The following is a 124,938-nucleotide window of genomic DNA, read 5'->3' as shown; positions in this document are numbered from 1 at the left end:
ACTGCAGCAGCATCTTAACATTGAACTGACAGATTGTTGAGAGCGATGGATTTAATCATTCAATCATACTAGCTGAGGCAGCAAGTTCACAAGTTCTCACTTATGAGAAAAAAATGGCAGCCCGAAGTACGATATATTTTTCAAAGTAAATATTTAGTAGATTTAGGTACGCGACAGCTGACATCTTGGGTTTAGTTCCCCTTTAAACGGGTGAGAAAAAAAAAAAGATTCTTGTACCACTTTGCTACATTAGGGACGCTAACAAGTTTCCTAGAGGTCTTCACTGTGGTACTGAGAACCATAGCTAGTTTGCTTACTATGGTTCTGGTCCGAGTCCCCCTACAGCAAAGCAAGCAGGGTGTCATCACCCTCTTCTCTCATGAGAATGTAAACAGGACGGTTTGCGATACCGACTGACGAGTGAAACAGCACTAAAGCTAAACAGAAGACACGTTTGGTAAGACAAATCGACATATTAGATCGGGTCAAGGTCAGACAGGTTTCGTGCCACGACCAAACTGGGCCGAGACCATCGACAGGTTCCACACCAGAGTCTATTTGAATGAAGCATGCTGAGGTGTTGCAAGGTACTTGAAAGGCGCAGCACAGAAAACTTAAGCTGTTGAAGGCACAAGCAACTTGGGGAACGGACCCGCCGTCTCTGGTCTACACATCCTGAATATTTTCATTGCAGCCCGCGGGATACTAAGTAGAACCAGAACACAATTGCAATGTCCGGATCGATCAGATTGTCAGTTTGTAAATGACGAGTTGCTTCCGTTCTGAGAAAACCACAGACTTCAATTGCGACGGACTAAAGGGTCCCAAGAGTGCGCCCCAAAAAGTTTCAACAATGAAAAAAGGAACAGGGTCACTCCAGAGGCGCAGCAGAGATGCACAAGTTGTTTAAGGCACAAGCTACTTGCACAATCTTGTCAAAGGTAGAAAGGTTGGAGGTGCGCTCCGCAACCGCGGCGAATGGCTTCTCCACAGGGCCAGTGAGCATGGCGTACCTCCTCCTCACTATGGACACCACCTTCTCCACGTGAGCTTGCACACCTACTGCGTCAAGCGGCGAGACCTTCGCTCCCTGACTCTGGTCGTCTTGAAAGCGAGCGGCGATACCAAAGCGAGCCCCGCGAGCGGCCACAGCATCGCCGATGTCCAGATCCCGACTGGCCAAAACCACGTCGCCCGGGAGCAGCTTGCAGAGAAATCCCGAACTCTCCGCCAAGGTCCGAGGACTGAAGTTTCCCAGGACTCCCTTGGAAACAAAGGTGACCACGCCTTGCGGTGCCACACCGATCAAATAGTTCAAGACGTCGCCGCCCGCCACCGCCGCCGCGCCTTGCTCGTTGCCCCGGGCAACCGGGCCCTCGCAAGGCACTGTGAAGCAGTCCACGATGACGGCGCAGTCCGGGCAGGAGGAGCGCAGGGCCACGGGCAGGTTCTTGCGCAGCTCGGATCGAGAGGGCCAGAAGACGGCGGTGGGCACCAGGGTGGAAGACATGATGTTGACCACGTGATGCACAGTCCGGACCACCGAGCCCACTTTGACCCCGAAGCGATAGGCCAAGTCCCGGTTGCGCAGGTCTAGGCGGAGACGCATGAGCGTGAGCAAAAGCTGCTGGAATTTGGACAGCTTGGCGTTCCTGATAGCATCCATGTGCGGTGCCAGCAGTAGCATGACCGTCTCCAGCACAAAGAAGTTTGGCAGGCCCGTGTAGAATTTGACCTTTTCCGCGTCGTTCCGGAGGGAGTTCTCCGACAGGGACATCTTCTCCACAGACTCGCGCAGCACTCGATTCTCCCGCCTGAGTGCTTTGAGCACGTCGTCAAAGTTCACAGACGTCTGTGCAAGCATGTTGTCATTGTCGTCACTCAGAGACTCGTCGTCGTCATCATCCGTGAAAGACGACACGCTGCCCTCGACTTTGGCCTCGATTGAACCAGGCTCATCTGCTCCGGACCCGCCCTGGCGCTGCAGGAAGAGCAGAGCATTGGCCGCCTCCACACGGGCTTCCTGCTTGTCTGGGACTTCGGGTGGACCGGGCTCCTTCATCTCAGGGGGAATGGGCGAGAACACGGAAGGAACATAGTCCGGCGAACGAGGGTTCTTGACTTGTTTACCTACATGTGGTGAGAACAGATACAGGAAAAACTTGGATAATGTTTTATTAGATAAAACATGGTTGTGACGTGAGCCCAAAGAAAAGTGAGAAAAGATTTGATAGCCAAAAAACAACTTTTACTATTTAAGTAGAGAGAAGAAAATAGTTCTAGTACTGTAATAATGGAAATTGTACTATCTCAAATTTTCTCCCAAATATTATTATCGTATTTGCCTGTTTGGTTGATCATGCAAGGGGCAATGAGCACCCGAAAAGTGAGGTACACGTGCTAATCACAATTTCTAAGTGCTGACATGTGTAAGATTCGTTTTTGTATAGAAAAGCACTTCTACACATCATTGGGACAGTTGACCAAAGTAAAAGAACACAGTTTAGAAGAGGTCAAACATAGCAAAAAAGGTGTAAATATACAGCCTATAAAAATAAAAAATAATAAAAAAAACACTGGCAGTTAAAATGAAAGTAATACCGGATATGAAGTGAGTGCTGCACAAGCGGCTGCCGTCGTTGGGCGCCCAGCCCTGGCGGTTGACGGCCGCGATCCACCGCTGCTTCCTCTCGGGGTCCCGCGGGAAGCGATAGAAGGACAGGCCGGTGCCCGGCGTCCTGCGGTTCCTACAGCCTGCCACCACACACGTGTGAACCATAGCCAGGCCACCAGAGAAGAGCGTAGGGCTCGGCTACCGTAGTCTAGCCGAGCCTAACGCGCTAGCTTCTGCTGGTACTGTTTTGACTCCCAAAATGGTGGCCGACCAGCGGGAGCCAGGAGGGGGAGGAGCGACGTTACTCCTTACGCCGTGACGTCAGCCGACGTAACAACTTTTGATAACCACCATGAGGGCAAACGAAATGACAAAAAAAAAATGCTGTACCCTGACCTTTTTATATTTTCAGCAAATAAATGCTCTAAATGGCAATATTTGTATCAGATAATAAAATAAAACGATCATAAATAAGGTGCACCTAATGTACTTTCAATTCCCTTCCCCATCTTTCATCATCCAGACTTGGCATGGATCGATATCAAATTCTGTAAACTGGGTTTGCAAATGAGTATAATCATATAAACATAGTTGTAAAAGGCATCCATCCATTTTTAACAGAAGAGATTCAACAGCAGTATCCAAAAAAAAAAAAAAAATCACAGCACAGTTGAGTATGTGATTATTTTGTTATTTTTATTGTTGCATCAGTATGCAGTGTTGAACCCAGGTTAACCCGGACAAATTCAACCCATTCCTACCCAAAGAATCACTTTTAACTCCATTTATCTGCAAGGACAATTTGTGGTAGATTCTTTTGCAACTTCCCCTACAGAAATCAGCCATTTTCACATCACCCAAAATAGTAAATGACCTAACTGTACCTGCTGTCACCAAATTCTCGGTCACGCCATTGTGGGAGTGATGTCAGCATGATGCTATTCCTCCAACGCTGATGTTTCAAGTCATAGGGCCTTGGTTCACTGGACGGGAACCTATTTTCGGAGTCATGTCGACTGAACTGCGGTCATCTAAGGTTACATGAGGCAAATCATAAAGGTGGACGTCACGTCATCGAAGGATAGATGTCTGGAGTCATAAAGTTGTACAGTTGAGTTGCGATGGGGCTGGATGTTTGGCAGACCAAAACCGGCCGTCGGGGTCGCCGTCAGCAAATTTATTTGCACATGTTTCTGTTTTACTCAACGAGTATACGAAACTTTGAGAAAAGATCTTGAGTGAAAGGAGGGCAATGGATCCGAATTCCAATCCGTTTTTTTCCGACGCCACCGACTTTACCAACATGCTCCTCTCCGGGTTCCTGGACGGGCTGAACTTTAGTGACGAGGAGCCAGAGAATGGAGAAAGGTCTCCCATGGCAAGGGAGACCTTACAAACGGATCTGATGTCCGGGGCCTCGAGGACCGGGAGCTGCTCCGACGCGGTCAGTCCCAGCACGATGTGCTCGGACGACGACGTCGGTGCTACCATCGGGGCCAACTGGAGCTCGGCCAGTCAAGAACTGTCCCAGGAGGACGACGGCGGTATTGTACTGGAACGACTGGAGTCAAACTATTCCAGATCATCGGAGGGCCAAAAACTATCCAGCCGCCGGGAGTCCTCTCGGAAGCCCTCGATGGAAAATGACGTCGGTTCTCCAATGTCCTCCCCCAACCCGATTCACTTAAATGCAGACATCCAGGAGGCGATAAGAAAAGCCTCCATTACCATCTACCAGGGATTAGTCCGTCACGTAGACGGCTTCGGTGATTCAAAAGACGGTAACATTGTTTTGTGCGTCGATCCCACCGGAAAGCCATCGCAGAACGAGTCGAGTGTCAAAGTTTCCGAGGACACATCCGAGGGCGCTGGGACACCACTCCTTATGTCCCCTCGAGGAAATCTAGAGCTTGCGGCGCTAGAAAATGAACAAGATACGGTATCCAAATCCTTAGATGGCTCTCCACGGAGGTCTGGAGGCACGCCAAAAGAATTGAGCTCCTCTCCTTGTCAGGATGCGTCTTTTTTAGACAAAGACATAAACCCAGAACTCGAGTCTGCTTCCGATTTGTGCACGAGTTTAAGCCCTGCGCTCGAGTCTGGTTTTGCCCTCCAGGAACCCGGATTGGATTTTGATTGCACCCAAGAGCCATCAGAACAGGACAGGTTTTCCCCCACCTCACCCTGTCTGGACGCGGAGTCAAACTTGAGTCTGTCACTGCTGAAGGAACAGAATGCGGAAGAGGAAGCAGACGCTTGCGAGGCGTTCTATCTTCAAGACGAGGAGGACTCGGGTTACAAACCATGTGGAGATTTAGATGCGGTGCAAGACAACCAATTCGATTCCTCCAGCTCATCGGAAGCAGAGCAGCAGGACAAAGATGAGACGATCTTAGCTGACCAGACCACGGACCTTGCGGAAGATAAAGACAGGCTATCCAAATCCCCCGGACAGGAGCGGTTGGAAGACATTGAACAGAAGGTAACTACACCCAAATCTTTAAGTCCAACAGAGCAGCACAGAGATGGCACACCAGTCTTGATGGTCACTAGTGAGGGGTTAGACTGTGAAGGAGTTAACAGCGAGAGTGACATCAGAGTGGCCAAGTCCTTGAGCCCACCGTCATCAGGACCGCAAGAAGCCGCTATGTCACCTGCACCGATTTCCCCTTGTAGGGACGACTCGACCGAAGATCAAAACGGCGCTGATGGATCCTTATCCCCAGACCAAACGCTCGAAGCGCCCGAGAGCATTCCCGACCGCCAAGCGTCCGCCACAATGGACGAGGACCTCCTCGATCAGGATTGTGCGGAAGACGATCTCGTGACAGAAGGCGGCGGCGGCACACCGTCAAAATTACAGAGCTCGTCATCCCAAGAGGAACTAAGCAGAGAATCGTCCTTGAGTTCATTCGAGGAAATGGTTCTGCACAAAGATTCGGGGGATGAGACCCAGCAAAAAAAAGCCCCGCTGATCCTGGAGGAGTACTTCAACGCTGCCATGAAGAAATTCTCCAACACGCTACTGGATGCTTTGATTACTCATCTTGACAGCTACAAAGACACCAAAATGGGCCTGCCTTTGCCAGTCAACATGAAAAGTGAGAACGCAAATTTTGCTTGGGGCCAGGAAGAGGATGAGACAGACGACGCAAAGCAAGATGGGGAGCAGCCTTCAATGTCAGCATTTATGGGATAGGACGGTGCCTGCGAGACGCTTCAGACCGGCGTGGAAGCAACCAATAGCAGTGGATTTTAAAATCCGCCCAATTCTGCTCTAATGACCAAAATAAAAAAAACGGCCGACAGGACGGGCCAGATGACATTTACCAGTTTGCCTCCATTTGGGGGAAATCCGGATCAATGTTCTCGCTTCCATACCCACCATTATTCCCAATGAGGGCTCGTGATGTTTGCAATATTTTGAATTAAACAAAAGCTTCATGAGGGTTCTTGTATTCACGTAGCTTCTGTCGAGGGACCAGCTGTTTTGTCACGCATGTTTTTTAATGAATGAACGAATCCAGTTGGAATTGTTTCAAATTCCAAATAAAAATGAATAAGGACTAACAATGTCAATTTCAAAATCTGAACCAATAGTGGCAAGTGGAACACAATCTACAAATCCAAATGCTCACGCTGATCTTGTGGATGAAAAAGTGTGTGTGTATTAAGTGTCACTTGCGGCCAAAGCAGGACTCAGCTGCATAGGTTGAGCGTGTAGATGGCGTTGTTCCGCGCTCCTTCCACGTGCTGGAGCCTCCTCAGCTCACTCAAGCACAGCATGTAGACGGGTGCCTTGATGCCCATTTTCGTGATCCTCTTCAGCTCCTCCATCCTAAACTCCCGCGTGTCCTCCCCTGCAAGCGGAAATGTCACATTTAAGGCCTGGAATTAATTATTTTTCAAGGCTCACAAAGGGCAACATGACGATTCAAATTGCTTTTTTTCTTCTTCACCTTTTGTCATACTCTTTTTCAAGATGGCTAACATCCAATTTCGTAATCATTTTCAGTAAACACGGAATTTAAACTGACCTGGACACTGGACCAAGTACTCATTGATGTGATGGACCGCCTGGTTGAGGTCGTTCAATGTAATCTGCTTCAAAAACGCCGGCAAGCTTCGAAACTCTTGCTCAGACACGGCATTCACACATCTGTGAAAACGCAAGGGCGCACTGCTCATCAAACTTTATTCCCTGAGAAAAACCTAGAAGATGTCCGTCACAAAATGCATCGTCACCTTAAAAATGAAACAAATGAATAAACCTGTCTAAAGAAGAAAACGTTGGCATGCTCTTAACGACAGCCGCTTTGAAACTTGACAGTTACCTGCGATTGCGTTGTGGCTTTCTCAGCGGCTTCTGAGACTCCAGCACGAGCTACGAAAACAAAAGGGTACACTTGAAAAGACGAGACGCGCCGACAGTCAGAGCGACGCGCTGCTCAGACAATGGGGTACTTTGCAGATGTCCTGCGTGACGGAGCTCAGATGGGGAAACTCGGGTGTGCTAATCTCATAGCTGTCCCTTGTAACTCGAGGGGGGCTGAGGTGGAAGTCCTCTGTGACTCCGTCCAAGTCCGCGCACTCCTGTAGAAGGAAAGACCCAAATGATTCTAAACTATTTGACAAAAGGCACAAGCAGTCCTAACAAATGACTTGGCCCATATTTCTCATCTCCATCCTTTTGCCTTGAAGCACCTGCATGCCCGGGATCTGCAATTCGGGCACGTCGTATTCCCACGCCTTTCGGTCCAGGACGGAAGCGCTGCGAGGCGTCTCAAGAAACGGTATGGAGTCCGTGGCGACCGTGGGCTCGAGCTGCAAGACAAACGGATCTGGAACCAACGGCACCGGTGTGACGGCGTCGCCATCAATTTGCGCTACCTTTTTGCTGCTGAGTAGACGTTTGAAAGCGGGAGTTTTGAAGACCGGCACTTCGGGGGTGTCGGGCAGATGGCCGGCGCCGCTCGGAGATTGGGCGTCAAACACAAATCGCGGAGGTGACGCTGAAGAACAGCCGTTTGTTTTGGGGATCTTGAACTCCAGCGTGGAGAACGCAGGTGGCTCAGGAATCTTCAAACTTTCTACTAGTGACAGACAGACAAGCCGAATTAGTATTTTAAAATAGTCTATAAATGTTTTGGCCAAAGTAAGAGCAGCGAGGCTAGTGGTCACTGTGACGGACTTTGCTAACTCTTGCTTACCTTCTTGCAAACTTTCACACACAGTGGGGACTGGCGGTTTTACGAGGTCCTGCGCCGGGCTGCAGAGGAACACGTAAAAAAAAATAAATGTATATAAATATATTTTTTGAAAGGGTTAGCGATTGTAGAGACACATGTCCTGTCCATGTTAAGCTTTTTTTATTGTACCTTATGTCATCGCTCATCTTCTTGAAGAGATCCATGGTGATTTCGGAGAAGCCAAAGTCTTTCATTTGCGGCATGGGCAGCTCATCATCATCCATGCGCAGCATGCACGTGGGCGTGGGTGGAGGCAGCGCGGAAACATCCAGGCAGGGGAGGCTCAGCTCAGGCATGGTGGGCGACTCGGCGTTCTTGGAAAAGGTCCGGCGGAGATCCAGCTTGCACAGGCCGAAGTCGGACAACTTGGGAGTGCGCATGGGGCCGTCGTGGCTGGGAGGCGCCGCTGCCTGAGGCGACATTAGCGGCCCGCTGCATTCCTCTGCCACCACATCATCTTCGCCATCATCTTTTTCAGGCTCGTTCTCACCCGACTCTTTGTCCCCCAATGGTAGAGGTGAACAACAATTAAAGAAAGTCTGGTTTAATATGTGTTAAGGATGATTTCTTTTTTTTGTGTGTGTGGATTCCATAGCACGCTGTGCACAGTGGTTGAAAGAAAAAAAAAAAAAGCTACATTTTTGAAAGTGTGGATTGTGAGAATATGCACACAAAATAATTACAGATAATGAAACCTAAAGAAACAAAATAATGTAATATAATTCTATTTGAATACTAATATAATATTGTCATATAAAAATCTGTCACTATTACTTACCGTTAGGCACGCGAGCATCCGTGGGAGCCTGGTAGCCGTAATTTTCAAAGTGTTCCGTGAGCGCACACACGTCGTGGGCAATGTTGCTCTGCACGGCCCTGCAGGCGTGGATGAAGGTGTCCACGTTTGTCTTGCGCGCATTGTGCTTTCTCAGCTCATCCTGCAGCTGACCCTGCAACCCACAAAAACTTTGTACTCCTTTGTGCCATGTAAAAAAAGAGTCAAGAAAGGTCACCTCTTTCAATTATAAATGATCCTTTTTAAACACAACCAATGCAATTTAATTCACCGCACTGCTTGATGCGTCACCTGTTGCTATGGAAACTTTGTTTAGTTTTTTTTTTTTTTTAGTTTTTTTTATTCAACAATGGTAAAAATAACTCGCTGGAAATGAAGTGCTAATATATTTTTAAAGAAGAATGTCAGGTAAAAAACCAAAACTATGACTAAAAAGCCGTCATTTGTGGAGTACTTTTGTTTGTTATGCTCGTCACCTTGATGCCCAACACCTCACAGTTGAAGTCGTGATAGGCTCTCATGGCTTTCGCTGCCGCTTCTAGAAATATCAAAAAATAAAATAAAAGAGCATTTATGCTGTTGACTTCATTGTGTTACGTATAAAGTTGTATCATGAATGTTGCTGTCAAACTGACTAACCGCTGTCCGGGCTGTCGTGACGATTTTCGAAAGTTTTCTGGAGACGGGCCGTCTCCGTTTCCAGCGTTCGGCACACCTTCTTCAACTTGGCGAAAAACTCCGACTCGGAGTCCATTTTCAAAGCGCTAACAATCACATAAAGGCGAGACAAACGACTCCAACCGCTCAGTTATGGCGGTGGTAAAGTGGATGTTGTTTCGCTTTTGGCGCCGTTGCCTCCAACCCGGACGTTTGATTTCTTCTTCGCTTCTTGAAATGTTTTTGTTTTGCGATAGCGCTCTCTAGCGACAGATTCCTACATTTACGAACGCTCAACGTAGTGTCTAAAAATATATGCTAAAAATGCTATAATGAATAATAATAACAATTTTAGTGGAATTGATTTAAAATGCTACCTACTTCAAAAATCCATAAGTAATTTCTCCAAAGGTTTTGACATTCTAGAAAATAAACGCCTTTGTGTCTTGAAATCCTATTCCTTTTTTATTGAAATATTACAGATTTCCTTTTAGCAGAAATATACTTTTTGTTTCTCAAACTCAAAAACGTATAACATATTCATATAGTAATCAGAAAAGTAAATTAAGTTGTATTTATAGTATTTATATTGTATGGACGATGAGAATTATATATGCAAAGCAATTAATCAGTACAATATTGTAGCTGTATAGAAATTGGAGCGGCCAAAAAGTCCTTTTCCAATTTAAAAGATTTATTACAAAGGTAAAAAGACAAATGTGTAGAAATCATCACCAAATGTAGGTATTGATTTCTTGGGGTTGCCTTAGTGCCCTGAATAATTAATAAGTATACATTTTATTCAATCAAAATGATGTGTGACAATAATATTAATACAACCCACATTACTCTACATTTCTTAAGAGTCCATGCCACGTGTTATTAGGCAATTCATTGGATAACTACACTACAGCACCTTGAAATGCGGACAGTGTCCAGACTGTTTTTGTACTTACTTTTATTTATTTAATTACTTTCACCAAAAATAGCTTGTGCCATCTGTGCAGATTTCACAGACAGCAATATTCACATAGGAACAATTGAGATCATTTGATGCTCTTTATTGATTATGATTAAAAGGAGGGATGCCTCCAAAACAGGGGTGAGCAAAATCCGTCCGGCCCGCTGTCTTCTTTAATAAGACCGCTCAAAAAAATGCGGACGTTTGTAAACCAATGTACCAATCTATTTTACATTCTAACTTTTATTGTCCAAATAAACACTTTTACTTTTGCATCAATAAATGATGTGCAAATTCTGTATAGCATGAGAATGATAAAATATATAAATATTTATAGAATTCAAGATTCATCTATGAATGAGCTGTCCCATCTGCTGGTTTAAAAAAAAATAAAAAATAAAAATGCAGCCCTTGAGCACAAAGGTTTGCCCACCCCAAGTCTGAAATGTCTATTTCCTCATGCAAATCCCGCATCCAGCTCCACCAGCTTGTCCAAATCCTTGCGTAGGTCCGGGTAGGCCTGCAGCACCTCCTGAAAGTCGTCCCAGGACAGACTGAAACACTGGCAGTCGGTCAGCGCCTTCACCGTGGCCAGATGTTTGCCTCTGGTCAGCACGCAAGCCTCTGCTCAACACGCACACATGTAAGAGGCAGAGTCGCGGTGGATGAACAAAGACTTACAGGCAGGCAGAACTGACAATTAATTCCAAGTTAGAGGAATTAAAAAACAGACCCCTCCCCCCTCCTAACGTGGAAAGCCCGCTAAGCTATGAGATGGCCTTAAAGGCTGAGAATTAAATAAATCCCCCTAACTGGAGAGGTTGCAGTGTTTACTTTGTGTTTAAAAGATGCTCACATCATAGCCGCTGTATATTGGATGGATGGATGGATGGATGGATGGATGGATGGATGGATGGATGGATGGATGGATGGATGGATGGATGGATGGATGGATGGATGGATGGATGGCATTGGGGAGGATAATCCATGAAAACCCGCTGTTCACTTTCTTAAATCATAGTTGTGTTTGAGGATTATTACAGAATTTGACTGGAAACAATTTGAAGAGGGGGGCAGATGCTGACGGAAAGATTTGTTTCACACGACATGACACACAAATTCACCCCTTGCAGAAAAAAAAACATTATCTAACAATCTGGATGATTGTGCGCTAAAGCAGGAGGGATCTTTTTTTTTTTTATTTGTTCTTCTGTTGACGCATGTGTTATTTTAGCTTAGCTGTTTTTGCATCTTTCTTGTATCTGTTGTCTCTGTTCCTGCACATGTCGCTGTGTAAGATCCAATCGTACCTCCAAAGAAATCCCCGTCGCAGAGCTCCCTGTGAAAGTCGTCGTTCTCCTCCAGCACCTGACCGTGGTCTATGAAAAACATGCGGTCTCCCGGCGCGTTCTCCCGGATGATGACGTCGCCCTCCTGGAACACCTCGTAGTCCAGCCTGTGCACCATGCTAATGAGCACATTCTCGTCTTTGTTCCGGAACAACGGCATGTTCCTGAGCAGGCGGCTGCACATCACTGTCAGGATTTGCTAAGGCAAAGGGAAAATCAGCAGATGTTCCGCCGATCACGTAATCATGGGTCGGTACCGGCTTTTTGGCTGTTACCTCCCTCAAGGCAGACGACACGGTGTACATGACCTCCTTCTCGTCAAACCATTTCCCTCCGTAGCGTGCCTGGTAGTAGTTGGTGATGCGCAATTGCAGCTCTGGCGGGAGTTTCATGAAGGTCATGTAGTGCTCCAAGCGGCTCATCTGGGACCACAGATCCAGACTTTTTGTTTCTATATCCACATCTGCATCTTTAACGTGGTGTACCTTGCTCTTGTACTCCTTGGCGGCGGGGTCGGTGTTGGCGATCATGGCCGTGGCGTTGGCCACCAGCACCGTGTACATCAGGCACCCGGACACCATGCTCACCATCACGATCCACATCTCCACGTAATCTACAACACCAACAACAAGTTCCTGCAAATACCGAAAACCTTTGGAGGACCACTGAGTGTTATTTCGGTGAGCTTTACATGCACGCACTGGTGGGAGCGTCCATGGATCCGTAAGACAGCGCGATCATCTGCGAGAGAGCTCGGAAGACCCCCCAAGAGTACTTCACGATGACTGTGGCATTCTAGAACACACGGTTTGAAAACCTGAGGTTTGACAAATGCTTCAGGTGTACTGCGCGAGATGGAACGTACCATCAGGTTCTCCTTACGGACCCAGCAGTCGGTGGGGAACTCCTCCAGCATGGGCACAAAGTACTGGATGCAACCGTTCCAGTGGCACAGCAAGAAGATCATCATGAACAGGGAGAGGATGCGGAAGAACAGGCGCACCACCTCTAAGTTTGCGTTGGAAACCTGAAGAACAGGTCAGGAACGTTAACCAAGAACCTTTGGAGGACTATTTTGAATTCTATTCCTCACAAAGTCAACTCACTTTCTCCACCTCGTTGAAGAAGCGCACCAGCCTGGACACCCGTGCCAGTCGTATGAGGCTGAGGATACGTACAAACATGAGGATCCTCATCATCCTGGTGGTCTTGGAGGGGTTGTCGTCACTGTGGTAATGTAAATCCTAAAGGCAATGGCACACTCTTATCTTCTGGCGTCTTCATGATTAGAATGGTGCTTCCGATTACCGCAAAGAGGAGGATGTAGCCGATGGGAAAGGCGGCGATGACGTCGGGGATGAACCACGTCCTCAGGTAGCACACTCGGATCCGCTTGATGTCTAGGATGGCTTCCTAAGGATTGGAGGACGGAGAAAGTTGTGCATTGAAGCTTCGCGATATTTTTGCGTCATCTTTGGCATCAGCCAATAATTCAATCGTTAATATTTAATCGTGCTTTGGATAAATGGATAGATTCATATTAGCACCGATGAGCTTTGTTTTCATTTGCTTCCTAACCCAGAGGTTGAGAATGGCTTCTGTGGAGCATCTGTAATCCTGATGTTTGTCCCGGCCTTTTCATCTGTCACCTGACTCAGTAACACAGATTAACAAGCCTGGTCACTGAGATCATCAGCCTCAGTGACGTGAAAGCCGCTAATCCGGGTTTTCACCTTTTGTCACATCCGGCCGGCCAATCGCCGGAGTCCCATCTGCACTCTGTCGCGTTCTCACGAGTCACTCGCATGCTTGCGCGAGAACTCCATTGTATGACCTTCTCAACGACGGAGGCCCATCTGCACTCTCCAACCCAAGCTAATGGATCTCGTTTAACTTGAATGAGACACATTCTAAAGATGATCCACCTCTCCGTTCTCGCTGATGATGCCCATGCGGAAGTTGAGCGCCACGTCGATGAGGAAGAGCGTGTCCGAGAAGACGTTAAAGCCTTCCCAGGCTAGCCCGCTGCTGCCGTCCAGGAAGGCGATCTCCATGGGGATGCCGATCAAGTTGAGGAAGGTGATGGCCATCATGCCCATGATGTAGTAGCTCCTGTGGGAAGCGGAGCATCATCAAACTTGACTAGCCAAGTCTGTGTTAACTCATTCAATGCCATTGACGGTTATAGACGTTTCACTGGGTTGGCAGTGAATGAGTTAAACACACACACACACTGTGCGTGTCTCTGTTACAAGGCTCAGATGACTGTGTGTGATCACCTTACTTGATTAAAAGAGATTGTGCGGCGGAATCATGTTCGTCCGATGCTTTCTTCCCGGAACGGGTGTCCTACAGTGTTCCTGAAGCCCCCCCCCCCCCCTCGCACCAGGCTATTATTAACACCTCACATTTATTAATAGCTGAAATTCTCTGCCTGCTCAGTCAGCACATTTTTGCTACAAATGGGAATTGCGGCAGGTGAAAAAGAGCCGGCCCATGTTGACTTCTTTTTCCCACTTGGGGGGCAAAATGTTGATAATGGAGGTGCAATGTTTGAATCTTTGAAGGTACGGCTAACTTCTTTTCACAACAGCGTAATAGAGATGCAAATGTAAACAAAGGTGTACCTCATGAGGCTGAAGGGATGGATGACGAAGACGCCGCTCTGCAGCTGGCGGATGCACTCCTTCTCCACGGCCACCTCGCTTCCGTACATGTAGAGAGATTGGCGGTTCTGCTGAGGCAAGAGCAGCGCCCGCCACCCGCAGGGCGCCCTCTCGCATCCCGCCGCCGCCGCCGTTCCCCGAGCCCTCAGTCTCTGCATGGCCGCCGTGGCACAAAACGCTCGCCTCATCGGACCATCTCGACCCGACTCCAGCTATTCTTCCAGAACTTCTTGTTTGAGTTGATTTTATTCTTCTGCTTCTTGTTGTTCTTCAAGTTCTTGTCTTGCTCCTCTTGAAGTTTGTCTCGTCGTTGTTCTTTTTCTTCCAATTCTATATATTTGACTTCTTGTCGGTATTCTCTTCTTCCACTTCTTAATGTTCCTCTTGTTCTTATTCCTTGTTGTTCCTCTACTTTATATTCTTATCCCCTTTCTTGTTCTAGTTCTTTGTATTGTATTTGTATTCCAGTTGTTTCGAGGCAATGTCTATGTTTTAAAAAGTGTTTTTTTTAAAATATGCCCCTAATCTTCTTTGTATTCTTCCCGTTCTTCTTTTTCCCTGCCTGCTCTTTTCCGATGAAGAGCTCAACCTGAATGAAGCGGCGTGGAGGCAGGATGATAACCACCCTCATCCCTCCCTCTCGGCCTCTCTCATCCATCCCTCTTCCTCATCTCTCGCTCTCTCTCTATTTCTGCTCCTCCCCTCCGATTCTTCTTCCTTTTCTCTCTGCACTCATCAACTATTCAAGATGTGACTTTCGTCCTCTATGAATCATGCCAAGAGGTTTAAGTCCAGTTGTCACTCATCCTCGAGCGTCCGGTCTGCATGTGATGGATGGATGGATGGATGGATGGATGGATGGATGGATGGATGGATGGATGGATGGATGGATGGATGGATGGATGGATGGATGGATGGATGGATGGGCTGTGTGTGTTCTCACTTTTCTATGTTTGTGCGACTACAAGCCATATCGTATTAAAATGTTGTCTCTGGTTTTGTTTGTACAAGTCTGTATTTTGGGCGTGAACGTTGCTTGTGAAGCAGCGAGTTCAATCTGGGACATTACGTTCCCTCCATCTATTCGACGTAGGATGTCATGAAATCCTTTTTCGTTACCTGAGCACTCTCTCTCAGTGTGGCTTCTTTACACTTGATCAACAACACGTGAGCACGTGTGCACGGATACACACTGGGAGTTATTTCACATTTGTTTTTGCTTGGACGGATTTAATGCAGCTGTGGAGAAGGGAGGATTATCTTTGGGGTCATGTCAGTTCCAAAAGGTAAATGAATGCTGCGCTTCAAACCAGGCTGAAGAGTTGAGAGCGAGCATTTCAGACCAGAGTAAGCAATCGTGAAAGAGTCTTTTTATGTCCTGTCAAATGTTCACGGCTTTTAGAGTGAGCCACATTTACAGATTTCAGTCCTTCAGTCCTTCAGTCCAAGTTTGGCTTCATTTCGTCAAGCTTTATCGTCACGGGAGGCAATTTGTTGGCTGTAAATGCTAATCAGCACGCTTGGAGAGACATGAGAGCAGCTGCTGATTGGGTACAATGTGTCGGAAAAAAGGCAACATGAGGACTTACTTTGCAATGTCTGCAGTAGAGCTGCTAGAAAAAAAAGGGGAATATTTGCAAATAATATGCTTTGCTTACTTTTTTGTTTATACAGGCCACAGCTGCCGGGGATAATGACTCAGGGCTTGTGTTTGCTTACGTCTGAATTTTCTTCTTTCGCTGACGCAGACACGCACACGCAGACACACACAAATGCATTTTTCATATTTCAATACTCCAGAGTCTGGCCCCTGCTCTATATTTTTCATCCAGCAGCAGCAGCAGCAGCAGCGGCAGCAAACAATTTGAAGGCACAGACATGCACAGCTAAAGGATAGTCACATCTTGCATTGTCTGCTTTGCTTCACAGGGAGTCCTTTTAATTGGATACTTGGTCAGGTCACTGTAAGGTCTTGTTTTTCACGCGCTAGGGGCGAAAAATATATATTTTTTTACCTATTACAATTTTTTATTTAAGTTTTTGGGGCGGGGGTCATCTAGAAATTTCCCCGATAAATCAAGAATAAAAATGTATCACAAACACTTAATTTAACCAAAATAAAAAAAAACTAATTGTTATTAAATTATTTAAATTTATTATTTTATTGTTAAATTATTCAAATTGCTTTTTAAATGATTTTTTTTATATTCATGTAAATATAGGTCATTTTATTAATCAATCAATGCATCGTATTATGTATGTCTTAGGAAAAACTACATATCCCAGAAGGCTTTGCTTCCGGCTGATGTGGTCACGTGACAACGAGCCGGTTCCTTCCTGGTCTTCCGTGAAGGTGACAGCGCTAAGCAAACTGCGCACCGCGAAGTAACGTCAGAGACCCGAAAAGTGAGTCTTACATTTTCCGCTGGTGCATTTTCGTCCACATTTCGCTCGCACGACCTCATTTGTGAGCGCAGATGCCAAAATAGAGCGCTTATCGAGCTGTTGAGCTTGTGACGTCACGACATTGACTGCGCTAGCAGATGCGCGGTTAGCCCCCTCACGTGCGTTATGCAATGTAGGGCAAAAGAGATTTGTTTTCGACCATTAAACCTTTTTTCGACGTCTATTGACATGTAAACTGACCTCCCGCATGTTAATGTTTGCATACGATCAATGGGCTTTTTGATTTGTAACGACTCTTGTATTGAATTCAACGTGTATTATTGTGAATCGAGGAACCTTAATTTTCACCATTTATGACCATATCAAATCTGTCTAATGCATCAAATGTGGACCCGACTGTCTGTTGCTGCACTGTCTCAGGCACCACAAGTTTCACTTTGACTAAGAAACTTTTGGATATGGATGAGTTGTGTGATCCAGACCTGAGTAAGAGATCATGACAGAATCTTTCATGTTCCGTCGTAGGTTTGAGATGTCGACCGTGTCTGCCGCCGCCGCGGACCCCGCCGCCATCACCGAGGGCGGCGAGAAGAAGAAGCCGCTCAAGCCGTGCTGCGCTTGCCCTGAAACCAAGAAAGTCAGAGACGCGTGGTAAAAATGTTGCATTATCAAAGTAGTAAATCTTAAAATACTGATATTATTGTACTTATCTTCTCCACAGCATCATTGAAAAGGGCGAAGAGAACTGCACGGAACTCATCGAGGCCCACAAAGACTGCATGAGGCAACTGGGATTCAAGATTTAAACCTTTTGTTCTGGGTGCCTGCGTGTGTGTGTATGTGTGTGGTAAGTAAAGTCCAAATGACACCTCAAGGTGATCCACCTCTTTCTTCCACTTTGAGCAAGACAAAAGGGCTTTCAAATGCCAATTCTGATGAAAGGCCGAATTGTGTACATGCTCAGTGTACAGCATGGATATTTAAATGGTGAAAATGGTGTCAGTGATAGGTGGGGTGTCAAGTGGACCGGGTGAAATGCTAATTTTAGCTTGTTGCACTCGACTGTACAACCTTGCAGCCACCTAAACATGACCTGTCTTTTTTCACTCTTTAGATGCGTGCGACCTTTCCATCCGTTCCTCCCTCATCAAAATGAACGCCGACAGTTTTTGGAAAAACAAAACCTTTTATTTATTTTTTTTCTTATTTGTGATGATCACTGCAGTTGAAATTTAAATAAAAGTTCTATGCAATCTCTATGCTCCTGAATGTTTTTTACTTTTAAGAGTGGCTGGTGAATTATTAATGGTGTGCAGCCTTCCTAACCTTCTTCCCCCTTCCCTGAATGGTTGGTGTCCCTGGTATGCACTCAGGAGTTTATAAATAGCTTCATGTCAATACTTGACATATCTGCATACTTCTTTGTAGTGGACCGTACATCATTTTGTCCTTTACAGAGCTAATGCAAGTATTAACCAAGTTGTAAATGTAAAAGATTATCGAACAAACAGAATTGAATGTACTGCTTCATTCTAAAGTTCCTCGGGGCTCAATATTATTTCATAGCTTTGATTTTAATTTGATTTTTCTGGAAGTTTTAAAAATTGCAAATTTCAAACTGTTGCAATTGCGAAAATAAAAATTGGAGTTTTTTTTTTCTATTTAGAATGTATGTTTGCATTGGAATAATTCTATCAGCTGGAGATTGGAAAAAATATTTCCAAATAAATAACCAACGTTAATAGAACAACCCAATCGATCATATTTCAACACTTCTAATTCTTTTTTTAATCCATTGACAACAATGGATGACATCATGATTTCACAAGCCTTGGCAGAGGTCTCCTCTCCCAACTGCTCTTGCTTTTTGTCAATTGAGATGGGGAGTTAAGTACGGCAGGGAGCAGCAGTGGATATTTTTAAGTGAAATCAGACCCGCCGTGTCATCCATCTTGTTTTGACGCGCGTCCTAATCCGCTCGGCCCTGTTCGAGACAGAACTGACACAGGAACACAAAACCCTTTTGGGCCCGTCAGAACCTCTGGAGAGTTGACAGTGGCGCAGAGTCCTTCCCACTTCCTGCCTGCTTCTTTCTGGCTGATATGTTAAGTAGCGGGCCTGCTTTCTGTCGGCCACTGGCGTCCTCCTTGGGTTTCAATTCCAAACATGGTGATCCTTGTGGGGACTCCATATCGACGACGACACCCCACTCCCACTCCTCCTCCTCCTCCTCCCGGCTTAACCGCCTCCCTCCAGCTGTTGTCTCCACAGTGCAGGCCGGCGATTGAACTGAAAGCGTGGCCACCCGAGATGGAAAAGTGGTCGCATAATGAGATTGTTGTAGAGCCGTGAGAAGACCCTGAAGAACTTTCCGAGGGAATCCGTTTGGATTGTTGACTTTCCCGTCCTTTCCTGACATGAGTGTGGAGAACGCCAGCCTCCTAGATGTCCTGTTTGCCGCCCCGGTTTGCGATGGCTGGAGCAACAACACCGAGGGTGCCCTCTACCATCTGGGCAACACCGTCCTGTTCCTGGGCTACATGGGTTGCAGCGGGGCCTACGGGTGCCTCTTCATCTTCGGCCTCCTGGCCCCTTCCTTCCTGTGCCTGACTGTGTGGGGCTGGTTGACGATATGCGGCCCCGACGCGGTCACCTGGAACCTTTTGTTGCTTCTGGCCTGCCTGTTCCAGATCTGCCACCTGCTGTACCGCCTGCACCAGGAAGGCCTGCCCAACGAGGAGCTGGCCACCCTCTACCGGGTCATCTACGTCCCGTTGGGGGTGCCCATCCAGGTCTTCAAGGAGATCGCAGGCGCCTTTGAGAACAAGGTGCTGGAAATGAAGGCGGGCCAGACGTACGCGGTGGAGGGCAAGACGGCCATCGAGAGGCTCTCCTTTCTGCTGTCTGGCAGGTGGGTGTCTTGAGTGCTTGCTCTGGTTCAACTTTGTTAGCTGTAGTGGTCCCCCAGAGCAGGTTTAGTTACCAAGCAGGGCCACTGGTGATCTGCAGTTCTAGGACTTAACAAGGCAGATGGATCTTGTTGTTTTTGCGACTTTTAGAGAGCGGAAACACTTCTGCTTGATTTGTTTTGACAGTTAGCTCCCACTCGTGCCGTTTTAAAAGCCTACTCGCTGTTAGCACCATGCTAACAGCTCACCGCAGTTCTTTTCAAGGCCCCCCCAGAAATGATGACACCAAGTACCTCACTGGTGTCTGCGACGTAATCGGGTCGGCCATCTTTCACACTGGCTGCAACCCTGAACAGGATAAGCAGTACCGGAGATGATTTATGACCAAAGGCGGTCATTTTCTATTCCTTTGATCAAGTTCAAGGCCTTGGGTAATGCGTCCCTCTTGTGCGTTGGAAACAAAGTCCGTACGGAGATCATAAGGGAGGCAGACGAGTGAATGCATAACGGCGGGGGTCAGCTCATTCCAAAAAGCGCTAATCTGCTGTTACAGTGTGTACTTGGATGCTTTCCCCAGCAGATGTTGGAAGCAACGTGCGTTTCCTCGTGCTCGCCGCGGGGATATTTTGCTTCTGCTTCCTGTTCAGCCCCATTTGCTGCAGAGCATTGGGGTCAAGTCCCAAGCAACAAAATCAAAGCTCCATGTTTTACACAGAAAAGTAGTTTGCAGAGTATTTGTTCAATTGTTTACAGACTCAAATTCTGCCGAGGTCGTCTCAGGTAAAAGTGACCACACGGAAGATCAGATGCCGCAACATTCAGCCGTAGAGGAGAAAAGAGAATCTTTAATGCGATCCCGTTTGAGTCGGTGGATTATCTTAAAGCCGTCTATCCTCCCCCCCGACCGAGGAACGTCCTGATGACTTTATCCATCGTCTCTGGCACACGAACAAACGGAGCTTGACGCAGCAAATATTCGCGGCGCAGGACAGACAGTATTTCTCGGTTCCCCGCGGAGTTCATTACGCAAATGTTGGGAAAAGTCACCTCAATTTAATCGGTGACCTTCAGCGCTCTAATCTCCCTTTCCTTTTTTAACCTTGTCACGCCTGACGTCAGGATTAACGTATCTCTGGAGGGTCAGTTCCTGCACTACATCCACCCACACCAGTTCCTCGACTCACCCGAGTGGGAGTCCCTGAGGCCCAACGAGGACGGAAAGTTCCAGGTAGCGTCACGCCGCATGGCCTACAACCGCATCTTTACTTAGCTACTTTCAAAGTCATTAGCTAAGTCATTAGCTAAGTAACCAGACCAGCCCGAAATTCCGCTTTTCTAAAGGCGTTTGTTCAAATCCAGGTTACTCTGACGGCAGAGGAGGACTGCCGCTACGTGTCTTGGCGCCGCCGCCGCCTGTTGTCCCTCATGTCCAAGGAACGTTACGTGTGCCGCCTGTTCGCCGTCATGCTCGGCTACGACATTGCCGAGAAGCTGTACAACCTCAACAACAAGCTGTACATCAAGAGCGGCGTCCTGCTGGACATCCGCCTTCCCAGCCTCTACCACGTCCTGGCCCCCTCGTCGCAGAGCAGCGAGGGCGAGCCCCCCGAGCGGGCCGACCGCCACCCCCGCCGGGAGTCGGATCCCGACCGGGGACGCCGGGCCGACAACCCCGTCGGGCGGTCGTGGCCGTCCGACCCGGAGCTGCCCTCTGGTGAGGACTCCACCAGCCTAGTCCTGGAGGACTTTGCCGACTTGGCGGGCTCCTTAACCGACTATGGCAGTGAGAGGGATTATTTGAGGTAGAGGGGGTCGCGAGGGGTTCCGGAGCTAACACACTGGCTCACCCGCTTAAGATACATGTAAGTACTGCACTTGGGTGGCGTGGCAGACGGCAAATACGTGTGCATGGATGCCACCTTTCACAATAACACGATATTAACAATCAGTTTTTTTTTTTTGCAAATAAGTTTTCAGAACATGATATATTTCGGAAATATTTATATAGGATTCTATTTTTGTGTCAGAAAAAACGACGACGACTCCCCCCAATCCATTATTAACTAATGAATCCATCAATAAACAAGTTTGTGCTAATAGATAAATGTGACGTGATTCTTACCTGTTTTAATTTGCAAATTGGTTCCAGTCTAATTCCATTTGTGTCCACAGGGGCCGGAGGAGCAGCTCGCTTCCAGAGGAGCCGAGCGCCTCTTGCTCCCACCGACACTCCCAAACTCTGACCACAGCATTTTTTTCTTTTGACCTTTCACTATTTGGACCACAGTTATTTGTTTTTGTTTTGAGTCACACATCACTTGTGCTCATTTAATGTTATTTTGCTGAAAAACACAAACGAAATTGCGTGCTTCCTCTGTACTGTACATAAAATGCATTACCGTAGACAACCATGAGCATTTTCTGTTGTTGTTCTTAATGTTGAACATCCGCCATTCTAATGTGAAATTGCCCAATTGCAGTTGATTTATTACCACAGGGGGCCAACATTTCTCCATAAAGCTTCTGTGCAGAGTGCAGTGAAAATGTTTTGGGACTGTCTACTTTCTGGAATGATTCATGTACAGGCTATTTTTAAGCCTATTTTACTTGTGTGTAAAATGACAACAATAAACACACTTGCTAACTTGGCCTCCTTCACTGTGTCTGTTTGCCTTTGGTTTAGTTCCTCCTCTCATAACAATTGACGGATCACCGTTCATTGATTTGAGTCATGGCTAGAATTTAGAAATGACAAAAATTTTAAAAAATCCTCATTTGATCTCTAAAGTTGGTGTCGGAGCTAGCTGCACACCTGCACAAAGTCATGTGACCATGGAGCTCCTCGTCGGATGTTGATGTTGTTCACGCACAATGGATCCTCGCGCCTGATGACAAAACAGGAAAAAAAAACCATTTGTTTTTAAATTCGGCCTAGCAACAAGTGACACTCCAGTAAATTTTAAATCGATTAAAAAATGACATTCCGGCTGGCAAAATATTTCTTCTCCACAAACAATTCTGAATTCTGCCCAGCAACAAATGATTTTAATTGTTGCCTTGGAACACTTTGAAAAACATGATCTGAACAATTCAACCAGTTTTGCACCATCTCTTGCTAGCTGAAATAAAAGCTTTGGAAAACATCTCCACCTTGTGGCCTGGAATGCACATTACAGTAAAACCTAAATGGCTGCAGGGCTTACCATCGACTCAACAAAACGAAAGAATCGTGTTTATAAAGCATTTCTTTCTATACGTACCTGGGCGCGGCAATCTGAGACAAACAGATGGACTTGAGATGGATGTCGTTCTGGCGGTAGAAACGAGCGCCCGTGTTCTTCAGGGTGATGGAGTGGATCTCACACAGCGCCGCCGGGTGAGCCAACATCATCCGGTACATCGTCGCGTCTGTTTGACTAAAACGCAAACACATTCATTCATCACTGCGGACAGTTATTACCTCCCCCAAGGATGTCACCATTGCAGATGACCAATAGGGAAGCAAGTGATGACTGTCAGGCTAAGAAAAACACGCCATGGACCTTGATTCAGATATTTTATGAGGTGATGGCAGTTCCAGTCTAGTTCAAGGTTTGTAAATGGTGGAAATGCCGGCACACCACACATTATAGGTATCAGAAAAACGTGATTTTTGTCTTGAATGAAATCAATAGACAGGGTTCGGCGGCGGTACCCACAGCCGGAGTCGTCGTGGTGTATCCAGTTCTCCGGTGGTCAGCGTCACTTCCACTTCTGCGCTTTTAGCGAGAGCAGACGCTTCCAACACCAGAAGGATGTGATGAGCTGCAGCGCATGCATGACAGATGACATTGAGATCAGTCACTCCAAATTGGAGGAGGCCTGCTAAAAAAAGTCCTATTTTCCACATTGCTCTTTGTTTTTGGGTTAGCTTTACTGACTTTGGAATGTTCTTGTTGGAAAGCACGAGATTGACTTCTCATTTGCGTGTGCAGGGTCATTCAAACGCAGCAAAGGAGCTCATTAGCTTGCTTCTGCTGACTAACGACGTTCCCCCACCCGCTGGCTTTGTCTTTGATGTTTGTGCCGTAATTAGGAGACCGTTCGTACGTTGGCTCTACTTTTCTACCCACGTGAGGACGCTCATCAGGAAGCTCCGCTCAACATTCGCAATGTACACAAAAGTGATGCATTCTCACCGCAGAAAGGCGGCAGAGACGTGGTGAGCAGGAACAGTTTCTGCTCGCTGGGGAGGGGAGATGAGGTGATGCCGCACTTTTCGGACAAACCTGAAGGACGCACAAAAAGATGAAATTGGTGCCAAATATTGACATTAAAAGATTCAAGATTCCATCACTGACCGATGGTGGGGCACGTTCCCTGGAAGGCGTTGCAGTGGAGGCATCGACCCTGCAGGAAGTTTTGGTAGCTGTCACAGGGGATGCCGCTGAGCCGGCACGAAGCATTCAGAGAGCTCATGTACACGTGCAGCGCCCTCATGTGGTCACAAATCACATAGCCGTACACTGGAAGGAAGCCCAAAACTGACAAATCCACACGGAAAGTAGGAGGATTCAAAAAGGTGCTATTGAGAGTGCCAAAAAATGGCGTGGTTTACTTCATGAGGATGCAAACGTTAGAAAGGCGAGCCAAAAATTTGTACGGTCCAGTTCGATGCCAAAAAGCAGTCTTGGCGCTTCAGATCGAATTTTTTTTTTTGGACCTTTCACAAGATTTGATGATTTGATTTACGTATTGTCCATATTTAGTATAGGGTGGAACTCACCAGTGGCAAAGCGGGATCGTGCGCATCCCGTCTGGTCGTTTCCACCATTCAGGAAAAAGTCCACGTGGCCGACCGGGATGGAGATGCCAAAGTCTGATAGGTCAAAACAAAAAAACAACACACCGTACAAGAAAATGAAGGCTTAAGATTCTTTTTTTATGTATTCTGGTGCAAATATGACCTTACAGTCTGAGTCGGTGTGTATGGCGTCCACAAACTGCGCGTCGGATGGGTCCAGACGGTCAAAGGTGTCGGCGCCCTTAAACATGGGACCGGCAGGGTCCAAAGCTGGAGAGAAACAACAGCAAATGTTCCGGATCGCGATCCAAATCAAATGAATACCCGTCGAGGCTTTACCCGTGATTCGTCCGATCCTGCCATTAAAGAGCGTTCCCACAAATCCGGCCACGTGTGCACCTAAACTGACGCCGACGAAGTGGAACGACTCCAGCTTGCATCCGACCTTCTGTTTAGGATAGTCAGCAATTAGGGAAAAAAATAAAATGCTATGCGAAGCTGATCATACATCACAAGAAAAGAATCGTGATGTGGAGTTGTTGGCAACCTGCAGCCGATTGATGAGGACGGAAATCTGCAGGGCCACCTCCTTGTAGTTGTCCACCGCCAGGTTGTAGGCGAACGAGGCGGCGCGCACCCAGTCCACCATCAGCACGTTGACATCCTCCACGGCAAGCAGCGACTCGGCCAGATCCAGAACCCACGAGGGTTTGCTGCCCAGTGTTCTGCGCATACGACATAGACGCTGTGATTTTTGGTCTGCGTGGAAGTGCGGCTTCTCACCTGTATCCGTGCACGACGACTTTAGTGGGCCGCGTGGTGTTAAAGGCGCTTCCTGGCATCTGGCGGAAGGTGCTCGCACAGCCCAGGCGCTCTCTGGTCATAAGCAGGAAGCGAACCCGCGCCTGCGCTCGCTGCTGCCTCTGCTGGCGGTACTGCTGCCATGTGGTGTTGCTCACGTCGGCGCACTCGTCCGCCCGGGCCTCCGATCCTCCATGATGATGCCAGGTCGTTTGGCATTATTGCAGTGAAACAACAACTTGAATACATATCGGAAAGGCTTCCCACCTAGGAAGGGATTCCTCCTATGTCCAATAATATATGGTTTACTAGTTGACTATACTTATTTGAGGGATTATGCTTATGTACTCATTTATTTTCCTTTTAATACCTTACCCTTACTGTTAATATTGACGTAAGTCGTACATGATTGAAATAAAGGTACATCACCTACCTTGGACCGTTTGGACCAGCAGAAGACCCAAGAACAGCAGGACGCTTTTGGCCGGGGGGCACATTTCCGGGAGTTAACGGGAGCTTAGCGGTGCTCAGTGAAGTCAGTGTCCGACCCAGGGTGATCGGCTTTCGGCTTAGCGTCACGCAACAGCCGCCCACGGGCACCCATGAACTACGAAACGTCCCATAAAGAACTACACTAACACGTCAAGTTTCGCGTTTTACCACAATATGTGCGAATTTGAATGCATCATAACCCACGTCCGAGGGCAAGTGGGCACGAACGTGATTGGTTGTTAGCTTTCGGAGAAAGTAGCCCCGGATTGGTCGTTTAAGGATGCGTCACTTTGTAAACAAACAAGATGTCTACCCACGCGAGCGATAGCTTGGGTAAACTAAACGGACAGTGTAAAAACTTGATCAACTAAAGAAAATTAGGATGTAGCATTAGATCTTAGAATGAAATAATTTGACATTATTAATAATGTAGAAAGCTTCAGAGTTAGTCAATTTACTATAACTTAGTAATTTGTGTGATACTTCTGGCCTGGGTATAGTTACTATACATACTATGGGTTGCCCAAATTTGTGGAAAATGTATACTATTACCAGGGACTGCCCAGGTTGATTAGTGTAGGTTTATTGTTCTTCCTCAGGCTGCATGCAAATGAAAGTGTTTGAGATCTGATTGTTGCTGATGAATGGACTCTGGCTTGTGGGTGTGTGTGTGTGTGTGCGTGTTTGCCACAGTTTGTCAGATTGTTACAATGTAATCAGTTGTTTCTATGTTGTAAATGACTAAAGATAACGACAAGTTAAAATGAAAGTTAAGTCAAATGTTTTTGTGAATAAAATTCATCAATCTTTTTTTTACTCAATCAGCGGTATAGAAAATGGATGTTTTTTTTTATTAACTTTATGTTTGGGGGGTGTTTTTAAACTCATCTTACTCTTTATTTAAACTCATTCTACCAAGTGAGTTGTGTGACTTTTTTCCTGTTTAAACTTAGTGTACTAGCTAAGGATTTTCAATTGATCATACTTTTGGTAAGTTTTAAAACTCAGTTTAGGGAGTCGAGTATCATTTTCTGTGTTGTGTTCTTTTAATGTTTGAAGTCAATCTTTTTCCATTTGTAACATTCTTTCGTTGACGTTATCTAATGGCACTTGCTCGCTTTTATATTCGAAGTCAGACCGCCAAGGCAGTCATGTTGAAACTTTTTACTTGGTCCATACTTTCTCTCGTTGTTTGGGCAGCTGCTGTGCCAGCCAGCGAGTGGTGTTGCTGCGCGCCTGCTGCCAGGTGTACTTGGGCGCGTAGCCCAGCTCGCGTTTGGCCTTGTCGTAGGAGAAGCTGAAGGGCGTGTTGAGCATGGTCAGCAGCTGCCGGTTGACGGACGGCACCACCCGGCGGAAGGGCCGCAGCATCAGGCACGCCGTCTCCCACAGGAAGCAGAAAACGTAGAACAGGCGCAGAGGCACCATCATCTTGTCCTGGATGCTGAAGCCCAACGGCGACATGACCTCGTAGTTGAAGTCAGAGTAGCTTACGTGCGGCGTGTCGTCGGACACGAAGTAGAACTTGCCAGCCACGCGCGCCCGCCGCTCGGGGTCCTGGAGGCTGCGGGCGGCCTGCAGGTGGGCCGTCGCCACGTTGCCCACGTAGACCGGGTTGACCTTGGCCTCCGGCAGGGACGTCCGGTAGAGCACGTCGCCGTTGCGCACGCCGTCCGCCATGTGGCCGAGCAGGAAGCGGCACTCTTCGCCGAAGATGTACATGGGCCTCAGGGCGCAGGTGGCCAGCCGCCCTCCGTTGGGCAACGACTCGCCGTTGTAGCCCAGGGTCAGGTCCTCGGCCTCCTTCTTGGTCTTGCTGTATGTGGTTTTGAGGGAGCTGCGGTAGACCATGTCCTCGTGACCGTTCACCACCGGCTCCCCTTCCATGTTGGGGCCCATCACCTCCACCGTGCTGGTGTAGATGAAGGAGGCCACGTTCTCCTGAACGCAGGCCTCCAGCAGGTTCTGGGTCCCTGGAATGACAACCACAGCCAAGATTTGGAACGCCCCACATGTTGCCCAATTTGGATTCGGTTTTGGCTCCACTGTCGTTGGCTCTGATTGACCACACAGCCGCAATTCTGAATTGGGACAAAGTTTTTGGACTACTCGCCGATATCACTGTCTTAGTAAAATATTTCAGTAAGGAAAAAGGTCTGAGCCAAGTTGTAGCCCACAACATTAGCATTTGTGAGCGCACCTTTGACATTAATGCCATATATCTCGCTGGGCTCGATGGCCTCGATGACGTCGATGATTGCGGCGATGTGGAAGACCAGCGTGGCTCCCCGACAAGCTTTCCTCACAAATTCGGCATCTCTTATGTCGCCTTCAAATGCGCTCAGCTTGACGTCGCTTCCACTTTCTGAAAATCAGAAAATGAAGTTGTTTAGACCTCCGCCGAGGCAGAGTAGGCCTAATTCCTGCCCCAACCAAAGGCAACAGGATTTTTTTTTTCTTACCTTCCAGACTTTGCAGCAGCTCCTGTTTGACGTTGATGTCAAGGAGCCGTATCTCGGTGAGTTTTTTCTCCTGCTCCAAGAGCATCCTGATCAGCGTCTTGCCTAGAAAGCCACACGCTCCCGTCACCACGCACACGTCACCGTCCAGGGTCATCGCAGATCCTTCGCAGAAAGACAAAATAAGAGAAGGAGCAGCAGGACAGTGGTGAGACTGCTTTTTATAAGACCAACGACGTGGAGGATGGACAAGGAGAGGAGGGGCGGAGCTCAGTGTGGCAGACAGGGAGATTCCTGGAGATTTGTTTCTGGAGATGAAAACAAAAAATCAATTGATGACACTCAACTGTGCTACTTCTCTATTTTGAACCTATACTTTGAAACCCTCACTTTATCTTCAAACCCTCCGTGGAAACCATTCTCAGAACCCCCAAAATCTTTCTGGTAGTATTTTTTTATTACACTTTGCAGTCACTGGTCAACTTCTGCGGCATTAGCACAAAAAAAGAAGCCAAGGAAAAAGCCTTTTCTTCCCTTTATCTGGACAATAATTCAGAGAGCTGCGTCCTCTAAAATGCTTTCTGTCTCTTTTTTTTAAGTCAAAATAATAAAAGTAGTCCTTGGCCATGTCAGATGTCTGTACTCTTATCTTAAGCTGAAGGACGAACACTCATGGAATTTCTGTGTGTGTGTGTGACAGCTGTGGAAAAGACACCTAGCTCCATTAAAAAAAGTAAATATTTTAAAAATATAGTATCACGTCAAAAGCGTTGTATTTTATATAGAAAAATAGAAATCCCAAAATGAGCGGGGGCTGCCATTTTGTTTTGAAATGGCTATTTCTGGAGTCTTTCAAAGAAAAAGAGGTCCGAGAGATTTTGCCCGATTGTTAGCGAATTTCAGTTTTCGCCCGCGGGTAAGGGTCCTTCCTGGATGTGAGCTTCGTCCACCGAGCCCTCAGGCAGATGGACGGTCATGGTGCAGGCTCGAATGCCACCCAGAGGCTCCAAGATGTCGAAGACGCGGTCCCAGGCGTCGGTCTCGGGGTCGTAGCGTTGCACGATGTCCACCATGCAGCGGCTGTTCCACGAGTAGCCGCCCACCACGTAGATGAGGCCCTGGAGGACGGTGACGCCCACGTCGCTCTGGCCCCGCGGCATGGGCGCCACCACCGTCCAGCAGTTGTCGGCGGGGCTGTAGTACTCGCAGCCCAACACGTCGTCGTAGTCGGTGGTGCCCCGGAAGTGGTTGCCGCCCATGACGAAGAGCCTATCGCCCACCGTGCACATGCAGTGGAGGCCCCGCAGCTCCATCATGTCAGCCCGCCGAGTCCAGGCGTCCGTCGCTGGGTCGTAGCGCCACAGCTCCTTCTGGAAGGCGTCGTGGGTGATGCCGCCTGGGTGAGATCACAGGAGCTCAATACTCTACCTTATCAGCAATGACACTCAATTAAAATTAAGATTCCCCCCCCCCCCCCCTTGTTATCATTTTGGATGCTTTGTTTTGCTCATGCTGTTAGCAGTTTTACTTATGTACATTTCCCACGGTGCCATTTTAATTGCTTGTACTTAGCAACAACTTTGGCTATGTCACTGTTGAGCGCTATCACCAGACACCCGCTTCCTGTGGCGGGCCGAGGCCAGGTGCCTCCGGCGTGACAAGTTACCGCCGCAACAGGAAGCGCTTGGTGAGAAAAGGTCAACTCCAGTGCTCTTCTGCGACTTCTCAAAGGAGGAACTTACTTATGATCACGATGTTGGGCGTCTTTGTGACTACTGAATGGTGCAAAACCAATGCAAATACATTTTTATCATCCCAAAATATATATGTATTTTATTCTTTACTCCAACAAATACTGTGAATATGAAACGATTGTCGCCTTTTCAACCGTAAAGTAGGTCAATGTGATCCGTCACACAACAGGAGGGTTTCAAAGAGATTCCCTTCAGCTAAAAGCTTTTTTTATATGGGCTGGTTCTGCTTTGATTCAGCCGCCCAAACTCCCACCCTCAGCCTTGAATGTCCCGTTTGTTTATTTGCAGACAAGAAGGCCTTTTTTTCCGTGAGGACGAGTAGCCAAGGCCAGCGCAATGCAATGCCTGTGATCAACAGTCACTTGAGTGCAAGTTCCATTTCTTTCCACGGTGTATTAGGCATACAAAACTGAGAAAAATGAACGAACGCTTCATCAGAAAAAGCCATTTCAGCTCATGACGCTTAATAAATAGAATGCTGTTGTTGCGTAACATCCTACGTTACGCTAACTTAGCATGCCGGTTGATTTTAGGCTAATTCAACAGACTTCCATCTTAAATCTCCATTTGTCAGGGTTAGTTTGATCAAAATCTCCTTTCACCCAAATAACCTAATTAAATACGAAATGATTAGCCAATCTGTGTTTTGCGTTACAGCTTGTGTATAAAATAAAAAAAAAAAAAAAAAAAAAAAAGTTTGCTATGCGTGCAGATGCTTTGTTGTTGAACGCTCATCCGAGACCACATTTGTCTCATTTCCTGCGTAGTCTTGTCTACTACGCTTCATTTGAGCAGGGTAATGTTTCATCGGCGTTACATACCTGAGATGTACAACATGTCGCCATGGACCGTCCCGGCATGGCCGTAGTGAGACTCGGCCATGCTGCTCACAAAGGTCCACTCGTTTGTCTTCAGGTTGTAGCACTCCACCGAGTCTGAAATTTGAGAAGAACATTCTTTAGCGTCAACTAGCTGGTGGAAGTTAGCTGGCGTTAACAAACTTAATTTAAGGAAATCCTAGTAAGTCTTACTTCAATTTGGTCGCGTCAAGGATTAATTACTCGGATTCCCAGAACGCTTTGCGACTGACTACCCTGGAGCACAATGAAGTTCTCACCAATCTCCCCCGTCGCATTCCTGCCACCAATGGCGTAGAGTTTCCCCTTCAGCGCGCTGAGGTGGAAGAAGGTTCTCTTCTCGTTGAGCGACGCGATCTGAAGCCACACGTTGAAGCGCGGGTCGTAGCGGTAGGCGCTATCGATGGCCGTCTTCCCCTTGGTGTCGTAAGTACTCTGACCTGAGAAGACGAATGGACGGATGGCGTGAGATGGGGAAAAAGGCTCCCGTGTTTAATTGAAGAGGTATTTGGTCGCTCCCACCTCCGACGATGAAAAGGAAGCCGCCCAGAAGGGCCACGCCGTGCTGGTAGCAAGGCACCTCCATGGGCTTGAGGGCTCTCCAACGAGCCGCCTTGTCGTCGTACATTCGTAACTCCCGACTGACCACCAGCTGCTGCCGCATGACGCCGCCCAGCGCCACGATGTGGGTGGCGTCCGAGCGGATCTGCGTGCGCTCGCTCTGGAGGCCCGGCTGCATGAAAGGCATCATCTGGTAGTTGCTGGCCTCCAGCAGGAGGTTGACGCAGGACGGCTCGGAGCGCATCAGGGAGTCGCCGTCGTCGGCCCCGTCGCCGTCTTGGTGCGAGATCAGGATCAGCTCGGAGGGGCTCATCAGGGGGAAGCGGACGTGACGCATCAAGGCGTAGATGGACTGGCGGCGCGCGGCAAAGTCATGAGCCAACCAGCCCTTGGCGATGTGGTAGAGCTCCATTTCCGAGAAGCCGTTCAGCGAGTTGCTGGCCAGGGCTCTCGTGATGGTTTTCTCAGAGAGTTGCAGGTAGTGACCGCACTGCACCAGGGCTGAGAGGTTGTGGCTCACAAACTCAGCTACCAGAAAAAAAAAGTGTTTTTGTCCACGTTTGGCCTTCATAGCACCAAGCCAAACCCTTCGACCCTAACAACTCTTAACTTACCAATGTTCCTCTGGAGATCCTCCAGGTGCAAGCCTGATGCGATGCTCTCCACCTCCAAGCAATTATCAACCGTGATCTGGATCATTAGGGGAAGCACAGAGGAGCGGTTGATTCTCCAATCATCACCTCCCCAATTTGATTGGCCCCAAGCTCACCTCTCTGCTCAGAAGCTGGTTGCAGAAGGTCAGCACCGGCATGACCTGCAAGAAATTGGCAGCCTCTAGGGTGTCCTGGAGGTTCCCCATGTCCAGGTTGACGTTGGACGTGTAGATGAAGTCTAAAATGTTCTTCAATCCCAACTTGGTGACACCATGCAGCTTGATCTCGCGCATATCCATCTCGCGCATACCCCCTGAACGGGATACAAGACAACGTGAGGTCTTCATCCATCGTGGCCTCATTTAAGACAATTGCGCGACGTACGTACCCGTGAACATGGCCTTGAAGTAGTCGCTGGACGAGGCCATGATGACTCTGTGTGCGGGAAAAGTTTCTTCACTGTCTCCGGGAACCAGCAACACATCGCACAGAGTGTCACTTGAGCGGAAAACATTCAAACCCTGTCGAGAAAAAAAGAAACAGGCAATGATAGTCGTCCAGTCGAGGATCAAAACTGGAGTCTCGGCTCGTACCTGTAACACGGCTGAGCCGTGTTCAGCACTACTGAACACCTTGGAAAGCGGCCGAGGGGGCAGTTTGGGCTTGGTCGCTTTATCTGGCCGTTTGGGAGGCGTTTTCTGGACCGGGGCAAGAGGAACCGGAGCCGGAACTTGGGGCGGAACTGGCGCTGGAGGCGGGACAGGATCTAGTACAAGCAAACAGAGAACAAGGTCACTCAATGGAAATGTTTTCTTTATTGTTCTTCCGGGACCTCGGTGGTGAACGCTCACCGTGTTGGGCCGGATTCTCCCGTACCGGCGCGGGAGATCGGTCGTGTTGACCTGCCGCCCTGGAAAGACGCCTCCCGCTCAACCGGGAAAAGTGCCGACTCAGCCTCCCTGGTCCGCTGTCGTCTCCGACTCTGCCGTGGAAGACATGTTTTGATGTTCTAGTGCTCTACAAAATGCTTTTTCAAAATTATATTTCACCCTTACCGCATGTTGTTGCCGTCGTTACCGGACTGCTTCCTAAAAAGACGCAGGGAAGACCAAAGTCACTTTCAGAACCCATGCATGAAATGACATCAGGTCCTCCAGTTTTACTTTCATTGACCGATGAAAAAAAAAAAAGTCTCAAGGACTTGTGGCCGAAATTTAATTTTGGCTTTGAAGAAGCAATTTTGGTTGTGAATTCCTGTAAGCATCCTTGAGACAGCACTTTGAGAAAATGGAGTGTACATGGCAGTTGTGGTTTGAAGAGGTCGTTTCAGGCCCAATTCCACCAATGCTAAATTGGCCTCTTCAAATCAATTGCACCAGCAAATATTGGAATTTTAACAAGAGAGTTTATTTTGTTGCCTTTTTCCATTTTCAACATGTTGAGTGCAAAACCTCATCCTGTAAACTTGAGCAATCGCGCTTCCTCTTTCCTCATCGCGAGCAAGGAGGAAGCGTCACCAAACTCTTGATTTCATCACGTGAAAATTTGCTTTGGCTTACCTGGTCGAAATCCTTCTGAGGAGAGCCGAGCCTAGACCTCCTCCCTCCAGCCTGACGCTGTTGGGAAAAAGCGCTGCCAGCAACAAAATGTCAGCCACTCGGTAGCGAGCGTGGCACGTATCTCGTCAAAGAGCCTTTCGACAAAAACTCGATGAGACTCGAATCACTTCCTGTGTTACTTCTCTTTTGAGACCACGCTCTACGCTGTCGTCTAAACTTGCATTCCGCCGGCTGCCAATGAGACTGAAACAAAGTAACGACAAGTAAAAAAAAAAAAAGACCTTCTCCTCATTTAGTTTTTAATTTTCTCGATGGTTTCTCACTCTGGATGGACCACGACTAAGAAATGGAATGTCATCACTTTGTCATCATTTATTAAAACACAAAGAGCATGTTTTATGTGCAAAGCTTCAGTGTACACTTTGATTTTCCTCCCTTTTGTGTTGGAAACAGTAAAAACAAGTTTTGGCTTCGTTAAAAACGTCTCCCTGCCTTTGGCAGGTCGCTCACAGTCTGGAGAACTGAATGAGGTTCCGGTTGATTTCCGCCACATTGCGGCAACCTGCGATGACAAAATGGAGGCATTTCACAACGGAAGAAACACCTTCGCCGTGGTCATCGTCACGCCGACCGGTCGCACTCACCCGATAGCGCCATCGACAGGCGGAACTCGTCGTTCAGAATCTGCAGCACCTCCCTCACTCCTTCCTCCCCCTGAATAAATCAAATAAAAATCGGTCTTCAGCGGAAAGGAATTTGACAGCATTGACGGACGGACACACGCTGAGCGAGTGTACCTTGTACGCGAGGCCCCACACTGCCGGGCGTCCGATGAACACGCACTTGGCGCCCAAGGCCAGCGCTTTCAGCACATCGCTGCCCGTGCGGATGCCGCCGTCCAGGTAGATCTCGATGCGGCCCTGCACCGTGTCCACGATCTCAGATAGGGCGTCTATCTGTCGATGACAACAGAGACACTTGATGGCGCAATTTATGATGTCAAACCAGGTGAGTGAGATGAGACGAATGAATAATAATAGCAGACAATGATGAATGAGATCTACCGAGGCCGGGCCGCCATCCAGCTGTCTCCCGCCGTGGTTGGACACAATGATGCCCTGGACGCCGTGTTCCACCGCCAGCTCGGCATCCTCCTTGGTCAGGATGCCCTTGATGATGATTGGCAGCCGTGTGATGGACTGCAGCCAGTAGATGTCCTTCCAGCTAATAGACGGGTCCAAAGTGTTGGCCGGGATCCCGTACTCCTCTGGGCCTGCCGTCTCCTGATGGGTGTGGGTTCCGTTTTTAGTCCAACGTTTGTGAAATGGACTTTTTTGGGTGCTGTTGTTTGTTGTGGCGTGATGTGCATGCGCATTTATCCTTATTAGACGCAGTAATAGGCCTTAGCCTAGACTGGCTAATTGGTGCTAGCTTCAATGTTAGCATTTCTTGTGTTCCTTGCTAGCCTGTGCCAAAATAATTGCCAAATATTTTGTTGTTTGTTTGACTTCAATTACCAATGTGAGATTTTCTTTGTGTTGCTGAGAAAACATGGCCCAAACGTACATTTACCTGAAAGACACCGTCAAAGTTCTTGACCTTGAGATGCGGCGGCAGCTTGAACTGGTTACGGATGTCGTTGCGCCGCTTGCCCGTGTAGGGCACGTCGACGGTCAGCACCAGGGCCTTGAAGCCCAGCGCCTCCACTCGGTGCACGATCTGCTCCGACAGCTTGCGGTCGCGGTACACGTAGAGCTGGAACCAGCGGTAGCCGTTGGGCGCCGCCGCCACGATCTCCTCCACCGAGCAAGTGGAGTACGTGCTGGTGATGTAACACGTGTTTAGCGCCTCGGTGGCTGTGTAACGAGAGAGGGGGGGCAAAAAAACAATGTTTATTACTCTTCAGACTGGTACTAACCAAACTAGCTACTAGTAATCAACCCTCAAGTGTTTATGTATTGCCACCAAACTAGCAAAAAGCCTTCAAAACCCAGGCCACTTGACGAAGGAAGTAAATGCAATAAAATGCTGCCATCTAGCGGTGGGAATCGAAGGTCCATCGGGATAGTCTTATAATGCAAGGCCACAGTCGTGTTGGGCAACAACCCACCTCTTGCTGTGGCCATCTCACCCTCGTGCCACGCCAGACAATGGAAGGCGGTTGGGGCGATGCCCACCGGGAAGCTGATCTCCATACCCTGCACTGTAGTCTTGGTGTCACTCACAGACACGTCACGTAGGATGCGAGGTCTCAGGCGGATCCTGGACATCAAGGGAGAACGTGAAGAAGAAAGCCACCCGACAGGATGTAGCTCAAGGACTTGGTACCGCTTGTAGGCCAGCAGGTTGTCGTCTCGGGTGCAGCACTCGTCGGCTCCGGCGGCATAGTAGTCCCACGTGGCCTTGGACAGGTGCTCCTTGGCATATTCCTCAAAGTCTGTCAGGCATACCATGGCCATCTCGGCACACTGACCCCCCTCTCTGTGGGACATTAGCAACGACCCCCTCTCCGTGACATTGTACGATGAGAGACGATTTTAAAAAGTTGTTCACTCACCGGTTGCAAATGCTCATTCTCTCTTTCGGCACAACTTCAACCCGCCTGACAGGGTCATAACCTGTCAACAAGAGACCCAGAACTGAGCATCATCATTTTTTAACACATAGTACAAGTCTCATCACCTCTTTAAAAAAAAAAAAAAAAAAAAAAAAAAAAAAAAAACAGCAACAACAATATTATGAACAGAGTTATAGTTTGGGATTTGTCATTATAGTTGATATTTAGATTTTTTTTTCCCTAATTCAGCTAGTTTGAATTAATATTTAGAGTAGTTTTTTATTGGTTTTAAAGGAAAATTCTTTGTTTCAGTTTAGTTTTCATTCGATGTTTGCAAAATGGTGCATTTGGCAGAAGTAAGAAGCACAACACATTACCGTAACAAATAGTCGTGTCGACCGCGCGCAACTGCAGATGTTTTTGCTGTCTTCCACCGACAATGGCATTCCCGTTCTCTTCTTTGATTAATTTAAAAAAACTCCCAATGTATTTGTTCCTGTCAAACATACCTTACTTACTTAAACCCAGCTAATGTTTAGTAAATCCAGTCTTCCTGTGGCAGCACGCACATATGTGTGTGTGTGTATGTCTGTGTGAGAGAGAGCGAGAGGGCCGTAAAAAGTGTCAGTCAGGTGCTGAATGGCCGCTTGGTGACAGCACATTGTCCAGGTCAACTTCTAGAATACTTCAGTGTGTTACAAACAAGCTGCCTTCACTACTGTTGTTTCTTTTTCCTCTACACCGTATAATTGTCTTTCGATCCTAACAACATATCGTGTAAAAGTAAACCTGGCCGCTGTGAATGATGAAATTCCAAAATGAGAAAGTCTTACCTTAGCCTGCTGTGCTGTCGGGGGCCTTCGGCGCTTCCGCTCTCATGTGACCAGGTCGTGTCAGAGGGCAGACCCCCCTCGGTCCCCCACTTCATCACAGTGGGAAGCTCCTCCCCCCTACCCCTCCTCAGCTTTGCGTGGGCCTCCTTTTTGTGTCCTGGAAAACAATAAGAGCACATGCATTACTCTTGGAGTATGACTGGACTGCACTTTGGATGGACGAAAAAATACGATTCATCTCAAATGTGTGATTAATTTATCTTAAACGTTTCTTAGTTGATGGTTGGCAGGCCATGCGGTCAACGAATCAACCTTGACCTGAATGTTTGCGTGTGCAGTTTCCATGGTGCTCTGATGAGACATGAACAATGTCGGAATCTTTGGTTGTTGCTCTCTTCACCTTGTCCCGCTTCCTCTATACTTTTCCCAGTCAGACGTGCTGATTCAGTGCCGCTTATAATCACCCGACTGGCTTTTGGTTGACGTCATTTAATAACCTGTTGCCACAACGACCACTAGGCTGTCCCACAGGCAACCGTTCGCACGTTCTGACACAGCGACTTTGAAAAAAAGCACATGTAGTGGATGCCACAGCTAGTCCAGCTAACCTGCGCTTCAATTTTGAAACGAGTCATTTGATTTGTAAGCAGACTGACATCAAAAGCAGTAAGACTCACTTATGAGCTTAAAAAAATGCTATAAATAAGAACATTAAATTGCCCACCGAGAGTCACACGCACTTTGCAGGCATGACTATCAGCAGTCAGTCCTCAGACATTTTTAACGTGAGGTCTTTCCCGCTACATGTGTGGATGAGTAGATCGAGGGGGCGGATTTTGGCCTTGGGGACTCTGGGGGTTATGTATCTGACTGACTTTGCAGTCTCCGTTTTCTGTGACTCACCAGCCAGAAATCCACTCTGGTGGGTAGAACACATGCAGACATGACAAATAGTGGCTTTCCGCGGTTATGAAGTCATTGTAAAACAGCTGCCATTCCCTCGCAAGGTCAAATGAGGGGGGGGGGGGTGATTTGTTTGGCCAACTTCCTGCAGGGCTCCTTATCTGACTTGCAGTTTGATGCGTCGCGCTGATCTGTTCATCGCTACGCATTGATTTTGGAAAATGTGTTCGTTTTGCCTTTATGGCGAGGAAGTAAACCGGTGAAATCACAACAACACAAAAACAAGGGGGCTGTTCCTATAGCGAACCTTTATGCAACTTGTAACATGCTGCAGTCTAATACAATTACAGAAAAAAAAGTCGTGGTGGGTTATAGAAAATGTGTAAGGAACTGACATGCCCCCAAATGGTTTGTAATTGCCTCGAAAAGTCATAGGATGGCAGCAAAAGCAACATGTCCAAATAAAACTCCTCAATTCACTCCAACACATTTTAACAAAATGCCACTAGATGGCGCCAAAACATTACTGTTTTGAATGCTGAACCCATTTTTGTTTTAATATTACACTCGGCTGTTACTCCAAATATTAAAGAACTAACACAAAAGCAGGTAAAATCTTATCTTAAATGACATATTTACAAAAAAGTAAACACTAACAATATGGCTCAAAAAGCTAATTAAACCCAAGTAAATTTAAAATAAAAAATTCAAACCAAAATAAAAACTCAACGACAGATCCAAAACTATTCTCATTGTGGTTCACGCTTTGCGCCGACCTCAAAATGTCATATTGCCAGTAAATATTTGTTTGAAAAAAACAACTTAACCGCACGGAACTGACTGGCTAACCATGAAAGATCTACCGAAGAAAGTTCCGCGTGTGCTAATGACAGAGAGCTCGAGCGCTACTACTCATTTCCTTGCTTTGAATTAAAATCCTCCCTCAGCTGAAAATCGGGAGCATCCTCCCAATTTTGTATTTTTAGCGCTCCCGAGCAAAATGTATCATAATCACAGACATGGGACTGATTTGTCTTTAATTCCCTCTGAAGACATTTCTTCTAACACAGGAAGTGCTTTTTGAATAAAAGCCATTTTCTTTGGCTCTCCAAATAAGAACTCAAGTTAGTGTTACAGAACCCCCCCCCCCTAACACACACACCCGGTGGTGACCCACACTGGGATTGGAGTGTTTAAGGCAACACAGTCTTTGGTTTGTTATTGCTGGCCCGTGATTCATAAAAGCTTTCACGTCACAAATGAACCATGACTTGCTCAAGCTAAATCCCACATTGGGACTTCAAGTTGGACACCACTGACATGACTACAGATATTTGCTTTATTGCTAAAATGAAATTTGAGGGTCTAATATGAGTATGATATGAAATGAGAGTAGCGGCGTAGAAGGTGAGAGCAGAGGATAATGTGGCACAAGATAAGATGGATAAGTGTGTGTTTATGTGAGAGTGTGTGATACAGAGTGTCTGGCAAACTTCCTGTATGGTCAAAATGGGAAAGCCCAATCTTTTTTTTTTTTTTTTTTTACTTTGAGAATCTACAAACATTGCTTTATGACAATACGAGTTTGTAAAACCGGATTTAAAAAAAAATTGCAAGCACGAGTTGTTTTGCACCTTAAAAACAAACATTTGAGATGATACAGTGCATGATTATACGTTTATTGATTAGATTTTCTTTTTCTTTTAAATAATCTGCCAGCTTCTATCTGAAGATGGAATCCTGTGAGTCAATTATCCTCATTTGGTGCAATTACAGCAAATTTGCTGTTTCTTCTTCATGTAAACCAGTGCACATCTTTCACCACTACATAAACACACACACACGTTTATTCATCTTTTTCATTTTAACTTGGCAAACTGTAAATACTCCAACCAGAGCCGCAGTTATTAATTGGGGCGCATGAATCACTTTCAGCGGACATCATGTCTGGGCTGCGGATACGTTCCATTTTGTTTGTTTACACGAGAGATAGAGAGCGAGAGAGGGCAAAGGGGAGCCCGGAGGATGGGGGAGATTGAAAAAGCCAGATAAGGCAAGACAAATGAGTCCTGCTGCTACTTTTAGGCCCTATTGAGAAAGCCACGAGTTTCCTTTGCAAGCCCTCGAATTAAATTGACTGACCTATTAACTTGGTCATCTTCATTAGCAAAATGTAAAACAAGATGGCTCCCGCTGTCAGGTTCAGTTGATCCATTTTGCGCAATGTTTTTGCCATATGTTTGGTCCTCTCGTGGTTCCCACACCTACCTGGAAAAAAAACAAAGTGGATGTGACAAAATGGAGCAACCAGCAATGCACTCAACAGATGCTCATATTTGTGTTTCCACTCTCGAGTCAATTCGGTATAACGAGATGATCTCAGCGGCTCGTCCGGACATTTATTTGATTTTGTTGGAAGCCGGGACCGGCGTTTACAATTTCCAATCAGTTACACGCCAGCGTGTTGGAAACTTTCTGCATCGTCATGACGAGCCATATAATGCATATGCAACTGTTATTGAGAAAATAATATTTTGATTAGCGCGTTGGATGGCAAATGTGTGTGTGTGTGTGTGAGATAAACTGTAGCTGCTAGCAAGAGTGTGTTTGGAATAAGGCTCATTTTACAGCGGATACGTGTTGTTTCACAAAACAATTTGATAATGTTGGAGAGGCCGGGGGGCAGGCAGATAGCCCAGCCCGGCCCGGCCCGGCCCGGCCCGGCCCAGTGCTGCGGACGATATCCATCTATGGTGGGAAAAGCGGAGCAGTCGAACAGAACGGCTTGCAAAGTGGTGAATCACTCTTTTAATCACCAAGACTGGTAATTTGACACACAACTCCTGGATTATTTTTTTTTTTGCTGAGTCATGGCTTGTGTTTATCTTGGGCTGCTAAAGGGACCACCTTCTATTCATTTTAAGTACTTTTTTTTATTCTAATCAATTTTGTTAGAATTGCCAACATCTCTTCCTGTAGCGTGTCAAACTTTGATGAATTTTTTTCACTGACGCATTCATGTTTTTTCTGTCAAAATTTTAATCGGGTGGCTTTGCAATGAGCCGGCTGGTTGCTTTGAGTCTGCACTGAAAAAATAAAAAAAGATATTCGGAGGCAGGTCGCTGCACTGCATCAAAAGAACTGACCTGATTTATCAGTGTTGGGTCACTGGCCAGGTAGCTTCTAATCTTGTAACCTCCTCCCCCCCCAAATATATGAAAGACACACAGACCCTTTGTTGACCCACACACAGTGGCGTCATCGCTGTCACGGGGCAGGAAACGCAACCCCCGACAAAGACTTAAGCGCATTGGAATCCCGACCGCTCAGCCGTGTTCAAGGACAACCCATGACGAATTTCCCTCGTCTCCTCAACCTTTCGATGCACTTCCATTCTTTCATCGGACATTTTCTCTCCTCAGACACCTGCCACCGTGCATTCAATGATGCCGGATGAAACACAATCCTTTGCCTTTATTTCTCCCCTCCATCATATATTACGTAAACGGAACACACGGGCTCAAAATCGGGTCAGTGGAGGTACAGTCGGCCGGAAAAACCACGACATAAATGAGAACCAGTTGCTAACGTTCGCTACCGAAGTGACTCCATACAGCTGTTTGAATGTGTGTGTGTGTGTGTCGTTCTCCTGTTTCCACTCAAAAATGGAATGACTCATGCAGGTTCTGACGTAACCAACAGAGAGGTTCTTCTCCATCCACACTGTGCACCAAAGCAAAACTGCTTTTCCCCAGTTAAACTCATTTATTTTCAAAATGATTTCATGATGGAGGAACCTCCATTTTTGTAAGCCCAGATTTCCAAGGATTCAGCTTTTTATTTCTTTGCTCACGCATTGACGTCTAATAAAGAGGAAGACGACTAAGATGGAGTCGTGGTGCGTCTCTCGCTTACGCGCACGGAGCCCGCTTACACAATTTGAGAAGATTTTTCCGAGAAGCGTTTCCTTACACTCCCTGCAACGGTTTCCCTTTTCTTCTGACTGTTTAGCACTTTGTCTACTTGTTTGGGAAAAGTTGAACGTGTTGGCATGGGGACCTACTTTGGCGTTCATTCATACCAAAGCGGCTGTTTTGGGCATCTGCGATTGGATGAATGTCTTGTACGAAGATAGAAGCGCCGCCCTCTCCAACATGTTCCTATTTTGACGTTAAAAGGTGCCAACTGAATATCCTCCTAGCCTTTGCTCTGTCATTGTAAATCATGACTCGAGAGTTCCTTAGATGTGTAATGGGGTAACCATGGAAACCCCAATTTGAATCAAAACAAGCAAGCAAAAGATTTATACTCTTTTGCAGTGAAAGATTGGCGATATAAAGAATGTAATTGACTATTAAGATGCAATAAATCCAAATATTAGCCTCACATCTGAATGATGATTCTTCTAATCTTTTGGGAACAAATAGCTCTCTCAAGAAATACATTTTAAAAAATTTGCTCCAAGAGAAGGTCTGGCTCAGTCTTCTGTCTGGCCAGGGCCAGACAGAAGATAGCTCAGCTATTTCTGTGATGTTGTTCCCTTGGGCACACATACAAGTGCAAATGAGCACGATGAATACTTGCGAGTCAGACAGAGGACAACACATTGTCTAGTCCGTGCGTCTCTTTGTAAGCCCAAGACCACGTTTGCCTATTGAGCCGTCAACACGCATTTCTCAAGCTGCCAAAATGTGGCATCCTAAATCCCTTCATTTGCTACAATGAGCAGGAAAAAAACGATATTTCACACAGTCTGCGAACAGATTCGCTGAATTAGTAAATTCATGCACGTGACCGTAAAATGTAAACTCGGCTTAGCCTAACTGCAGCGTTGTTAAGAACGAAGCCAATTTGCAATTGTTGCTACAGATAGCAAGAAACAAACACGAGGTCCCGAAATGTAGCGGGCCAAATCTGGCCCAGGGGCCTCGAGTTTGACACCCGTGTTTAATCAGTATGATTGCAGTCGCCAACAGCAAAGCATATTGCCACAAAATCCAACGTCACAACCTCAAGTGCGCGATGTGACTGCAGGGCAGATGTGGCACAAACAACACATTCCATTGATCCATTCCCGCTATTGGACACAAGGTTCTGTTGGCGACAACATGGAAAGCCACCCCCCACATCTTCGGAACACCGCGGAGCTCAACATCCGAACAGATTCGTGACCTGTCATCAGGGCATAAACCAGAATGTGGCGGCGATGACATCATCGGTCGGTTTGTTTCTGGTCGTGTCAGGGTGAGCAATGGGAATTGGGAGCAAATGAGTAAAGTGCAGATGCATTTTTAAGTAACCAAATTGGAGTCATATTTTTTTTTTTTAAGGACCAGAGTGTACTCTCAAGAATCGAAAAGTTGTTTGCTTGGAGAACGCCGCTGCTTAGTCTACTGAAAGGCTTTTTCAATTAAACGCGGCTTACATCTGTGTATTATTCTTTGAAGCTCTAGATATGCACATATGGTTTCATTTGTTTGCTCTGCAAAAGGCCTCATATGGTTTTGGGTTCGGACATTTTTGTCATTGATAAAGGGGCAGTAACTTTGAAGGTAAAAGAAAATAGTTCAAAGAATAATACAGATGAGCATTTTCAAATGCGGACTATTAGACTTTTAAACGGACATAAACAGTGGCGGTTACCATGGCAATAACACCGTCAATTTATTGCTTAGTGAAAATTTGAGGAAAAGGAAAAAAGTAGACGAATGAGAAGACTGTGTCATCTTGAAACCAGGAACATAGGAGTCATTTGCTGTACTTCCGGTCAAAATATGTAACTTGGCAACATTACTTACGTGCACTCCCTCTCCGTTAACGCAAGACTGCAAAGTTGTATTTTGCAAGGCAGAAATGAACCCCCTGAGAAGACACAATAATACGTCAAGTTAGGGCAATTAAACAAGTAGTTCATGAATCTACATCACAGTGGGAAGAACACAGTGAGATTTACAGAGGCCCCGAGACAGCGAGTCCCGTTTTGGATGAATAAATGTTGCAAATGTCGAGAGATTTTTGCAGCTGTGACCTCTTTCGTCCCACGTCTAAACTTTCTCAGGGTGACTTTTTATGCGCGTTGTGTAATGGACGTATTTTGTGATTTCTCCACGTCAGCATAAAATGTAACCGGCTCTGCCCAAATTTCTCAAGATTTTCCATTCTCACTTCTTTTAAAAGGACAGAAATAATTCGACCTCTGACAATTCTATTATGGTTGCAACATAACTTGTCATTCATAAATGAGTGTAACCTTGTTAACTATTGTTTGCCAGGTCACTGTGAAAATATAGCAAATTACACGGAAATCTGTACGAGGGGACACACACACACACACACACACACACACACACACACACACACACACACACACACACACACACACACATATATGTGTGTATATATATACATATATGTGTGTATATATATATATATATATATTTTTTTTTTTTCTGTGACCAAACATTCAAAAATAAAAAACAAACAAGTTATGTTTTCCGGATTTTGTTGACGTAGTGAACTTCAACCGCAGTGCTTTTCGGAGGACAAAAGACATGAAAAATAGGGCAACACTTGTGGTATTCAATGTTGACATAGTCAGAAGCTCTTCCAAAGCATTTTTTTTCCCTGGCTGTGATTTCCACTATTGTTCTAGACAAGCCCATCCTGTGTGTTGCAAAACTACCTCGCTGGTTAAAAAAAAAAGCCCAGTTTAAACACAAAAATGTGTTTTCATCGCCATGTCAAGCCACAACGCTCAATTCCCAGAGAATTGCTTCAAACTGGGATTTCTAGCTGGATTACTCGGAATTACAAAAGTGCACTGGGTTGAAGGTTTTGCCCTCTCATGGGCAAATGATGACAAAGATTAAAAGTGTCTTGTCCAAGTCTTAAAATAGATTTCAGACGGACACAGGCATGTGCGATAATTGCAACGAACTTTCCATGAACATTTCATACATGTTAAAGTGAGCGCTTCAACGCTTCATAAATATTCACATATTTAAGTATAACTTCGGAATAGAGGTAGTTGTACTTTAACAACAGTCCACTTACCTGGATAAACAGGTAGAAAGCCGGAACAATTAAGTACGCCATTCGTGGACTCCATTGTCAGGTTGCGGTGAGTGACGTCACGCCAACCAATTCCCGCCTCATTACGGGTCACGACCCGGAACAATTCCATCAACGGTTTCTGCCAATTTTTCTTTAATCACAAAGAAAATATTCTTGACAATTTCCGCGTTGTATTAAATGTGAGTAGCAGTACAAATGAAGAAAAAAAAAGTTACCATTTTAGAAATTACTCCAATTTTGTTTATATAAATGTGACACTTCAGTGGTGTAACATGCACTCACATTCTTCATAACATAATTAATGTACTGTAATATTCATACAGTCCAAATGCAATGACTTTTAAAAAAGCTGCTGAGGAATTCAGTTATACGAACAAAAAATCAACAAATAAAATTGGCCCAAATGCAACAGTATTAATGACGACTTGGAACCTTGCATGAAATTCACTTAATTCATACCGCGAAGGCCAAACTGTCCAGCTAAAGCCAGCCTGTACAGTCTCGGACTTTGCCAGAACTTGGATCAGGAAGAATAATTGCTTTCCAGATACTCAAACATTGGGTTAATACTGGAGTCCTTCCAGACAGTGACACCATGTGAATTCCTGCAGATGACATAACCTAATTGTAAAACCCCAAAGCTAACAATCTGCACAGTATCAGTGTCCTTCAGTGAGGGATTTTTTTTGCTTATCATGTAACATTGTACTGTCTAAAGTTATATAAGTCCAAACCCATCCATGCATCCATTCAGAGGTGCTTTACTTTGGTCAGATTTGATTAAATAACATGCACATGCACCCATACATATGCTACTGTTTTTTTAATTGACTTTGAGTATTTCTAATTTCTACCTAGCAACAATTTTCCCGCTTAAATTGTCATGTGACCAGAAATAAATCAATTAAACCTAGCTAGCAAGGTTGCTAATCATCAGCAAAGTCTTCGCCGTTAAGTTTTCCTGACAAATACGTTTGTGCTGAATCTACAACTTGAGAATTGATGGTGGGAGAACATTTTCATTTATAAGAAGCTTTTCGGGTATTAATTTGTTGAACTCGAAGGTTAATTATCGCTCCGTTTAACTAACTTTTCCCCTCAGCCTGAAAGCAAAAACGAGTCTCCGTGATAGGCATTTTGCGTAAGTCACTATGGAAATGTTCCCCCCCATTGCGTGTGCGTGGGTTGTCGGTCTCTTGTTCGAACCTCCTCCCTCCTGCGTCCGGTTGCGACTCAGCCATGCCCAGTGAGATAAATCACTCCCACTCTCCGCTAACCTGCACACTGGGGCCGCGCACCGCAGAGGGGCAGACCGTGCTCGCCGAATTCTGCTGTACCGGGAGTCCACTTTCTTCTCCGTCTCTGGTGACTTTTCAGGACAACATTTGTAAAGCATGTCCGGTAGAAGCATACCCGCCAGGGTGCTGCTTGCATTGTGCATCGGGACCGCGGTGCACTGCATGCCCAAGGGGAACCACAAGAACCGAAGACAGGCGCAACAGCATCACGTCCCGTCGGTGTCCCAGGGTAAGTTTGGGCTTTTTTCCAGTCTGCTCACACATCAATTAAGTCATCCATGAAACGATTTCACAAGGAAGATGAACAACTGTGGTGTTAATGGGAGATGGAGATTGTGAACAAAGCCAACTGGAGCAAAAGTGGAAAAGCGATAGTGCAAAATGATTTGTTACTGGGCGTCCTTTTAAATTCAAGTTAACACATCTTGAGATACCTCCGCAGAATTTTATCTCACAATAAAATGACTTTTGTTATCCCAGTTACAAATGATTCATTACTGTCAGGGATCTTTTTGGGTAACAATCACAGACAGGATTGTCTTGTCTAGTTAAAAATGATTTTCACCTAATTAACGGTGTATTAGAAGTTTGTTTCCTCAGCACCAGGTATAGTGTTTAACATTGCGTATGGCTCGAGTGTATTTTCCACTCACATTGCGGACAGATGGACTTTTCCCTTTTTTTTTTTCTCCAACGTCCGCTTATTGCTTCCAGCTTGTAGCAGCATTGTTTTACCAGCTTTCTTCTCGTGCCCCTTCCAGATGGCTGCATAGAGAACGGTCATTTCTACAACATTAACGACCAGTGGGAGCGGCAGTACTTGGGCAGCACTCTGGTGTGCACTTGCAACGGAGTCGCCGGAATTAAGTGTGTAAGCAAGCCCGAAGGTGAGTTAGCATGTGTGTGCCTGCTGTGTTATTTTATCAGCAAGTCTTGTCTTTATTTATCTCGCTGTTTGAGACAAAACAAACACACCTTCTCCTCTTGTGTCCCCCCCCCCCCCCCCCTTCAGTTGAAGAAAGATGTCATGATAAGATCAACCAGCAGTACTACACTGTGGGAGAAACCTATGAGAGACCCAAGGATGGCATGATTTGGGATTGTACCTGCATCGGATCTGGCAGGGGCAAAATCAGCTGCACCATTGCCAGTGAGTTGGGAAACTTCCACAGGAAGTGCCGCCATTAATTATTCACGCCACCATGTTCCGGCTCAGCGGTTTTTAACAACTTGACCGATTTTTTTAATTATTGGAGACCTCACGCAGGATGAAAAAAAATCACGTGTTTTACTATCATTTTTTATAGTGCGCGGTGTAGTTACGCTGACGTGCAGCTGCTTCCACTTAGCCGTGCGGTTAAAAAATGGCACAAATGTCGAGTCTTTCTTTTTTTTGGTGCAAGTGACACACATCCCCCCCCCCCCTGTCTGACTAGATCGTTGTCATGAGGACGGCGCTTCATATAAAATCGGAGACACCTGGAGGAGACCTCACGAGACAGGAGGCTACATGCTGGAGTGCGTCTGTCTGGGGAACGGCAAAGGAGAATGGACCTGCAAGCCTGTTGGTGAGTCATACACACACACACACACAAACACACACTGGCTGACTAACATGGAGAATGATCCGTTTCTGATCACTCTGCCGTGTTCTGTCGTAAACAATAATATTGTTATTTTATGATGCCCACTAAGTGTGTGTATCATGCAGCTGAGCGTTGCTATGACAACACGGCGGGGACATCCTATGTTGTTGGGGAAACGTGGGAGAAGCCCTACCAGGGATGGATGGTTGTGGACTGCACCTGCCTGGGAGAAGGAAGTGGCCGCATAACATGCACCTCCAGAAGTAAGAGACGCTCGACTCGCACATAAAGAATGGCAACACTTCATTTTTCAGTATTAACTTTCGATGTGTTGCGTGTGACATTCCGAGAACTCTTTCCTAGTAAATGGGAACGTTCCCGTTTTGACTCTGTGCCATCAAACTGGTCTTTGTCTTTTGCCGTTTTGTTTCGCAAGAGTGTACACAGGCGCTTTTGTAGTGTCATGTTACATTTGCCACTTTCATTAGGAACAAGCTGCGAAGGCCCGAATGGGCGTCACACGAGCTGAAAAATGTCATTACTGCTGGTTCTTTTAGAGCTCGTCACATGTATCTAATCACATGCTGTCTTTCAAATGGCGAAAAACCTTTTTCCCTGGGCGTTGACACTCACCGGATTGAATATTTTGTAGATTTTTGTATAAATGACATCATTACATGAATGAAATATTTCAAAAATGACAAACAGGCCTCCATCCTGCGACCAATCTAAGGGAAAGCCAAGTTTAACAATGAACAACGATTATGATGAAATATTTGCATTTTTCTTTCTAGATCGTTGTAACGACCAAGAGACTCTGAGCTCGTACCGGATTGGCGACACGTGGACAAAGACGGACGCCAGGGGCAACCTTCTCCAATGTCTGTGCACCGGGAACGGCCGTGGCGAATGGAAGTGCGAGAGACATGCCTCACTTCACACGACTGGCTTGGGTGAGAACTGACGATATCCTTATGCTTTTCTTTTTTTTTTTGCGCCCCACTCCTGCTCACCGTGCCGAGAGAATAATGTTTAACAGAGACAGACGTGTCGAAGCAGCCAAGTGTTGACGTGAGAAAGATATGTAACTCACCATCATGACCTCATGAGGAACACAGACGTGAAAAAAAATTGAAGACAGGAGAGCAGCACTCAGCAGAGAAAAATGTGCTTCAAGATGTTGAAGGAAATGCTCTCTCCCCAAAATCTAAGTTAATAAAGGACAGTCACATGGTTTCTTGCCCCCTGACCTAATTCCCACGTTCTATTTCAGGCACCGGCTCTCGCGTGATCACGAATATCCAGCCGGCCGTCTACCAGCCCGCTCCCGAGCTTCCGCAAGAGGGACCCTGTCGCACTGACTCCGGACTCTCCTATTTTGTCGGTCAGCGCTGGCTGAGGAGTCAAGGAACCAAACAGATGATGTGTACCTGTTTGGCCAATGGCGTCAGCTGTGAACAGTGGGGTACGTTTTGCCGTCTCACTCTCCTTTATAAGCGGGAGTCCTTCCAAAGTGAAATCCAAAATGTTCACAAGGTCACTTCACGGGGTCTCAAACATTGTCACACGCTTGTGTTTTCATCCAGATGGCCCGGCTCCGGTGTACGGGGGCAACTCGGGAGGTCAGCCTTGTGTGTTCCCCTTTGTCTACAAGGGCAAGACCTACCACGCTTGCACCTCAGATGGACGCGCTGATGGCCAGCTGTGGTGTTCCATTTCGTCTGACTTTGAGACGGAGCAAAAGTATTCTTTCTGCACGGAAAAGAACGGTGAGCCAACATCTGCAGCGATTTGAAGCCACCGAGGAGCCGGAGACAAACGTTGCCGTCTCCCTTCCTAGTCATCGTGGCGACGAGGGGCGGCAATTCAAACGGCGCTCTGTGCCAATTCCCCTACCTGTACAACGGACGGAACTACACCGACTGCACGGCAGACGGACGCAGAGACGGCATGAAGTGGTGCGGCACCACGACAAACTATGACGGCGAGCAGCGCTTTGGATTCTGCCCCATGGCTGGTAAGCGGGAGTGTCGAGTGGATGAGAAACAAACGCAGCTGCTCGGGTTGGAATGGTTTCATCGCCGCAATCAAAGACGCGTTGAAATGCGCCTCCATCGTAAATCCAAATGCTTTGCGAAGTCTGCAAGCCAGATATCAGCGGATCTAATTCCAATCAGGCCCTCAGACGGTAAACACTGTCTGAAAAAGGTGACGGCTAACTCAATTAGCATGTAAGCGCGTAACAGCGTGGCGGTAAAAGGACTTGACTGAATCTGGTTTTCGGCTTTGACGCCTTGCCCGAGGCAAATTGAAGTCATTTGGCGCGTAAGGGAAGTGTTGTTGAATTGGTGTCAGTTCGAGCTCGGCAGGCAACAAAAGGCGCTGAAGGCAATCAAACACCAGGGGGGTTACTGACGTCTGAAGTACCGATGATGCAAGCCACGCGAAAAACGAAAGTTCCCAACCACGAGTTCCCTCGACTCGGACGTAGCGTCTCGAAGAAACTATATCCAAGGCGAGCGAATCCCAAACAAATCTTTTTGAGCGATATCATCCTAGCCTAGATCAAAAGCTCCCTGAACTTCAAAGTTGGCAGATGGGAGATAAAATAGTTTGGCAGCGGGGCCGTAAAGATGCTGGAAACATCTGCAACGTTGTGGATAACTTTTGTAATCTTCTCGTTTTAAAAAGACCGGTGTACCCGCATCTCAAGTGGATAATACGATAACTCCATTTAGTGTTTTATTTTCCTGTGAAGCTTTCCTCTAAATCTCGGGGCCCAAGTTTGGCCAACACCCCGTTGTTAAGAAAACAGCCTGTCAAGGCTGTTAAGAGGGGGGGGTGAGTGGTTGCCTCTGCGCACCAGGGGGGCCTTTGATTCCCACTTTAATGACTTAACAAAGACTGTCAAAATAAACATTGTAATTGAGATGTTAATGGGGAATGCTAAAAAGAGTCTCAACACCTCCTCCTCTTTTTTTTTTTGCCGTGTTGTAAAGGTTAACGTGGTGTCAGCCATGTGTTCTTTTGGAAACACTTTGTCGCCATCAGGAACAATTTGCATCAAGTACTCGCCCATATTTACTCAATACACGGAAAAACGGGATCATCCGAATCTTTTCCTATATTTAAAAATAGCCTTCCATTTTTAGCTCACGGGAAAGGTGTAGCTTGGCGTGCCTTGCGCAATTGAATTTCAAACCAAAGTGGCTTCCTGGAGAAGCATTGGAAAGAAAAACAAACCAAACCTCTCCCCATCAATCATTTTTCGTTTTAAAGACTCACATCAACGCCCCCTTTTCGGAGGCCAGGTGGTCTGGACTGACATGGTGCAGGTCTATCTCACGTCGGCATTCCAACACAGCAGATGGACGACTATCAACGTATCTCCACCCGCTGACGCGATGCTGCAGCCTCGGTTGTTTAGACTGAAGCAAACAATTCTGGCGCGATGCCTTCCACGCTATGATTTTTAGATAGCACGCCAGCATCTTGCACTTAAGGCGCTTCAAGCACGATGGCAGCGTTGCGGGGTTTCGCAGCCGTTTTAAATGAACAAATGATTTTCCTACCTGGTGACCTTGAAAAATAGTCCAATCGTGGAAATAGCGTTAAACTTGTAAGACAGCTTGATCATATTCAGACATCGCTATTAAGAAGTGTGTCGTCGCCAACGTACTCTTTAACTATCTCCCTTTAATGTGGACCACATGGAACACACAACATCCTTCCCAAACAGGCACATGTTTCCGCTTTTTGGTCATTACAACGCAGATGTTTTCTGGCCCTTAGCCGGCTAATCAGCATTCCGATTTTTCACTCGTGTCTTCCAGCCCATGAAGAAGTTTGTACCTCCAGCGAGGGGGTCATGTACCGCGTGGGGGACCAGTGGGACAAACGCCACGATGTGTTGGATCACATGATGCGCTGTACCTGTGTGGGCAACGGCCGAGGGGAATGGAGCTGCGTTGCCTACTCCCAGCTTAAAGGTATGCGCTGTGCGGGCCCGACCACTAAATTGGACCTTCTCTGCGTGTTGTCACACTGGAGAGCAATATTGATCACGCATGAGTGACAAGTTGAAAGGTCGCGAGTGACGTTTAATGAGCTGCATGTCAGAAGGTCAAAGCTGAGTACTCACACCTGTGCTTTACGGGTTTCCAGTTGCACCTGCACCGCACACACACCAGATGTTCACCGGCCGTGAAAGACATTTCATTTGGTCGTTGCTCATGTCCTTGCATGTCTTTTTTGACAGCAGCCCTTTGTTTTTGGTTTTTCAGACCAGTGTATTGTGGATACTCTGACCTATGAAGTGAACCAGACCTTCACCAAGCAACATGAAGAAGGCTACACGATGAACTGCACCTGTTTTGGACAGGGGCGAGGCCGCTGGAAGTGCGACGCTATTGGTGGGTTGAAGTTGTCTTGCAAAAGTTTCAGCAATGCAAAATGGAGCAGAGCAAATATGGAGGTCATCCATGTATACAAAGAAGAAGGATATCCTGTGAATAGAAAATGTCGTAAAATTCAGAATAACTGCAAGTGTGTCGAACTTTACAGTTACATAAGATAAATAAATGAATAACGAGAAGCTGTTTTTCAATGTGCCTGCCCACAGACCAGTGCCAGGAGCCAGAAACACGAGCCTTCTACCAGATTGGCGAGTCTTGGGACAAAGTCATCCATGGAATCATGTACAAGTGCTATTGCTATGGTAACGGCATTGGAGAACTCAGCTGCGAGCCCCAGCAGTCCCATCCTGGTAAGACGCTCGCATGACAAACTTCTCATTCTCGACCGACTCTATCCGAGTGATGCTAGTTTCAAAACAAATCACTTTGGTTACTATCTTTTTAAAGGTAAGGTTACTCTCTTTTTAAAGGTATTCTTTCTAGAATGCAAACATTGAAAGTGTCATAAATCACGTCTGAAAGTCTTGACTTTGATGTGTGACAGAATGAGATTGGTGGAGTGTGAGTTACTCCCCTGCAACCCCCAAACTCCCCCCCGACCCCCCTAAACACACGCACAGGCACATTCGGAGCCTTTGTTCCGGCCAGCATGTGGCACTTCCCCTTCGCCTTTAACACAGCTGTACAAAACGCTAGCGTGCAAGCGTGTCACGCACACAACCCAATTTACATCTTTACATTTACTGATTTATAATTGCAGCAAACATGTCAGAGAGTTTTAGATGTGGGTTAAGCACGTGCATCATTGCACACCGTTTGGCGTGAAGCTAAACCGCTCATTTATGAATGTTAGCCAAAATAAATCGGGTGAGTTCTACTTCATCGAGCGTTTACTCTTGGTTAAGCAGGTTGACGAGAGATTTGAAAGAAGAAAAAAAAATGCAGGGGACGTTTCAGCTGTAACTGGCCGTAATAGCAACCAGCTGTGGTTCGTGCAAGTGTGTGTGTGTGTGTGTGTGTGTGTGTGTGCCATACAACGGTGAGATTTTAAAAGTGAGAGTGAAGTCTGGGCTCCAAGTCAGGGCACAACCATAAAAGGTAAAAAAACGAAAGCCCGGTGGGAATGCTCACTGAGCTTCGTTATGATAAGATCCTTTAAAAGCCTTTTTTGCTTTAATTGCTAAAAACTCTCACTTATTTTTATTCGTAAAATAAAGCTTCACGTATTTGAAAAATATACAGAACATAGCGTCACGCTTATATGCCCTGTATACATACGTGACATTAGCATCGATGATGTGTGCCACACGGGATTCGGCGGAATCCGCCCTCCGCAACGCTCTTTAATGGCTCCCAGATTGTTTTTGAGGTCTGCGTATCTGCGAGCACGTCTGGTTAACCGAGCCACTTGCCGGGAAACCTTGATTACAGTTCTGCTGTTTGGAAAAGTGGTCAGCGGCCTCAGTTCTTTACAGAAGCTATCAACAAAGCTTACGTGGGGTCTGCTCTACACTCAGCTTTTTTTTTTTTTTTTTGTTTCCCGAACAGGAAACATGTTAGGTTTCATCAATAATACACTTTTTATCGACTTACTTTTTCTACTACCGGAATGTACAGTTTTGTTAGTGATAACCTAATAAACTTTTCAGCGGGAACTCCAGTCAGCCGACAAAAAAAAAACGACATTCGAGTACTTGAGGCCATCGGGGAATTTGTTTGCACAGATGTGGGGCAGATGCTGAATGGTTTTCGACAGAACGCCTCAGCGGTTCGAAATGGTTTCGTATTAGCGCACTTGGACGTACCTACGATGGGTGTGGCTTTTTAACACCCGGGAGATGAAATTATCACTTGCATTTTGACGAGCCCATTTTCTATTGTGCTTGTCCTCGAGTGTCGACAGGCTGGGAACACTCTGGACCGGTCGCCACACAATCACAGGAATTGTGAACTGAAAATGTTTTCCTGGCCATATGGTCTTTAAATTGAATGAGACAGATTGAGACAATAGTCCAAATGTGAGATCAGCAGATTGGTTTTTTTTTGTCTATTCTCTGGTCATTGAGTAGCTGGTAGAGAGATAGTTGAGTTTTCTCCCAAATGCCTGCTGAGGTCCAGGCCGGAATCTAACAGTCCCATGCGATTTCTTTTTTTTTTTTCCTGGAAGAATCCTTCCCGCATAACTTTTTGCGGGGGAGATTAGTGAGCTCTTGTTTATTTATATTTGATCGTCTGCTATCGAAGTTGGACCATCGCGACCTTTGAACTCCTGTCACGTTATCACATTTTGACAGGCCAGTTGTCTTTACGTTTGCGTCGGTGCCCTCTTTCCTAGGCGGTCAGCGTCCTGTGCAGGTGATCATAACCGAATCGGCCAACCAACCCAACTCGCATCCCATTCAATGGAACGCCCCACCCTCCGCTCACATCAGCCAATACATCCTCAAATGGAGAGTGGTGAGTCTGCCGTTTTGATCGGATCTTTGTTGTCGCGGTGCTTATGCAATCATTGAGAGCACAACATTGTTTTCCTTTCGGAAGAAAAATAGCCACAACGCGTGGAAGGAGGTGATGATCCCCGGTCATCTTCACTCCTACACCATCTCCGGACTTAAACCGGGCATCACCTACGAAGGTCAGCTGATCAGCGTGCTGCGCTTCGGACAGCAGGAGATCACACGCTTTGACTTCACCACACATTATGGATCATGTGAGTCGAGAGCGTCCGCGTCCGCGTCCGCTGCGTGAAATCATGAAAGCCAAAACGATTTCAAAATATGGAAATGTTTTTTTTTTGTGTGCTCTTTTCTTTTTCAGTGGCGACAACACAAGGCGAGACCACCCCACCGCCACCCGTGGTGGACACCTCCGAGTCGGTGACAGAAATCACTTCCAGTAGCTTCGTCATCTCTTGGGTGTCGGCCTCCGACACGGTGTCCGGGTTTCGAATCGAGTACGAACTCAGCGAACAGGGACAGAGCACGGGGGAGCCGGTGGTTCTCGGTAAACGCGGCAACTCTCGTTTCATATACAAATATTTTATTTACCAAATATTTAACGTGTTTGTGTACGTTCTGGTCAGACCTGCCCCGCACAACTACATCGGTGAACATCAACGACCTGCTACCAGGGAGGAAGTACTCGGTTAACGTCTACGAGGTGACAGATGGCGGCGACAACCTCATTCTTTCCACTTCACAAACCACCGGTGAGTACATACAGAATTTCTTTGAAGACACCTCAAAGCCAAGGAAAAATCGAACACGACATTTTTTCCACGTCGCAGCTCCCGACGCCCCCGCTGAGCACGAAGTGGAGGATATTGGAGAAACCTCGATTGTGATCAGCTGGGATAAACCGCTAGCTCCCATCACCGGTACGACAACTGGCACGATGGTCACGCCCATGAGCAAGCCTTCAACACTTTTGTTTTTGCTCACAGGCTATCGAGTCGTCTACACGCCATCGGTGGAAGGCGAAAGCACCGAGCTGACTCTTCCTGACACGGCAACGTCTGTGACTCTGAGTGATCTGCGGCCGGGCAAATTGTACAACATTAGCATTTACGCCGTGGAGGACAGCTTGGAGAGCGAGCCCATTTTTGTGCAGGTCAACACTGCCGGAGATCTTCTGCCAGGTGTGCAATCACTAAAAAGTCATTAAAAGTCTTAGAATGATTATTTTCCTTGTCAGCGTATCATCATCATGAATTTGACGCTGTTATTTTAGTGTCATAATATTTCGATATTCACGCTAATATTTATTTTCACTTTAGAGATACTTGAGCTTCTCCTTACTTCAAATCATCCATCACGCCATTGAATCTCATGACCTATTTATGTCTGAGTTTGGAAACCTCCTAGCCACCTTTATAATTTATATTTCCTTGACGTAATAGAGTAAATTAAAAATTGAAATTGAAGCAGCTGGTGCGCTTTTGTTCCGATCGACTGCAAAGTACGTAACATTTTCCACTCCGCTGCCAAGCCCAACATGTGGTGGAGCAGATGCTCCAAATGCGAATGTGTGAATGTGTTTGCATAACCTGTGTGATGGAATAAAGATGCGGGACCGGGTTGAGAGAGCACTGCTGTTTTTGGAATCCCAATCTGTTATCACAGATGCACAAATGGCAAGTGGACAAATTGTGTTTTTTTTTTAATTTGTCAACTGTCCGAAACCATTACCTGATTTGATTCAAACTCTTAACCTTTAACATAGTTTTTGGATTGGAAGGCTATCTGGTTCATTTTACAACCCAATTAATTTTTTTATTCTGTCTTGTTAAAGCCTAACACCGGTTGTCTTTCGTTTGTCCACAGAGGAAGTTGCCTCCCCGACAGACCTGCAGTTTTACGAGGTATCAGATAAGAAAATCCTTCTGACTTGGTCCGGGCCAGCCGGCGACGTCTCGGATTACCGGGTCACGGTGATCCCGGTGGACGCGTCTGGCTCTCCTCAGAGAGAGATGACGCTACCCGTCACCAATCACTCGTACATTGAGGTGACCCACCTCCAGCCTGGAACGCTTTACCGCTTTAACGTCTACACCATTCACAACGGAGAGGAGAGCATTCCGCTCATCGGGGAGCACACCACAAGTGAGGATGACACGTTTAGCAAAACGCGCGTGTCTGTGTCATCAAACAATTTACTAACAAATGCCCAAACGACTTTTACTCCGCAGAGCCCGACGCTCCAACAGATATCCACTTTTCCAACGTGACAGAGGACAGCGCAGTGATTCTGTGGTTCGCCCCACGAGCCAAAATTAGCGGATACCGTCTCTTCCTGATCGTCGAGGGGTCCAACCCGAAGCAACTTCGCCTGCCGGCTCGGCTCACCCAGTACACCCTCCTCAACCTGAAGCCGGATACAATGTACACGGTGACGCTCCACTCGGAGCAAGACAACACGCTGAGTGAAGGAGAGACAGCCGTCTTCAACACCAGTGAGTGCCAAGATGGCGACCAAATGTTCCCGTGACGCAATAGAAATGACCCAAACTTGCTTTTTGTGCTTGTAGACCCACCAATGGGCAACGCTCCCCACTTCAGCACTGACGTCACCGACACTTCTATTATCATCTCTTGGACTCCTGTGCCACACGTCAGCTACAAGGTTTGCTGGAACAAATTCAAATTGTAAATTCAAATGTTTTCCACGACGGAAGATTGAAGAGAGCAGCCATCCCCTTTGAACCGCAGACCTCTGGGAATGATCGGATTCAGTCCAAATATGTCACACGAGCGATGAGAATGCGCAGCACTTGGGAAAACTTTGGCCTCTGGCTGACCTTTGCCTCCTGTGTACTACCGCTTTTGCTGACCACGCGTTCATTTATCTCAGTTGACAGTGCGTCCCAGTCAGGGCGGAGAAGCCCCTCGAGACGTGACCTCAGATTCAGGAAGCATTTATGTATCCGGTCTGACTCCCGGCGTGGAATATACCTACAGCGTGCAACCAGTCATCCACGGCCAAGAACAAGGAACCCCCATCACGCGTCGTGTGGTCACACGTGAGTGGAAGCCGCTAAATATTAGGTTCCCTCTTCCGTCTTGGCTCGAAGGTTTATTTGACTTTTCTCTCCAGCTCTGTCACCTCCCACTGAGCTCCACCTGGACTCGAACTCGGGCAATGGCGATATTACAGTCCAGTGGAACGGAGCTAATACGCCAGGTACGCACATGAGAAACAAAACGCCCATGTAAAGAAATAAATTGTCAATGCGCTGCGTTTTTCTTCGCCCCAAGACATCACCGGCTATAGAGTGACGTGCGCTCCCACCAATGGGCAGCAAGGAAACAGCGTGGAGGAGTTTGTGCAGGCCGGAGAGAACTCTTGCACCCTCGAGAACCTCCGTCCAGGGGTGGAGTACAACATCAGCGTTTTTACCGTCAAGGATGACATGGAGAGCGCTCCCATATCAACAACCATCACTCCAGGTGAGCTCGGCATTGTGTTATCTTGTCATCCCCTCCTGCTGAGCAAAGCTTTTTTTTTTTACTCTCAAGTTGAAAGTGAATGTGTTTAGCATTTACCTTTCAACAAATAACACATGCTAGCTAGAATGCTATAGTCGTGTGGGTTATACAAAGAGCAATAACAAATATCTTCCATTCGTGTGATATGGGGGATCTACAGTATACCGTATCTCACTAGACTGGAAGTTGACTCACCTTTGCCTCTTTTCTTTCTCTCCGTCTTTTTACTCATCCACTTTCTGGCCAACCACTTCCCCCTTTTCTGCACTCTTTCTTCTGTTTGTCTGGTGTTGTTTTTGTGCTTTCTTGTTCTCTCCCGTGCTCCGTGGAACCGTCCTCTCACAGAGGTCCCGCAGTTAACCGACCTCAGCTTCGACGACGTTAGCGACACCACCATCAGCCTTCGCTGGTCTCCGCTCAACACCACAGCCGTCACTGGTTACAGAATCACGGTGATGGCGGCGGGCGAGAGCGTGCCCATCTTCCAAGATATGGTTATGCCAAGCGCCGGGCATTATACGGTTTACGGCTTGGAACCCGGTATCGACTATGACATTAGCGTGATCACCGTGACGGAGGACGGAGAGAGTGAGCCTACCGTGTTCACGCAGCAGACTTGTAAGCAAAAGCATTCCCAATACTTTTGATGGCTTGAGCGTGATGTCAATAGAGGATCTGCGTTTGCTCTGGTTTTTTTAGCTGTGCCGGCTCCCACTGATCTGGGCTTCGGCCAGGTTGGCCCAGACCTTCTGGAGGTCACATGGGTCGCGCCACGTGTCCCCAACAGGGCTGACATCAACAACTTCCTCATTAGGTTTGAACATTAAATGCATTGAGACTTTTTTTGAAAGACTAAAGTCAATTCGGAGATTCATTTCAAGTTTGCACGAATCGAAACATGGCTTGTCTTTCACAGTTTAGGCCTAACTGCAAATAATGTTTTGTCTCCAGGTACCATCCCATCGACAACGACGATGACCTCACGGAAACCAGTGTGGACGGCACCATGAACAATGTTGTGCTGAGAAGTGAGTTGGAACAAAAGCAAGGATTATACAACATCTTGGAAAGGTTTTTTTATTTTCCAACATTGTTTTCCCCCCGTGAACAGATTTGCTGCCAAACACAGAGTATCTGGTGAGCGTGGTGTGCGTTTACGAGCAGAGAGAGAGCTCGCCCCTTGTCGGCACACACAAAACGAGTGAGTTGATGTGACGCGCATTTCCTTGTCGTTGAAGTCTCGATAGAATTTGAGTTTGACAGTACCTCGTCTCTCCCAACCTTCCTCAGCTCTGGATTCACCGGTCGCTCTCCGTTTCTCTGAGATCTTCACCACCTCCTTCACCATTCACTGGCTGGCTCCCCAGAGCAAAATCACGGGCTACCGCATTCGTTACCAGATGAGCAGCGGCGGAAGAACCAAGGACGAGAGGCTCCCCCCTTCCAGGAACCACTTCACCCTGACAGGATTGGCCCCGGATACCGATTACCTGGTGAACGTCTACGCCGTTAGCGGGACACAGGAGAGCCTGCCGCTGAGCGGCAATCAGAAGACGAGTATGTCATCCCGTCTTTCTCGTCATCGTCTTGGAATGTTGTCCTTCTAAGCGTGCGCTTTTATGCTTTGCCTCCAGTTTCTGATGCTCCTACAGACCTGGAAGTTCTCGACTCCACCCCCACCAGCATCACCATCCGATGGGATTCGCCTCCCGTCACTGTGCGCTACTACAGGATCACGCATGGCGAGTCAGGTAGAGCAATTTCCTCCGAAAGATGATCTTGGCGAAACCTGGATTTATCTACTGTTTGCCCGTCAATATGTGTGTTAGTTCTTTTCATCAGCGTTTCTCTGGCTCTCTTATTCAGGAGGCCACAGCAATCCTAAGGAGTTCACCGTGCCTGGCTCTCAGTCCACCACCACAATCTCCAACCTGCAGCCCGGTACCGACTACACCATCACCGTCTACGCTGTAACCGGCAGAGGAGACAGCCCGGCATCCAGCACTCCCATCTACGTCACGCACAGAACCGGTACGCCAGCACGCACACACGACCAAAAAAAAAGACGCACACTTCTACCTTTCTTCATCTGTCTTTCCTCTTGTGTCATTTCAGGGGTGGACTCTCCTTCCGACATGGAGGTGATGGACGTCAACGACAACAGCGTCACGGTGAGGTGGAGCCCCGCTCAAGGTCCAATCAAGGGGTACCGGGTGACCGGGGTCCCCAGAAATGGACAGGGCTCGTCTTTCACTGAAGTGGTGGCTCCAGGTAATAGCACTTTTTTTTTTGGGTGAACTTAGCCTCACTCTAAAGTCTTTTCTTTGTTCATCCAGACCAGACAGAGATGACTTTCTCCGGCCTGATGCCAACGGCGGAGTACACTTTTAGCGTTTATGCTCTGGGACAAGATGGGGAGAGTTCTCCACTGGTTGTGAACGCGCTAACAAGTAAGTCTTCTGTTTGTTGCACCATTTTCCTGCAATTGGGCACTTAATATCAACACGTTCCCTCATTTTTAGATGTAGACCGTCCCAAGGACCTGACCTTCTCGGACATCGACTCCACTTCTTTGCGGATCACCTGGGACAGTCCCGACGGAATCGTTACGGCTTACCGGGTCTTGTACTCCAGTTCTGAGGAGGGCGAACGAGAGCTGCGGCCTTCCCCTCGAGGAGACGCCGAGTCGGCCGTTATCTACGGCCTGCAGCCGGGCACCGAGTACACGGTGAAGGTCATCGCCCTGCACGACGACACGGCCAGCACAGCACTGGTTGGAACTCAAGCTACAGGTGGGACATTTTCATGAATTGCCCTCGTTTTGGGTTATTAATCTGCTGTTACTTGTTGACCCACATTAGAATGAAATTGAAAAGTCCTTGGATGGCTCTCCATGACACTGTTTTACCCCTCTTTTCTTCACAGGGATCTCCCCCCCCACCAACCTCCAGTTCTCGCAGGTCGGCCCCACGTCCTTCACCATGCACTGGGCTGTGCCGGGTCAAGAAAACAGAATAACTGGCCAAACGGGCCTCACGGGCTACCGTGTTGTTGTGAACCCTAAAAAGAAGAGCGGACCCACCAAGGAGATGAATCTGGCCCCGGACACAACAATGGCCCGCGTCACCGGACTCATGGTGAATGTCTCCAATATCAACATTCTTACATACATGTAAAAATAGAGTTGTATTGACCTTGCTATAAATGACTATTTTTCTTCTAGGTCGCAACTACTTATGATGTTCACGTGTACGCTTTGAAAAACTCCTTGACCAGTCGACCGGTCCAAGGAGAGGTTACCACACTGGAGAGTGAGTTTTCTTCAAATATTATTTCAAGACTTTTTTTTTAAATGAGTTTTGTTATGTCAATTCAAAGCATTCTTGTGTTTATCCAAAGCTGAAAAACGTCTCTGCGTTTCTCCGACCTTATTTTTCCAAGATATCAGTCCCCCTCGTCGGGTGCGCCTCAGTGACGTCAACGACTCCTCCATTACGCTGACTTGGCGCTCCAAGGCGGATGTCATCTCGGGTTTCCTGGTCGAGGCCACGCCCACTTCCTCTACGAGCTTCGTTCCCATTCAGAGGACCATCGGCGGTGACTCGCGCTCGTATACGATCACGGGTACGCCGTTGTTGCACGTTAGATATGAACACACAAGTCTTCATCTATGATTTGTTTTGAAAAAAACAAAACAAATTAACGTGACTTTGCCTTTCAATTCACTGCAGGACTCGAGCCTGGTACCACTTATAAGATCAACATCTATACACTGAAAGGAAACGGCCGCAGCGTACCTTTTACCCTCACTGCCTCCACAAGTAAGCTTCAGTCAAGAAGCTCCAACCAAAATAAGATTGGAGCAAGTTGAAAACTCTTTCTCTTGTCTTCATCGTGATCTTCTTCAGCCAAACCGGTGGTCAGCCCTCCCGCCAATATCCAGTTTACTTCGCTGACCCCCAGCAGCATTTCCTTCTCATGGGAGCGTTCTCGCAGCCCGGGCGTGACCGGCTATTACGTAACCTACGAGCAGCCCGGGGCTGTGCCTCAAGAAGTCGTTCCCAGACCCCACTCCAGCCAGAACTACGCCATTATCACCGGTGAGCCACTCCATTTCAATTCACGCCCACAAACAAATGGAAAGATCATAAAATGGAAGAGACTTTTGATGTGAAATGTCTGCGCGCAGGTCTGAAACCAGGAACAGAATATGTCATTAAGATTGTTGCCCTGCAAAATACTTTGAGAAGCATACCGCTCATGGGCAAAGCCAGAACCCGTAAGTACACTCTGCTTACGCAAATAATTCAGTCGAATGGCTGAAGCCTCAGTTCCAAATGACTTTGTTGTTTTTTATATCCATATTAAAACCATATAATGGCTGTACAATGACAAAACGTGTTACTGTTCACTGCAGTTCACACAACTATGAACTGTTGGATTTCCCGTTGTTTGCCTCGCCTGCCATAAAACAGAGTTGGATGCAACATACTGCGCATTTTTGACTCGGCTTTTTATTGTGCTCAAGCAGAGCCAGCTCCAAGTCGTCCTCTACTGGTCCCCGAGCTGCCTCAACTTCCTGTTTCTCACCGACCCACCACTGACATCTTGGACGTTCCGGAGTCCTTCAATGACAAAATGTAAGCTTGTGTAGAACCACATAGGAACATTGTGTCAAAAAGAAATTTATTAGTCACTTAGCTCTCCCAAACCGATCTTTTTTTTTTTTTAACGCACTTAGCTTTGACTCCAACCATGTCCACTTGGCTGGTACGAGCGGCCAGAGCCGTCCAGGTCAGCAGGGTCAGCACATCTACACCGAGTATCAGAGCCTCGGTCCTAACAATGGACTTCACGTCCCCCACGGTGGACCCAAAGAAGGCCAGAGACCCATTCTCCAGGAACCTCTCGTCTACATTCCCGTGGCGGGCCCCGACGGCAACAGAGTGCCCCTGGTTAAGGTGTGTTACTTTCAACGCTTCTATCCGCGACCTGTGAACTCATTTGGTGTGTTGGATGCGTCGGGGCAGGTGAGCGAAACGCCTCTGCCGGGCCTTGCCTTCGGTTTCCCCGACAACGAGACGGAGTTGCCCCAAGAAGCGCAGACCGTCACGACCATCTCTTGGCAGCCCATCCCGCACACCTCCGAGTATGAGGTGTCATGTAACCCCATCACGCACATGGAGGAAAGAGGTTTTCAGGTAACAAAACTTCAGGGTGGCAACATTTTAGATAAAAGCGGAGATGCCAATGGTCTGATTGCGTTTCTTTCCCCTTCAGATGCGTCTTCCTGGCACTTCTAACAGCGCCACTCTGATTGGACTCACATCCGGAGCCTCTTACAATGTGGTTGTGGAGGCCATGAGGGGCGGGGCTAAGGAAAAAGTTCTGGAGGAAGTTGTAACCGTTGGCAATGCAGGTATGTACCGAAATATGTCGCGATCGCACAGAAGAGCACAATGCCATCAGTGTAGGAATATCACATTTTGTGTTCTTCCTCTTAGTTCCAGGAGACATGCCCATTTCCACCAACCGCGACGTGTGCTATGACACGTTCACGCACACGTACCACGAGGTGGGCTCAGAATGGGAGCGCATGTCCGAGACGGGCTTCAAGCTGTGGTGCCACTGTTTGGGTCTGGGCAGCGGCCATTTTAGGTGTGATTCATCCAGTGAGTGGCTTATTAACCAACATCCCAGCGTGCTTTGCTAACAGGCAGCACTCCATGGAATGAAAAAAAAAACATTCTATGTGATTTAACCAATGAGGAATTTATGAAAAGGACAGCAGTCATTGAAAATATGATTTTTTTTTTACGGAAGCAACATCACAAACTGTTCCTCCGACGTATTATAAATTCCTGAAAAGCTATGTTTTAAACGAAGCCATAAAATTGTACAATTCTATGAGCCGTGCTTTTGCGCTCTCAGCATGGGCAGTATGGACAAAATAATTCATAGATGGGATAACTTTATGAGCATTATGATAATTCAAGCAGTGGTGAATTCTGAAAAAGTCATTTCGCACAGTTCTGTTTGTCTGCCCATGTTGATGTGTCTGCTCTGCGTGTAAAAATAATTATTTTTATGAAACAGTGGAGGGAAAATTCATACCTGTACTTTTCATCTCCCCAAATATTTTAACACACGCCTTAATCTTTAAACCCTCTCGCTCCATCCCTCCCGTAACCTCGTTTTCCTTCAGAGTGGTGCCACGACGGCGGCAACAACTACCGAATCGGCGAGAAGTGGGATCGCCACGCCGACAACGGTCACATGATGAGCTGCACCTGCCTGGGCAACGGCAAAGGAGAATTCAAATGTGAACCGCGTAAGTATGGACGCACACAGGCCTTAGGTTGGAAGATGAACTCGAGCTTTGCGTCGATTTACAATCTGTACTTTCCCCACCAGACGACTCCACGTGTTACGATGACGGCAAAATGTACCATGTTGGAAACCAGTGGCAGAAAGAATACCTGGGAGCCATTTGCACCTGCACCTGCTACGGCGGACAACAGGTACGTTGTCGTTAAATGAAAAGCGTATTCTTAGCTCCGTGTGAAAACTGAAGCTCCAGCTTGTTTCATGTCCACAATCTCAGGGCTGGCGTTGCGAAAACTGCCGAAGGCCAGGCGGGCAGACCCACGTGGAGACTGACCTGCTCCACCCTGTCCATCCCGATGTCTTTGATCGCTACAGAGAAAATGCTCAACGCAAACTGGTCAGTATTTGATCAAAACAGGCTTCCGCTAGCTAACGTAGAAAAGCCAACCTGTTCTTTTCTCGTTCCAGAACATCCATTGTCCAATTGAATGTTTGAGTCCCGAACTGCTCGCTGATGCCCAAAGCCCCTCAAAGTAGAGAATCGGAAAACGAACGAAATGTGAGACCGCTTCAAGAAGGACATCTCCTCTTGTCACGAAAGCAAGACCTTTCTACCACATGTGTGCCTTCACCACATTAGTGCCTTAAGATGACTTCCCAGTAAACTGCATCTTTGCCTTCCAGACAACATTTTGCTGCAGGTTCTTCCGTCCAAGCAGACATTTTTGTATTGGAATCCTGCCAACACGCAGACAAATTTAGAATGCATTCAAACGTGCTGTACATAGACACACACAAACACACAACACAGTACTGTGGCATCAGGTCTTTTCCTACTATATTTGCGTTCATGTCTTAATGTCACAATAACGTTCCAAGAAGTCGCACCGGCCATGTCACAATATCATTATGTTCACTTTGTCTCTGAGTGTATTGCAAAACGCTTATTTTGCAACGAGGCTGATCTAACTGTGATAACTATTCAAGAATGCCAACAACAAAGCAAAAGATGAGCACCGCTACTTGTGAGATGCTATTAAAAGCCACCCAGCAACATCTTGCTCGTCTGCAGCACACTTCATTTTCCTCCCTTCATAAAAAAGCCAAAGTTGGCTGACAAAAAGGTAAATGTTTAACCGCTCCTTTGAAAATGTCACCATTGTTTCGAGGTGAGGTGTATTGTATTTTCTGAATGGTTTGCTTTTCTTGTCTATTTTGTTTCTTTTATTTATCCCTTTTTTTATTCAAGCATTTTGTTCAATGCTATTTCAGGGTTGTACACTTTTTTAAAAATGGTTGGTGCCGAACTGAACTACTGTGGACCTTTTTAATAAACTGACAAATACAATTTGTGTGGTTTCTTCTTGTCCTATGGGAGAGAAATTGAGTTCAGTGATACCAGGCTGCCTCTCACTGGTCAATCTTGGTACCACGACTAACATGGTTACGGCCGTAACGCGTATAATTGACTAATGCAGCACAAACCGTCAGAGTCCCGAGGGAAAAACATTATTTTCCTCCATTTATTCATCCCAACTTTAAAAAAAAGGTTAGTTGTTAAACTGTACACGCGCTGAATACTCTTACGTTGAAAGGGCAAACGCGGAAGTAGTCGGCTTCCCAGCACTAACTTTGCGGAAGTTGTATTCCCCTCTCAAGTTAGCTAGAGGATCTCAACTTTTCAGCAAACATGGCCAATACTACCTGCATGGACGCGTTTATCCTGAAGCTGCAAGATGTGAACGCGGTCAAGTTTGGCGAGTATAAGCTGAAGAGTGGCTTGATTACGCCTATTTATATCGACCTGAGAGTGCTCGTGTCCCACCCGGCTCTCTTAAACCAGGTAAACACGTGTGCCACTCCGCGCGTGCGTCAAGTTGGACTACTTTCAATGCTCGTTTCTTGATCATATCTCGGATTATCCAGAACAGTTGTTATCATAATAGTTTTACAGTCATTTTGTCCGCGTTGTCGTTTTTTTTTACCTCCACTTTAGTCACCATGTCCTTGTTTACCTTTTGGCATGTGGTGTCGATCGGGCGGATCGATCCAAAACTCGATCGCTTTGAAAGTAAAACATTTAAGATGAGGCCTTATGCAGTTTTTCCAACTTATTCCAACTAATGCAAAAATGTTTGCATTTATCTGTTGACATTTGCAGGTGTCAAAGCTCATGTACCAGAGAATTCAAGATGAGAAACTCCAGTTTGATTCCATATGCGGGGTCCCCTACACGGCCTTACCAATGGCCACCATTATCTGCTCCACGCATGAGCTGCCCATGCTCATCAGGCGCAAGGAGGCCAAGGACTACGGTAGGCGGCCCGATTTTCATGCTTGCGGACGAAAATCGAACCCAAATGTTGCGTCTCCGTTAGGAACCAAGCGTATGGTGGAGGGCTCGTTTAAAGAGGGCGATACCTGCCTCATCATTGAAGACACGGTGACCACTGGTAGTAGCATCTTGGAAACGGCTGAAGTGCTGCACAAAGAAGGGCTGAAGGTGCGGTAGGACCAAAACTGAAGGTGCGGTAGGGAAAAGAACTTGAGCTGAACCATGCTACAGGTGACAGATGCCATCGTGCTGATGGACCGCGAGCAAGGCGCGGTGGACACGCTAGCGTCCAAGGGCATCCGCCTCCACCCCATCATCTCCATGTCCAAGCTGCTCGACGTGCTCAAAGCCGCCGAACGCATCGACGCGCGCACGGCCCAGAGCGTACGCAAGTTCATCTCGGACAATAACACCTTCAAGTACGACCAAATCAAAATGTCCGTCCGTCTGGTAATTTCTCCCAATCCGTCTCATTTACTGTCTTTGTCAGATGCAAGGAGGAGAATGGAAATGATGACCTGGCCTCAAAGAAGCAGCGTGTGGAGCAGAACTTGGAGCTGAGCTATGAAGCCAGAGCCAAACTTCCAAGTAGGCCACCGGGGGCAGCGCACCCTGCCCAGATCCATTCAAAACATTGTTTTTGTGCCGGCCGCAGACGTTCACCCTCTGGCTTCAAAGCTTCTGACCATCATGGCGGAGAAGCGATCCAACCTTTGCGTGTCTGCGGATGTTACGAGTGGTGAGGAGCTGCTCCAGATTGCGGACACTCTGGGTCCCAAGATCTGCTTACTGAAGACCCACGTGGATATCTTGAAGGTGGTCACTAAAACTCCCAGGAACAATTTGTACAGAGGAAGACGTTTGTGGTGTTTTGGAACAGGACTACACCGAGACTTTCACCCAGAAGCTGCAGGCCGTTGCCGACATGCACAACTTTCTCATCTTCGAAGATCGCAAATTCGCCGATATCGGGAATACGGTCAAGCATCAATATGAAGGTGAGAAGCGCAAAGCTGCTGAGATTTGTTTTTCAAATCGCAAACAAGAAATCCTCGATGTAATTATTTGCCATTTGTCAGGTGGCTTGTATCGGATCTCGTCGTGGTCCCACATAGTGAACGCTCACACGGTGCCGGGATCGGGGGTGGTGAGCGGCCTGGCTTCTGTGGGACGGCCTCTGGGCCGAGGATGTCTTCTCATCGCGCAGATGAGCTCGCGGGGCTCCATGGCCACTGGCGACTACACCCAAGCCGCGGTAAATGTCGCTCGCTCTAAAAAAAAACGTCGACAACACTTGAAATGTCGTCGACACGCGATCGTGCGAGTGTCACTCACATGTGCGTCTTGACAGGTGAAAATGGCCGAGGAGCATTCCGACTTTGTCATCGGCTTCATCTGCGGTTCCAAGCTCACAAAGCGGCCCGAGTTCATCCACATGAGCCCTGGCGTGCGGATGCAGGCCGGAGGTGTGTAATTCCATGTATGAGCCACGAAACTTGCTTCACTGGAGCTGATGTAGTAATTACACATCAACAGAAGGTGGCGCTGTGGTTCTAAAATGATTCGATTTGTCATCCCGTTGCCAGCTGACTCGTTTTTCTTCTTCCCGCCGCACATAGGAGACGTCTTGGGCCAACAGTACACCACGCCAGAGGAGGTGATATACAACAAGAGCTCTGATGTCATCATCGTTGGACGCGGGATCCTGGAGGCCCCTGATAGGCTGCACGCCGCCGAGGCTTACAGGAAGTCGGGCTGGGAGGCGTATACGCGCAGGACGGGGACCGATCACCAATAGGAGCTCATTTTTTTTTGTCAAGCCAAAGCTTAAAATAGAGATACCCTCTTCCTACATTCAACATTTTATATCTAATCTCTTTGTTTTGCATGCTCTGACACTGCCGGAACTTTTTTGGACCGTGCTGCACTTTTTTTTTTATTTCTTTGCTTTATCAGTAGTTTGATCCATTCTGCCGGTCTTGCTTACTGGATGTACAGACTAGTTTACATTCTTCAGAACGAACACTATCGATCCGCACAAATAATGTCTTTGTTTAATCATAATTCATGTGAGTTGTGTATTTGGAGTGTCAGTTACGTTTTGTTTTTTAAACCAGCTACATTCATTGCCGGTCCAAATATAAATTGTATTGGTATAAAATGTTGTTTGAGTCTCATTTGTTTTTCACAACCATGAATAAGTCGATTAAAATAGTCACGCTGAACATGCTGCCGTGTGGAATGTATCAATGAAAAGTTTGCCTTCTGAATGATTCTTATTTGCCACATCAAAAAGCGAGTCCAATGAAAATGACCCTATGCTAATTCCAAAAGCAAACAAGAAGTGCAAAAGTTACTTGTGATTTTGGCGGATACGAGAATACAAACAAAATAGAAATGTAAATAAATGTCTCCATTAATGCTGATTGACCGTTTTGTTTCGGCGCTGGGGTCGGCTCAAAGGTCACACACGTTGCCTGGCACAGAAGAGAGGGATGACTCTATTAGTGTGTTCATGTGTGTGTGTGTGTGTGTTCACTCCACCCCTCCCCCTCCCTTTGTGTCAATATTGGATCAGAGCAACGCACCGTGCGACAGGTGTCTGCGCGCCCCGAGGAGCTTCTCTGCTTTTCATCCATCCATCCTAAGGGGAGGAGAGAGAGAGAGAGCAAGAGAGGGAGAGAGAGAGTAGAGGTATAAAAGATTATACCTGATCCTGACGAGAGTTCAGTGCGCACAAAAGGTGAATGAAACCAAACTTTCGGTTAGGCGCTCCATCACGTTCTTCCGCTTCTGCTTTTTCAAGGTAAGTTTCATTTCTGACGCCCAATTCTTCACTTTTGTTTCTTCTGCTTCTAACTTGACTCAACGTGTCCTCCAAAAGGTCCGGCGCGGCGCGCAAAAGAGACGCCAGCTGTTAGGGAGCACCGTGCGCAATGAATGCGCAATTTGGAGCGCAAGCACATCTGCAATCTTTTCCACGCGCGTCCGTATTTGCTTCACGTTGAGCCCCACGTACAATACCTGAAGGTGACGTTTTGTTCGTTCGGCTCGCGTTACGCAGGTACGGGTCGGCTTCTGGAGACGCAAAGTTTGCTTGACGGTTGCTGATGTGTGTACGACCCCCCCCCCCCTCCATTAGAATAAACACTTTGAATCCACAAGCTGCCCAACAAGTTGCTACTGTAACCTCGGGGACAAGTTGATGGTAATTTTAATTTTTGCACCAAGTTGAATGAAACCTGTTTTGCCACCCAATTTGTACACAACCCAATGTATACTTTGAAATAAACTAGAAATATGTTTTATTTTACCAAAGGTGTCTGGTTCTTTATTTTATAGGAAGGAAGCTCATAAAAGTAGCACAGTGGTGACCTAGTGGTTAGCACGTCTGGCTCACAGGCAGGCGGGAGGTTAGGTTTGAATCTCATTTGGATGTTCCCGATGATGATATTGGATATGAATGTGACCGCAACCAGTCCAGGATGCACCGCCACTCGCAAAAAAAGGTTAGCTGGGATCGGCTGCAGCACACCTGTGACCCTCAGGAGGATAAAGATGAATAGATGTTTAGAAAAAAAAAAGAAAAGAAATATTACACCACAATTTAGATTATTGTTGTCACAGTATCAAAAGCCCCCCCCCCCCCTTCCATCTAGAAAATGTTACAACATGAAAAATCGAATTCAGTCCACATAGTAAATGAACATGACATGAATAGGAAACTATCTTGCAGCTGGAAAGTCAATATGAAAAAGTTGACATTTCCAAAAGCAGGGATGCTAATCTGTATAATCTCGTCCACTCTTCATGCCTTTTGGATAATCATTTTCCAGGTGGTGCATTCAGGGTGGCTGTTTTTTCCATCGCCGTCCACTTCGTACGTCATCGCCCGAGGCTACGGGCGAGCGCCGCACAACTCGAGAGATGGACTTAATGGTTATGTCAATGGTTAACTAAACATTATGCACGCACACACACACCTGCTTAGGCCATCTGTCATTTGGACTGATGCAGAATGGAGCCATATTGCTCTCATTTCAACCTCCAAATAGAGGGAGGCCAGAGAAGAAGTTTCCAGAGAAGAAGAGGCAAGTGGCAGCTTTTTGAACTGACTGAATCTCATGCACAGTTCAGTAAATTACAAACAGCAGCAGCACCGACGACCCTTTCCTTCAACCTCCAACTCCCGAATGCTTTGTGAAGATCATTTCAAACCGGCTTGTCATCAGGAAGCCCGTCTTGGTTCTTTGCCTGAGAGCTTATTTGCCTCTGTAAGTCAATATTTGTTTAAACAGAGAGGAATAGAGAGTGACACTCGTCAGCGTCCTGGTTACCTGGCGCCGTTACCTTGCCGACTAGCAACCGACAGTCCTAACTGGTCCTGCCGCCGGTGCCGGTGCTGGTGCTGGTGCATCCCTCCCAACAGCCAGAGTAGCTTGCAGCAATTTTGTCTCCATGTCCATGTCTGGCCACTCCCAGCAGCAAACCCAAAACAATCCTCATATTGGACATCAGCGCGGCCTTATTATAAGAGCGCATCACCTTCCATGTCGGCACGTGGTGTCCCTTTTTCAAGCTGCCATTTGTACAGGGAGGGGTGTGTAGACTTTTAGCGCCGCTATACGAGCTTTCCATCAGCTGCTTTACGCTTAGTGACTGTTGAATGAAGAAATACTTTTTTAAAAATCTTTTATAAAAATATTTATTATTTAAATGTATCCATATTAAACATTTTAAAATTACATTATTTATTTATTTATTTATGTGTATTTTTTTAGTAGGCATTTTTCTTACAAGCCAATTTTGCTGATCTTTATTTTTGTTGTCTAGTTTACGTTTGGTTTGGCTTCATGTGTGTTCATGTGTTCTTGTGTTCCACGTCCATGTCTCGTTTTGGTTTTTAGCTGTCCTCGTCAGCCATGTTGCCTGCGTCGACCAATCAGATCGTACCTGCCCGGCGTCTAGTCCAGGTGAGCCTTGTTCGTCTCATCAGTGCGCTCGTCTTTAGTTCCTGTTCCTTCAGCCGGTCCATCATGCTCTTCTTTGTTGTCATCGTGTGTTTTGAGAGGCTTATTTTTGGACTTTGTTGGTCAGGTCGACTGCAACTGCCTGCTTGGCCAGTCCCAAACCTTCTGCCCTCGTCTTTGGGACATTCCCGCAGAGTTCAATCATTCACATCATAAAGAGAGTGAATTAAGGAGCACATGTCTCGTGGATGGACAAGTCACCTCGTGAACTCTGCTCTGCATTGAGTCGGCCTTTTGTCTCAGCAGCATTAAGACCCCGCTGTCTGTTTCTGGACACCAGCGACATGATTACATTTGCGGAGCCTGCCAAACTGCCGCCGCTGCGCTCGACTATCTCGAAATGGTTGGTTGAGTAGCTCCCAGAGGCTATGCGTGTGTGTGTGTGTGTGTGCATGTTGTTTCCTCTGACAGTTACTGATAATCAAGAGTCATGCAAATGCCCGAGGCTTGTTCCCTCTCTGACTTGGCCCAACTAGTAGTTTTTTGTTGTTGTTGGCAACAGCTGCTAAATTGAACGTTTTTGTATCAAAAATATCAAATGCAATGTTTTTGTCGTTGCATTGTTGTATGAAAATCACCCATTTCTACTAATTGACGGGACTTAAATGACCAATTCCTAACTTGGTAACCTCCGAACGACAAAAGCAACACATTGTTTGTTCCAGCAGCAAAGAGACGATTAATAATGCCACCGGGCGGCTCATTGAGTGTGCACACTGCCCTGACATTTACATCTTGTGTGTGTACTGTATGTGCCTGTCAACGCAATTCAATAATGCGCACCCCATAATAATCCATATTGCGTTCTACGTCAGCTCGGGAATAATCGAGGCACAGAAAAGATGACAAATTATCCTCCAGCTGCTTTGCGGGACGTCCACGCTCGGATGTCATAGGGGCAGATGTCCTTCTTGCATCATCTTGACCTGGATTTGTTGCCGTGGCAACCTTCCACCTGAAGAAGGGCATTCGGTGCGGTGACACAATGTCACGTGTGTGTGTGTGTGTGTGTGCGTGTATGCAAACACTCCGGAGTGTGTGTGTGTGCAGGTGCATTCACTGACTATTCAAATAGTTGTGTTCATAGTGATTGGGGAAAGAGTCGCTGGCTCGCTCGCTGTGTGAACACACACAAACGCACAACTCGCACAATAACATTAGCTTACCTTTTGTAATCATAACATTCAATGTGACGGGAATTTTTTAGAAGAGCAATATTGTAGACACAGGAACAAGTCTGTTGTGTGCATCGATACAAAGCAAAGATGGTCGCCGGCTTGGTGACTTCAGTACCAGCAAAAACAATTCGGAGGATCATTTTTCGATGAACCAAATAATTGCTGATTAATTTGCTAATCGATTAGAGGCTCAATCTTATGATTTTGTGAAAGTACCCATTGTGTGCATGTTATGTTTGTAAATGACGGAAAGGCGAGCACAAAGGCTTCTGAGCTTTCCTCGTGTGACATCTGCGTCCACATAAGCTTCACCTGCCTCACCTTCACCTGCTCCACACGCACAAACACGTCCGACAACAATGGACGGCTTACAAAGCTGCTCGCTCAATCGCTCACACACTTTGCCAAGGCCTTGTCGACCATGACTGCAATATACATCTGACCACTAGATGTCACACTCAGCCCAGGCGCTGCCGTATAATTTCATTTCTTTCTCTTTGGATTTTTGAATTAGGCGATCTCCTGATTCGTTATTTTGTGAGCAGTCTCTGATTAACTTTTGTTTTTAATACCTATAATCTGAACAATGTCAATTATTGCAGGTTTTTTTCAAGTGGTCTCCAACTGTCAAATAATCATACCAAATAGGCAACACGATTTGTGTCGAATAGTTTGCCTTGACAAACAAAATAATGTTGACTTGATTATAACATCTGTTTAGTTGTAATATTTTCCGTAATATTTTCTTTGTTAATTTATCTATACCAAAATTTGACGAAGAACAATTACACCATTTTTTTCCTCGACTTTGTGTGTGTGTGTGCGCGTGCGCACACAGAAGCCAACGCCCCCCCCCCCACCACGATGAAATTTTAGTTGAATCATCACTTAAATTCTCCAATATCGAAGCGCATTGTCATTTTTAGGTGGCACTTATGAAGTCCAAGAAGCACTGCTTCAAAATCTATCTTTGTTCACCCAGAACATTGAAACCACTAGATGGCAGAAGGTGCAAAATCAACCTGTGCATCCTCTGTGACTTGGAGGCGCACCCTTCAATCCCCCCATGTTATGTTTCTTGTCCTCAAAAAAGGTTAACAGCTCCTCTTCTCATCTATCTCCGGCATCCCACCTCTCTTTGTGTGTGTGTGTGTGTGTGTGAGAGAGCGAAAACCCCAGAGTGGATCAACTCCCAGAATGCATCTATTATCCCTTTGGCATAGTGATGACTAAGTGGCTGGTGGGCTCTGAGGACAATGGCACCGCGAAGCCTCCACAAAGCAGGCGGCTAATGCCGCCCTTTCAGCCAGGCCGGCCGGGCTGCTGAGTGTGCAAGGCCGCCGGGTCGGTGGGCCAGGGGGGCCCGGCCGGCCCTATAAAAGCGCAAGCGAGGGTCTCTTCCCCCGTCATTGATTTTGCAGGATCTGCCCCACTTCATTACCGTCTGTAAGTATGTCAGTATATTCGACTAACAACCCAAGCCAAAATGCTAATTCACGTGTTTAGCAAATGGCAAGAAAAAGAATGTTTCTGATAAGTCTAAAATAAAAGTGGGTGCATTCATTTTATTTGTGCTATATGATGTACTGGAATTTTCTTGTTCACTTTAGCATTTGCATATCATAGAGCAGGATGCTACAATGATGGGTGACCAAAATTTTATTATAGATATATTTTGTAAATATTTTAAAAATCAAACCTACAGTCGGTCATATACATTTTGAATGCATCCAATGGTTAATCATTGAGTTCTTGATTCAGAGAGTAAAGCAGCAGCAACAGGAGCCGCCATGAATACTCAGCAGTTGGAGCAGATGGGGCAGTTCAAGATCACCGTCTGGGAGGAGGAGAACTTCCAGGGCAAGCGCTGCGAGTTCATGTTGGAGTGCCAGAACATCATGGACCGAGGCTTCAATAAGATTCGCTCCATTAAGGTCGAGAACGGACCGTGAGTACAATGCCGCGTTCCGGGGCTGCCGTACTTGCAATACAAAAGTCGACACACCCCTGCCCTGGTCTAACCTGAGTTCAACATGACTAAAAAAAATAACATTGGTCAATTCTGAACATGGCTACATCCCAGTTACGAGGGGGACAAGCACATTTTTGAAACAACGAGAGAAAATCATTTTCAACAGGGGTGTGTAGACTTTTCATCCACTGTGACTAATGTCCAATCCAAAAAGGGAAACTATGCAATAGGCTAAAAATATCATTTGGATGATTATGGCTCGATGCCAATTCACCATCTCTAAAAGGCGATGTTTTTCTTTTGTGACGTGGCGCCAATTGCACGTGCGTGTTATTGCATTTCTGCTTAGCATGCATCAAGTGCGATCTGGCTGCAGCTCCGGCTCTGATCGGGCCGGCCGGATCCACAATGGCTGACTGACTTGCCCATCAGATAAGAAGAGCGCCTTCAGCTGCAGCAGAATGAAATGTTTGCTTTGCGTCGCCTTTCAGCCAAAGAGCAGCTGCGTGCCGCGTTCATTAGCGCCGTTGTCCGAGCCTAACGTCCGTCCGTCCGTCCGTCATCTCTCGCTCCGCTCCTAGCTGGGTGGGCTTCGAGTACCCCGAGTTCCAGGGGCAGCAGTTCATCCTGGAGAAGGGCGACTACCCCCGCTACGAGGCCTGGAGCGGAAACAGCAGCTACAGGACCGAGCACATCCTTTCCTTCAGGCCCATCAAGTGTGCCGTGAGTGCCCGTGTTTTTTTTTTCAATGTTGGACTTTGCAATCAGGTGCCGTAGTGTCTTACCGTGAGCTCAAAACGGTCTCCCGCAGAACCACAGCGACAGCAAGGTGACGCTGTACGAGAGCGAGGACTTCCAGGGCCGCAAGTTTGAGGTGTGCGACGACTACCCCTCCCTTCAGGCCATGGGCTGGTGCACCAAAGAGGTGCCTTCTATCAAAGTCAACTCCGGAGCGTAAGTCGTCCACCACCAATCCCGACAGCTAGTCTCTCCGGTCTTTGCCGTACTTACCGAACGCTTGTGTCGGCGACAGCTGGGTGGCCTACCAGTTCCCCGGTTACCGCGGTTACCAGTACATCCTGGAGAGAGACAGACACCAAGGCGAGTTCAGAAACTACAACGAGTACAGCACCCAGGCTCACACCAACCAGGTGCAGTCCATCCGCAGGATCCAGCACTAGGCTCCACCTAATGCCAAAAACTGATTGCTCTCCTCGCCCGCGACCCGGACCGAGCGCAACGGTCGGTGGACTCGCTCTTTGTGTCTCAGCGTGCGGGAATGGGAGTGGCGGCTTTGTTCACCGTGCTCGAGCGTGTTTATGGAAATGGAAAATAAAGGCTTTTCTTTAAAACCAGGCTGCTCTCATATATGCATGGATGTTTTCTTCTGCTTTTACAAACATTTCATGAATCTGTATACAATGGACACAGTTGAAACATTATCACTGTACTTGAGTGAAAGACAAAAATAAACAAGTTCAATCAAAAACACCTTCCATGTGACTCTTACTGAAAGCTAAATACAACTGAACTGTGCTCTGGCGGTGACTATTTCATGTGCCACTAGGGGGAGCTCACGTACCAATAAGGCAAATGGACTACAAGTTTTTTTTTTTACTTCTTGGCTAACTTTGCCACAATGCAGACGTCAGCGTGTGTTCACAATTTGCATTTCGCTCGCTAGCATAGCCTGGTTTAGTGCCGCTATGGCAACATTTCTATTTACTGTGTACTCCTAAAGAAACGATATTGATTCCATGCGTAACGTTCAGCTAGCTGTGCAGATAGTCAAACAATTATGAATATTTCTTGTAAAAACTCTTGTAGCTCAGTTGCTAGTGAAGCCAGAGGCTAAATGGTCATCTGTTTTTTTTTGTTTGGGTCCCAACTCTTTTGATTGACATGCTAATGCCACAGCTCTATGAGTTTTGGCAATCCGCTTTCATTTTTCCTGATATCGACCTATTGTTTTAATTCTACAAGTTGGAAACAGAACTGGAATGATTAGCCTTTGTTTGACTATTCTAATGTGACAGACTATATTTATTTTCCAGTCACACACTTGGATCCTGGAGTGTGTTTGCCTCCACGCGCACGCGCACGCACCCCCTCCCGCGGTCCAGGACGTGCGCGTCCGCGTAGCCTGCATCAACTCCCAGCCCCACACCCCAAAAAACAGGATATTTTAATAAATGTGTAACTGTGTGCACAGTGCACACCTTTGTCAAATAGGCATTCCTCCGCATGCAATGGGATTAAAGCCGCTGTGCTGTCACTCGACGAGGATTGACGCTGCTTGCAGGTGCGCACGGTGGACCGCAAAGGTAAGTTCGCCAGGGAGTTCGTCACAAAACTCAACGGAACTGCAGCGTTAAGGCCGAGGACGGGGACATACGGTCTCATGCTCAACTCTTGCTTCTCCGCAGTGGAGCAGAATCGCGTCTTGTGGAAAGCGATCACGCAGTCCAGCCTTCGAGGCTTGTTTTAAGTTGCCTGCGACGTGTACTTAATTGGGCGCAGGCAGCTAAAGCAAGTCTGGGATGCGAGAGACATCCGTCAGCCCAACACCGACCGGGAAAGAGAAGGTCCGAAGTGGGGGAGGAGAGCGACTCCCCCCCCCGCCCTCACTCGTGAGGGGCCTTCAGCGGATGTGTGAGCGGGTTTGAAGGAAAAAAAATATTTGAGATGTTTGTACAATGTAGATGCAGAATAAATGTGTTTGCTGGATAAATGCTTTGCAGAACATGTCCCCCTGATTACGGAGAAATGGACGATGACACTTTTGCTTATGTGCGTGTTTTGCTTCCACAATAGGAAAAATAAAAACTTAAATATCACGTTGTTTTAAAAGTTAATGTGATGTCATCTGGTAACGATTTTAGTTTCAAGTTGAGTTTCTGCCATTTTGAAAATGGTCTTCAATGAACAGAATCATTTTCATGTTAAAATGCGAGACGTTTTGACTCCAGTTCGTGATACTTTATCGAATCAAAATGTTCACTTTAAACCGTGATAAAAGGCAGGCTAAAACTCGAAAAGGATTATATTCACGTAAACGTGTTAACGTGAACAGTTAATTGAGTTTAAAAAATATATTTGAGTGTAGGACATTTCATTTTTATTTCATTTATTCATTTCATTTTCAGTAACAAGGAGTTTTGTGGCGGATAAGTTGCATTTGTATTTTTGAAAAGGAAGTCTTATTCTGTGTTTTGAATGCTACAGTGAAATTGTGGTAAACCGTTCTTCAAAATTTATTTAATTTTTTAATTTAATTAATTTAAAAGGTAAATACGACTAAACTGAACCACTCGTGGTGTGTGGGCTCCCTCTAGTGACAAACAAAAGAATCACTCATAAATATTCAAACAGTATATTCTCAGGATATTTGAAGTTGTATTTTACTGGTTGCAATACGTTTTATAATCGTTTCTAAATGATGCAGGTACATTTCAGAACCAGTCTTATGTTTTTTGGGAATCAAATATTTGTCAATATTTGTAATTGAATGTTTTTATTGACTTGTCATTGAACACTTAGGCCTACCAACCTATTGTATTTTAATGATGCTCATCAGTATTTCAGGATTTTCAGGAAAATCAGAATTCTCTTTAACCGATCCGATAAATCAAATTATGTTAATTTGTGCCCCTCCCTTTTCAAGGTCTTTGCCCCCCCCCCGTACGCCTTTTTTTCAGCCCTTTTTCCTCTCAGCATAAGGTTGCAGCGTCTTTGTTGTCTGACGTCCATCCAAGCGTGTTTTTGAAGATAAACACTGTCCGAAGTGCAGGCTTGTCTGTTTGCAGAGAGCAAAATAGGCGGAAAATCAAGCGAGACGTGAACTGGTTTCCATGTCAAACACTTCAATTCTCCATAGAAACTCAGATCTTAACGCGGCGACTTTATTAAACTGCGATGGCAAATTGATAAGGGCCCAATTTCTATCGCCTGCTGTTCTTTTTTTTTTTATTGTGGGCACCAAGGCGGGCTGACAGAGGTAAATTGCTCTTTTAATTAAAGCAATGCAGCAGAGGAAATTGCTGTCTGAATATTGTCTCCGAGATGGGGGGCCGCTGACAGTTGCCTGGAAACTTCAATCTGTCCACTCGCGTTTATTCCAGATCACAGTTATGAGATAAAGTTTAATAAAAATCCCCCGTTTTCCCTCCGCCTGCAGCAAGCAAATGAAAGCCAAGCCTTTTTGTGCCCAAGTGAGCACAATGAGAAGGGAGTGCGGAGGAAAGCTCATGTTCAACATGTATCTCTCAGGTGCGTCGTTTTGGACATCGAAATGATTTTTTTTTTTTCCTTGCCCAACTACAAAAGCGTTCGTGCGCGGCGACGTTTTTTCATCCATTGTGCGGCGTTGCGCTTCCACAAGCGTCGCTCGCCTCCTTTTTCAATCTGCGAGCTCGTCCGCTCTTTTGTCGGAAATCGGAAATCCGTCTTCCTGGACGCGTTTCCTGGCTCCTCCGAGCCGAACCCGCCCGGACCTGCAATGCGAGACCTCACTCAGCTGCAGAGGCAGCAGAAGCAACATTTCACGAAGCGCTCTTTTCGCATTTTGGCTCCAATGAGGCTTTGTTTTTTTTTTACATTTCGGAGCTTTTTGGAGACATTGATTGCCGCGCGCGTAAAAGGGAAAATCTGTTGATTACTCGCAGTGATTTAATTTTCCCCCCAATTCTAATTTCAGATCCGACAGAAAATCTGTTGAAAGACAACAAAGGAGCATCGTGGGGTCCGATCAATACTGGAGCACAAAAAGGTGAGGCAAAAATACATAGGGCAACATACAAATATTTTGTTAATGTACCAAATGTCAACAAAATATATTTAGGAATCTAACATTTGTTTAATCTAGTTTTCCCATGTTGTGGATTTCTGTGTTTGTCTTATATTCATTCCATTTTGTGAGATGTAGGCTACAATTTCATTATATTTACGGCTAAAGAAAAAACATATTTAATTTCCTCCGGAATTTAAGAAAATGTCTCAGAAAATAATGATTAAAGATAACGCAGAAGGGAAGCAAGAATTGACGCGTTTAAATTCATGTTACGGTTCTTGCCATTTTATAAGACGGCAAAAAATAACTTACTTGCTTTTGGAAAAGCAGTCATAAAAAAACTATGCGAATAATAGTATTTTTTAAATAAAAAGATAATAATGTTTCACACATTTTAAATGATAAGATACGGTGGAATGTGTACAAAATGTTAAGCTGAGGGAAAATTATTGATAGGCTATTTCATTTGGATCATATTTCCCTTTGGAAAAAAAAGTCAGAAAATGGAAACAGCAGAAATAAAATTAAAAACGTAATACTATCCAAATTGCATTCTGCGAATAGAAAGTCATTTTCATGTAAAACCAAATTAAATACAAAGACAAATTTTATCAGTGAAGAAAAATTAAATTGTTACGGCCCCAAACAAAAATTGATGAAGGACAAAAAAAGAATAAAACGTTTGACATTGAAGATAAAATACAATTAGGCAAATCGATATTGAATTGAGAAATCCAGTATAGGAATAATGAAAAATATGCAATTAATAATATTTTTATTTCCTCTTCCTCATCAATGTTATTGTTATTATTATTATTCCATTATTTTATTATCATAATTACTTCAAGTCATCATCATTATGTCACAATTATCATTATTGCTTTATTTATCATGACGCATGCGCGTGACCAATCACGTTCTTCTTTTCTCTCTCTCCTTTCTCCTTTCCCGCACGTGACGCGACGTGGCCGGCATGCAGGCAGCGGGCAGATCCAGCTGTGGCAGTTCCTTCTGGAGCTGCTGTCGGACAGCAGCAACGTGTCGTGCATCGCGTGGGAGGGCACCAACGGCGAGTTCAAGCTGATCGACCCGGACGAGGTGGCGCGCCGCTGGGGCGAGCGCAAGAGCAAGCCCAACATGAACTACGACAAGCTGAGCCGGGCGCTCCGCTACTACTACGACAAGAACATCATGACCAAAGTGCACGGCAAGCGCTACGCCTACAAGTTCGACTTCCACGGCCTGGCGCAGGTGTGCCAGCCCACCTCCACCGAGCAGGCCCTCTACAAGTTCCAAGGCAACTTCTCGCCCATCCCCTTCTCGGGCATCTCCAAACTCAACCTGCACGTGGCGCCCGCCGTCGGCCCGTCGGGCTTCTCCTACTGGGCCGGCTCTCCGTCGGCCGCCCTCTACCACCATCACCACCATCACCACCACCACCCCCCGGGAACCAACCTACAGCCCCCCGGGCCTTTCGCCACCGTGTCGCCGAGCCACATCGGCTGCGTCAACGGCATCAACACGCTCAGCAACATTAATAACCATTACAACTGACTGACTGGTCGCCGTGACGTCATGCAGGTAAAGGATCGTGACGTGTGCGGCGCTCCCGTGCTTGTTTACACCCAAGCGCAATCGGAAAAAAAAAAATGTTTTGGACGGGGCTCTCCTGTTTGAATATGCTTGATTCACTTCAGACTTATTTTTGTGTGGTTCCAAAATTCAATTTGAAATTCCGTTTTAACAAGAACGCACTTGATGTTGCTCTCAAAATTCGAATCAATTTTTGTCAAGCGCTGTACATTCTTGACATCATGACGCCCTTTTAGTACTTTCATTTAAAGAAAAGATAAGAAAAAAAAAGAGCTGTGAATGGGTTGTAGATAAATAACCACATCACCAATCGAGATTGTTGGTTTCAAATATACTTTGATGTGGTCTGAAAGGAAAATAAAATGTTATTTTTGTTGTTGTATCATACGTGTATGACTTGAACGTATCTGAATGTAATTCAGTGACAATTAAACGCAAGCGAATGACTATTAGCGGGCGACTGGCGCCATCTTGCGGCGAGTACTTGACAATAAACGCCTTACCGGGTCCTCGGTTTGAAAATCGTCGTGTTTTTACAAAAAAGGATGCCCCGTTTGTTTATTGCTGTTAAATAAGAATAACAATCATTTTATTCTTTTATCTTTCCTCTTTTAGATCTGTTGTTGTCCCTTTTTGCTTGATGATTGCCACATTTTTATCTTTCATTGCATTTTGTTTTCTATTTGTGTCAAACGTATTTTTATTTTTACTTTGTGTTCTTATTTTAATATAATTTCTGTCATTTCAAAACCATTTCTTTCGTGCCAGATCCCCCCCCCCCAAAGAAAAACTAAAAGCACATTCAAATGTCCATTTTTTCATTTTTTCTAACATTTATCTTTTATTTAACTACTGACAAAGCATCTTTGAGGAGCAATTTCAATGACCGCCTTGCAACCAGGTGGTGGCGCTGTAGCTTCACCACCGGAGCTTCTCTTACGTAACAAGGTGTCCACAGAGCAGATATAGAGCAGCGACGCATTTGCAAATGATGGATTAACCTCAAAATGCCCGCAGTGCACGCACAAATGACGCTTGCACTCAAATGATCCAACACACACATACAATATGAAATGTATCAAATGTCCAACTTTTGCCTCGTCCAGTCAAACAAGTCCATCTCGGAGGATTTGCTTGATCTTGAGTTAATAATAGCAAAGTGATCTTTATTGGAAGGCTTCAGCACGCATGCCGCTAATCTCACCTCAACTGTTGCTGCTAAGCAACTCTGCTCATCAGCACCCTTGCGTAACACTTGGAAGGTGTTTTACTTGCGAGCTGCAGGAAGAACAACACTGTCGGCTCCCAAGACGGCCAGACGATCAACGGAAAAAAAAAGTTCTAGCACAGAATGAGAATGGACTCCTCATGGGAGAAAGTCTCTGCAATGCTGGAGTCAATTTGGGCCCAGGTTTCAGCCATGTTAAAATGCGACTGAATAAGAACGCAATTGTTCTATGCCAGCGACGTTTAGTGACAAGCACAACAGCTTGCATTAAAATCTATTATTATTATTTGTGTTTCATTAAACAGGCCCAAACTTCACATGACGTGATCATCATTAAGTCATTAATCCTACTTTTTGTGGTATTTTTACACGTTGTTTTTCTCATAGGTAATTGGTGATTTGGATCAATGAAGGTCGCAAAAAGAATTGTCTTTGAGTGGTTTGTTCAAAGTCAGGTTGCCCTATAAATTGGTAAAAATAAATAAACAATAAACCTGTGCAACATGCCTGTATATAACTAAGACAGACTTGATCAAAACATGAATTGAATTGACTCTATTGTGGCTTATAAACCAGTATTTTAAAGAAAAGGGGAGCAAAACACCCCTCCAATTTTCTCAACTATGGTACAACCCAGGTTATGTTTGCCATAAAAGGCTTTAGTGTGGCCCGCGACCCTCAAGGGGACCAAAATAAATGGATACCTTTGCTTTGGACCAGTCAGGCCTAAAGAGTCTGCACCTCCAAGACCAAAATCTGATTTCATTGTTGGGCTAGTAAGTTCTACGTAGCCATTATTTGTACATTGCTTCCTACAAACGGTGTCTTGAAATGATTGTGTGGATTACTGTATGTGGAACAAAGTTATTGCTGGTGTAGAATGAAGAAACAGAAGCTGTTAGCAGGGCTAACTTAGTCTAGCTTAGCTTGCACATTAGCACATAGTCCTGCTTTATTGGGTTATTTGCCACAGTACAAACAGGAGCTTTTTAAAGCCATGGTGTAGTTACCAAACAAGCAAACAGTTAGCCTAGCTGCTTCTATTTCTTCTTCTACAACTACACTTCCTTTATATTTCTTGAATGTGTTCTGTCAGTTTGGATGCCATGCAGTTGTGCCATGCTGCCCACCATAGGCCAGACTCGGTACTACAACAGATTTGTCTGAGATTCTTAAAAAAAAATATGAGCGCATTATTTTTTTTTGTGAGATACACATTTAATATAATACAAAAAAATATAATGGATTGACTGATAAAATCACTTCAATTGACAAATGCGTGAAGAAGTACACGTCCTGGCCTACACTGCAGCATGGATGCACAATGACTCACTTTTGACCTTGAGGCTAAAATTGTCATTTTACATTCATACGGTATTTCCATCTTTATATATTACGTGAAAGGAAAACTAGGTCTGCATGTGTGTCTGTGTGTGTGAGCGCCATTCTAGAAGGCAACAGTCTCGGTGTGTCAAGTCAACACTGCAGTCAATGAGTCACTCCATCGCCCATCTGGAGATTGTGTTAATTAACTAGAACAGCACATAGAGACACCACCGAAATAGACCCACAGGAAGCAGTTTGGAAGACAAAAATAAAGGGAGAAAGCAAATTTGTACATCTGGGGCAGGCTCCAGGCTACAGAACACACTTTGGTGCAATGTGAAAGCGAAAATCCCAAATGGGAGCAATATGGAAGCGCTTCTCTTGTCTTCACAAAATGCTGGATTGGATTTGGGCCGTCACGCAAGACGACAAGCAATGAATGAATCGGGATGCAGATTGATGCGCTGCAAGATGATTCATCTGCAAATGAGAGGAAAACAAATTTCATCATACATATACGCCTCGGATGTTATGTCACGTATGCAAGAAGAGGCAACAGACGAGGAAAAGAACTGTAAAGTGGATTAAAAGTTGGTGAGGGAAGCCTCAGGTCACCTCCGTGCTTTCACACTGCGGTAATCGTGTTGAAGAGATTAGCGGGCAGGCTAGCAAAATAGAAATAATCCCAACGAGTGTCCGCCTACTTTGTTTACGTTTGCTAAACATACATATGAAATCGAAGCCACGTGGCCATTCCGATCCCGAAACGATGAATCGTGATAGAACGAGCAGTAGTGGTGGCGACATCATCCCGCTGATTATATTGTCTGATTTGAGTCCTTTTCAATTTGTTTTTATTAATCTGGAGAATCCCCAGAGATGTTTATTGAAGCACAGGTTGCGCACTAGATCAACTTGCTTTCGCCTCTGAGCCGCTTGCACGATGTCCGGCTCTCATTCACTTGTCGCCGTCGCTATGGAGACGCAGTAGAGGAAGAATGCAGCGAGCAGACAGACAGACAGACAGACAGACAGACAGACAGACAGACAGACAGAGACCTGGGCTGAATGCTAATTGTGAAGGCAGCCTCTTACATAAGACTGCTGCAGAATCTGCAATGAAGTCACAGTGTGTTGAAAAAAAAAAAGTCTCGCAAGGGATGTATTCAACACGCAGTTACATCTCGGATTCCAAAATTACACGGTGCAGAATTTCTGTGGAAGGCAAATTGGTGTTTTTGTATTTTTTTTTGTCTTGCTGTGTCCTTGTTCTACTTTCTTATGCTATTTTTCTGGTTGTTGCAGTTTCCATTATGCCCTGTAAATAGAAACCCGGCTCTCTGTGAAAAGAGCGAGAGAGAGAGGGAGAGGGGGGGGAGGTATGAGACTGCAGCAGAATGCAGCCAATCAAAAGAAGGAAGGCGCCAGCCCACATGGATGAGACATCCTCATTCACACAAATCCATTCACAAAGGCGACTTCAGAGAATGCTCTCACGACCAGATATTTTTTTTCTCCATTTTCGCCATAGGTGTAAATATGCGTGGGCTCGCGACCAGTCCAGGGTGTGCACCCCTACAAAATAATGCGCGAGAGACCATCATTGAAAGGATTTATTTCACCCTGCTCACCATAAACAATGACTGCACTGACCATTGACTGTATAAACATGTAGCGAGATTGAATTGTCTTAACGGAGCACTAGCAGCAGCTCACTACACGGAATGAACAAATGAACACTTTCCAGTCAGGTTGGGAAACAAACTGTACAAAATTCACCGCTCCTTCATTCATAGCTGCAAGTGGAACAAATGAATGGCAAGTCATCTGGCCCCTGGGAGGAATTTTTGGTAGATGACCATAAATTGTGTGCAAAACGTCCAAATTTTGTTCACCGTTGTGCAAAATGAATCAATTATAAATAAATAAATTAAATAAATAAATAGCAGCATTTCCGCTCCCAGCAATGGCTTCACAACACAACGTCATACAGACCATGTTGCAAAGTTACACTTTGTTGTCTACGTGTAAACTTGCTTTCATAATGGAATTGATCATGTAGAAATGTGCAAATGACACAGCAAAGACTCACATTCATTATTTACAGAAAAATAACATTCCGGTGTTTTTTTTTTTTTTTTTGATACGCTCGGCCCGCAAATGAAATCACATATGAACAATGTAAACAATATCGTAGCAGGCAAAAGACAATGCAACGGTTGGCACGTATGAGGTCGTCCAAGTATTTTCTTGGAAAACAAAACAAAAAAAAAGACATCCATCTCAATACAGCGGTGCCTTAAGATACGACTGCCTTGATTTACGAGCTGGTGGATTTATTTATTTTTAAAATATTTTTTTGCGATTCAAGCATGCCTGATTTCATTGGCGGCAGTAAACGTCTCGACGTTCAGACAGCGGTTTGAATTGACCTCGTATCTCAAGGCACCCTCGTGCATGTGTGGGGGGTGGAGGTCAGCACCCTGGACAGCTCAGCCTGCATGTGCGCTTAACCGCAATCGCCGCTCTTCTGCTCCTCGAGCAGGCTAATTATGAATCAAATGAAATGTCGTTTGTAACAAAACAAAGGCAGGACAACACCATTGATGGCATGCGCGAGTTGATGATTCTCCTGCCGTCTAAACACATCTACTGCCGCATTGCTATACATCTCGAGCGATATCCAGCCTTTAAAATTGGCCCTTTACATTCAAAGCCGCCCCTTCTGTCTTGTCATTTGCTCTTGGAACGTCAGCGGTCCAGGTTGGCCTCGCTGCAGTCCCTCTGGCTTTTCAGCTCTTGAAAAACCTCGGTGAAAAAGTGCGGGTCCGCGTTGAGCTGCAGCATTTTGCCGCTGAGCCGCTCGATGATGCTCAGCGAGGTTTCCCAGAACACGTCCTTGTTGGCCTCGATCATGAAGGGCTTGAGCGGGTAGGAGATCTCGTTCCCCATGTAGGAGTAGGCGAGGTACAAGCAGGTCTGGAAGGCGCCCTGCAGCTCGGCCGCGCTGGCCACGCTCTCGTCCAGGGTGTCCTCGCACAGGAGGTAGACGAACACCACGTTAGCCGGCGTGATGAAGCCTTGGTCCTGCCAGCCTTGCAGCAGCAGAGTCCGGTCGATGTTGCGGAACCACAGGATCACCTCGCCGCTATTTAACTCCTTCAGCTTGAAGCAACGGCGGCACACGAAGTCCCCCAAGCAGCGCAACAGCTCCCCGGTGGAAGCCTGGATCACTATCCGCCGCGGGGACACCGCAACAGCCGGGCTGCTGTCTTGCTTCAGCGCCGGTGGCGCCTTGCTGCTGCCGTTATTGTTGTTGTGCGCAGGCACCGTCGGGACCGGCACCGGGATGGGGGCTCGTTGCTTGCGTTCCTCGCTTTGAAGGCTTTTCCGTAGGTTGTCGCTGTTGCGCTGGGCCACCTGAGCGCACGGCGGGTTGGGGTTGGGGGTTGGGGTGACTTTCTTGGCGCTCTTCTTAGCCGAGCTGGCAACCAGCTTCTTCCACGACAGCGACACGAACATGGAAGGCCGCTTGAGGCTCTTGTCGCCCTTGTCGTCCACGTCGATCACCTTCTTGGTGGCGGGGGAGATGGAGAGCACGGTGCCCATGACTGCGGAGGAGAGCGCCGCGGAGGTGGCAAATGATTCTTCTGCTGCGGTGTGCTGCGGTGGGGGCAGGGGGACACAAAGGCGTGGAAGAGTCACGACGACCTTATGGAATCCATGAAGATGTTCGATGTCGGTTCCGAAGCGATGTCTAGTCCACTTGAGAACGTCGGAGGAAGACTGCATTCGATGCGATTAGTCTGGGGCTGCACGAAGCGGCTGGCGCAGCCTCTTGATTGACGTGGCGGGCAGCCAATCAGAAAGCCGCAGACTGATCCAATCACCCAGTGGACTCTCAAGTACCGTTGATGGCCTATATAGACGTGACCTGCACTCCTTTAGCTCCAGTTCTATCTTTGCCCTGAGACTCATTACCTGACTATTTGGATCTGTCTTTCCCATAATGGGATAATGATGGGGAATGGTGCATATTGGTTAATTGTCTGTAGTAAAGAAAAATACAAAATTGCGGTTGAGATGCCGACGTTCTAAAAACTAAAGGTGCTACTGTTTATATTTTGAGGTGACATTAATTGTTCTAATTTGGGAATTATTTGCTTCTTATTTGATGCGGCAATTGGATCAAAATGGATGCTAGTATACCGAATTGCAGCCTTTTTAGAGGAAACATTGTCTAGTCACTTCATTGAAAATGAAATTGTCATATTGTTGGGACAAAGTATGCAAGTAGTAAGTCTCTTACATAATCCTGTCAAACTCTTGAATGGCTCTCTCCAATTAGCATTCCGCGTCGTAGTACGTCATTAATCTGACGAGCTAATTACAGGAGTGGATTCGCGTGTCAGGGAATTCCAGGGCCGATCCAATTAGCTCGGGAAGAACAGGCCCCTCGTTGCAAAGTTACGGAGGCACACGCTGACTTTCCATTCAGATAAAGAGACACTGCGTGTAAAGCGGAGTGATAAAATGGATGTTACGTTCAACATGTCCACTCTGTCAAGTCAAAAAACATTTCAGAAATTGGAAATATATTTGAAGTTTGCAGTCAGCTTGCTACGTGAATCATAATGGGGTTTATACAATCCACACAAAAGTCTTGATTCATGTGGCACACAAAAGTCCAAGTGGGATACAGGCTGCATTTTATTTCATTCGGACATTTTGGTCCCAAACTGTCCAAAAAAGTCCAAAGTCAGAGGAGGAATTTGTCCATTTTTTTGTGTCCTTTAAGTAGTCCTCCATTTTGATATCGATAAGTTTGAAGAGAGGTAGGAAAACAGCGTGACTTTCTTCACCTTTGACTTCACGTTTGCCGAAAACTGCTTTGGGTCGTATATGAATTGGATCTGCTTGACTTTGGACGTGACTGAAAGGTTGTTGACCTTGTTCTTGACGTTGGCGGCAAACTGCTTCGGGTTGAACGCCTCCCACAGGCTGGATATTGAAGCGGGATTCATCACGTTGAAGCCAGCTCCCGGCGCTTTGGGTCTTCATGCAAATGCGTTAGATTTGGATTCAGGAGGTAATTTCATGAATTGTTGAACCCGGCTCTCTGAAATGGTTTTCAGGGTCTGTCTGTCAAAGCTAAGCGTGTTTGGGCCAGTCAATGACAACAAGGCTGCATCATCGGTGACATCATCCGACAAGTTGGTGACATCATTTGTCGCTCAAATACTAAACTGGACATGAACCGATTGAGGTGCAATTCACAAACAATTCAATGTTAGCCGCCGTCAAACACCGTACAGAGACAAAATGGCAAAAGCAAAAGATGGACCCTAACCGTGCCGTGCTTCCCGTTTCAGTCTCGCGTTTGATTGGGCCGCACATGTTCCAACATCAAACACGCAAATACACCAAACCCGGGAACAGAGACCCGACGAGGCTTTCATCGCGCTCAGACAAAAGACGACAGTGGGATGTGACCGAGTGTAATGCATATTCGCAATGTGCCACTGAGATGAAGCATCAAGGTGGCCTTTTCAAACAACTAGATGGGGGAAAAAAAAAAGCTGGAGAGGAAGTAGCAGGCGGATGTAAGACTGTAACAAACAATTCAGGAAGCTTTGGGCAGAATAAAACAACAAATGTAGAAAAATATATAATATAAGAATCATGTTAGGGTGCAATGTCTCACTGCAACCAGCAGAGGTCAGTGTTTGCTACTTTATGAGCGTTTTCAAAGAAGATTTATGCAAAAAGGGCGACGCAAACAAACGTTTTTGTGCATTTTACTGGGAAAACTAAACTAAACTGACAGACTAAACCAACATTGATTGCAAATGTAATGTAAAAAAAAAAAAAAAAGAAGCTCATTCAACAGAACACAGCACAACCCAATTGATGGACTACAAGTAAAACACAAAATCATTTTCAACCCGAACACGATTAAAATAACGTATGCGTGGAGTCATTCCAGCACATGCTGACGAGCCAGTCTTATCATCTACATGATAATGTCTGCATTATCTACGCGCACTGCTGACTGAGCTGAATAGAAATGGGAAGAAGATCTTTTTAGCTGTGGTGAGCAAGTATCCGCTCCGCATGACCTCCTGGAGGCTTTGTAGCAGCTTCCACGTTCTGCTTTCCGTGCAGCAAGTCTGCCTCTCGATGGCGATTCATCGCCACTGCCTTACGGATCAAGGTCCTATTCTGGCAGTTCTGTCCTGTTCCAGCTTCACTGTTAAAATTAGAACAAGTGGTGATAAGCGATGAAAAGCTTTGGTGGGCTTATCTGCAGCCACCCGAAGGCATATGGACACACTCAAGCCGACATCATCTTACATACAAGTGTGTGCTTGTTTCAATTTAGATTTTTTAATCTAAATCCAATCCAGGCCTCAAAACGTTTGTCGAATACACCATCTTCTGTCTGTAATTTCCATCTTATATTATGATAGATAAATGAACAGTCTTTCCGTGTACTACCACAAGAGGGCGCTATTGTCTTCATATTGAAACGCTCACTCCTTTCCATTCATACTGTAAATACTGGCCTGTGAGCTCTCAGCATAAAATATTGAAGTAACTTGAGTTTTAAAACTATTCTTTAAAACCTAGAAGTTTCTACACGCTGAAGTTGAAAGTATTGAGTCTGGGGATGAATGAATGAATTCTTGTCCATTTCAAGAAGAGAATTTGATAGAGCCTGCCAATTTTTTTTAAAAAAAAAAAGGGCAATTAATACTCAAATTGGGTCTAAAAGGAACACACTTGACTGAAACCTTCTTTAGTGTCTTACTGTCAACATCTCAATTCCCCCAACATAAAGGGCACAGTAGATAATCCCAAAGTTCACACACAGGCTGCGATGCAACGTGTTTACACTGTCGGGAGTTTCCTGCTCCACAGGAACTGGACCGTCAAGTCTTTGATGCGCCGTAGGAGCTACCGAGAGAAAAGATTCAAGTCATGACGCTAAGCGGCTCCATCATGCAATATGCACAGCAGATGTTTCATGTTTTGCTCTCGTCTTATGATGGGATCTTTTCTTCTTCTGAAGGGTTGTATTTTTCCCAAAATAATTCCCTCCACATTTAAAAGCTGCTTGAAAACCGTTATTTGTGATTACAGACAAATATAGTTTCAATTCTTTCCGTTATTAGTGCGATAAAATGAGACTTGCTTTGGCCAGGACTGTATCTCCAAATGTCTGCCTTGGGCCTGGTGCCCCCTCCTGCTCTCCAAGCCGGAAGACATGACAGCAAGGCCAGCACGCTCGCATGTGCCCCAGCAGAGTGCTCACCCAGCGGCCGAGAAGGCAGCCAAGGAAAACAAATCAAAGCAACCAAAAGACTCTATTACTGGAATGCGGCTTTGCTACGCCCACACTGGGCTTCAACAGGTGCGGAGAATATGTGCTGGACACTTTTCATTAGGGAGATTAGGAGCTCTTTCCCTGCAAGTCCCAGCGCAAATTGGAACACGGCAGGGAAAAGGAAAACGCAGCTCCGGAAAAAGCTACCGTTTTGGTCAAGCGTTAAAAGGATCCTCAAAAATAGAAAAGGAAACATGTAAATCCCTCCCAAAAGAAAATTCAAGATGTTATAAAGAAAATAAATAGAAAATCCAATAAATAAATAAATAAATAAATAAATAAATAAATGTGTAATCATTATGTAAGCATTACTTAACAAGCTCAAATGAACTTTATAATCAATTTCCAAGCTGGTTCTCATCTGCACTCAGCAACCCAAAGCAAATGTGTGAAAGGCGGCCCACGCTAAGCATGACGTCACAATAGAAACCATCTCATTTCGAGTCTTCCACAACACGCGGCTGCTCATGCGGCTGTTGTGTTTGCAGCGCCACCCCCGAGGTGGACTTCAAGCCCGCGGCGGAGGCCGGCCGCTATCGTTCCCCCCCTAGCTTGATGTGGTTTGGGAGGACATGACTGGGCCGAGCGAGGCCCCCGAGTGATCAGTCGCGCGGGAACATCTGAAAACCATCGGGCCACAATTAAAGAGCTCGAGAAACGATCACGACCAAACACGGGCTGTTTCCACGGTATCAAGTCAAACATTTGCATGCGTGTCATGTGTGTGCGTCTCCGCGCCATGTGTGCGACTTGCGGTCGGGTGCCACAATCGCTCGCAGTTGCTGTTGCGCCGCTTTCCCAGCTTGACCGAGCACTTCCACATGTTTTCTCGCCACCTAAATGAGAGCTAACCAAACAGAGAGCAGCGGTGGGCCTAGCCAAGGACAAATACTTGAACTGAAATTGATTTGGAGTGTTTTGACGTTTCATATCCGTCAACTTTCCCAATATGATGTCATTTATTTGAATTTATTACTAATGTATTTTAACATAACCAAATTAAGTACAATTGAAATTGAAGTTAATTTAATGCGTGGGCATTGTGCTGCTCCCTCTGATGTCCCTCTCGGCCACTAGGAGGCAGTATAAGAAATAAGATAGGAAAGACTGAAGCCTGATCACACTTCAAAGTCAAGCGAGTTGACTTCCAAATATAATCAAATGAAGGCAGGACATGAGGCATGGATGTTTTTTTCTCTTCTCTCTCTTGCCTCGTAAACGGACGGACGGACGGACGCACGCACGCACGGCGGGGCCTGGACGCCCGGCACGGTGCCCGAGCGGCGCGCTTTGCTGTGGTCTGAGCGGTCGAGGCTATTTCACAAAAACCCTTGCCGTTGGCTCAAGACGAGAGCTGTAACTTCCCATGACCCTCGGCTTTCATGGGTCACATTTGTCCTCCGGTGACCGCAAACATGACTTTTTGCCGTTTTTTCTGTTGTTATTGTTTCTGATCTTGTCGTTTAAATGAGCAAAGGAGCCACTGACGTGATAATATCGGGCCACGTCAAGGCTAATGATCATGCTGGCCGTACCGTTGGCCTACCACGGCGAGCCGCAAACCCATCCAGTTATTCGATGATATCATCGATTTGGGAAAAAAATGGCAAGCCTCAACATCAGATGAGATTGAAACGTAAGCGAAGGCGGCAAATTGATAGCTTCAGTCCGATTGGCGTATTTGCGTGTTTGTCGTTCTTTGTCATTTGTAACGCAACACCGACAATCTCTTGAAAGGTCACACGAGGTTTCCTACATTTCAAGCGTTTGCCTTCTCATTTTGGGCTGGTTTCTTTTCATTTTGTCTTCTTTCTTGTGACTTTCTTCTCATGAAGTCTTTGTCCCTTGTGTCGTTTTTGAACCGAAATGAAAAAAACTCGAAAACATGTATGGCGTTTGTGTGGCACCCTTCGATGATGTCTCCAATGTTTTGCTGCTGGAGGCAGACAGTCGCTTCCCCCGGCCAGCGCTCACGGACAAAAACAACATGAACCGCATGGCCAGGCGGAGCGAGCCTTGGCTCCTAACACACTGGACTTACGGTAACATCGTCATCATCATCAGCAGCAGCTTCTAACAAAACAAAAGCTGCCCACTGTGTGTGGCTGCAGATAACTCGACAAAAATGATCTAATCGTCAGTAATATGGTTCATTCTTCACAGAGGATAAAGAATATATGCCTGTTAGTGTGGTTATGTACTACATACAATTACCCACACCGCCAGATGGATGCTACCTGTTAGCCTGTCTTTGGCATTTCCCATTATGTGTTAGCATTAGGCTAGCACACTTAAAGACCTGTTGCTTTTTGATTCTTCTTTTGAGATTAGATACTACTTGTATGTCTATCGTGTACTAAGTCTCGTCACCGTGGGATAGAGGAAACGGAATTTCGGTTTCTTTGTGAGGGATTGACAATAAAGCAGACTTTGACTTTTTGACTTTGAAACTAGTACCGTAATTTCCCGACAATAAATCACGTTTTTTTTCCTAGTTTGGGTGGGGGGGGCGATTTATACTCAGGAGTGACTTGTATACATATATATGTTTTTTTTTCACTTTTTTGGGCATTTTATGGCTGGTGCGATTTATACTCCGGTGCAATTTATAGTCCGAAAATTACGGTAATGTAAGTGAGTGGTTGACATTTCGTTCCTCTTTAAGTCTTTGACCTTAACAGCATGGGTGACTTTAACCAAGCAATCGTCCGGGTTCTTGTGATCAAACACGCAGTCCAAACATTCGAGAGTAGATTGAAGTAATTGGCGCCTAGATGACGCCATTGGAGGATAATCCCTGAGATGATGTTCAATGAAAAGAGTAAGTGTGATGGCCTTTTTAGGGCATCAAATAGCGTCCATGGAAGCACGCGCTCACGGGCTAGCGGTGAGGTCGCGCGCGGGTTAACGCGCTGATGTGCATTCTTGCTTTCTTTTTCAGCCCCAAACTGCTCGTCAAAAGAATGGATTTGACGGAATTCTAATCCAAAGGTTATTTCCCAAATGGATGCGCACCTCTCGCCAACAGAGGGCGCTATTTCCTACTAGCCTCTTTTTTTAGAAAGCCCGACTGGCTTCAACACCTGCTCTCCAGATGTGTTCTCCCACAAGAGGAGAACTTGAGCTCAATTTTCAAACTTTGCGGTGTCCCTTTCAGTCTCTCTCTCTCTTTCTGTCACATTCACTCTCTCTCTCTCTCCTTCTTCCTCAGATCATTTGTAGTAAAAGTAAATACTACCGAATGAGTTTGTACAGTGTGTTTAGGCAGCTCACTGTGATCATTTAAAGCCCCATGCAGCAACACAAACTTTTTGCTGCATGTTCAACCATGTATCTTATTATTTATTGATATTTGATTCTAGAAGCAACTCTTCTCTTGAGTCATTTTTTTTCAGTAATAATTATTTTTTTTAGATCCAGCTCACCTTTGACCCTAGTGACAAGGAAATGTTGTCATGTACAAGTTGACTATGGGACATTTCAGCCTGCATCGGCCTCAGCAGCACAAGCAAGGTCCATAAATGAAGAAAGAGTTGGACCCCGTGAAAAACGTTTGGGATGACCCAATGACCATCAAAAGTGCCACCGTCACACTCCCCAAAGTTCTGCTTGATTTATATTAAGCGCCGCTCCTGAGAAACCACAATTACTCTAAAGTGATGGGATAACTCTTTAATAACACACTTGTGCAATGTCATCCTTTTGAGTTGCGCAATTTTACCGCAGTAAGCCGTCTGCATTCCAATCTAACTGCGGCTTGTTTACATCACGCCTTTTTGAAAGTGCATCAAATGTATCTATACCCTGCCGCTTATTGTCACAAATCCACAAACAAATATTTTTGTATCTTTGAATAAGAAAAATAGCCCTCGAATGGATACCATCGTATTTCCTACAACCATACAGAAATGTAAACGAATAACGAGAATAACAAAAACTCTGTTTTATATTGTCAGCTCTCCTAACGACCTCCGAAACGATTGACCTTTTTATCCGCTCTAAATCGTACTTAAGTAATATTGCAGAAAACAGGAAGGAACCTCCTTGCGTCACCCGTCGCCTCCTCTCCTTCAAGTTCATTACAGACTATTGACCAAAAGGCAATCCCCCCACCCCCCCCTTAAATGTGTTTATACACTTCCTCACCAAAGTGTTCCGTAACTGAAATATATAATTTGTATGTTTTTGCCGCAGACAGAAGAAAAGGTGGGAGGGCCTAGGCACAAGTGTTTTATGGGCCGTGTAATAGCCGGGAGAAAACTAAAGGCTTTGGCGAAAGGTAACAATGAAGTATTCCGTCGGTCGGCCGAGTGTCCTGTGATTTTAGGTTGTGAGGTCTTCGTCCTTTGCCCTCGGTGCAATTACCCCCCCCCCCCCCCCCCTTCCCGTGTTTGTAATAAGCATGCAGCCTTGCCTTTGAAGACACGTCCACTAATCCCGTAAGCCAGGCGGATGCGTGGCCAGGCAAAGACGGGCGGCGACAATGCAAAACCATTTGAGCCGGAAGACTTTTCTTTTCATTAGCATCAGTACAAAGTGCTTTGCAAATGGTGAGGAGAAACAACTAAAGGGGAAAAGGCAGCTCTTTAATATTTGTCAGCAGAGGGAAGCCACAGGGAGGGTGTTTCCTCTGGCCCCGAGGCCAGAGCTGTGGTGACCGCTGAGAGCCGGCCTGCCCGCCTGCTGGGGCCGTCTGCGAGTGACGATGTTTGATCCCGGTAGCCTGGGATCCCTGGAAAAGCGGCGCACTATTTGCCGAGGTTGGTTGACTTTTGGAAGCCGAACAATCGAGCGGCCAGAAGTTTGGCGGCCGCCGCGCGCAGCTGCTCCGGAGCGAACCGCCGCGAGAGCCGCTGCGGGCACGGCCGGGGGGGGGACGGCCGCGGAACTGCGTGGGGAACCGCGACATGTGCTCTCGCCGCAATTTACAGAGCTGCGTGTTGTGAAATCGATATCAGATAGTAAGTTATTTTGGAAACAGTACATGCAGGGTGTGAACTCTTCCAGAGCCAGGACCGGTTAAGTCATGAAGTGCCTGTAAAATTGTTGCTTGCGTAGCATCTCGTAAAGAAAAAAAAAAGAAGTAGTCGAGTTGAAATGCAAAAGATACTAATTTAGTTCAATATTCCACATCTCAAGGGTTCAGGTTAAGAAACGAACCCGAACCATCATGTAACCAAAGTCTGCTAGCATAGCATAGGATAATGGGCTAACGTCTGTCAGTCCAACTCCCTCAGACATGTCTACTATTTGGCGAAATTAAAAACAAATCCATCCGTGATTGTACGGGAATTCCTGACCTCACTTGGCATGTCCACGTACACAAAGAAACAAATAGTCACCGTTCCCGCAAGGAACGCTAGTGATAGCGGTGCAGCGTTTTGGGTCAAGCTAGCAGCTGCTTCTCGTATCTGAAGCAAAAGTTCCCATAACATCCCGAGTTCATAATGATCATGATAGCAGCTCACACCCACATTGCGCCCGCTGGCTGGCGACTCCCAGACATTGTTGAGGATGCCTGGAGCCCGGTGCTTCCGTCAACATGGGCACAGCCCACCACATTGGGGTCTCCCACCCTGCCCGTTAACACGCAAAGGCAAGCGGGATGAACAAACTCAAATATGCTTGGCTCGATACACACACACACACACACACACATACGCAAAAAGTTGCATACTTGGGCTGACCATAAGCATATGCAATCAACCCGGTAATGCTTTTTTAACGACGACATTTCGTTGCTTGATCTTGGTTGATGTTCTCGTGGTTGTGGTTCATCTTCGCAACATATGCAATGTTTAAAAAAAAAAAAAAAGAATGCAGGAAGAATGTCACATGCATTTGACCCCAAATATCTTCTGGGAGCCGTGTGAACTTTGCATTGAGCTCAGTTAGCTTGGTTTGGTGTTCATCAAGCGAGATGATATCAGCACATTGTTCTGTTTTGAAGCCAATTGGAGAATATTTTCTCATTTCTGACGCTAGATAAAGTCCTTGAAGTCCTACCTCTTCTGAAATCAGGTCTGCAGATGCAGAATGGGAGAGAACTCAACGATCATATTGGATTGAGAGTTTTACGTTTTTGCGTTAACACCGTAACAATAATAATTCACCGGATGAAAACTTTATGAATCACTTTTGAAACAATTTGGCAAAATCCAGTTGGTGTTAGAGCCATTTGAAAGCCTCAAGTTATTTTCTAAAGAATGATGATGACCCGCTTTGACCTCACAGGGGGTCAAACCTACTTGAGCGCTCCCAAACTCTGAGCTGCTATTCTTTAGCCCTCCGTAATTTGAGCAATAAATGACCCGATGATTGTGAGAGGGTGTTAATTGGCCCGTTGTGTGGCCAATAACATCCAGCTGAGTAACCGTGCAACCACCGTATGACGGACACAAATAATAAATAAAATTTAAAAAAAAACTTAAATAGGTTTTTAATACTAAAGATTATTTTCATTGTAGTAAAATATTATTTGTTATTGGGTTTTTTTTTTTATCTTATTTTATATATACCTTTCTACGTAGGCCTTTGATATTTCCCGGGCCCGATTGCTTAAAACGAAACGTTGAGGAACGTTCCTGAGATCCCGTTGACCACCCAGGTATTGTTGCAGCCATTTGTTACCTTAACAAAAAGGGCAATATTGAGTCAAGATCTCAAACAACATCTTCGGGTCAATTTGTCAGCTCTGTGACTGAGTGTGGCAACTTTCCTCCTCTTCCATCTGGAGACAATTGTGTCATTATGTCTGCTAAATAGTCCAAATGAACTTCTCCGAACGGTCATCTTCCCTTTCGACGACCGGAAGTAGGCCCTCGTTTGACCTTTGACCTCTCTTTAGCCCAACAAGGATGACTCAACGCAAACACCCCGCAGACTTTTACCGTAAGTCCAGGCGCTTGTTCCAGTGAACTTTGATATCGAGTGAAAGGCTTTGCAAACATCAACAGCTGCGGGGAGTTTCCAAGAAAGACCCCAAAAAAAGACAAAACAACCTGGAATAGATTATAAATAACTCTTATAAATAACAAATTGTGATACCTAACACCTCGAGTGAATCAGAAGTTGAGCAATTTTGGGTTTCAAAATCATTTTCAGTTGACGAGATCTTTATACTTTTATTTATTTTTTTAAATCGCAGTGGATGAGTTGCGAAGATGGTCTTGGCCATTGAACTAATAATTTGCCGGGAGTCCTCAAAGTCCACGTTGATTTGATGGCAGTAGGCCTCACCCTATCATTTAGCGTCAGGCGGGCGTTTCTTCATCAAAGTTGATGCGCCCAGCGCATTAAGAGCATCTTGAAGGGCCAGAAAATAGAAGCACGCTGGCTCACGTTGAACTCTTGCTGAGAAATGACGGACGCGTTGAGTTCTGTTGAGTCGTCTCAATTTTGCAGTCCAGCACAATTATTTTTTTCTTTTTTTAAAGAAAGGTGTGGGCTGACATCACCTTTAGGTCATCTTTATTTCTTTATTATTCCATGCCTTTCACTCCAATTGAACCTTTTTGACATTTTTAGCTCTCTTCCCCCATGCAGAGAATTAATTGACGTTTTTTACTCCAATCTTTCTTGCATGTGCCACAAGCGATTCCCGGCAAAGGCAAATATTGCTGGGCTAACGACCCGGTGCTGCCAGAGAGACATCAGAGGGACTTAGTCTGGATTTTAGTTCTAGAGGTGGGAACCACAAGGCAAACCTCTGCGGGTGCCGCATCCATCATCCTCGCGTTACGGCGATGGGAAGAGATTTCTGACCTCAGCGGCAGATGTGCCTGCTGGCCTCCCGTCATCGCACATTTGCAATCCTGACTTTAATTTCTCGTCTGAGCATGGTGCACAAGTGCGACAGTGACAAGTCGTGTAAAACATAAGGTGAAATGAAGCTGTAGAAATTTGATTGTTTATGTACTTGCCGAAATTAAAAAAATATATATACCGTAATTTTCGGACTATAAGTCGCACCGGAGAATAAGTCGCACCAGCCATAAAATGTCCAAAAAAGTGAAAAAAAACATATATAGGTATATAAGTCGCTCCTGAGTATAAGTCGCCCTCCCACCCAAACTATGAAAAAAAAACACGATTTATAGTCCGAAAATAACAGTATATATTTTTTAGATAATTATAAATTTTCCCAGAGGTGGGGAGATTAGCCAAAAGTTACTTTAGAATACAATGACTCAAGTAGAAAGAAAATAAATTCAAATGGTTAGAGGAAAAAACAGAAGGTGAGGCTTCGAATATTGTGCCTCACCTGACTGCCATGTTTATAAATTTATCATGTAACACTTCCTCTTCAATATTATTTACGAATAGTCGGGTTCTTCAGTCAGGGGCCTCCTTTTCAAGTTCAAGAACTTTGCTACAAAATCAATTTGATGCAATGTTCGCACTGATTCAAAAGCATTTTGGACACGTTCCCCTTTTCGCTGTTTGCTTTCCCCACCGTACGTCGGCCACTGTCGCTACCTCGCTGGTCTGGGCCCGGCTGGGCTCTTTCTCACGCCTCGGCTGGAAAGTCCCCAAAGCGAAGGAGCAGCACCGGGAGCCTCGGCAGTGTTTGGGTCACACTGGTGAGGGGAAGGCACGCTACTGGCAGCTGGCCGACCACATGAGAGGACTTTTCCCCCCCCAATGTGTGTTCACTTGTGTGCGTGTGCGTGTGTGCACAATAATAAGTGCCCTGCTGCCTGGGAGCCGCAAAGCGGCAGCTGCACCGGCGCGTAGATTAGAGGCTTGCGCTGCGCTGGATGGCCAAAGCGAGCGGTTGGATGGATGGACGGATGGATGGATGGAGGAATCAACAGATGGACGGATGGATGGATGGAGAGGGGAGATGGACCACTCTGGGCCCTTGATGTCAAACATTCCAATACACCTGCCAAGTTGCAGAAGAACACAAAGTTTGAGCGGACAACATTCAACCAATCCAAAATATGGCCCTCAGGCCGGAACAAGGTTTTTCTTGGAAGGCGTCACGCTTAGGCATGACTGCTATGATGCCATCTCATCGCCGTCATTTCACAGCAGAGCTGGAGAGTCATTTTGAAGCCATTAACATATGTTATTTTTATTTCAAGGCACTTTTCGGCAGCTCGGGTGACAAGGTATGATTACTCGTCACTTTTCCACTCAAGCGCACAAACTGTAATTACTGTCCATCACGAAAACTGTGAAAGTCAGACTTGGAAATGATCCTTATGGGGGTAATTACACTAGTTGGCATTTGTTCAAACAGATTACCTTTCCCACCTTGGGGGACTATTTCACTTCCTTTGTCTTTTTATTCTTTGTCTTTCAGAAGCCGTACTTGCGATTTATTTCGTGCGGCTAAAGGAAGCCAAGTTGCTCTCGGATGCGCTCAAACCACATTCAAGTGAGACTCGCTTGCCATGTCGGCAAGATGTTGATGCCGAGTGACTTTGTAAAACGCGTCGTGCGGGAGCTGCCTGTCATCGCGTTTGTGTTTTTGGTTGGAGCTACCGAATCCTCCTGCTTTGTGTGTCATTTCACAAAACAAAAACGATATAGTATCTAATTTATTGACAATAGGTCATTATTAGAATGAATGAAAGCATTCTTGTCATTGGACGTCAGTTTAATGCAGGGACGATGATGTCATCGACCTCCCTCGCACAGAAATGCAGCCGGTCGATGGAACCCGACGACCTGGTCGCACGACATCATCATCATCATCATCACCCGACGTGATGCCAACATAAAAGTAGAAAAGGAAAGTCCGCGCGTTCAAAATGGACTTGACTTCCACATTGACTCAACATGACGTTAGCATGTCTGCGTGGCCCTTCGTCGACCGTTCCGATACGTTCCGTGGCCCCTTTCGGGAAACAAAATCGTCCGCCCCCGCTGTAGGCCCCGCGGCTTCGCGGGAGAGGAGGAAAGGAAAGGAGGCAAGTATGCAAGGAATGAAGCGTAAGCTCGGGATGGCAGGTCTGTGCAGGGACAGCGTCAGCAATGAACTGGGGGTAAGCGAGCCAAAATGGCCCGGAGGCATATCTGCCTAACGTCTCCCTCGGCTTCTGCTCAAAGAACTTGCTACTGATTAAATTGGAGCTAATCGACTCGCTCGTTCGCACGCCCAAGATGCTTTGCTCCTGTCAGCAAAAATCATCTCAAAATCGTTCATTTCAAACGCTTTGTGCCGAAAATCAAATCCCGTCATGTCGCGCTTCATGACTCGGCAGAATTTAGTCATCGCAGCTGCGAAGGAACACACGTACGACATCTCTCCGGTGGGCAACACTGACGTCATCATTCTTTAACGTTGCACTTATTTGGAACAATTCCCATTCTCTAGTCAAGCCAACTTAATGGACTGGTCCAAATCATAAAAAGTCCAGGCCGTATCCTCGTGCAACAACTCCCCCAAGAGCAACTAAAATCGAAAAAAAAGCGACAACCTTAGCAACTTGTGCGGCCTTTTGCTTCCATCGGTCGAGACAGACAAAGAAGAAAAAACTTGTAATAGTACAAAACAATAATGGCCGTAATTATCATAATGACAGTGTCGGTGGAGGCGTTTGGGTGACTCCGGAAAGCCGCTGAAAGAAAGATAACAGTACAAATCACGGCCGCCCCGTCGGATTTATGATCCCGTGATGGAAATTTAATGAACTGTCAAGTATCAACTGACAAATATTGTTAATGACTCCGTGATTCTGCTGACAGAGGGCGAGGAAAATGAGGGCAGCCTCACTATTGTTGCTTAGGGAAATATGTGTGCGTGCGTGCGTGCGTGTAGACCGCATCACATACCAAAGAAATTTGCATGCATGTACGTACAGTACGCCTCGGGATACATTTTTTGGGAGTAGTGTCATAATCCCAACATTGCTTTAATGGACAAGGTCAAATGGAGTTTGATGAAACCATTCTCAATCCCATTCGATCCCAAGTAAAATTCAAGCCGGTATCGGCGACACCGAATAGTTGTCGGTACTTTGTGGAAATGCGCCAAATCAGGGCTGCTGGTAATTATTACACCGAGATGAAGTCAAGGAACTTCTTGTTGTTCATTTCTTTGTGGCCATATTTCAATTTGAACACCTCCAGCGGCGACGTTCACCTCCAATCACCTCGACATAATAGTTTGACATTCTGGCTTGCGGTTAGCCCCGAGGTGTTTCACAAACTTCGTTGTGTTGGCACAACTTCTTATTGTGTTTCCACAAACATTATGTGATGAGCTGCCGTGATGTCAATGAGCCAGCCGGAGATAGAATAACCGACTGAACGCCGTTGTGTTTTACACGCGAGAAAGAATAGTTCCCACCAACTGCGCCTGAATCGGGCCTGAAATGGATTTTGCAAAGCGTCACGAAACTCAATGTTGGCCTCATTTGTGGCAATTTGAAGGATTTTGTGTTTGAATTGACCAATCCCCCCAAAACGTTATTAGTTCTAAATTAAGTGACATTTTTCAATCACCCCCCCAAAACTTTATTCGTTCTAAATTGAATGACATTTTTCAACCCACCCCAAAACTTTATTAGTCTAAATTAGTGACATGTTTCAATCCCCCCCCAAAACTTTATTAGTTCTAAATTAAGTGACATTTTTCAATCCACCCCCCAAAACTTTATTAGTCTAAATTAGTGACATGTTTCAATCCCCCCCCAAAACTTTATTAGTTCTAAATTAAGTGACATTTTTCAATCCACCCCCCAAAACTTTATTCGTTCTAAATTGAGTGACATTTTTCAACCCCCCCAAAACTTTATTAGTCTAAATTAGTGACATGTTTCAATCCCCCCCAAAACTTTATTCGTTCTAAATTGAGTGACATTTCTCAACCCCCCCAAAACTTCATTAGTTCTAAACTGAGTGATATTTTTCAATTCCCTCCCAAAACTTTATTCGTTCTAAAGTGAGTGACATTTTTCAACCCATCCAAAAGCAGTTCCAATGCCAAAATTTGTCACATCCTTTACGTTCCGTGGACAAGCAAAACTTCTTGGACAGCGTGCGGGCGGCCGGCCGGCCAGGGATTTCTTAGCCCTCTTCCATTTATAGCTTTGACCTACATCGCTCAATATTTTACAAAAGCATCTTCTCGACATCCCCCCCCCACATCCCTCCGCTAGGCTTCGTAAATGTCGTCTTGGGTCAAGCAGAACATGTTGCAAATGGTGTTAAAAGCATGTTCTTGTTGGCCTCCCTCGCTCAATAATGAATAAGAGAAGTCGCAGAAAAAAAGAAAAGGATCCCCGTTCCCTTTTCGATCCTTCCCAGGCGGGAGAGCCCATGAATTAGTAACGCAGATCAAACTGTAGCGTTAGCGCAGATCAAGTATTTGTAAAGAAGCTGAAAGCGCTACGAGAGCGGCCCGCTGAGATCATGCGGATCTGCGTGGCGTGTTCGCGCTCTTCCAATTTTAATGAAGCGACTCGACAACACCGATGAATTAGTCAAGGGCGCACGCCGACTATCTTTAGACACAAGTCTCAGCGGCGAGTTTCGACAAGCCGCGACAATGTTTCAAATACGCCACTCGCCACCTTCAAAAAGTCTTCGGTGGACAAGCTGTGGAAAATGGAAAGCGCTTGGAGACGAGTTGCACGCGAGCTTGCAATTTAAGAATCCACTTGCTGACAACCTGTTTGACGGCACGCAAAGTTATTTTGGGGAAATGGTATGTCAATAAATACGTAAATCACATATTTCTGGTAAAGTAAAGAAAGAAAACTTTTTCTTTTTCCACGCAGACTGACGAGTTCATACCAAGGGATTACCAAATCTCATTCATTGTTGTTTTATCTCAAGTCGAGAGATTCTCTAAAGTAAAGTGGCATCGGGTCCTGTTCCAAATCATTGTAAAAGGAAAGGCGGGTTGTTTTACAAACAATCACGCACACCTTGGCACTCACATCAACTATTCAACAAGATGAGATGAGGAGCGCGTGATCAAACTTTGATGGCGCTGAAAGATGCACGACGCATGCTACACTCGATGTACAGATGGCGGCAGAAAGCGGCAAAAAGAGAAAGCTGACTCTCCACACACCATTTTGGGATAAGAATAGAATCGCCTGACTTGAACGCTTTTTTTTTTTTAGCTGTTTGCTTTGAAAGCGTATCTGGAGAATTGTTACACTTGATTCGGTGACTTCCCTGGAGGCGCGCGGGAGATATAAATGAGTCAGGGAGGCTCAACAGGATTCCTCTCTGCACGCAAGCAGCAACTAGTACAAGCCACTTGCCCACGTCGTCATGCTAGCTGGGCCCCGACTCTCCCCCAAAAAAAGTGCAATGTAGGTCGCGTTGGAATTGATTTTTGGACTTTCAAAAGTAAATGAGCGGCAAAGAAAGAATTGAAGTGAGCTTTGTCGACAGCAGATTTGACATTTATTAAGTCAGAGAGGCACTACGTAGATACACAAAAGTACGTTCCCGGAGCAGGAGGGAAACAAGCAAGGATGGACCTGTGTCAAAAAGAAATCATTTCATATTTCTATGTACACACTCAAATGAAAACAGTAGGAAAATAAAAATATTTCTTTCTTAAATACTTCATGGACAAAACTTTACATAGCATACATAGGAAGGACGTTTTGTGGACGCTTTTTTTTTTTGGGTCACAGTAGGAAAGAATCAGTGAGATGGATAACGGCCGGATCGGAATAGAATGCGTCAAGTGAAAGCTACCAAACACAAGTGAACGTGTCAAAAGCACTTTTTGTGACGTGAACGGGATATTTGTGAATGTGACCAAGAAATCTCTTGCATCCTTTTGGCGTCATTCCATCCTCATTTTTTTTTTTTTTACCAGGACAATCTTTATTGTTTTACAAATATTAACTTAATAACTTAGATAACACACACAAACTGTACATTTCGGACAACACAAATAGTTCTCCCAGAGTCCTCTCGGATCGAGCCGTGCTTGTGCAAAAGCCAACGCAAGTAAGAAAGATTCCTGATTTGTTTTCGACACGGGCACAAAGCGTGACTGGGAAACACCAAATATCCACAGGTGCGCTTACTAGCGTCGCTACTAAGACGAAAGGCTATTTTTAACGTGTCGATGCGGTGACGAGCCTTTATTTACAACGTCGCTTTTGGTAATGCTGGAAACAATTTCCCCGGATCTAACGTGGCATGACAAAACGGCGCAGGATAGCGCTGCGGCTAATTAGCCCCGCTTTGATTTCGCCATCCTCAATTAAAAGAGCAGGAAATGCAGGTTCCAGTTGTTTGGCTCTGATAGCAGCGGCAATCAGATGATCAGATCCGGCCCGCAACTGTCTTAAAGACCTTGTCGAGGGAATTCGGACATTTTCTTGCAAACACGCTTGAAGACTGACAACGAGCGCTAAACTGTTGTCCGCCATTTTGTTTTTTTTCCAGAGTTGGTTGTGAGTGCACGCACGCCAACCAGAACCTCATGGAATTGAATCCAAATAAAAAGCCCAGAACAAATGGACATTCGGATAGAAAGACTTGAAATGGAGTGAGGGGAACCTCACTTTCCATATTTGGTATTTTTCTTGAATCATTCAAATGATTTCATGGCTATTAGCACTCTTCTTCTTGTCACGTTACAGGGCCTTGAAATTGCAGCCTGTCATCTTGTATTATTAAAACTCCTCTTTCCAATCGTGCTCTACAAGTCGTGCATTCTGCTTTGGTCTCTTTTGCTGAGCACGATAGTTTCGTTTCTTGCTAGAATGATCAAACGCAAGTGTAATCCGTAAAGACACCAAAACGATAGCGACACTGACACCCGACGACTTTGTGCTCCAACAAATTCGCAAATATGATTCGTGTAAATAGTAGTGGCTGTGAAGCAAACCTTTCGTGGTGTTATTTTTAGCTCTAATGTGGTGCATTTTTTTTTTTTTTTTTGCATTTATTGCTTTTCAATACCTGACTGTATCTTAAGAAATGCAAAAACACGTCGGCGTTGGGCAGGTCGTGCGTGTGCGCACTTGCAAATCGATTTTGTTCTTCCGACGGAAGCTCCCGGCACTCCTCACGCATTTCCGCTCGAGGGTGCGTAAAAGACAGTCTTGGCCTCTTTCTCGTAAGCAAACGGGGTCTTTGAAAGTTTTTTTTTTCTCTTTTTCTCTCCCCATAGTTTTCTTTTCCGCCGCCCCCCCCTGTTGCGTCCTCATTTGCACACGCTGACCCACTCGGTGATCCGGCACTCTTCGCACACCACGTAGCAGCACCAGTGAAACTTACAGTTGCAGCGTTCGCTACGCGTCTGCTGCAAGATATTGTGGCCTCGCCCGCAGCACAAACTCTCGCAGTTGTCCATGCCCGGACTGGTCTTGTTGCAGATGCGACCCTGAGTTCCCGCTGAGTCGGAACCCAGGTCCCGTTCGCAGAAATCGGGGGACTTTTCAAAGTAAACCAGGTCGTTGATAGCGGGCCTCCTGCGGTGCGCGTGATGGTGATGGTGGTGATGATGGTGGTTGCTGTGATGGTTGTAGTTGTTGTGGTGCGAGTGATCCAACTGGCCGGTGTTGCGGTTGTGGGCCTTGATGAGGGTGGCGGTGTGGAAGCGTTCCTTCAGGATGGACCCCACCACCCGGAACTCGGGAGTCACCTGCCAGCAAGTCTTCAGCTGGCAGCTTCCTGACGTCCCGTGGCACTTGCATTTCCTCCTCATGTGATCCAGCACCACCTGGCCAGGAGAGAGCAGAGGACTTTGTCACATTTCATGTCATAGTGGTGTTGTTTGGAGAGGAAACTTCTCCAAGATGTTTGCCAGGTAAAATATAACAAACGAAAAAAAAGTTGCCTCCAGGCAGAGGCTGCATATTTCCTCACTTGGATGAATGAATGAACGGCAGGTGAAAGACTGAAACAGTTACGGGAAAGGGTTTGATTTATCGGTTTGACACGAGCGTTTAAAAAAATGAAAGGGAAGGAAAACGCCCTCGTGAGCCACAGTGCCAAGGTCAATAAAATGAAAATGAGCCTCAGCCTAAGAATGAGAAGCTAGCAGACCACCTGTTGAGACAGCGGTGAGATGATCAGAGAAATATACATTTAGATACATATTTTTCGTATAATATAGTTATATTTTTTATATATTTTTTTGCTTTGGGGTGTCAGTAAAGCAAGAACATTTTAGCGACCAACTCACTGCTTGACAAGTTTTATTTCCACAAAAAAGCTCGTTTTCTCCGCTTTTTTGTCTGAAACCAGTATTCTGTCAATAACTAATAAATTGAAAATGGGAAGAAAATAAGTGTTTTTTTTCTGGCGAAGGAACAGATCTTACTCTTTCTTTTGGTAGATTTAATTTGTGTCACAGAATAATATTCCAGTTTTTGTAGCTCAGTCAAAGTAGTCCTGGCAATGTTTTCATTATGTGCAAGTCCCTTTTCAAAACCGAATAAAAACAACATACAGTATATATTTTTCAATGGGATGCTTCTTGATGGTAAGCAGGACCTTGGATATATTTTTGTCGCTATCACTCATCAAACTGGTCAGAAATGTCAGGCACGGGAAAAAATGAGCAATCTTTTGGTTCAAGCCAATAAACAAACGGAATGGAAGATGCCCACAAATGCCTTGCAGAATAACCCAGAGTTACCAGTACGGCTTTGGGAATAAACATCTCGAGTGTTGAAAAGACATTGTGACGGGCACATAGTACGTCTTTTTGGTAAACATCAGTGTAATGACTTTAGCAGTGCTGGCACCGGGTTCCGATTGCAGTATTTGCTGGAGTTTTTCAGGGCAGATCCAAGCCCAGAATCACAAACACGGCGGACTTAAACACACGGCAAAGTCTGTAATCATAAAAAAGTCACCAGCCCACTTTGACTTGAAAGAGTCCGACTGACCTACTGTCGCAGTCGTAATTGCATCCACATTGCTACCGTTTGATGGGACGCTCGCAGCGGGGAAGGAAGAAAAAAAAAAAAAAAAACTCGAGCATTGTTGTTGGAGGGTTAAAGCAAACAAGATTCAAACTTCCAGAAAGGAGAAGATTACAACATCTCCATGAAAACTGGAGTTGAGTTTAGGACACATCTATTAATTGCGTACTGTATCGCACGAGAGCTTTAATTTATTTTTTTTGAGATGTGGCTTGGCAAGAAGTTGAAAGGAAAGTCGCCCGATTTATAACAGGTAGCCCAAAATGAGAACGCCGCCCGCGCTTGCTCCACAAGCCTTGTGTCAGAATGTCATGTGAGGTGCTCATCCACTCTGCAAAGGCTTGCTGGGGGCATTTTGTTCAAGTCAAAACACCTCAAGTGAAGTTATGCATCTTAGTGAAGGTGAGATGCTATTTTAAAGGTGACATTGCATGCAAGATAAACTTTCTGATAGCTTATATATCTTTTCCGTTAGACTTGTAATGAACTGTATTTTTTTTTAACCCCCCCCCAAAATATATAAATATTCAGATAAGAATATATAAGAAATTATATATATATTCAAAATATAAATAGAAAATAATTAGGAGGGTGGAACAGATTAATTACATTTCCATGCTTTTTAATGGTAAACGTAATTTGATTTAGGAACATTTGAAGTCACAAACCGAAGGGATGAAGTTCATAACTCGAGCTATTCCTCTGACGCATGGCTTCACGATACTCGTTGACCGAAACGATGCTTCTCGTGGCGGACCGCGGTTGGAGACAAACATCTGGCGACTTTTAATTGGCTTGCAGAGTGAGACAGAGGCGTCTATAAAATAAGCCCAGACGGAGATGAAAGGCCACATGCTGGGAGCAGATTGCCACTGCAGGATGCAGGATGCGTTGCTTGGTTGGTTGGGCTGGCGGCCGGCTGCCGGCCGCCAGGCTCCGAGGCCCGCTACTGTGCGGCAATCGCTGAATGAACTTTAGCCCAATAGCGGCAGAAGTAGTGTTGTTATTGTAAGCATTTGTTGGATGACATCACTCCAAATCCTCTACTGCTAATCCACTCAAGCGTACTTGATACTTTTGATTTGACAAGAATTTATCAGAGTTTGCACTCTTCGACGAGATATGTATGCCCGTTAGCGCCGTTGAGTAATTGCAGCGATTATTTGTCCGACAAGCAAACGCAAGGAGGCGGTTTTCAGCATGCGGGCGCCTGTTGGCGTTCTGCGGCCTTTGCGTCACGGCAGCACGCCCAAGGTGAAGTCTTGCTACATTCCTGTTAACCTGGGGCCTCACCTTGCTTTTTGATCACTTCCAAATAACGACAATGAGCGAGGAAGCATTGTTAGCGTGCCGAGCTTGACGACCCATCAAAATCTTTTATTCGGATTATAAAGACCAAATTAGAATGCTTTATGAGTATGATGACAATATTGTCAGCGTGATAGCAAGTCATTTTAGAACAGCCACCGCAACAGAGTCCAATTGCCTCAATTGAACTTTTGGGTGGAGTGTTCTTTCTTTTGTTGTTTTTCTAAACAGGCGTGGGCACAAATGGGCGTTTGCGCCGTTGTTGGAGTGAACACCGCCAACTAGATTCTCAGCCAATCTTCTTGTATTCCTTTTAAAATGATGCATACGTTCTACATGGCAGAAGTGAATCGCTGGAGAACTGCAAGATCTCCACTTGCGGATCGGCCATGACACATGCACGGTAGCGTGTTTGGAATGGAATCGCCAGTCAATCCCTGCGTCATGGTGACTAAGAGAAAATCTGTGTTTGCTGTCCCCAAAGCGCCTGCTGAACCACTTCTGGCTCGCTTTAAAGTCCGCCAGAGAGCCGTGCCGACGATACCAAAGCACACAAACAATCCCGCAGCGGGTGCATTAACATCACTTGAAACCAAGCAAACGCTTTGCTTCAAAAACAAGCACGCGCTGGTTCACGCCAGCTCAACGCCATATGGAGCCAATGCAGTCACGCACATTCGACTGCACGTCCGGGAGTGCAGCGGGTTCGGCGGCGCTCTGAGTGTGTGTGTGTGTGTGTGTGTTTGTGTAGTATTTGCCCACTCAGTGCCCACCACTCTCATTTAGAGACTGTAATAAAATGTTATTACCAGCATAAGCACTTCCACCTGTTGCGAGTTTACCATGAAGCGCTCGTGTCAATGCACGAGTGTGAGTAAGAAGGTGCAGTCCGAAAGGTGGAGTGTGTGTGTGTGTGTGTGCGTGTGTGTGCGGTGAATCACATCAACCACTCCACTGATAAGGCCAAGGGAGTCGACCACACAGTCTTTTCTTTTGAATGGCTCTTGGGTGGCGGCTGAGTCGATTCATGAGTCAATTAACTAATTACAACTCAGCCCCAATGAATCAAGGTGATGATCACTTTTATTTATTTTTGTTTTACTTTTAGTATTTTTTGTGTTTAGTTTAGATTGTAATCATTTTGTAATTAGTTTTTTTATTTTTGTTTTATTATTTATCATTTCTTAATACATGGAGTATTTTAAATTTCTCACCACTAGTTATAAATATTTTTAGACGGGCGGTGATCGGAACACCTAAAGCTAATGATGCTCACCTCTATTCTCATCCACAATGCAAAGTCAACTAGTCAACCCCGACAACCGAGACCAGAACAAATTCTCTTATCAGCCAACAGTGGAATCCGGCATCCTTGTGACGATGCCGCATTTAATTTGAGTAGAAGAAATTAATGACTGGATTAATTGAGAAATTTGCCAAAATGACTATCTATTTGCGTCGTCTATTGCAGACGCATTGCACAAGAGGCCGTAACGTCTCTGGCTCTTGGCCTCCAGTCAAGCGCTGATGATGAATGGTAATTACCACAAAATGGTTGCCAGTAACAAAGTACACGGTTGCACTGTCACCACCTGCCTCATGAAGAGACAGGACTCAACAAAACGCCGGGCAGAGCTCCCCCACGTTACATACGTGCAAACAGGCGAGCTTAGCAAGCATTTTGTTTGGAGGTGTGCTGCGGAATGATTGAGGCGGGCCCGTGAAGATTGAAACTATTTCCCTTGGCTGAGATGTTTATAGCCACGGTCAAGTGCTACCTTGCTATGTGCAGATGTATGTCATCCGGTTATAAAAAAGGAGGTGAAGTTTGTTTTGCATCATTGCAAATTGAATTCTCACAGGCGAGCGATTCTTTTGATGCTTTCGAACAACCGTTATTTGAACGCAAATGGTGCGGCGACATATAGACCGACAATACGACAATACTCACGGGCAAGTAGTCTGACAGTAGTTGTGAAAGTCTTCTTTGTTTACGTGACGGCATTGATTATACTGCCCACTAGTGGCCAAGTTGCACTCCAGCTGGCGCGATGCGCAATTCTTTATCGTTCCAATACTGTGATTGTTTTATACAAGATTCATTTACAGAGTGCTAATTTCCTTTGAATAACAAAATTGAATTGTCCTTTCCAAACAAGTCACAATTTTAAATGCAAATATCTACACTTGACGATGCATTTAGAAAAATATTCCCCTTTCCAGTTTCTTTCAGGCATTATGGTTGCAGGTGAGCTGTCTGTCAATGATCCTGTTCAGATTCTGTTGACTGCAATGTGCATGGCCATGAAGGCAAAACACTTGAACTGCATCTTCAAACCACGCCATGTTATGTAAGACACTTCCCATAAAGCTCAAGTGCCGTTATACAACCCTCCTTAGAATTCTCAACACATTTTTATTTCAATAACTCAACATAAACAGCCGTATTATCTTTGCAAAGGCGGAATTGTGCGTACAGCTGGATCGTGTTAGATGCTGCAGGTGTACCTAATATTGCGGTCAGTCGCTGGAGCGATTATTTCAGCCGAGTGGCATTTCATATATATGTATGTTTTTACTGTAAAGTACGTTAATAACATTCTGACATCCTGTTTGAGAAAAAAAAAAAATCATCTGCTCCTGGCATTATTCATTTCTCAACATATGAGAAGCATCAGAAGAGAGGAGCGCGCAACGTTCGGCCGGCCCCAAACGCTTTCCACTTTCCAACCTTGCTGTTTGAAGTCCCAAATGTTCTTTGCAGGATTCTAAACATCTGTCTCCAAACTGCAAGCAGCCACTAATTAGGACTAAAAACAAAACGGGACGTCGTGAGAACCCTGGGGTGGGCATGAGGGGACATGCACGCCCCCACCCGCTAAGAGAAGCGCTGCATTCCTCCGCTTGGGAGTAGGGCGAGCGGCTGCAAGGTGGTAGTCGCGGGTCCAGGGGGAAAGACATACCGAGGGCATTATTTTTATTTACTCACCTGGGACTATTTTACTCTAAATCAAGAAGCTGAGTGAGTGAGTGAGTGAGTGAGTGCGTGTATGAGGTCTCAGAGGTATTTCTTCCAATGTTCTTCACCAAAACCGACAGTACCGTAATTTTTGGACTATAAGTCGCACGGGAGTATAAGTCGCCCCAGCCACAAAATGCCCAAAAAAGTGAAAAAAAACCATATATGTATATAAGTCACTCCTGAGTGTAAGTCGACCCCCCTACCCAAACTATGAAAAAAAACGTGACTTATAGTCCGAAAATTACGGTAAAACGGCGCATCTAACACTGGACGCAGTAAAAAGTCAATCTTGTGTCTTTAAAATCTTGACCCATTGGACGTGACGCCACTCATATGGATCGTTAACATATATCACATTTTACTGCACGATTGATGATATCCTGTACACTGATGACTATCAAAGAATAAGTTAGCATAGCATTAGCAGCATTAGCATTTCAACAGCTGAAGGGATTCTTGCCGGTGATTCAGCTAGTTAGCTTGTGGTGCTAATGACTAGCACTTGTGTTGCTGTAGGCAGAGAACAGATTTAAAAAAACAAATTATAATTTGTTGATTGTGTTCAACTAATAAACGCCGCATGTGAAGCTGTTATAGGACATCACTCCCTCTTGTGTTGTATTTCTTAATTGCGTCATCGATAAAATGCCTTCGAGTCGACTTTCTTTCATCGCTAAATCCCAACCTAGTTACCGCTTTCTTTTGACTTGCTGGCAGTTGAGAATGTCGACATGTTTCAAATAATTCAACAGCCTCCAGGAATGGATTTTTTCCCCATCTCGTATGCCAACTGAAGGTCATACCTTTTTGGAGCTGATTCCAACTCCGATCAAACCAGAACAGAGCACGCTAAGGACTGAAATGTTCAGACGCCTCATTAGCCTTCGGCGGCCCAGCAGACATGAGCCCTACTGACCTGCGAGTCTCATAACATTACACGACGTAGACAAATGATTCCTTTCCTTGGCTCGTGAGGACATGACTACATGTTACATGAGCCCCCACACAAGACTGACACCCAGTCCACAGGGCTGCTTGAAACTGAAGTCACCTTCTCAGAAACGGCAACATTTCTACTTTTACAGCCACCGTCGGGAGGCCCCGATGTTGTTCTTTTGCGATGTTGTGTTTTGTCTGCATAATCAAGAGGACCAGAAGTCAACTGATGGAAAGATTCAGACTCAAATGACTCGGGAGGAAGTAGGAAACAATGTGCCATAAACAGCCGCTCCTTTGCTCTGCTGCGTCGTCACGCCTTATATCCGCCAATTGCGTCGCCCTGGGGCACCAAACCAATTATCAAAGTTAGCTTAGTGAAGATATACTTCAATTACAACGGCTAAAGACGGGGAATATATCCAGTCAGGGTTGACATTTCTTTTTTAAATTGCAGTAGACCAGGAAAGAAAGCCAACAATATTGTTTATTTACCAAAGTTAGGGGGGAAAAAGGATTATCCGCCTCTTAATTGTATTAAATTGTTAAAAATAGAATGCAGTGAGGGATTTAATGACTAAACTCAAGCAGGCACGCCAGTGAACTAACTAAAGTGAAGATGCATTTTCCGGGAGTAGTCATAGCTAACTAACTAGCTAGCTACCTAGCTAGAGCAGCCACCACTTAGCTAGCTAGATAGGGCAGCCGCCGTTGATCTGGCTAACTAGAGCAGTCCCCATTTAGCTAGCAAGCTAGCAAGCTAGCGTTTTTTCATCACAAAAGAGCGCCGCCACATAGTACGCAGCATGTCTCAGCATTTCTCTTCAAACATGTGCCATTTCAAAACACATCTCTCAGTCCACTTTACAGAGTCTTTAAGTGCAACTGTAAAAGTCAAGTATAGATGTGTTTTCGCCCTGCCGACTGCTTTCACTTTGTCTTGACACGCTAACCGATGTGACGGAACGTGACCATCGGCACACGCCCGCAAACCAGGCAGGAAAAAAAACCCCGGATAACTTCTAAAGTTGGGACAAGATGATCACTTTATATGACCAATGGGGAAATGACAAAAGCTCCACCTAAATGTGAGGTCAAAACCAGGCCTGGAGCTAAATATCCTCCGTAGGTCAGGGAAATGCTTTGCTATGTTTCAGGAACTTGAAGTCAAAATGATCAAATGACACCACAAGAAGGAGCCTGATATCAAAGCCATCGTAAAGCATCAGAAGAGAAGCTGATGAACGACTTGATGCTTCCTGTCGCTCCCCGTCCTCAGGGGAACTCCCTGGATCGTGACGTGGCTTCAATTTGCCCAACTACATCGCGCGATCCTGTTTTCGGAAGAGAAATGTCAAATAATAATTTTGAAATCGCTAAGTGGCAGACACAGGTGGTGGCTCCACTTGTTGTTTCCCGAATGGCGGCCGCTGCTATTATGCTTCATCTACAGCGCATATAAAAAGTCTACACACCCCTGTTTAAATACGATTTTTCCACACGTGTTGGATGAAACTAAGGTTGACTGCAATTCCAAAACAGAAAATACCCAAGGGCAACTTTTTTTCAGACCGATACCGAAACTTTTTGATACCAAGTACGGATACCGGAAACGTCATCATCAAGTATCAGTGTCTGGTATCGGACTCCTTGAAATTGATCCGTCATTCTGTCATTGCCGTGGACTCACCTGTCTGCCGACTCGGTTGTTATGAAGCCTCATCCGAGCGTGGATGTCCCGGTTGGTCTCGCGGGCGTCCAGGAAGTCCCGGGAGAATTTTTCCCCAAACTCCACGTCGGGACTGCAGCCGCCCCACTCCCAGGAGTCCTGAGGTCCCGGCAGCTCGGCGGGGAAGTGCTCCATGACGCCGTGTACCATCCCCTTGCCTCGATTGATGGCCTCCAGCTGCAAACGTTGCAGTTTGATGCGGAAGGCCTCCTCGTCGCCGCGTCGCTTCTCGTCGCAGCTGCAGGCCTTCAGCTTGCCCATGGAGCAGGCGTTGGCCACCGCGTGCACCACACCCGCCGCCGCGATGGCGTAGGCGAAGGCGCTCTCTCGGAAACCTGTCGGGACGAGAGCGCCCAAACAAATCTTTTGTCAGCCTCATAAGGTCATCGAGGCCCGAACTGAAGACGCTAACGACATGATATCCCAAAACAAACTAACTTTCTTCTCTTTGGCTAAGGAGATGATTTGATTTGGGTCTAAAATCAACATAGCAGCAGGAAAACAGGAAAACGTGTGGGACAGCCGCAATTAAGTGTCCCGGAGGAGCAGCTGAGCTTAAACAGACCTCCATCACTGCCACCAGAGGACACGCACAAGAAGCAACCATTGTTCCGTCCGCCTATTGCAGGATATTCAGTAAGTGGCCAGCTGTGCTCTCACATGGAGCCTGTCCTGACGACCAACCGCCAAATAGATTCTTTATCTTCACATAGATCGGCCGGAGCTTTTCTAGACATTCTTAGGACTATTATTAGTATTCTCCGTAATGTATCCAAATTGTGAGCAAAAAGTGTGTTAATTGAGTCAACCTTTAAGGTTTTTGATAATCAGTGATTCCCACTGCAACAGCCCCCCCCCACACGCCACCACCTTGGATAGCACTTAGGCTCTGCCTCATACATAGAAAGCCCGTTTCAGGCACTGAGCCGGGCTGGAAGGAGGGAAGAAATCAATCTAAGAAATAATTCACCGGCCGCGGCATGCCCGGCTGAACTGATGGCTGAGGAAGTGGCGAAATGAATGAAAGATTCAAGGGAAACTGTCACTTTGTGTTACAGAAACCAAGGCAACTGCTTTACGCCTTTGCCGCCGAGAGTTGGCAAAGTGCTGAGAGGAAATTTCGCACTGGCGAGGGAAGTAAAAAGCATTAGAAGCAGGCTTGCCCTGCCCTGCCCGCGGGAAGACGGCAAAGTCGCAGAAGCAGAGGTATTCCCCTATTTCGGTCTCTTCGTGTCTCGCCTCTCCGGGCGGCTTTTAATGCAAGACATTTATCATGATGTACAATATAATATTTAAAAATAATGATAATATAGTCAAAAATATATCATAATTTATAATATTTATTATATTTGGCCTTGTAAATTCGATGAAAGGGGTGACTTGGCGTGACGGAGCGTCTCGGCCCTCCCGCTCTCGTAAAAATCAAACAAACGCTCAAACTCTTCAGAGATGATTTTCTCCTGAGCGGTGTGGCACCAGGACGCGTTGGTTTGAAGGCACTTGATCTCTAAAAGTGTGCAAAAGGCCCCGCTCGTCAATCTTGCCCCCTCCCACCCCCCAAAAAGAAGCGAGCGGACTTGGGCTGGAGATCCGCTTTCATCCTTTTGTAGCTAACTTGTAAAGACTTCAAACGACGCCTGAGGAAACTGATCCCCACCAAGTTCGGTAATCTGCAGGTGACCAACTTTTGAACTCCGCTCATCTTTTGTGCGAACAGCAAAGCAACGTCGAGCGGTTCCAAAGTAGGAAGGAGTCAGCGGAGGTTACCGGCACCCACGTGTGTGATTTGCTGTACCGCGCTGGCGGTCCCAAACAAGAGGAAACAAGATCTTTGACTGTGGACAAATAGATGACACTAACATAAAGTATCTTCACCCAGGCGTGTCGTGTGGAGGAATCACATCGGTGTGAAAAGCGCAACTTTGGATCGCTTTGGAGTGAGCGCACGCACGCGTCTGACCTCTCTTGAAAACGATGCTGTCGTAAGGGATTTTGTTCCTGGTCTCCAGGCTGGAGCAGTTCCAGCGGTGCCCTCGGAACTGGTGCTGGCACTCGTGGAGGGCGATCTGGATCCCCTGGATGGCCGAGGCCGTCACGTCCGGGTTGCGCATGCACACCCCCAGCTGGCGCCGGGTCAAGCCCGGTAGCGTCAGGCACACCGTGTTGGCGTTGAGGATGGGGTCGGTGTTGGGCAGCTTCAGGCCTAAGATTTCGTTGGAGTCTACCCTGCGTGGGAAACAAGGTCACGTGATCACATTTGGGTCGACAACATCAGCTGCAGATCATGTCAAGCAAAAGGCTTGAGCCGACAGAGAAGCTCAAGAGCAGCTCCTGTAACTGTGTGTGTGTGTGTCCCGGACACACGACCCGGAGCGTGGCTGCAGGCGCACACGCACATCTGCACATGCTTGAGTGCGACTTGACATGCAGCTGGAAGTTTCGCACACTCCATATTTCATCGCCGTGCGTGCTCGAGCCAATTAGAGAACAAACGTCTTTTGTCTTTTGGAGGGAATTAAAAAAACAGGAACCTTGGCCAGATATCAAAGCGCGTTAGATGTTGATCATCCGTGATGGTGGCATTGCTTTTTGATTGCAGCTGTAATTCCATTTGGGCGTCTGTTACTACCTGTTGCGTTTCCTGCTCGGAGCCGAGGCTTGTTTCAACAGCTCTTTCCAGAGCGTAACTTCTAATTAGGAGAAACATTGTTTGAGAAGGAGGGGTGCATTGCCGACCACGTCATTGGCCGTGGATAATAAACGCCAGTGGAAACATACGTAATGATTATTTTGGCTATTATCAATTTTCAGCTTGAGTGCACACCGCAGTCAGAAAATGTTGCTTGTTTTGTACTTCGACAAAATGGTATCATCTAATTAATGTCGTAAAGAACCGTAATTACCTTTAATGATGGCATGGACACATTTCCGGGCGTAATTGACACCCAGCAACGTGAGTAACAACAGTTAGAAACATTTGAAAGAAGCTTATAGATCTAGACCTGTTTTCATCCAGTATTGTACTTTTATACAAAAATAAGACAAGCCAAAATAACTTTCTAGGTTATTTTGATCAAAACTCCAAAAATGGTGGGGTCAAAGTGACCCAAGCAGTTTCTCAAACCAATTTTGACCCTTTTTTTTTTTTTTTTTAACCTAACAGTTTTATGGTTGTATAATCATTCATTATCTGAACCACATTAGCCATAAAATTACCTTGAATCATTCTGCTGACGCAGTCTAGGGCGTAAATAACACCAATCAATGCGAATGATTTTGCTGCAGCAATATGCAAAGTGTGGTACAAGCACACACACAAAAAAAAGTGAAAAATAAGAATAAAGTATGATTGCAGTTTTTATGTCCAGGAAAACTTTACAAGTCCACTTCATTTATATTTAACTGTCAATTGAATTTTCATTGAGTCATAAGATTTTTGTTTTCCCCCTATCAAGTCCCGCTTTTAAATCAACCCTTAGACCTACTACGTTACTGTACAATGTTGTTGGTCATCACGGTGGTGCTTGGAGAGCTAAATTGTGCTTGCAAAAAGTTTGAGGACCACGTCAAAGTGTTTTAGACTTGAACTCACCTTTTGTCAAGCAGACAGAAAACCACCAAGACGCACGTGACTCGGATCAATGAGTGGTCCATTGTTTTAAGTCTTTCTGGACCAACAAGTAATAACAAAAAAAAAAGTTTCAAAAATCAAAAAAAGTCAAACAAGGATGTTGAGAAGAAGTAGTCCAATATATTTCGAGCACAAAGTTGAGTCGAGTCAAAGACGAGATGGGTCCTGCGGTCCACATGTGGCCACCAGCGGAGGGAAAGTCATCAATTCTCTGACGTGTGAAAAAGAAGTGGTGGGAAAAAAAAGTCGCTGCTTGTCACACACCTGCGTGCACATGCGCGAGTCCCCCCCAAAAGGAAAAAGTCACCCACGTAACATCCCAAAAGGAGCAACGAGAGACAGCACGCACCGGCCAAATTGACACGCTCGACAGCAACTCTATACTTGAGATGTTTCCTCCAAAGTGCTGCATGCACTTCGCGCTCCGCCAGCCCACTTGTTCTTTCTTCCCCTCTTCTTCTTTTCTTTTTACGTCACTCTTGATTGTCGAGGAAGGTCAAATGTCTTGTTCGCAAAGGATAGAGATCCCTTTTAGATAAGAGCTTGCTTGCAGCGCAACAATTCCCAAGTTCGCCTGCAGCGCTCTCCTCGCAATTTTCTAGGGGAGGTGAGGAGGAGGTGTCCAGAAAGAGGATGGTGCAAAAGTCCGACTACATCAACACATGGCACAGTTTATTTTTTAAATTAGTCATTCGTGACAGCGGTTCAAGAGCCCGAAAGCTTTGTGTAACTCGAGAAGCATATTCTTCATATTTTGTGCCATGGCGACGATGACTTCACACAAAAGCAAGATCTTTGAGGCTTTCAATGAAGTCAGCTGATTTTGATAGCACTTTACTCGCTGACAATTCTTGAAGGTTTTCTCCTCAATAATTGAGTGGAATTTTATAGCCCATTTTGGCCACTTTTTTTTTTTTTACTTCATTCTTGCCATACGGGTTGCAAAATGTGCCAATTAAGCCATTTAATGATCAAGTTGTGGAAATAATTTGACTGAAAAAGAAAATCAGTAGTACCAAATTGAATGGAGCCTAATCACAAGTATTTATTTATTTATTTATTTATTTATTTATTTATTTATTTATTTATTTATTTATTTATTTATTTATTTATTTATTTATTTATTTATTTATTTATTTATTTATTTATTTACTCACTCTGGTGTTCGTTTATGTATTTATTTATTTATTTACTCCGGTGTTTATTTATTTATTTATTTATTTATTTATTTATTTATTTATTTATTTATTTATTTATTTATTTATTTATTTATTTATTTATTTACTTACTTACTTACTCACTCGGGTGTTTATTTATTTATTTATTTATTTATTTATTTATTTATTTATTTATTTATTTATTTATTTATTTATTTATTTATTTATTTATTTATTTATTTATTTATTTATTTATTTATTTATTTATTTATTTATTTATTTATTTATTTATTTATTTATTTTCACATGCAGGAGAAAGGGAAGAACACTAGAGGGCAGCAGTTCGGCAGTGCCTCCCTTGCCCACCCCGCCCGCACGTCCTTTGTCCCTTGGCAATAACTGATGCTCCTCATATTTTGAAGAGAGATGGCTGTGTGTGTGTTTTTGTTTTTTTATTTAACACTTATCTCAGCTAAAGGGAGCACAAAGACCTTGCACACACACACACATAAACATACAAACAGACACACCGCCACCTCACAGCAAAGGGAAGAAGAATCACCAAAGTCGTAAATCCCTCAAATCAACTCCTTGTCCCGATGCAATTAAGTTGCCACCGTCAAATTTACGACGCAAGTTTACCAAACAGTTGAAATGTCCTTTGTGATGTGTTTATCGCAACAGGCCTTTTGTGGATTGATCTGAGAGATTGTTGTGTCCAATTACTGCAATTGCGTGTCAGCAAAGCAAAGCCCGCTGGCACATTTGGCGGTTTGGAAAATTTCCATCCAAAATATAGATCACGCTCATCCAACTGGGAAGCATGCAAATTCTGACCACCAGCTTTCATTCCATGTGAATTATGCCCTCCTACTTGTTCCCATCTTCTTGTCGCTATCCCGCATAACACGCGTGGTCGTTTTGCTCCCATGTGTTACGCACGCGCGCAATGGCTTCTCATTCTCCCGTTCAAATGTGGGAAAATTGTCAGTCCGAGTCTCGGCTGAAATGGACCGCTGCGTCTGGAGACATAAAAACGTTTGAGGCGGCCAGGTTAACATCATACTTTGTCATTACGGGCTGGAAGCTTTTCTGTCTGACTATATTTATTTGTCATGCAGCCATTGAAAACATGCGTGTTTAATCTCACGCTGCTCACTCTCGTTGAAACGTGAAGCCGCTCGACTTTTAATTTAATAATAAAGGAAAACACAGGGCTATTCCCAGGAGTGCTTTTTTCCAATGGACAAATTTGGTTGAATAGGAATCGAATTGTCCTGCAGGGAGGCACACGGCCGAGTTACGTTTTCCCAGTCTGGTTGCGAGTGCCGTGTAAACATTCAGGGTCATGAGCAGATCGTTTATAGTCTTACGCAAATGTTTTTTTTATTTGCTCCTACTTTCTTTTAGATTTCGAAAGCCGATGCTTTGACTGACTTGGTTTGAAGGGCCACCCGGCGCCAAAAGTGAAAACCGGGTATCAAATTTAGACACTCCCGAGCCACTTTAGTGACGGTGTATTTATCAACCTGTGTTTTGTTTGGGGGGTATGACGCCAATAGTGACCTTTAACCTCAGCTACCTTGAACATCTGCAATGGGATATCCTTCGAACCAGAGCGGCCTCGGCTCTGACAAAGAAAAATCATCCCTGGAAAATCCCTTGATAGCTGTGACTGGGAGGACATGTATGGATTGGACCTTTGACCTCAGTTACCTCAGTCGTCAGGTGTTGGATATCCTGCTAAGTCATTAGTATTGCGCCTCACAGCAAAAGAGTGCTGAGCCAAAGTTTGACATAGGTCAACAGACAATTATATTCTGTTCAGTTTTTTTATTTAGAATTTATTTTTTATATTTTAATATTATTTATTTATTTATTTATTTATTTATTTATTTATTTATTTATTTATTTATTTATTTAATAAGGCCGCAGTTGTAAATACGAACTTGTTCTTAATTGTTTGCCTGGGTAAATAAAGGTTAAAAAAAAGAAAAAAAGAATTATATATATATATTTATTTTTTTATTTCTTACATTTTCTTATATTTTATTTCATTCTATTCTAATGTTCCCGGCCAAAAAAGCGAAACATGGAGAGTCGGTCCCTGTCCCTAAAAAATGTCCACTCTTTTATGTCTTCCGTTTAAAAGTATGCCGAAGATCCTGTTGTGGAAACGGCATCGCGAGCACCGTGGCTACATCCGGCCATCCAATGACTCAGCGCAATTTCAAACTTTCCCTTTCCCTTCGACTTTTAGGGGAATATCAGATGACTCAAACGCCCCCCGCAGCTCCGCCCCCGCTCCTGACCTTTGCTTACACGGGGGCTAGCGACCTTGTGTAGAGCAGTCCCACCCTCGCTCAATGTGGCTCCCCAAGAAAGGAGTTCAGGCAAAGTTCATTTTTGTCTGTAAAGCAGACGCGAGTGGCCATGATCGCACAGACACGCTGCTAACGAACATTCTTTGCCACTCTTTGCAAGCAGGCCTGCCTTGCTTTGGAAAACAGAAAGCTAGAGTAGCAAATGTTCCCGTTCTCTCTTTCCAACTACTTGTCCTTTCTCCCCGGGGCTCAATACACAAAATCGAAACGTATGCTTGCGATATTACGCAGCTGTGATCCCGAGCTGCTCACAATTCACAGCATGCACACGCCGCACTCATTCGTTGGCTTGTTACGCATGCAAGTTTCTACAACAGCCTCACAATTGTTTTTTTTTTTTTTTTATTGTAATTCATGGCGTCAGTTTTGCGAACTCCCAGGCCCAGAAAAACTCACACAGTCTGCTTGAAATCGATTGAAACGTCTTTGCTGGGAAAGAACGTTTGTGGAGTGTTGAGAACTGACTGCCTTGTTGAAAGGTCTTGATTTTTTTTTCAGATGGAGAGAGAACAAATGACACGGAGCTGTGTGCTAAATGTGTGTTTTTATTAGACACACTCATGAATAGGAATTGTTCACTTTTTTGTTTCGTGTATGTAATCAATCACTTTCTTTCCTTTTTTTCATTCTTTCTTTCTTCTGGAGATGGGCTATTATAATAATTATTTTATTTGTAATGAATCTCTTGTTGATTTTTGTGACGTAGGACCGAGACTCATATGAATAACATCATCATCATCTCCAGCTCGTCCTCGTCCTCTTCACGAGCGTCTGATCGTCAGGCTGACTTTTCTTTGCAGAGGACGCCCCCTTGTGTTCACTCACCAGAACAACCTGACCAACGTTGAGCGAGAGAGACTCAGCGGCTGCTTCTCAACTTTGACGCTCGACTTCAAACTAATATCTGACGGTTGTTAGCCATCGTAAGGACTCTCAAGTCGATTGTGTTGATTGGCATGTTGCTTTGCTTTGTGTCCACGAGCTCCACGCCTGCAATCCAAAGCCAAGACGTGACCCTGAGCCGAAGCAGCCGTCGCACGTAGCACTCCCCTCGCTTGGCCTCTGGCAGCCACGTTTTCGCAACACAAAAGAAATGAAGACGAGACAGGAGGGGAGCTCCAGCGTCCACGATTTGATTGATGTTCCAAGCCTACGTGTGACCAGAAAGGGGAGGGAGAAGCTGACTGCAATAGGCAGGCTCACCTCAGCTTTATCTGCACGCCAATCGATCTGTCTTAGCACTGAGCTCACCCCGAAAAGAAGCAACACCCTTGCGTGACCGCTAGTGTCGGCTCGTGAGTGAACAATTCGTTCAAATGGACGGATCTTTTCAGTGAACGAATCACTTCCTAAAGCGATTCGTTCTTTTTTCGGTTCATATGACTTCAACCGGTAGGTGTCGGTGATGCGCATTGAAGCTGGTGCGTACCTCGCCGTAAAAGAAAACGAAGAAGAAAATGACGTCACTTCCCGTTCACGAGCGAGTCGTGAATTGCATTTCCCGTTCACCAACGAAGGAATCTGTGAGTGAACGAATCAGTGAGTGAGTGATTCGCATTTGCAGTTCATCGCGAGAATGAATCCGTGAGGGAATGAATCCTGACTTTCCCGTTCGCGAACGAATCAATGGGTCAACTTGCTTCCCGTGCATCAACGGATCAGTCAGTGAACGTGTTGCGTCTCCTGGCGTGAACTAAGTAAGACAGAATGTCGATTTACGATTTGCCAAGTAAAGAAAGAACCACTCACTGAAACACTACTTCTTTTATGCACGTTTTCTCCAAGCTAACGGCTAAGTTTATTGCATGAACGGATGCGCCGTTATCTAACAACGGGGAGATTACGCGTCTCTTTGGGTCATCTTGATTTTAGAACACTCGTAGTAGTTTTTAAATAACGTGTATGCCTATGTACGCCTAAATATTGTTTTCCAATATATCTACTGCAATTTCACATTCGATTGCTGGTTTGAAATGGACTTTTAATATTATTTTCAAATAAACATTTATGTTAAAACTTGTCTGGTGTTTTATTCCTTGTTTTTTTATTCGCCAATCAAAACATGAAAATCAAACATTTGGTTAACTGCTTTATATGACAATATGTGTAGGTACACCTCATGGACACTTCAATAGGTACACTACACGAGGTAAAAAATAAATAAAAGAATAAATAAATAAAGGGTTAATTGCACAATAAAAGCACATTTATGTATATTCTCACACCTGGGATCGAAACCAAGTTCTTCCCGATCATGAGCCCGTGTTATTAACCAGTCGGCAATTGCGACCTGGCATTCCACGGGCGTCTGCAATCTTTTGTACTAGTGATGTGCATTCCAGTTCTCAAGTGAACTGAATCTTTAGAATCGGTTGAGAATATTTAACGAGGGAATCACACGGACACTTCATTAGGTACACCACCATTTTCAAGTGTACCTAATAACAGGACACTTTATTAATAAATATCATGGTCAAAGGTCAAGGTGTCAAGCTCCAGTCCTCGGGGCCGCGTTCCAATATGTTTTCTAAGTAACCCTCGTTAAGCGCACCTGCGTGAAAA

General features: G+C 45.7%; 14 protein-coding genes and 2 long non-coding RNA genes across 25 annotated transcripts; 7 read left to right on the top strand and 9 right to left on the bottom strand.

Moving 5' to 3' along the window:
* Positions 1-6,102: 6,102 nt before the first annotated feature.
* On the bottom strand, positions 6,103-9,535 carry ska3 (spindle and kinetochore associated complex subunit 3). Of its 2 annotated transcripts, none has more exons than XM_061286569.1 (11): positions 9,299-9,535; positions 9,136-9,197; positions 8,642-8,813; positions 7,993-8,359; positions 7,825-7,883; positions 7,505-7,707; positions 7,319-7,438; positions 7,079-7,207; positions 6,949-6,998; positions 6,652-6,773; positions 6,103-6,474 (listed from the first exon to the last, which is right to left on the bottom strand). In XM_061286569.1, the coding sequence occupies exons 1-11, from the start codon at positions 9,411-9,413 to the stop codon at positions 6,314-6,316; spliced, it is 1,560 nt and encodes a 519-aa protein (XP_061142553.1). In that variant the 5' UTR covers positions 9,414-9,535; the 3' UTR covers positions 6,103-6,313. The 2 variants fall into 2 exon arrangements, with proteins under 2 accessions (XP_061142553.1, XP_061142554.1); XM_061286570.1 differs by having other exon boundaries at positions 7,505-7,704.
* Positions 9,536-10,257: 722 nt separating this feature from the next.
* On the bottom strand, positions 10,258-17,322 carry hcn5 (hyperpolarization activated cyclic nucleotide-gated potassium channel 5). Of its 3 annotated transcripts, XM_061287560.1 has the most exons (12): positions 17,181-17,322; positions 15,951-16,031; positions 14,254-15,835; positions 13,552-13,738; positions 12,935-13,039; positions 12,733-12,870; positions 12,492-12,653; positions 12,328-12,421; positions 12,112-12,239; positions 11,902-12,048; positions 11,588-11,825; positions 10,258-10,901 (listed from the first exon to the last, which is right to left on the bottom strand). In XM_061287560.1, exons 3-12 carry the CDS (start codon positions 14,478-14,480, stop codon positions 10,735-10,737), a joined length of 1,593 nt encoding a protein of 530 aa, XP_061143544.1. In that variant the 5' UTR covers positions 14,481-15,835; positions 15,951-16,031; positions 17,181-17,322; the 3' UTR covers positions 10,258-10,734. The 3 variants fall into 3 exon arrangements, with proteins under 3 accessions (XP_061143544.1, XP_061143546.1, XP_061143545.1); XM_061287562.1 differs by lacking the exon at positions 15,951-16,031 and having other exon boundaries at positions 14,254-14,331; positions 17,181-17,315; XM_061287561.1 differs by having other exon boundaries at positions 14,254-14,331; positions 15,951-17,225.
* On the top strand, positions 17,230-17,955 carry LOC133160039 (cytochrome c oxidase copper chaperone). The gene is made up of 3 exons (XM_061287570.1): positions 17,230-17,349; positions 17,420-17,545; positions 17,813-17,955. The coding sequence occupies exons 1-2, from the start codon at positions 17,231-17,233 to the stop codon at positions 17,502-17,504; spliced, it is 204 nt and encodes a 67-aa protein (XP_061143554.1). The 5' UTR covers position 17,230; the 3' UTR covers positions 17,505-17,545; positions 17,813-17,955.
* Positions 17,956-18,955: 1,000 nt separating this feature from the next.
* Positions 18,956-22,256, top strand: popdc2 (popeye domain containing 2). 2 transcript variants are annotated; one of them, XR_009715788.1, is made up of 4 exons: positions 18,956-19,609; positions 20,727-20,835; positions 20,967-21,469; positions 21,780-22,256. XR_009715788.1 is itself a non-coding variant. In XM_061287569.1 (4 exons), the coding sequence occupies exons 1-4, from the start codon at positions 19,116-19,118 to the stop codon at positions 21,848-21,850; spliced, it is 1,029 nt and encodes a 342-aa protein (XP_061143553.1). In that variant the 5' UTR covers positions 18,956-19,115; the 3' UTR covers positions 21,851-22,256. The 2 variants fall into 2 exon arrangements, 1 of the variants encoding a protein (XP_061143553.1); XM_061287569.1 differs by having other exon boundaries at positions 20,967-21,321.
* pla1a (phospholipase A1 member A) lies at positions 22,195-25,915 on the bottom strand. Of its 3 annotated transcripts, XM_061287565.1 has the most exons (12): positions 25,625-25,915; positions 25,174-25,381; positions 24,938-25,115; positions 24,730-24,838; positions 24,559-24,660; positions 24,373-24,465; positions 23,948-24,130; positions 23,786-23,875; positions 23,306-23,411; positions 22,868-23,023; positions 22,420-22,492; positions 22,195-22,342 (listed from the first exon to the last, which is right to left on the bottom strand). In XM_061287565.1, the coding sequence occupies exons 1-12, from the start codon at positions 25,686-25,688 to the stop codon at positions 22,337-22,339; spliced, it is 1,368 nt and encodes a 455-aa protein (XP_061143549.1). In that variant the 5' UTR covers positions 25,689-25,915; the 3' UTR covers positions 22,195-22,336. The 3 variants fall into 3 exon arrangements, with proteins under 3 accessions (XP_061143549.1, XP_061143548.1, XP_061143550.1); XM_061287564.1 differs by having other exon boundaries at positions 22,195-22,492; positions 25,625-25,913; XM_061287566.1 differs by having other exon boundaries at positions 22,195-22,492; positions 23,948-24,112; positions 25,625-25,912.
* Positions 25,916-26,707: 792 nt separating this feature from the next.
* hsd3b1 (hydroxy-delta-5-steroid dehydrogenase, 3 beta- and steroid delta-isomerase 1) lies at positions 26,708-28,430 on the bottom strand. Its single transcript, XM_061287568.1, has 3 exons — positions 28,146-28,430; positions 27,884-28,048; positions 26,708-27,656 (listed from the first exon to the last, which is right to left on the bottom strand). Exons 1-3 carry the CDS (start codon positions 28,297-28,299, stop codon positions 26,848-26,850), a joined length of 1,128 nt encoding a protein of 375 aa, XP_061143552.1. The 5' UTR covers positions 28,300-28,430; the 3' UTR covers positions 26,708-26,847.
* A 148-nt stretch (positions 28,431-28,578) lies between these two features.
* si:rp71-68n21.9 (kelch-like protein 9) lies at positions 28,579-33,742 on the bottom strand. The gene is made up of 11 exons (XM_061287559.1): positions 33,527-33,742; positions 33,023-33,055; positions 32,819-32,949; positions 32,561-32,733; positions 32,356-32,488; positions 32,084-32,280; positions 31,929-32,004; positions 31,276-31,842; positions 31,014-31,193; positions 30,718-30,831; positions 28,579-29,538 (listed from the first exon to the last, which is right to left on the bottom strand). The coding sequence occupies exons 2-11, from the start codon at positions 33,025-33,027 to the stop codon at positions 29,042-29,044; spliced, it is 2,073 nt and encodes a 690-aa protein (XP_061143543.1). The 5' UTR covers positions 33,028-33,055; positions 33,527-33,742; the 3' UTR covers positions 28,579-29,041.
* Positions 33,743-33,873: 131 nt separating this feature from the next.
* hao2 (hydroxyacid oxidase 2 (long chain)) lies at positions 33,874-49,056 on the bottom strand. Its single transcript, XM_061287567.1, has 13 exons — positions 48,871-49,056; positions 44,873-45,023; positions 43,618-43,681; positions 39,962-40,087; positions 36,917-37,073; positions 36,084-36,144; positions 35,855-36,007; positions 35,637-35,788; positions 35,099-35,382; positions 34,591-34,809; positions 34,324-34,482; positions 34,171-34,240; positions 33,874-34,088 (listed from the first exon to the last, which is right to left on the bottom strand). Exons 6-13 carry the CDS (start codon positions 36,098-36,100, stop codon positions 34,033-34,035), a joined length of 1,110 nt encoding a protein of 369 aa, XP_061143551.1. The 5' UTR covers positions 36,101-36,144; positions 36,917-37,073; positions 39,962-40,087; positions 43,618-43,681; positions 44,873-45,023; positions 48,871-49,056; the 3' UTR covers positions 33,874-34,032.
* LOC133160040 (uncharacterized) lies at positions 34,395-35,097 on the top strand. The gene is made up of 2 exons (XR_009715789.1): positions 34,395-34,534; positions 34,595-35,097. It is a non-coding gene; the product is annotated as an uncharacterized LOC133160040 (long non-coding RNA).
* On the top strand, positions 46,151-65,851 carry fn1a (fibronectin 1a). 2 transcript variants are annotated; one of them, XM_061287558.1, is made up of 49 exons: positions 46,151-46,420; positions 46,953-47,078; positions 47,204-47,341; positions 47,628-47,759; positions 47,903-48,040; positions 48,572-48,730; positions 49,051-49,242; positions 49,364-49,546; positions 49,618-49,794; positions 51,611-51,766; positions 52,061-52,189; positions 52,399-52,542; positions 54,528-54,649; positions 54,734-54,902; positions 55,010-55,195; positions 55,275-55,400; positions 55,479-55,568; positions 55,635-55,829; positions 56,515-56,793; positions 56,880-57,143; positions 57,219-57,313; positions 57,542-57,710; positions 57,785-57,871; positions 57,946-58,137; positions 58,522-58,794; positions 58,876-58,990; positions 59,128-59,204; positions 59,288-59,377; positions 59,467-59,733; positions 59,811-59,927; positions 60,043-60,207; positions 60,292-60,447; positions 60,513-60,626; positions 60,699-60,968; positions 61,102-61,313; positions 61,400-61,487; positions 61,618-61,800; positions 61,908-61,997; positions 62,085-62,276; positions 62,366-62,455; positions 62,708-62,816; positions 62,918-63,137; positions 63,207-63,377; positions 63,457-63,595; positions 63,681-63,848; positions 64,382-64,507; positions 64,591-64,697; positions 64,781-64,900; positions 64,972-65,851. In XM_061287558.1, exons 1-49 carry the CDS (start codon positions 46,288-46,290, stop codon positions 65,038-65,040), a joined length of 7,509 nt encoding a protein of 2,502 aa, XP_061143542.1. In that variant the 5' UTR covers positions 46,151-46,287; the 3' UTR covers positions 65,041-65,851. The 2 variants fall into 2 exon arrangements, with proteins under 2 accessions (XP_061143542.1, XP_061143541.1); XM_061287557.1 differs by having other exon boundaries at positions 62,705-62,816.
* Positions 65,852-66,111: 260 nt separating this feature from the next.
* umps (uridine monophosphate synthetase) lies at positions 66,112-69,063 on the top strand. 2 transcript variants are annotated; one of them, XM_061287724.1, is made up of 10 exons: positions 66,112-66,346; positions 66,665-66,818; positions 66,882-67,006; positions 67,070-67,257; positions 67,329-67,426; positions 67,494-67,577; positions 67,690-67,836; positions 67,918-68,093; positions 68,190-68,304; positions 68,458-69,063. In XM_061287724.1, the coding sequence occupies exons 1-10, from the start codon at positions 66,194-66,196 to the stop codon at positions 68,634-68,636; spliced, it is 1,419 nt and encodes a 472-aa protein (XP_061143708.1). In that variant the 5' UTR covers positions 66,112-66,193; the 3' UTR covers positions 68,637-69,063. The 2 variants fall into 2 exon arrangements, with proteins under 2 accessions (XP_061143708.1, XP_061143707.1); XM_061287723.1 differs by having other exon boundaries at positions 67,494-67,654; positions 67,719-67,836.
* LOC133160132 (uncharacterized) lies at positions 68,732-69,726 on the bottom strand. Its single transcript, XR_009715816.1, has 2 exons — positions 69,427-69,726; positions 68,732-69,315 (listed from the first exon to the last, which is right to left on the bottom strand). It is a non-coding gene; the product is annotated as an uncharacterized LOC133160132 (long non-coding RNA).
* A 4,624-nt stretch (positions 69,727-74,350) lies between these two features.
* Positions 74,351-76,199, top strand: cryba2b (crystallin, beta A2b). Its single transcript, XM_061287923.1, has 5 exons — positions 74,351-74,492; positions 74,808-74,994; positions 75,600-75,741; positions 75,830-75,972; positions 76,052-76,199. The coding sequence occupies exons 2-5, from the start codon at positions 74,837-74,839 to the stop codon at positions 76,197-76,199; spliced, it is 591 nt and encodes a 196-aa protein (XP_061143907.1). The 5' UTR covers positions 74,351-74,492; positions 74,808-74,836.
* Positions 76,200-77,211: 1,012 nt separating this feature from the next.
* fev (FEV transcription factor, ETS family member) lies at positions 77,212-81,782 on the top strand. The gene is made up of 4 exons (XM_061287888.1): positions 77,212-77,342; positions 77,445-79,287; positions 79,715-79,786; positions 80,787-81,782. The coding sequence occupies exons 2-4, from the start codon at positions 79,203-79,205 to the stop codon at positions 81,359-81,361; spliced, it is 732 nt and encodes a 243-aa protein (XP_061143872.1). The 5' UTR covers positions 77,212-77,342; positions 77,445-79,202; the 3' UTR covers positions 81,362-81,782.
* A 4,692-nt stretch (positions 81,783-86,474) lies between these two features.
* cdk5r2b (cyclin dependent kinase 5, regulatory subunit 2b (p39)) lies at positions 86,475-87,604 on the bottom strand. Its single transcript, XM_061287442.1, has one exon. The coding sequence runs from the start codon at positions 87,561-87,563 to the stop codon at positions 86,706-86,708; it is 858 nt and encodes a 285-aa protein (XP_061143426.1). The 5' UTR covers positions 87,564-87,604; the 3' UTR covers positions 86,475-86,705.
* A 17,088-nt stretch (positions 87,605-104,692) lies between these two features.
* Positions 104,693-119,509, bottom strand: wnt10a (wingless-type MMTV integration site family, member 10a). 2 transcript variants are annotated; one of them, XM_061287242.1, is made up of 4 exons: positions 118,797-119,509; positions 117,165-117,425; positions 115,166-115,539; positions 104,693-106,999 (listed from the first exon to the last, which is right to left on the bottom strand). In XM_061287242.1, exons 2-4 carry the CDS (start codon positions 117,313-117,315, stop codon positions 106,481-106,483), a joined length of 1,044 nt encoding a protein of 347 aa, XP_061143226.1. In that variant the 5' UTR covers positions 117,316-117,425; positions 118,797-119,509; the 3' UTR covers positions 104,693-106,480. The 2 variants fall into 2 exon arrangements, with proteins under 2 accessions (XP_061143226.1, XP_061143225.1); XM_061287241.1 differs by having other exon boundaries at positions 117,165-117,430; positions 118,797-119,494.
* Positions 119,510-124,938: the final 5,429 nt, after the last annotated feature.

Source organism: Syngnathus typhle, linkage group LG9 (assembly GCF_033458585.1).
Source record: "Syngnathus typhle isolate RoL2023-S1 ecotype Sweden linkage group LG9, RoL_Styp_1.0, whole genome shotgun sequence".
Taxonomy (NCBI): domain Eukaryota; kingdom Metazoa; phylum Chordata; class Actinopteri; order Syngnathiformes; family Syngnathidae; genus Syngnathus; species Syngnathus typhle.
Note: the sequence above shows the minus strand (reverse complement) of the source record. Positions and strands in the feature narration are given on the sequence as shown.

Excerpts from the sequence above, each read along its gene's own strand:
- ska3 (XM_061286569.1), bottom strand. The coding sequence starts at position 9,413 with ATGGACTCCGAGTCGGAGTTTTTCGCCAAGTTGAAGAAGGTGTGCCGA. Across the intron at positions 9,198-9,298 it reads TCACGACAGCCCGGACAGCG|AAGCGGCAGCGAAAGCCATG; the intron begins GTTAGTCAGTTT and ends TGATATTTCTAG. Across the intron at positions 6,475-6,651 it reads GTACTTGGTCCAGTGTCCAG|GGGAGGACACGCGGGAGTTT; the intron begins GTCAGTTTAAAT and ends TTCCGCTTGCAG.
- hcn5 (XM_061287560.1), bottom strand. The coding sequence starts at position 14,480 with ATGAGGCGAGCGTTTTGTGCCACGGCGGCCATGCAGAGACTGAGGGCT. Across the intron at positions 12,049-12,111 it reads CCAAGGAGTACAAGAGCAAG|ATGAGCCGCTTGGAGCACTA; the intron begins GTACACCACGTT and ends CTGTGGTCCCAG. Across the intron at positions 10,902-11,587 it reads CGACGGGGATTTCTTTGGAG|AGGCTTGCGTGCTGACCAGA; the intron begins GTACGATTGGAT and ends CGTGTTGAGCAG.
- LOC133160039 (XM_061287570.1), top strand. The coding sequence starts at position 17,231 with ATGTCGACCGTGTCTGCCGCCGCCGCGGACCCCGCCGCCATCACCGAG. Across the intron at positions 17,350-17,419 it reads AAGAAAGTCAGAGACGCGTG|CATCATTGAAAAGGGCGAAG; the intron begins GTAAAAATGTTG and ends TCTTCTCCACAG.
- popdc2 (XM_061287569.1), top strand. The coding sequence starts at position 19,116 with ATGAGTGTGGAGAACGCCAGCCTCCTAGATGTCCTGTTTGCCGCCCCG. Across the intron at positions 19,610-20,726 it reads TCCTTTCTGCTGTCTGGCAG|GATTAACGTATCTCTGGAGG; the intron begins GTGGGTGTCTTG and ends GCCTGACGTCAG. Across the intron at positions 20,836-20,966 it reads ACGAGGACGGAAAGTTCCAG|GTTACTCTGACGGCAGAGGA; the intron begins GTAGCGTCACGC and ends GTTCAAATCCAG.
- pla1a (XM_061287564.1), bottom strand. The coding sequence starts at position 25,688 with ATGTGCCCCCCGGCCAAAAGCGTCCTGCTGTTCTTGGGTCTTCTGCTG. Across the intron at positions 25,116-25,173 it reads GTCGTCGTGCACGGATACAG|AACACTGGGCAGCAAACCCT; the intron begins GTGAGAAGCCGC and ends TCGTATGCGCAG. Across the intron at positions 23,024-23,305 it reads ACACCACGACGACTCCGGCT|TCAAACAGACGCGACGATGT; the intron begins GTGGGTACCGCC and ends TTTGCGTTTTAG.
- hsd3b1 (XM_061287568.1), bottom strand. The coding sequence starts at position 28,299 with ATGACCCTGGACGGTGACGTGTGCGTGGTGACGGGAGCGTGTGGCTTT. Across the intron at positions 28,049-28,145 it reads GCTGCTGCAAAGTCTGGAAG|AAAGTGGAAGCGACGTCAAG; the intron begins GTAAGAAAAAAA and ends TCTGATTTTCAG. Across the intron at positions 27,657-27,883 it reads ATATGGCATTAATGTCAAAG|GGACCCAGAACCTGCTGGAG; the intron begins GTGCGCTCACAA and ends TTGTCATTCCAG.
- si:rp71-68n21.9 (XM_061287559.1), bottom strand. Across the intron at positions 31,194-31,275 it reads CTTCCTTTTCATCGTCGGAG|GTCAGAGTACTTACGACACC; the intron begins GTGGGAGCGACC and ends TCGTCTTCTCAG. Across the intron at positions 30,832-31,013 it reads GAATGCGACGGGGGAGATTG|ACTCGGTGGAGTGCTACAAC; the intron begins GTGAGAACTTCA and ends CTCAAATTTCAG.
- hao2 (XM_061287567.1), bottom strand. Across the intron at positions 35,383-35,636 it reads TGAGATGGCCACAGCAAGAG|CCACCGAGGCGCTAAACACG; the intron begins GTGGGTTGTTGC and ends CTCGTTACACAG. Across the intron at positions 34,483-34,590 it reads TGGATGGCGGCCCGGCCTCG|ATAGACGCCCTATCTGAGAT; the intron begins GTAGATCTCATT and ends TGTCATCGACAG.
- fn1a (XM_061287557.1), top strand. The coding sequence starts at position 46,288 with ATGTCCGGTAGAAGCATACCCGCCAGGGTGCTGCTTGCATTGTGCATC. Across the intron at positions 59,205-59,287 it reads GAACAATGTTGTGCTGAGAA|ATTTGCTGCCAAACACAGAG; the intron begins GTGAGTTGGAAC and ends CCCCGTGAACAG. Across the intron at positions 59,734-59,810 it reads GAGCGGCAATCAGAAGACGA|TTTCTGATGCTCCTACAGAC; the intron begins GTATGTCATCCC and ends CTTTGCCTCCAG.
- umps (XM_061287723.1), top strand. The coding sequence starts at position 66,194 with ATGGCCAATACTACCTGCATGGACGCGTTTATCCTGAAGCTGCAAGAT. Across the intron at positions 66,347-66,664 it reads ACCCGGCTCTCTTAAACCAG|GTGTCAAAGCTCATGTACCA; the intron begins GTAAACACGTGT and ends TGACATTTGCAG. Across the intron at positions 67,655-67,718 it reads CCCACGTGGATATCTTGAAG|GACTACACCGAGACTTTCAC; the intron begins GTGGTCACTAAA and ends GTTTTGGAACAG.
- cryba2b (XM_061287923.1), top strand. The coding sequence starts at position 74,837 with ATGAATACTCAGCAGTTGGAGCAGATGGGGCAGTTCAAGATCACCGTC. Across the intron at positions 74,995-75,599 it reads ATTAAGGTCGAGAACGGACC|CTGGGTGGGCTTCGAGTACC; the intron begins GTGAGTACAATG and ends CTCCGCTCCTAG. Across the intron at positions 75,973-76,051 it reads ATCAAAGTCAACTCCGGAGC|CTGGGTGGCCTACCAGTTCC; the intron begins GTAAGTCGTCCA and ends TGTCGGCGACAG.
- fev (XM_061287888.1), top strand. The coding sequence starts at position 79,203 with ATGAAAGCCAAGCCTTTTTGTGCCCAAGTGAGCACAATGAGAAGGGAG. Across the intron at positions 79,288-79,714 it reads GTTCAACATGTATCTCTCAG|ATCCGACAGAAAATCTGTTG; the intron begins GTGCGTCGTTTT and ends TTCTAATTTCAG. Across the intron at positions 79,787-80,786 it reads CAATACTGGAGCACAAAAAG|GCAGCGGGCAGATCCAGCTG; the intron begins GTGAGGCAAAAA and ends GCCGGCATGCAG.
- cdk5r2b (XM_061287442.1), bottom strand. The coding sequence starts at position 87,563 with ATGGGCACCGTGCTCTCCATCTCCCCCGCCACCAAGAAGGTGATCGAC.
- wnt10a (XM_061287241.1), bottom strand. The coding sequence starts at position 118,858 with ATGGACCACTCATTGATCCGAGTCACGTGCGTCTTGGTGGTTTTCTGT. Across the intron at positions 115,540-117,164 it reads CAGCATCGTTTTCAAGAGAG|GTTTCCGAGAGAGCGCCTTC; the intron begins GTCAGACGCGTG and ends TCGTCCCGACAG. Across the intron at positions 107,000-115,165 it reads ACAACCGAGTCGGCAGACAG|GTGGTGCTGGATCACATGAG; the intron begins GTGAGTCCACGG and ends TCTCCTGGCCAG.